This window comes from Rhipicephalus microplus, chromosome X (genome assembly GCF_043290135.1).
Source record: "Rhipicephalus microplus isolate Deutch F79 chromosome X, USDA_Rmic, whole genome shotgun sequence".
NCBI classification, from domain to species: Eukaryota; Metazoa; Arthropoda; class Arachnida; order Ixodida; family Ixodidae; genus Rhipicephalus; species Rhipicephalus microplus.
Window position 1 is genome coordinate 382,138,325 of NC_134710.1, and position 144,179 is coordinate 382,282,503.

General features: G+C 45.5%; 2 protein-coding genes and 1 non-coding gene across 4 annotated transcripts in view; 1 reads left to right on the plus strand and 2 right to left on the minus strand.

Moving 5' to 3' along the window:
- Positions 1 to 6,169: 6,169 nt before the first annotated feature.
- LOC119169764 (uncharacterized) lies at positions 6,170 to 18,649 on the minus strand. The gene is given in 11 exon segments (XM_075881627.1): positions 6,170 to 6,447; positions 6,694 to 7,063; positions 8,210 to 8,418; positions 9,429 to 9,592; positions 10,426 to 10,475; positions 10,478 to 10,584; positions 11,474 to 11,567; positions 11,570 to 11,598; positions 13,564 to 13,654; positions 14,584 to 14,587; positions 18,490 to 18,649. Coding segments are annotated over 11 exon segments (1,329 nt in total). The 5' UTR covers positions 18,595 to 18,649; the 3' UTR covers positions 6,170 to 6,341.
- A 22,073-nt stretch (positions 18,650 to 40,722) lies between these two features.
- On the minus strand, positions 40,723 to 118,086 carry LOC119162298 (uncharacterized). Of its 2 annotated transcripts, XM_075881628.1 has the most exons (7): positions 117,885 to 118,086; positions 117,666 to 117,787; positions 115,872 to 116,052; positions 105,355 to 105,479; positions 79,654 to 79,809; positions 64,531 to 65,123; positions 40,723 to 40,923 (listed from the first exon to the last, which is right to left on the minus strand). In XM_075881628.1, the coding sequence occupies exons 2-7, from the start codon at positions 117,680 to 117,682 to the stop codon at positions 40,766 to 40,768; spliced, it is 1,230 nt and encodes a 409-aa protein (XP_075737743.1). In that variant the 5' UTR covers positions 117,683 to 117,787; positions 117,885 to 118,086; the 3' UTR covers positions 40,723 to 40,765. The 2 variants fall into 2 exon arrangements, with proteins under 2 accessions (XP_075737743.1, XP_075737744.1); XM_075881629.1 differs by lacking the exons at positions 115,872 to 116,052; positions 117,885 to 118,086 and having other exon boundaries at positions 117,666 to 117,783.
- A 25,784-nt stretch (positions 118,087 to 143,870) lies between these two features.
- LOC119161065 (uncharacterized) overlaps positions 143,871 to 144,179 on the plus strand; it is a 1,119-nt gene continuing 810 nt past the window's right edge. The window contains exon 1 of the transcript XR_012888035.1: positions 143,871 to 144,125. This is a non-coding gene — a transcript (uncharacterized LOC119161065). The remainder of the gene's footprint in view (positions 144,126 to 144,179) is intronic.

A 144,179-nucleotide genomic window follows, 5' to 3' on the forward strand; every position in this document is an offset into this window, starting at 1 on the left:
AGGTGGTTTATGCGTGCATAAGTTTTTGCGATGTATTCTTGTCCACACATCGCTTCTTCAATCGTCTGCTGTATGCTGATCGCTTCTTCAATCGTCTGCTGTATGCTGCACCTGTCACAGCTGTCGTAGCAATTCGAAATCAAACGATTTCTCTGGCCTCTGGCCTCTGCAAGCGTATATCTTGCGTTCGCGTGCGCATACCCTGTTCTAGAGTCCACTAGCTGGCTTCACGGGTACGCTGAATGATAGTGACTGGAAGGCGCGAGCAGGTGATTGAGAAGGTGAGGCGGAAGCTAGCTTTTTTGTTTTGTTTTGGTGCTCGACATCATCACAACTAGCCACACTGCTACGTAAAGTCATCAGGATTAGTACTGTAGCTCGACGTCAAGTTTGTGTCAATGTTTGTAGATTCGACACGAGAAAAACAAGTTTCACATGAAAATGAAATATTTTATCAGCATTTGCTGAGTGTGACACTTGCTCAGAGCAGTCTCTGTATACAGGAGATTTGTATTCCAGAGTAAACTTGCCTCCCAAAAAAGGTGTCAGTACCCCTTTAACTTATCTATAAGTTTTGATAAAATATGTACACTTATTTAGTTTTCAGATGTAGGAATAAAACAAATTCAGAGCCGATAGTGACAGTGAATACAGTCAAGAAGTAATTATCAGTGGCTGTTATGCATCTCTCAAATCTGATTATGTCAATATTGTCATTAATAAGCGTAACTTAGTGTGCCACCATCGGTTAAAACAACACTCCAGAATTGTCTAGGGTTTGTATTCAGTGCTGAGTAAACTAGAAGAATCCAGTTTTTGCTTGTCTCACACACTGGCAATAATGATTTTATGATTAGCGGGAGCTGCTTGTCCTACTAGATTTGCGAAAGTGCTTTGATCTGTTGTCTTCTGAGAACCATGGGTAAATTTTGTCTGTTTTCACAAGAATCACGAGTATAGATTCAATTTTCGAGGTTTTCCTAATGTTTTATCGATTTTCCACAGTGTTTGCTATGTTCTCTAAAATTGTTGTCAAAAGTGACCCACTTTGTTTATAAGCAATTCATAATTTATAGTCATTGAATACTTCCCTCGATGGGTTCTTGTTTTTATTTTGCTGATGGAAGCTCCTTGTCCCATTAGATTTGTGATGAAGCCTCTTCCTGGTGAGGAGCCTTCCTTTTCAGATGTGTTTTAAACCACGGGCATTTTTGTCTGTTTTCAAAAGAACTACGAATGTAGGTTTGCATTTTAAGGTTGCGATATTGTTTTTATAGATGTCCCTCTGCGTGTTTGGTATTTTGTTTCAAATCGTTCCAAAAAGTCGTGTACTTTATTTATAAGCCGTTTAGAGTTTACTGTCAATGATTTCCTCGATGGGGACCTTTTTTGTTGCACGGGCAGTACACTCATCACTAAGCTTAGGCAGAGCCCGAACAATATAGTCAGGTACAGCTTTAGATGTCTGTAGCATTTACTCCTCAAAGGCCACAAGCCTTCACCAATGGGGGTGAAATTTAGACTGATGTCATGGGTTGGATGTCCGCGATACCCGGTTTCGGAAAATGAAAAGTGCATGAGAACAACTGCTTCTTCAGTGGTAAAGATGGTCAGCTGCTGTGCTTTGGTCACCGAGATGAGGCCTCTGCATATTTATTAAGTTGTACTCTACCAGAGAGTTCCGTAGTAATATTTAGAGGGAGATCTGGCACTAGTGTCTACGCGGGCTTCTTCAGGAGCGCTTGTACCCCCCACGGGAATTATGGAAAGTACAAGCTTCGGAACTGCTTCGAATGGAACATCAACATCGATACGATTTCGAAATCTGTCCAATTTGTTGTCTTTGTGTATGCTCATTTGCATTTCAGTTCAATGTTCGCATTTCTTTGTCTTTTTTTTTTCAGGGCACTTTTCGAATTTATATGGTCAAATAGTCGCACTTAAAGCACGTAAACAAAAAAAAGTCAGAGGTAAAATGCAAATACTGTATTGTTCCTTTCGTATGCCATTTGTGTCAATGTTAAGTACAAAAAGCTTACATTGTATCTTATTAAATTTGTGTTTCAGTGCAATGTTTTGTATTTATTCAGTCACATTTATGTTTCAGTGCAGCATTTGCATTTCTGTGATTTCAATTGTGTTTCAGTGCAATATTTTGTATTTGTGCAGTCACCTTGATGCTTCATTTCAATATTCGTATGGATTTTCTCACATATGAATAAATTCAACATATTGATGTTTTGCAAAATTGAGTTGTGAATTAGTCCTTGTGTAAAACTTTTCTATAGCAGAGAAGGTCAGCCATAGTAATCACAAGTAAACCATTTATATCTATTGGTGGAGCACTCATAAACCTATATATAGCACATTCTGATCTTCATGTCAAAGCAATGTGGCAGCGCTACTGATGCGGAGAAAGACATGTTTAAGAACAAAGTACCAGCAGACATGAGTGAACCATTGATACATCTACTTCACTTCTATACATTTTACACAATAAAAAATGATCCCTTAAAGTTTTCCTTGTCGCAATAATTGGTAGGAAAGGTCTAGTTATGGCAGACTTCATTCTTTAAGGTAGTGCGTGAGAGCTTATTGGTCACTTGCCAGCTGGTAAAAAGATATCTCTTGTGCTACATGATACCAGCAGGCAGAAAATGTGTTCCATGCTTGCCTTTCTGGCAGTGAGTGGCTAGAAAGGCAAGCCCGGACCTTTCCTGGTTAACAGTCTCCGATTAACACTAAAATGAGCTGCCAGAGCATGGATAGGCAGTATCAACAGCACTTCTCAAATGCTTATTTGGGATACGTCCGTCACGTTGTATATAAATAACAATTAGCTCTGGAAGATACTATGTTACGATATACATTAGCACAGACACTTTGTTAGGATAGTATGATAAACACAGTATCATGTATTTGTGTTCAAAGTGAACCTACACTGTAGACTCTCAGAGCATGCAAATTATTAAAATAGAACTGTTGCTTGAATAAAACAACTGCATCTTCATAAGAATGAAAGCTTGAGTGAGTAGGTACGCGTTAATCTTGGTTGATACAGCGCACACAGAACAACGAGAATAAACACAGTACGGGTGCTGACTCAGAAATAAATTTTATTGGGAAAAACAAGCATATATATGGCGACATACAACATAACAGAAAAGAACAAAAAAAGGATCCTAGCTAAGAAAAACAGGTACATATATATAAAGCGGTATGAGCCTTAGGACAGGAGAAGAAGAAGCACAAAAGTTGGGGCAGGAAAGCACAGTAGGATGAAGTTGGGAATGATGGACGCCAGTCCCTACTGAGGCTATAATGCTGCTCCATTCTTTTAAGTTGAAACACTACATTATTTTGGCGCAGCGGGCCATCGAAGCCAACATGTGGGTGACGTTCTTCGTTGACGAGACCTCCACGGACAGGATCATCTTTTCGAAGTACCAAGTTCAAGATGAAGCAGCGGTGGACCTACCTCGCGAGCTCTGCTCGGAAGAACTCGTAAACCTGGTTGTGGGAAAGGCAGCTGTGGACGCTACTGAACTAGGAAGGAAAGGTGCTGTAAAAGTAAACTTGCATGTGGCGACCTTCTACAACCTAGTTCTTGAACCAGCGCGTCGAAGAGACTCAGGATAACGGTCCTTGACGAAAGAGGTGAGCCTCGTTTTGAAGGCTCTTCAGCTGCAACATGAACAGATTATGCAACAGAACAAAATAATGACATCCTTTATAAGCTCTCTGAATGCTGAGAAACCGGAGCCTAAATTCGTAGAGCCTGATGCCTTCGACGGTATCTCTTCAAATCCAGAAAGTTTGCTTCAGTTCTATGAATATGCCACTAAAAAAAAACGGGTGGCTTTCTGATGATGATAAAATCACTAACATGCGTTTTTACTTGAGAGGTGTTGTGCTCAAGTGGTATGAAATGTGCATTCAGGAAGACAGTGGTGGCTTTTGGAGTCAGTGGAAGAAGAAACTTTTGACCGCATTCGGAAGGCAGATAGATCCCACTAACCGAATAAACAGAAATGTGCACAGCTTTTATCACACCATCCGATCTCTACGAGTATAACTGGCTTCCTTTCGGTTAGAAAAACTCGCCAGCATGGTTCCATAAGACCATGAATGACATGCTAAAGCTATTCCTTGGTGTTTTCTGTCTAAACGACATAATAGTCTTCTCCAAAACAAAGGCTGAGCATCAGGACCATCTGTCTCAGGTGTGAAACGCCTTGAACTTGGCACGTCTCAAGGTAAATTTTAAGAAGAGTGCATTCTTTCAACAAAAAGTTGTGCTTCTTAAATGAGTCTTCGATGGGAACACCAAAAGCACAAAACAAGGGTTCGTTGAGAAGATCTCCCAGTTGAAGAAACCATATGACGTCTATTCACTGCATGTGTTTTTGGGATGGGCAGGACATTTCCGAACTTTCATTAAGGACTTTGCTGTCAAAACTAGATGTCTCGCATGTTTAACACATAAAGACGTTCCCTTTGAATGGAGTGACGAATGTGAGAGAGTCTACCGTGACTTGGTGCTCAGAATCTCTTCCGACTCTGTCCTATGCCTACCAGACTTCACTTTACGCTTTGAATTGAACACTGACGCCTCACATTATGGGACTGGGGCAGTGTTGTATCAAAAATATGTTGAAGCATCCAGCCGAGAAAAGCGACTCTTAGTAGGTTACTACAGTTACACGTTTAAGCCATCTGAAACTAACTACACGACTACAAAAAAGGAAGTCCTGGCCGTTCTGAAGGCCACTGAGTACTTCCGTTTGTACCTGGAAGGTACTAAGTTCACTTTGTTCACCGATCACCAGGCCCTCACTAATCTCTTGAATATGAGCCAAATTAAAGGACGTATTGCTAGATGGGTGAATTACTTGCAGCAATTCGACTTTACAATCTTGCATCGATCAAGGCCACTTTTAACTGATGCAGATGCTCTATCAAGGTTGATGGTACGAAGCAACACAGAAAAATTCGAACAAATCAATGAAGTGAAGCTGTTGGAAGGCTCCGGACAACTTGTTTTTTACTGAAAGTTGTTATGAAGTCCCATCAACACTTGTTTCCAGAGTCCTTTGTTTGTACCACGATAGCCCAGAATCTGGAGGACACAACGGATTTCGATGCACCTACAACAAATTGGTGGCCTCACACGAAGAAAGATGTCAGTCAGTACGTTCATTCCTGCCATGTGTGTCAAGTACACAAAGTCAAGTATAAACAGCCCACGGATGCTATGATACTACCTTGCCACTCGAACGTACCTTTCAAAGTAGTTCACCTGGATTTGCCAAACTAAATAAGAAACGGGTGGAGTCAATAAAACGCAAGCTTTTCTTCTGGCCATAGATGAATACACGAGGATGGTCGTGGCACAAGCAGGAAAAGAAGATGCAAATAGCGTCATAGGCCTCCTCGAAAAAGGCATGTTCAAGACTACGCGGTCAATAGTATGCGATAAGGGCCCTGCGTTCAAGAGCGAAAAGCTAGCAAGATTGGCTCGGGATCACAATATATCGATCAAGTTCTGTGCTCCACACCATCTCACAGCGAATGGGCAGGCAGAACGTGCCATACGGGACGTGAAACAGTACATCAAGATGTACGATAGTTTTCCTGGTGGATGGAAATGTTCTTTGGAAGCCGCCGGGATACATCATAATCGATCCTATACAAGTGGCTTTGGGTGCAATCTACAGCGCGTTTTTTCAGTATAAACCCCTATTTTGCAGGCAGACCGTGAGTTAGGACTCTTGAAAAACATCAAGATCATTGAGGAGAGGCAAGAAAAATCACAGGAGGAGAGATACCGAAAATGAATGAAAAAAAAATTTCGACAAGAGGCATCGAGCAGACATGCCAGACATTGAAGTCACCGACCTCGTATTAGTGAGGAAAGGAATAAGAGATGACAGTGCCAAATTTTGCGGTCCTTACTCTGTGACCAAGACAGCCACCCAGAATGGAATTTTGAAGACTGTCTGGTACACTGGTGAACGTGGATCGGTTGAATATGCGTCAATAGGAAAAGTCTGCAAATATTACCCCAGTAGGGGTAATTACAAGAAACCGGAAAATGTGAAGTGTTATGAGCCCTAGGTGAAGTGGTACGAGCCCTGAGACAGGCGAAGAAAAAGCACGAGAGCCGGAGCAGGAAAGAAAAGAAGGATGAAGTTGGGAATAAAGCAAAACAAGATGAATGCCAGTTCCATACTGAGGCTATAACGCTGTCCCGTTCTTTTTAAGGAGGAACAATACAATATATACTGACAATACAATTTCAACAACAAGTGATATAAAGGGTATCTGCCTTTACTCAGGCTTCAGTTTACCCGCTGACCTGCCCGAGTGACGATGCGCTCTTGCCACGGAACTTGGCCTTCATTCATAAAGAATTTGGCAAGCTTCTCCCGGACATCTATCGCCACTCTGCAAAGTAGATGCACACAATATAAAAGTGAACAGAATTATTGACATTTGCTCTGAACTGTCATTTGCAAATTAGAACACGAGTTCTACAAAAATAATGGCAGTACTTTTCTAAAATTAAGATTTAAGAAAGAGTGACTGCGACAGCAAGATGCCTTTCAGCAAATACCTTATTTTGAGAAAATGAATTGCACATAGTAATGCCAAACGTATAAAACATAAAGGGTAGGGTGTTCAAAATTTTACCTAGCGGAGTGACAGCCAGACGCAGTGGGCTCCCTAAATATAGAGGGGTCATCGTCGCCGTCCCTCCAAGCTCCTTCCATGCAGCTGCCCTGCCAGTCCTCATGGTCCACATAGCCTGGTGGATTATATGTCAGCCTTGCGTGTGGCGACTCCTGGAGCATGAAATTGTGCAGCACGACACATGCCCGGATGATGTTTTCGGTGGTGGTCTCTGAGGCCCTAAAGGCTCTGCGGAGAATCCGCCACCTACTTGACATAATGCCGAATGCATTTTCAATGAGGCGGCGTGCGCGGCTCAGCCTGTAATTGAAGGTCGCCCTCTGAAGGTACTCTGCACGCTGTGCAGGATTGCCCCGGTGCTTCTGAAGTTCTAAAGAAAATTAAGTAAGCAAAGAAACGCACGTAAGAACATCAAATGAAAAATAATGAGGTATTATTACTCATTACAGCAGGTATTGGAGTGCAAAGCAGAAGCTTTATGTTTGTGCAAACAACTTTCCGTGTATGTGTACGTAGCACAAGGGCTGAATGTAAGAACTCGGCATGAAGTTTATACATAGTGTCATCCTGTAATGTAATATTCTGGCTGCGATATTGCAAGCAGTTAAGCAGTACACAGAAGCTGCATTGCTGGCACCATTTTTGTGGCTTGCGCTTTGTTTGCTCTCCGGCAAGCATGATATACTCATCAAGGTTAATTTATTCTCGCTAAATAGATTAATATCATTTTTTTATGTGGACCTTTTTTTTGGTTTTGATTTCTAGGCGCAGAATTAGCATGTGACATGGCTGTGTAGCTTGGTCACATGGCTACACAAGGCTGTGAAGCATGTCATGCTGATTATCGTCTGCTCTCGCTGGCTTTCTCGCACACACGTCATACAAGAACCTACAAAACAAACGAGAACTTTCGAGAACCTCTGCCACATACCAACTGGCAAAGCATTGGGACGATGCTTTGCCACAACATGCTTGCTTTACCTTCTAAATTTGATTGCACCGCCCCTTTTCTCAAGAATTGGTTCTTTTTATATGTTACAAGTACTAGCTAAAAGGTCAAAATGTTGCGTATATCATTGAAATGGCTAAACACAAGTCAGTTTTCCAAAATTCAATAAAACACTGACAATGTCAACTACACTACCATAAACATCTGCTTAATACAGCCCAATTAAGAATCCCCACAAATGTAGGAGGCCTTTCTGCAGAGCCACTCAATGACATGACAAATACACTCAGCTCCTGCAGTCTGCTTTGGTATGCATAGTTGCACACTTCCGAAGTATACGCTACCTTTGACACTCCTATCTCTCCGCATAGTTTACAGTAACTATATGCCTCAGTAGTGCAGATATTGTCTAACTACTTCCATTTAACTTGTGTAGTGTCTATGAGCTGTTAACTCTATTTCTATATTGATTTTTTTGTAGAATCTTCTATAAAAATTTTCTTTGTATTTGTATAATCGTCCAGCATCAACAAAGAAATTGTGCTGCACATGCGCAACAAAACTTGCCTCGCTGGGGGTAGGGTCGCATCATGAAAGTCTTCAGGGGAAAGGCTTCATCTTCTACTAATACATAGGGTATAAGTCCTATGCTTCCGACATTTGATGGCGGGGGAACTCCAAACAGTCTTCTGTTGAAGCAATCCGGCAAACGGGACCTTAAAAAAATTCCACTGTCTCCTTCGCCTCCAAAGTGGCCCATGTCAACGTATGTAAATCTGGAATACAGTGATAGGTAATGCTGTATGAGAACACATATTGTTGCCTTTGTGCAAAGGACTGGTTTTCCCTAGCGAGTCCAGTAGTACATGTACTGGCCATCTGTAAAAACTTGCAAAATGTAATTATACTCCAAAAATGAGCATACAGTGTACAAGAAAAGTTTATTAAGCTTAGTGGTCACCCCGCAAATGAATACAGTAAATATTGTGCAAGATGATCCACCTTTTTGTTCCATGTGGCTGTTTACGTACAAGTCATGTGTTTGACTAGGGCTGTGGTCGCAGTGCTTTGATGTAAGTGAAACGCTACATGTATGTGTCTGTGTGATGTCAAGGCATGTGAAAGATTAAACACCAAGCAAGCGAAACTTTGAAGCCTTCCACTTAGACGTGTGATATCCGACACTGGTCTGTACCTACTTTGCTCTCTTTTAATCACGTCTTACAATGAGGCATAGCCTCCCCGCCAAAGGCTTCACTTCCTCATCATTATTGTTGCCATATTCACGCTAAAAAGGGAAAAACACACAGTGGGAGAACCAAACAGAAAATCTAGTAGACATAGTTATACAGCACACCACCCAGACTTCACTTCCTCCTCACTCATCCGGTAGGTGTAAAAAAGAGCGAGTGATGGTGTTGTCGTAGATGCAACACTGCTTTCTGGCGACAGGTTTTAAGGCATGCCAGTGGCAGTGGTAATGAGTACTAGAGAGAGGGAAGGGATAACAGTATTACTATTAATAAAGTCTATCAGAACAAATGGAAATCGTTATGAATATCTATGAGTGTAAGTAATAATGCAAGTGTGGAACCCCACAGTTTAGCATGAACGTAAGTGACTGTAACACCATTGAAGATAATGTTGAATGAGTATGACAACCTGCTTGTTATGATATCTTAAGCCCACATGATTAAGTCAAGAATGACCATGAGAGAAAATTCAACCAAGTTGCCTATTCGTTGTCATTACTACTTGAGAAGGCCAGTAAGAAAAAGAATTTCACCTGTAATGTGCATCACACACTGCAAGGAAAACAACACTGAAGGTTTTCTTGTAGTTTAAGTTCCTTGAACCGGTATTCCTTGGGCATTCAATGATGACATGTTTTCCATCTATGCTTCCCAAACAATTAGGAAAATTCCAAAATTCCTCCATATCTGCAGCAATCTAGATCCATCAAGAGCCACAAAAAATAAAATCAATATAAATGAACTCAGTGGAACAAAATGCTTGTTCAATGATAAACACTGGAATGCAACATGAAATATGACAATTAAACATAAAGTTATGCAGATGCCTAGTTGGAGCTGAGTTGTGGCTTGCAGATAATTGAAGCATTCACAGCATTACAACACACACTGTCGGACTAAAATAGACCAATTGCTTGAAACATATTACGTACCAGCACAGAACCAATGAAATTAAATTTTGAATATATTTAAATATTCAAAAAGCAGTTACTGCATCAGAGTCATTTACCTGAATGGGCACCAAGCAATTTCTAAAGCAATTTTTAAATGAATTCGACAAGTAACAACATACTACTCTTGAAAATGAAATACTTTGCAAGCCGAGCTCAAATTATTTTACCATTACTGCAACCTGAGTGTATAGTACTTCCTGTTGTCATTTCACAAAGGAGTGCACTGCCAGCCACTCATTTGCTGATGTTTTAATGTTACCAAGCAACCACTTTATCATTCTCCTTGCTGTGGCCAACTGCTTGCATAATTCCAGTGGACTGAGAGGAATAACTTATTTCTGGTTATTTTTGTAACTGTAGCACGTTGCATGGCCATGAGGAACACTGACTTCTTTATTTGAAAAAAAAGGCACTCAATTTAGACTACTTAATGTAGTTAATGAAAAGTTCAATGAGATAAGTTGCTTGTGAATGTATTTTTCAAAGAAAAATGATGAAACCACAGCAATCCTCATGTGCCACTGATACACATCAGCCACTAAAATAAAAAATCTAGTATGAATGGTCCTCCCATTACCCTTTTCCACTCCCCAGTTGTCTGAGGTAACTTCATGTACAGTGGTTGAGAACATGTCACAGCACGGCCGTTGTTTCCCTTACTATTTCATCTGACGTGGATCGTCCTGTCAGAAAGTTGAATGACAGACTTCGGAAGGTGTCTCCATTAGCAAGAAATCTGAAAATACAGAAATGTTTTTAAGGCAACACATCTACTTTTGTTGCACTGAGCTGGATGCTTAATGCTGCTGAAGACAATGAATGGCTCTTGCTTCAAAACAGCGATCGCAATGCTGAACTAGAGAGGCAGGTCATGCAGGCTTCCCACTTCCCCAAGCAAAAGAAACTAGTGATTTTTCTCTTTCTAGTGATCTCAACAAAACTTTCAGTGTATGTTCTCATTAGGTGTCAAACGACATGTGAAAAACTTTGTCATTTAGTATTCCTGAAAACTTACTTGACTGAGGAGAAGTGCTGTAAAAGCGAGGAGGAAGTAAAGCAAAATGGGACGAAAATAGAGTATGGCATAGCCTCACATAACCTAGTTTAAATGTGGGATTCGAAAAGTGACTGTGGGTGTAGCAGACTGATGTTTGAGTGAACAAGGGGGAAAGGAAAGGTGTTCATGATTAGAAGAAGAAAGCGCCTGATTTCCACAGCCTGATAGGGAGCACGGCTCAACGCCTAGGAAAAGGAAGAGGGCAATACGTAATGAGATAAATAAAGATGAAAGAAACAATAAAGAATGTGTATAGACAGATGAATGGGCATGAAATAAATGACAGAGATGACGACAGAATATCTTCATCTGCGTTCGGCAAGTGGTGTCGTTTTCCACCTATGCTATGTGCTAAGGTTACATAAACATGGAACTGTTTTTTTTTTTCATTTTAAGACCATAACCTAATAACTATTCTATGGTGCTAACTTGGAATGTATGGTATTGAGCATAAAGCGTGAATATTACTATATTAGTAAACATAGGTTTTGGTGTAGCTATGCTTTAGCATGCAGTACAGAGCTGCAAATGTGTTACTTGATTATTACTTTTCTTTTGATTGCCTTACCCCAGGGTCATCGCCAGCCTTTCATGTGCAGAAATTGACAGCTGAAACGGCGTCACTCTTCTCTCGATAAGTGGTCCAACGAGACTGAGCAATGATCAAAAGTCCTTGGTGGCATTCGGAGGAAACTGAAAAATGAGGCTGATTACTAGAAACCGGATTTTAGGGTGTTGCTTTTTTTTTGTTCCTTGCACTCCTATCGTGCTGCTTTCATTTAAGATCATAAATTAGAGGCTACTGAGGGCTTTTCTGTAGTTTTTATGGTGTATATAAATACCAAATATGGCCATTTTTGCCTAAATGCATGAAAATGGCGGGAAGGAAAAAATATAAAAAATCTGTAAACAGAGGTACTTTGCTAAAGCCGACATTTTGACAAGTGGACTTCTCTTGCTCAAGGCTAGACCGAAACTGTTCTATTCTAGCCTTGAAAAAGACAAGTTTGCTTGTCAAAACATCGACTCGAGCACACAACCTCTATTCACCGATTCTTTATATGAAAAATGTTTTCTTACGAACACTACTTTGCCAGGACAAGGCCATGTTTCTCAGGACACCCTCTCATGCGAGCTCATACAACAAGAATGTAACCTGACAGAGCATAGGCTTGGAGATGTTAGTAATCCATTTTACAATATATTTTATTTTAGCACACTGTTAAGCAAGCATATTCTCTCCTCTGTCTTGTTTAAGAGTACGCTAAAAGTTGATGAGAAGCTACCCCATGCAACCATTCTGTCAGCACCCATCATCGAACATTTATGAGCATACCTAGAAGCTCTTGAGTATTATAGCTGCAACTCTTCGGACATCACGGTCAGTATTAACAGCTTTTCAGGTGTCGAGAGAACTATTATCAAGAAGGCTCAAGCTGCCCTCTTTGTGGATAGCCTGCTAGGAGATGTTGCCTACTTGTGCATCGAAATCTACATATTCTTCACAAACAGTACCAGGAAACTCTGACATTGTGGAGGAACTCCAATTGCAAACATTGCATACAGTATATATGTAGAAACGAATAGCCACTGTTCCTGAATGACCAGTGTCTGAAAGGGCATGTGCAAAGTTACAGTGGGTCTTGGACAAGAACTAGAGACTTGTGCTTAAATAAGCTACAGAAGTTCTTAAGCCTCAGCACTCTAGGACCCCAGTGTAGGTTCAGTCATTCAATGTCCCCTAATAAAACTTCACTTCAGCAGCATCTGTTAACACTGTGCATACTTCACCAGTGTATGCACTTATTTTCAGTGATGGAAGGCACAACATTAAATTGGGAAATAGTGGCGGTTCCCTATTGTTTTGTCAATTTTCACAGAGATTGCTAGGCTACGTTCCTCATGCTCACCGAACGTATTTTTTTGAACATCAAATGGGCTGTATTTGGCAGTGTTAGGATGAATGCCCTGTTCAATTCGAATATTGTTATTGTGCACACAAAAATCGCCAGTGTGGACCTAACAGCTCTCACACAAGAACATGTTAAATTCTTAATAAATCATTGTCTCTTGAACTTATTGTATTGTATGTATTTAAATGAATTAATTTGTTCCTGATTCATCGCACCAGTAAGACATGAAGTAGTGCTTCTGAATCAGTATTCCGAGTTTTCAAGTATTATTTTTTATGTATGTTTGACCATACGCAATACTCGGGTAATCAACAGTGGCCATTGAAAAGTGAATGTGCGCATAGGCGTACAGTTACCTAGGGGGACCTCGTTAGACTATTCGGCCCATAGTCTTCCTGAAGTAAAGACGGGAAGTAAACAGCCAAGGGACCGCCGTCTCATTCACGGACTTTTGGCTGTCGACCATTATCATCACAAACCTGAGTGGCCATAACGCAGTTAATTAAAGAGGCAGACTTTCCGCGCACTCCCTTCCCCTCGTGCACACGACCATGAATGCCATGCGATGTCATGCGCGATTTGTACAATCCTTGAAAAGATTTGCATTCATGTAGAAATTTATTATGCCTATATTGACGAAGTTGGAGGCATGAAACCTCGTTTTGATTGCCCCTTCTTGGCACCTGAAAATTTGCCGTTAACTGATTTTAACAGCACTAAACACTGAATGATATAAATTACTTACTCTCGGAAATAGACTTCATCCCTTGCTCGCAGATGGGGAAGCAGTGTGTGGGCCTGTCCTTCAGTATCTCCGTACCTCCAAAGCGGATGCACTGTTGCGAACGCACGGCCTCCGAAATCCCACCGCTACGCCACCGCTGTTGCGAAGCGCGCCTCCGACGACGTTACGAAGGGCGCTACGAATCTCACCGCTGCAACCACTGTTTCGAAAGACGGCGACGCCAACACGGTCCCGAAGGCGCCACTGCTTCGAACTCCGCCGGAAAGGTCACCTGCCGTTTGGTAGCGTAGGTTTCTCAGCTCGCGACTGCTTCTGCGCAAAGCTGATAGACGAGCGGACGAGACGACGGTGAGGTTAAACAAGTTTTATGTACAGCATATATACAGAGGCGTTACAAATTCGGCACTGGGGCCGACAGAGACTCGAAGAGCCAAGCTCTTCTCTCTAACACATAGGTCTGCTCTCAAACGGGTCCGCTCTGACACACATGTCAGTTTTCCCTAGGACCGCCGATCGCGACGCGCCGCAGGGCTTCTTTTATTTGCACCGGGTCCAACCAAAATGTCCAATCAGAAGCGCCGCTGGTCGTCAGGGCAGACTCCTCCAATGGGGTCGCCGCGCAATGCGTCAGACCCCCAGGCATGAAGACGCCCGTTGTTTACTCGACGGGCTCGCTGGCACGTGCGCTGACTCACTGCACGTGGGCGCCAGAGAGGCGCCGACAGAAAGGCGCCGTGGCGTGCTGACGCCGTTGAGTCGTTGATCGCGTCAGGCGGGCTGCGGGCTGGCCTTGACACAGATTGCCTTTTTGAGAGGCACGGCCGTTCGCTGTGGACTCGCAGGCATAACAGCACCCCCGCCGCCAGACAATGCGCCGAAAAGACGAGCTGCTTCCACGGGGCTCGTATGTCAGGCGCGCTCGTTCGCCAGGTCCCTCCAGGTTCGCCTCCAGGGCCATGGGGAGAACGCAGCTCCAGACTGTTCCGGGAACACATCCCATTCTTGACGACAGATCCCAGCTCCACTGGCTCGTCGCCACAACTTGCTGGCCAACTTCGCTCGTCTCTTCTGACCATCTTCGGTTTCAGCACTTGTCGATGGTTCTGCAACTTGCTAAGAACGGTTCGACAACAGACAACACACGACACACGCAAGTGCCCTCGGTCACCCGACAGAACACCAGACAAAGTATAGTACAACATATACCTAGCTAAGTGTCTATCGGAATTTCGTTCCCTCTACATCAAGAGGCACATGTGGGACAAAAGACCCTTAAAGTAAGAACTTGAATTTTTCACACTTACAACAACGCAACGAATTAGAATACCACATAAAGTTGGCCCCTTGAGATCACTCTGAACGAGAGCGCTCAGCCCAGGTCGTGATGAGGTCAAAATTTTGCCCCGAATTGCCAGCGAGAAACCGAAAGGTTGAGAAGGTACTAGCTAGAACGCACTGCTCAATGCACCTGCATTAGCGTTTAGCTTTCCCTTTTTTTTGATAGCGAACGTCAAAGTTGCGCTGTGGAGCAACATGCTCCACCTCAGTAACCGGCCACTTTTAGGCGACGATACCTATGCGGCACCAAGAGCGGCTCACACTTGCGACGTTGCACAGGGGAACAACGATACGGCTGGCTACGGATTGACTCCTCACCGCTTAGCTCGATATCGTGTTCGATCACCCTCGTGTTTTCGGGGCCGTCCGAAAACACGTCTCCAAACACGGAAACAATCCTTCTCGGGTCCTCCTTCCGGGCTTCACTTAACCTAGGCTCTAGGTTTATTTGCTCCCAGATTACTTTCGATCTCCCTTCGATTACCTCACTAGTACTCAAAACTTCCGCTCCCTCTTCCTCTGAAGCACTTAAAAGTAAATTTACGACTGCTTTCAAGTTACTGTGATAAATGTTGTTCCACCGCCTTCCTAATTTCACTTCATAATTCGTATCGGGAAGCTTCGATATCACTTTGGCGGGCCCTTCCCAATGAATCTCAAGCTTGTTCCTTTTGGACGGCTGCAGCAGCATTACCTGATTATGAACTTCAAAAGCGCGCTTCTTCACCGATTTCTCGTAGTGCTCCGACAACATTTGTGAAGCTTTCATGTGGCTTTCCACTGGCGCTTTAATCGAGAGGTCCTCGCGCTGCTCTTGAATGAGCGTCTCTCGATCAACTCTCGGCAGCTCGCTCCAACTTTCCGCTACAGGCGAGAGCGTTGCAACCCTCTCGCTCTGACTCAATGGCGCCATGTCGTCTACCCCTACGCATACCTCGCCGGCCGCTTCCGCGACGGGCCGCTCGCGTGACCGCTCACATGACTCATGCGGAAAATTTCCTTTCTGGGGTTCCGTCGACCCGCCGACAAGGTCACTTGAGAGTTCACTGCATTGAAACAGATCAAGCTGCCGCGATAGCTTCCGCGCTTGCGATCGCGTGAGGGCCATGCAGTTGGGGAAGAACGATTTGCCCTGCTCTTTGAGAAGCTGCTCTGAGTTGTTGGAGAAAAGATAAGGAAAACGATCGTTTAGCGCGGCAGACACAGCCGCTTCGGTGCGAAGCTTACCGAACGGGCCTTCAATGACAACGGTGGCGATTGGTAAGCGAACACTCTGCTCCTCGGCGACTTGCCTGATCCACGCGCATTCTCCTGTAAAGTCATCCGGAGACACCAATGAAGGATGGACAACATCCATGGTTGCCGCGGAGTCTCTAAGTGCTCGGCACGTTTTCCCATTCACCATAATTTCTTGGAGATACGGCTCCAACAACCGCGTGTTTTTTTCTAATTCTCGGATCGTTGCGAAGGCAAACTTTTCCTGGCAGTTTCTCGCGATGTGTCCTTCCTTTTTGCAGTTGTAGCAGATTAGCGGCTTCCGTTTGTTTTCCGGTTCTAATGCCTGTGTGGTAGAAACCTCACTCGATTTCTCCGCTTCTGTTTGCTCTTCCCCTACACTGTCCTTCGTAAGAGACGGGTCCTTCTTGAAATTACGGTGCGGAGCGGGTTTCCGTTGATCAGGTTTCTTTGAAAAGCCCTCTTTTCTTTCAACCTTTTCAACGCGCACTACCCTGCTATGCAACTTTCAGCGAGTATAATACTCCTCAGCTAACTCTGCTGCCTTGTTTAGCTGTACTTCACCAAGTCTGTCCTGCAGCCAAAGTCTGACATTATCTTCGATGCAGCGGTAGAATTGCTCCAATGCAACGCATTCCACCACTTCATCGCGGTCGTCATAAACACCTTCGCCCTTGAGCCATTCAATTAAATCGGCCTTAAGACGAAACGCGAAGTCAACGTGTGACTCATTCCCCTTTTCAGCATACCGGAACCTTTGCCTGAAAGCCTCGGGTGACAACTTATAACGTCTCAAGAGCACTTCCTTAACCTCGTCATAGCACTCAAACGCTTCCCTCGACAAGCAAGTTATCGCGTCGGACACTTCGCCGGGAAGAAGAGCTAACAGGTTCTGCGCCCAAAGAGACCGCTCCAAAGCGTTTCGCTCACAGACGTGTTCAAACTTGACGAGATACTTCGCCATGTCCTCGCCTAGTACGAACGGTGGCAGTTGGTCCCGCATTCTAAAATCGCTGACCTGAATCGTCGGAGAAGCTACGCTAGGCGCCTGCGAACACTGTAGGATTGCATATTCTATTCGTTTCAACTCGAGGCGCTCCTGTCTCTCGGCCTCCTCGCGACGTTCGCGCCTTTCAGCTTCTTCGCGAGCTTCGCGCCTTTCAGCTTCTTCGCGAGCTTCGCGCCTTTCAGCCTCCTCACGTTCGCGAGCTTCTCGCCTTTCAGCCTCCTCGCGGCGTGCTTTGATATCCACCCAGGCCTCATCGACTTCCTCAGCCGACACTCCCTCATGCTTCATGATCTCAAGGATCGCTTGCTTTCGTTTCGCCCGGCCCAAAGTAATGCCGAGTTCCTCACAAATTTCGATGAGTTCCTTCACTTTAAGGTTCTCCATCGTTCACACTAGCCTCTTGCTGTTTGCCCCTGTTAAGAATCTACTTGCCGTACCCACTATAAGCCTACTAGCAAGACGCGCAAGCAATTTTTTACACTCCCGTGTTTACCCCCTCTGCATTAACTTTGGTTTCAAAGCGCTTCGACTTGACTTGAAACGATCAAAGCTCCCTTCAATGCTTCACACAGCCCTTCTCTAGACTACTACAACCTGAGCTAGAGTAGTCTGGTGAACTGGGGGGAAAACATCAGGCACTCACCGCATCGATGTCGCTGACGCCGGCCGATCCCGCAGCTGCCAACCACTGTTGCGAAAGACGGCGACGCCAACACGGTCCCGAAGGCGCCACTGCTTCGAACTCCGCCGGAAAGGTCACCTGCCGTTTGGTAGCGTAGGTTTCTCAGCTCGCGACTGCTTCTGCGCAAAGCTGATAGACGAGCGGACGAGACGACGGTGAGGTCAAACAAGTTTTATGTACAGCATATATACAGAGGCGTTACGAATTCGGCACTGGGGCCGACAGAGACTCGAAGAGCCGAGCTCTTCTCTCTAACACATAGGTCTGCTCTCAAACGGGTCCGCTCTGACACACATGTCTGTTTTCCCTAGGACCGCCGATCGCGACGCGCCGCAGGGCTTCTTTTATTTGCACCGGGTCCAACCAAAATGTCCAATCAGAAGCGCCGCTGGTCGTCATGGCAGACTCCTCCAATGGGGTCGCCGCGCAATGCGTCAGACCCCCAGACATGAAGACGCCCATTGTTTACTCGACGGGCTCGCTGGCACGTGCGCTGACTCACTGCAGGTGGGCGCCAGAGAGGCGCCGACAGAAAGGCGCCGTGGCGTGCTGACGCCGTTGAGTCGTTGATCGCGTCAGGCGGGCTGCGGGCTGGCCTTGACACAGATTGCCTTTTTGAGAGGCACGGCCGTTCGCTGTGGACTCGCAGGCATAACAGCACCCAATATCTTTGCGGCGCATTTCGAGAGCGGCGACGCTGAAGCAACAGCAGACACGCCATCATGGTAACGTTGAGCGTTGCGAGGAGATCGTCGTCGCCGGCCATTGTTCGCACGATTGCACCGTAAAGTCGGAGAGCTCAGAACAGACGACGAAAAAGCGCGCGAAATTTCGCGAGCCACTGCGAGACCGCTCGAGACTGTTGTAACGTGACTACCGCAGATGTGGCCAGCGTGCCGCTTTTCACCGCTCGGCGGCGAAGACGCGCGTCATGCAGCGGTGGCACGCTTCCCGCTAGTGTGTGCGTACCCTTATTCGCTAACATTTCGGAAGCCATGCTTTTAAGTTTTCGTTGAATCTCGTGTGGTAGCGCTAAAAATAAATGCGCTCGCTGTCAAGTTGTTGTTTTTTACTTTATATTTCGTGGGATTTTTTGTAGCATTATGTAACAACTGAAGCTACATTTAAAAAAATAAAGGCCAACCAAGACACTTTTAGAAATAAAATTTAAAAAATTATCGTCCACAAATGGGATTCGAACTTGGGTTTTTTTTTGTGGGAAGCGAGCATTCTACCCCTCGACCACTTAGTGGAAACTGCGTGCGGTTCTTGAAACGATAACACATTACACCAACGCCTCCTTGATCTCCCGTGCCTGCCGGACACACCTTTTTTTCTTCCGTGTTGCCGGATTACCGGCGGTCACTTGGGGAGCGGCGGTCGTGGGAACTACGGCGGTTGCGCCACTCAAGTAGGGGTGTACGTTTTTGGAGCTTATATGCAACAAACACAACGTAGAAAGTTCTAAAAAGGCGTAAACGTAATTTAATTTGGATTAACTCTACCTAAGTGACGCCGTCATTCAACAAGCAACTTATTTAATACAAGACATCCTCTGAAATCTGTGACAAACGCCAAAATTGCCGATCTCAAAGGCCAAGTACAAAGACCTTATTCCTACGTAGGCAGCGCTGTCATAGATTACCGGCGTTTCGCACTCATCCGACAGGCACAAGAAATCTAGAAGACGTTAATTACACACTACCGATCGCAGCGCCACAAGCGGATTCACCCTCTTTGCGATTCACTTTTAATGCACTGGTACTGCGGCCGTTCCGGGCACTCTCCTTGTTCTAGTACACTCTATTTTATAGTGAGTTGCTACATTGTGCGCGGCGTGCTTAAATATCGTCGTTGGGTATATCCTGCTGCTGAAGCTGTAAAAAGTTGGTACTTTTCCCTTTTCAACTTCGAAATTTTCAACCGAATAAACCGAATCCACCATAAGACACGCAGTCTCGCGTAGTGGCTGTAATGCGTTCGTGATTCATCCCAGCGCATGTCTACAAAGGGGCCTCCTGCTTTTATCGTTCCTTTGTTTGATCATGATAAGCTCATGGCCTCGCCCTTTGATCCAGGTGATTCATCATCATCATCATCAGCAGCAGCTTGACTGCGTCCACTGCAGGACAAAGGCCTCTCCCATGTTCCTCCAGTTAACCCGGTCCTGTGCTTGCTGCTGCCAATTTATACCCGCAAACTTTTTAATCTCATCTGCCCACCTAACCTTCTGTCTCCCCCTAACCCGCTTCCCTTCTCTGGGAATCCAGTCAGTTACCCTTAATGACCAGCGGTTATCCTGTCTACGCGCTACATGCCCTGCCCATGTCCATTTCTTCTTCTTGATTTCAGCTATGATATCCTTAACCCCCGTTTGTTCCCTAATCCACTCTGCTCTCTTCTTGTCTCTTAAGGTTACACCTGCCATTTTTCTTTCCATTGCTCGCTGCGTCGTCCTCAATTTAAGCTGAACCCTCTTTGTAAGTCTCCAGGTTTCTGCTCCGTAGCTAAGTACCGGCAAGATACAGCTGTTATATACCTTCCTCTTGAGGGATAGTGGCAATCTACCTGTCATAATTTGAGAGTGATTGCCGAATGTGCTCCACCCCATTCTTATTCTTCTAGTTACTTCAATCTCGTGGTTCGGCTCTGCGGTTATTACCTGCCCTAAGTAGACATATAGTCTTTTACAACTTCAAGTGCACTATTACCTATCTCGAAGCGCTGCTCCTTGCCGAGGTTGTTGTACATTACTTTCGTTTTCTGCAGATTAATTTTAAGACCCACCTTTCTGCTCTCCTTGTCTAACTCCGTAATCATGAGTTGCAATTCGTCCCCCGAGTTACTCAGCAATGCAATGTCATCGGCGAAGCACAGGTTACTAAGGTATTCTCCATTGACTCTTATCCCTAACTGTTCCCATTCTAGGCTTCTGAAAACCTCCTGTAAGCACGCGGTAAATAGCATTGGGGAAATTGTGTCCCCCTGTCTTACACCCTTCTTGATTGGTATTCTGTTGCTTTCTTTATGAAGCACTATGGTAGCAGTTGATCCCCTGTAGATTTCTTCCAGAATGTTTATATATACTTCGTCTACGCCCTGATTCCGCAGTGTTTGCATGACGGCTGATATTTCTACTGAATCAAACGCCTTCTCGTAATCTATGAAGGCTATGTATAGGGGTTGGTTATACTCTGAGCATTTCTCTATTACCTGATTGATAGTATGAATGTGGTAAATTGGAACCTGAACTTGGCAACGTTTAATGCTAGAACCTTATCTAGTGAGGGAAGTCTAGCTGTACTATTCGAGGAGCTAGAGGGTGTTAAATGGGATATAATAGGGCTCAGTGAGGTTAGGAGGACCGATGAGGCCTATACGGTGCTACAGAATGGGCACGTCCTTTGCTACAGGGGCTTGGCAGACAGAAGAGAACTGGGAGTGGGGTTCCTAATTCACAGAAACATAGCTGGCAACATAGAGGAATACTATAGCATTAATAAAAAAGTGGTAGGTATTGTAATTAAACTGAATAAAAGATACAAGATGAAGGTAGTACAGGCTTACGCGCCTACATCCAGCCATGATGACGCTTCAGTTGAAAGCTTCTATGAAGACGTGGAATCGGCAATGAGTAAGGTAAAAACACAGTATACTATAGTGATGGGCGACTTTAATGCAAAGGTAGGGAAGAAGCAGGCTGGAGACCAGGCAGTAGGAGATTATGGCATCGGTACTAGAAACGCCAGAGGAGAGCTACTAGTAGAATTCGCAGAACGCAATAATTTACGGATTTTGAATACCTTCTACCGAAAACGAGAAAACCGCAAGTGGACATGGAGGAGCCCTAATGGCGAAAATAAGAACGAAATAGACTTTATAATGAGTGCACACCCTGGAATCGTGCAGGATGTGGAAGTGATTGGCAAGGTACGATGAAGTGACCATAGAATGGTACGGTCTCGAATTCGCCTAGACTTGAAGAAGGAACGACAGAAACTGATACGCAAGAAGCCAATCAATGAGCTAGCACTGAGAGGGAAAGTACAGGAATTCAGAGTGTCGCTGCAGAACAGGTACTCGGCTCTTAGTGAGGAAACCAACCTTAGCGTAGACACAATGAATGATAATCTGACGAGTATCATTACGGAGTGTGCAGTGGAAGTTGGAGGCAGGGTAGTTAGACACGACACTGGCAAGCTTTCCCAGGAAACGAAGAACCTAATTAAGAAGCGTCAAGTTATGAAAGTGTCAAGTACAACAGACAAAATAGAACTGGCAGAGCTTTCGAAGTTGATTAATAGACGTAAGGTATGCGATGTAAGAAGGTATAACATGGAGAGAATTGAACACGCTCTGAAAAATGGAGGAAGTGTCAGAGCATTGAAGAGGAAACTTGGGATAGGCAAAAGTCGGATGTATGCACTAAGGGACAAAGAAGGCAAAATAACTACCAATATGGATAGGATAGTTAAAATAGCGGAGGAGTTTTACAGAGATCTGTACAGTAGCCGAGACAACCACGACCCTAATACTATAAGAACTAGCAGTAACCCAGATTACACCCCACCAGTAATGATAGAAGAAGTCAGAAAAGCTTTGGGGAGCATGCAAAGGGGCAAAGCTGCTTGTGAGGATCAGGTAACATCAGATCTGCTGAAAGATGGAGGACAGATTGTGTTAGAAAAACTAGCCACCCTGTTTATGAGGTCTCTCCTGACGGGAAGAGTACCAGAGTCTTGGAAGAACGCTAACATCATCTTAATACATAAGAAAGGAGATGACAAGGACTTGAAGAATTACAGGCCGATCAGCTTGCTCTCTGTAGTATACAAGCTACTTACAAGGGTAATTGCTAACAGAGTAAAGAAAACATTAGAATTCAATCAACCAAAGGAACAAGCAGGATTTCGAACAGGCTACTCCAGGTGATTATGGGTGAAAAAAACACCCTTCTGTCAAGTAATCAAAAAACCAATTTGGTTGTCGTATCGCAGGCCGGTTTTCCCTGTGCACTTTCCACTTGCGAGGGTTAGGCGTGACCTCCTCCATGAAAGTATAGAAGAATGTGGTTTTAATCAGAGAATAATCACTGTACGCAGATATAGACTAATTAGTAAAGCATTGTATCAGTAACTCGTAAAATTGTTTGACCACCATGTTTATTTGTAGATGTCATTTGCGGTCGTCCACTTCTTTGCGGCGATGGAAGCTGAAGTTGTACCGGCGTCATGATTTGACGACGGTACACGCTGCTGGCCTTAGCTAAACCTGATAGAAATGTCCAGCTGGCGAAAGCTTTGACCAAGCCTTCGGCGGCGTGGGCGATATATCCGGCCAAAGTGAAAGCAAGAGGCGGAAGAGGGCTAGTTGGTATTCTTGTCTAAAACAGCTGAAGCGCTAAAAAGTAACAATGGTCTAAGGAAACGACTAGGACAAGCGCTAACTTCCAACTAAAATTTTATTGCAAAGCAGCAAGAATATATACCTGTCACATGACATCACAATGAAATCAATCAAGGAACAAAGATAAAGAAAATAACTAAGCAGTGAATTTACAAAGAAAAATTTTGTGCAGGTGAGTTCAAGTAATCTAGTTCTTTTTTTGATCGTTGGTCTAATGGCTTGCTGATGCAGCTCCGACTTGCTATCGCTGCCGCCTCAATGATGAGCCTTAATTACACTATCGTTAGAGTGATTAGCCAGCACTGTTGTTTTATCAAACACCGGCTTGCACTTGCATTCTGTGCAATGAGTCGTCAGGAAACCATCAGACCTTTTTTACTTGCTGGTTATGTTCAGGTAATCGCACATTGGGGCATCTGCCTGACTGTCCGGCGTAACTTAGACCGCAGGTGCAGGGTACTTCATATACTGCCTTCTTCACACATTGAACAAAATTATTCGGGTGCTTAATTTTACACCCGTTAGGAGGGTCTTCTTACAGGATTAGTTCTTGCAAACAACTGCGACAACTTATTTGGCGCAGAAAATACCACCGAGATCCCCGCCCTCTGAGCAATATCCTTTAAATTGTGTGATATTTCATGCAAGTATGGGACCACAACCACCTTCTTACTCACGGCTGCATGAGAAACAGAGCACGTGAAACTGACTTTCGAGTCTTTTAGCAGTTTTTCTGATACGAATACCAGCAAGTGGCTAGGATACCCAGCTGCCCTCATATGGGCTATCTGCCCTATGAAACTTTCCTGAATTGAATGATGCATGACATCATGAGTGCGTTGTGCAAACAAGCACGGACAACGCCGCGCTTGATCAGCTTGCTATATGCTGAGGCGAAAGGCAACAAAGGTTTTTTAGAACGAGGCTCGTAGCTCCAACATATATGGCTACTTGAAAATGAAAGCCTCAGGTCCAAGAACATCAGGGATCCATTTTCGGGTATCTCTTGCATCAGAGTGGGTGGTGTTGGGCAGTCTTTGAACAGCGTTAAATGCCTCTTGAAGGGACTGTTTCTCAGGCAGCTTTGAGTAAGAAAGTCGCTGTGATCCCATACATGCATGGAATTTCACACAACTTAAACAAAATTGGTCAAAGGGCGGGGGTCTCGGTGGTATTTTCTGTGCAGAGTAAGTTGTTGCAGTTGTGTGCAAGGACTAATTCTGTAAGAAGACCTCCTAACGAATAGAAAATTAAGCACAAGATGAAGTTTGTTCATTGTGTGAAGAAGGCAGTATATGAAGTACCCTGCACCTGCGGTCTCAGTTACATCGGACAGTCAGGCAGATGCCTCAATGTGCGATTACTTGAACATAACCAGAAAGTAAAAAAGAGATCTGATGGTTTCCTGGCAACTCATTGCACATAATACAAGGGCAAGCCGTTGTTTGCTATAACAACTGCGCTGGCTAATCACTCTAACGATAGTGTAATTAAGGCTCATCATTGAGGTGGCTGCAATAGCAAGTCGAAGCTGTATCAGCAAGCCTTTTGTTGCACCAACGAAAAAAAGAAAGCAAAACCGCGATTCGGCCTAGTTGGAATATATTCATCTTGACGTTTTCGTGCAAGCACACGGGGAAACAGAAAGACAAATGGGCGCAATCTAACAACTGGTTGATTTTTTTGAAAAACATTCCCTTTATACTCCTCGGATCTGCGCTCTCTGGTCACCAAAAAAACAATAAGTTGTTAGATTACGCCCATTAGTCTTCCTTTCTGTGTCCCTGCGTGCTTGCGCCAAAATTTCAAGAAGGAAAAAAACTAGATCACTTGAACTCACCGACACACGATTTTTTTGTAAATTCACTGCTGCTTAGTTTTCACTTTTTTCTTTATTTATGTAATGATTTTATCTTTGTGCATTGATTGATTTGATTGTGATGTATGTGTCAGGTATATATTCTTACTGCTTTGCAATAAAATTTTAGTTGGAAGTCAACGCTTGTCCTCGTTGTTTCCTTAGATCGTTGTTACCTTTTAGCACTTCTGGTTTTTAAGACATGAAATTGAAAGGTCTTTTCTGCAAGTTAAATTTTGTCTATATTGACGGTGCGTAAACACATGTGTGTTTGTCACACACGTGTTTGTGACCACTTTTGAGCAGAGATGTGTCATTTTTTTTCACTTTATTCTCTCCAATATTATGTTTACTCGCATACACTGTTTGTAGTACCCATGTCGAAACGGCAGAGCGTCGCGCTCAGGGCTGCAGTTGAGCATATAGGCTACATCTAATCATGCACGTAGTCCCAATGACGTGCATTCCTTGCGTTTTCTTTGTTTGTCACTGGAGCTGCATCAAGTGTTTTGGACGTCAAAAGCGGTCAGAAGAGCTCTTGGTAGTACGTAGAACAGAACAGAGAATATTGTGCAAGATAAGTCTGCGACAGGCTGTGGGAATGATAACACTGCTGACAGAAAAGTTTTGCCACATAGCTCAAATTGTTCGGAAACTAACCCGGCCGATTCGCCGCTGTTTGATTTTTTGTGCTAGTTCAGACAGTGCTTCTCACAGCCAAAAGAGTTGCATCCGCATCCTAAAAAAGGCTCTTCATTGGGGGTTCCCAAGCTTGCATGTGGCCTATATCAATCTTCATGTTGTCTGTAGATGTGAACCATGCAGTGGAGAGCTGGACACTCTGGCATTCTAGACCAACATGTTGCCCTCTGTACGAGCTGCAAGCAGTGCTGTAGATGTAGCTGAAAGCTGAAGTGCAATTTAAGCTGCTGTTACTCTCGGCCAGTTGTGCACTGCTCTTGCTTATAGAAAGGCCAGCAGTTACAGCAACTGAAAATGTACAAGGGTAGCTTGGGCTTGTTTGTTTCTAAATAATTCTCAAACAGCATGAAGGACACGGACAAGAGAGGCAAATCACTGCGTGGACTCTCGTGTCTCAGTCCTGTGTGCAGTGTCTGGAATAATTACGAAAGTTTACTCTATAATTTATTGTTAAACACTGAAGTGGCCTTGATGTTCAAAATGCGCATGAATAGGAAGAAAAGAAGGACAGGGAGGTTAGCCACTTCTCATACCGGCTGGCTACCCTGTAATAATAGATTAAACACTATGGTAAAATTGACTACTAATTCGTGAATAATCTTGCATTGTAAACGTATAATGTAATCAAACAAGGCCGTATTCATGCACACATAAATGTGTACACATCAAACAATATGCCTGCTTTTCACCCTTTAGAATATGCATTAATATATATTTCTTCATCATTATGCTCTGCTGGTACAATTCATTGGTGTCTAAACAGCATGTTTAGAATGTTTAGACTAAATACCCCATATGTGGTGACACTCATTATTGGAACTGCTGTCATTGCATTTGTAATGCTGTTGAGGTAATTTTTTAAAGTCCAGATTACGCTCTGAAACGTGCTTCATACACTGCTCGTTGAGGATCAAATTTACGTTAGCTGTGTCAACAGTGGTGTTTATACGCATGCATATATTTGCAGGCTACCAGTGCCCTGACTGACTGACCACTGCCATCACTATGACATGTCCTTCAATACCTTTGCTGAATTTGATGCAATGAATTTGACTAAAGGCAACCATATTGAGTTAACAGTCTCATTATTTTGTTGCATATGGTGCGATTGCATGCGCGTCTGTCTGCCTCAGTGGAACAGTGGTTAAGGTGCTCAGCTCTTAACCCAAAGGTCACGGGTTTAATGCCGGCTGCGGCGGTCAAATTTTGATGGAGGCGTAATTGTAGAGGTACGTGTTGTTATGCCAACGAGTCCTCGTCAAACGTCCGTGCCTCTGAAAAAGGCAATCTGGGTCAAGGCCAGCCCGCAGTCCGCCTGACGCGAACATCTCAACGGCGTGAACACGCGCGGCGCCTCTCTGGCCCACGTGCATTGAGTCAGCGGCGCACGTGACAGCGAGCCGGCGTCCTCGTGTCTGGTGGTCTGACGCATGGCGCGGCGACCCCATTGGAGGAATCTGCCCTGACGACCAGCGGCGCTTCTGATTGGACATTTTGGTTGGACCCGGTGTAAATAAAAGAAGCCCTGCGGCGCGTCGCGGGCGGCGGTCCTACGAGAGAGGAGTCCCCATGTCGGAGAGCCGACATGTGTGTGAGTCAGCGGTCTTAGGCGAAAAGTTGACCTATGTATTAGAGAGGAGAGCTCGGCTCTTCGAGTCTCTGTCGGCCCCAGTGCCGAAATTGTAACGCCTCTGTATATATGCTGTACATAAACCTTGTTTAACTCACCGTCGTCTCGTCCGCTCGTCTTATCAGCTCTGCGCAGAAGCAGTCGCAGGCTGAGAAACATACGCTACCAAACGGCTGGTGACCTTCCCGGCGGAGTTGAAAGCAGTGGCGCCTTCGGGGCCGTGTCGGCGTCCCCGTCTTTCGCCACAGTGGTGGCTTCGGCGGGATCGGTCCGCTTCGCAACAGTGGTTGGCAGCTGCGGGATCGACCGGCGTCAGCGACATCGATGCGGTGAGTGCCTGATGTTTTCCCCTCAGTTCACCAGACTACTCTAGCTCAGGTTGTAGTAGTTTAGAGAAGGGCTGTGTGAAGCATTGAAGGGAGCTTTGATCGTTTCAAGCCAAGTCGAAGCGCTTTGAAACCAAAGTTAATGCGGAGGGGGTAAACACGGGAGTGTGAAAAATTGCTTGCGCGTCTTGCTAGTAGGCTTATAGTGGGTACGGCAAGTAGATTCTTAACAGGGGCAAACAGCAAGAGGCTAGTGTGAACGATGGAGAACCTTAAAGTGAAGGAACTCATCGAAATTTGTGAGGAACTCGGCATTACTTTGGGCCGTGCGAAACGAAAGCAAGCGATCCTTGAGATCATGAAGGATGAGGGAGTGTCGGCTGAGGAAGTCGATGAGGCCTGGGTGGATATCAAAGCACGCCGCGAGGAGGCTGAAAAGCGAGAAGCTCGCGAACGTGAAGAAGCTGAAAGGTGAGAAGCTCGCGAACGTGAAGAAAGGCGAGAAGCTCGCGAACGTGAAGAGGCTGAAAGGCGCGAAGCTCGCGAAGAAGCTGAAAGGCGCGAACGTCGCGAGGAGGCCGAGAGACAGGAGCGCCTCGAGATGAAACTAATAGAATTGGCAATCCTACAGTGTTCGCAGGCGCCTAGCGTAGCTTCTCCGACGATTCAGGTCAGCGGTATTAGAATTCGGGATCAACTGCCACCGTTCGTAGTAGGCGAGGACATGGCGAAGTATCTCGTCAAGTTTGAACACGTCTGTGAGCGAAATGCTTTGGAGCAGTCTCTTTGGGCGCGGAACCTGCTAGCTCTTCTTCCCGGCGAAGTGTCCGACGCGATAACTTGCTTGTCGAGGGAAGCGTTTGAGAGCTATGACGAGGTTAAAGAAGTGCTCTTGAGACGTTATAAGTTGTCACCCGAGGCTTTCAGGCAAAGGTTCCGGTATGCTAAAAAGGGGAATGAGTCACACGTTGACTTCGCGTTTCGTCTTAAAGCCAATTTGATTGAATGGCTCAAGGGCGAAGGTGTTTATGACGACCGCGATAAAGTGGTAGAATGCGTTGCATTGGAGCAATTCTACCACTGCATCGAGGAGGATGTCAAACTTTGGCTGCAGGACAAACTTGGTGAAGTACAGCTAAACAAGGCAGCAGAGTTAGCTGAGGAGTATTATACTCGCCGAAAGTTGCATAGCAGGGCAGTGCGCGTTGAAAAGTATGAAAGAAAAGAGGGCTTTTCAAAGAAACCTGATCAACGGAAACCCGTTCCGCACCGTAATTTCAAAAAGGACACGTCTCTTACGAAGGACAGTGTAGGGGAAGGGCAAACAGAAGCGGAGAAATCGAGTGAGGTTTCTACCACACAGGCATTAGAATCGGAAAACAAACGGAAGCCGCTAATCTGCTACAACTGCAAAAAGGAAGGGCACATCGCGAGAAACTGTCAGGAAAAGTTTGCTTTCGCAACGATCCGAGAATCAGAAAAAAACATTCGGTTGTTGGAGCCGTATCTCCAAGAAATTAGGGTGAATGAGAAAACGTGCCGAGCACTTAGAGACTCAGCGGCAACCATGGACGTTGTCCATCCTTCATTGGTGTCTCCGGATGACTTTACAGGAGAATGCGCGTGGATCAGGCAAGTCGCCGAGGAGCAGAGTGTTCGCTTACCAATCGCCACGGTTGTCATTAAAGGCCCGTTCGGTGAGCTTCGCACCGAAGCGGCTGTGTCTGCCGCGCTAAATGATCGTTTTCCTTATCTTTTCTCCAACAACTCAGAGCAGCTTCTCAAAGAGCAGGGTAAATCGTTCTTCCCCAACTTAGCGTACATGGCCCTCACGCGATCGCAAGCGCGGAAGCTCTCGCAAGAGCTTGACCTTGTTCAAAGCGGGGAACTCTCAAGTGACCTTGTCGGCGGGTCGATGGAACCTCAGAGAGAAAATTTTCCGCGTGAGTCATGTGAGCAGTCACGCGAGCGGCCCGTCGCCGAACCGACCGGCGCGGTTTCCGTAGAAAGGGGAGACGACATGGCGCCATTGAGTCAGAGCGAGAGGGTTGCAACGCTCTCGCCTGTAGCGGAAAGTTGGAGCGAGCTGCCGAGAGTTGATCGAGAGACGCTCATTCGAGAGCAGCGTGAGGATCTCTCGATTGAAGCGCTAGTGGAAAGCCAAATTGAAGCGCTAGTGGAAAGCCAGAAAAACGCGGCAAAAGTGCTGTCGAAGGAGCACTACGAGGAATCGGTGAAGAAGCGTGCTTTTGAAGTAGGGAGTCAGGTAATGCTGCTGCAGCCGTTCAAAAAGAACAAGCTTGAGGTTGATTGGGAAAGGCCCGCCAAAGTATTATCGAAGCCTTGCGATACAAATTATGAAGTGAAATTAGGAAGGCGGCCGGACAAAATTTACAACTTGAAAGCAGTCGTCAATCAGCTGTTGAATGCTTCAGTGGAAGAGGAAGCAGAAAATTTGAGTTCTGGTGAGGTAATCGAAGGGGGATCGAAAGTAATCCGGGAGCAGATAAACCTAGAGCCTAGCTTAAGTGAAGGAGGACCTGAGAAAGAGGACCTGAGAAAGATTGGTTCCGAGTTTGAAGACGTGTTTTCGGACCGCCCCGGAAACATGAGGGTGATCGAACACGATATCGAGCTAAGCGGTGAGGAGTCAATCCGTAGCAAGCCGTATCGTTGTTCCCCTGTGCAACGTCGAAAGTGTGAGCCGCTCTTGGTGCCGCATAGGTATCGTCGCCTAAAAGTGGCCGGTTACTGAAGTGGAGCATGTTGCTCCACAGCGCAACTTTGACGTTCGCTAAAGAAAAAAAATGAAAGGTAAACGCTAATGCAGGTGCATTGAGCAGTGCGTTCCAGCTAGTAACTTCTCAACCTTTCGGTTTCTCGCTGGCGATTCGGGGCAAAATTTTGACCTCATCACGACCTGGGCTCAGCGCTCTCGTTCAGAGTAATCTCAAGGGGCCAACTTTGTGGTATTCTAATTCGTTACGTTGTTGTACGTGGGAGAAAAAAAATTGAGTTGTCATTTTAAGAGTCTTGTGTCCCACATGTGCCTTTTGATGTAGAGGGAACAAAATTCCGATAGACACGTAGATAGGTATATGTTGTACTATACTTTGTCTGGTGTTCTGCTGGGTGACCGAGGGCACTTGCTTGTGTCGTGTGTTGTCTGTTGTCGATCCGTTCTTGGCAAGTTGCAGAACCATCGTCAAGTGCTGAAACCGAAGATGGTCAGAAGAGACGAGCGAAGTTGGCCAGCAAGTTGTGGCGACAAGCCAGTGGATCTGGGATCCGTCGTCAAAAATGGGATGTGTTCCCGGAACAGTCTGGAGCTGTATTCTCCCCATGGCCCTGGAGGCGAACCTGGAGGGACCTGGCGAACGAGCGCACCTGACATCCGAGCCCCGTGGAAGCAGCTCGTCTTTCCGGTGCATTGTCTGGCGGCGGGGGTGCTGTTATGCCAGCGAGTCCTCGTCAAACGTCCGTGCCTCTGAAAAAGGCAATCTGGGTCAAGGCCAGCCCGCAGTCCACCTGACGCGAACATCTCAACGGCGTGAACACGCGCGGCGCCTCTCTGGCCCACGTGCATTGAGTCAGCGGCGCACGTGACAGCGAGCCGGCGTCCTCGTGTCTGGTTGTCTGACGCATGGCGCGGCGACCCCATTGGAGGAATCTGCCCTGACGACCAGCGGCGCTTCTGATTGGACATTTTGGTTGGACCCGGTGTAAATAAAAGAAGCCCTGCGGCGCGTCGCGGGCGGCGGTCCTACGAGAGAGGAGTCCCCATGTCGGAGAGCCGACATGTGTGTGAGTCAGCGGTCTTAGGCGAAAAGTTGACCTATGTATTAGAGAGGAGAGCTCGGCTCTTCGAGTCTCTGTCGGCCCCAGTGCCGAAATTGTAACGCCTCTGTATATATGCTGTACATAAACCTTGTTTAACTCACCGTCGTCTCGTCCGCTCGTCTTATCAGCTCTGCGCAGAAGCAGTCGCAGGCTGAGAAACATACGCTACCAAACGGCTGGTGACCTTCCCGGTGGAGTTGAAAGCAGTGGCGCCTTCGGGGCCGTGTCGGCGTCCCCGTCTTTCGCAACAGTGGTGGCTTCGGCGGGATCGGTCCGTCTTTCGCAACAGTGTACTGTGCAGTGTCAGTGCACGTTGAAGAACACCACATGGTTAAAATTTCCAGAGCCCTCCACTACATTGTTTTTCATTCGTATTGTGATTTTGGGACGTAAAACCCCAGATAGTATCCATATGTGCGTCCCTGCACCTAAAAATAAGTGTCATTTGATATATATCAATGTAATTGTAGAACAGCTGTGGACAATATATGGATGTTAACTCTCGTCAAAATGGACATTCTCTAAATATTGTAATATTATTGCCAAATATTATATCAATATAGTGTGTGGAACTGATGCGGACATTGTATGAAAGTCCACTCTGTTCAAAATGGACATCCTCTAGATATTGTTTAAATATTAAATGAACTTTTGTTGACATTCATTGAAGATAAAGATATCGTATGGTTGATATTTATTTGATGTCTACTGGACATAACATGATTGGCTGGGTTCCTAGACGCTATCGACTCGAACTAGATGACATGCTACGCTGTTGGCGGCTTGAACGCCATTTTCAAAAAGGACCCGATTTTTGTGTTCCTCGTAGAAAGTAAACCTCAAACGGTGAATGATATGACTCCATCGCATCGGGAGAAAGAACTATTGCCGCGAAGGGAAGCTTTGTGAGGTAAGTCGCTCAATTAATACTGAATCATTTCACGTATATTTTGCATTCGGAATCATTTAGATTATGCTAAGGCTCGATACTTATGTCTTGAAGTTCAAAAAAGGGGGCATGACGACATCGGTGACGTTTTCTCGCAAACAGTAACTACATCGAAATCCTTATAGTTGGAAATTCACTCATCGTTTTGAGAACATTTACTACAACCTTTCAGAAAAAAAAATTGTAAGAGCTCCGTTCCTTCACTCAGCCCTGGTACGGCCCGTAGATTTTAGGGAATTCTGTCAGAAGTCATAAAAAAGTGTTTTTCAAGCAGTGAGTTTGCCAAATTGCATAACTAAAGGGTGACGATGGCAGGGTTGGGTATTTAGCAAATAAGTGCCTCCGCCTCACTGCGTGTACAAAGGTGATGTAGCGTTTGATTTTCCAAAACGCGTCTTGTAAACAAACACCCCGGTATCCAAAAAGAAAACAGCAGTTGTTCTTAGGTTGCTTTTACCGTATTCTGCCTTTCGTTTTCTTGGTGCGACTGACGTATTTCCCCTTGACGAACACAAGTACAATGCCGGAATGCTATTTTTTGTGATGTGGAAACAGGTCCTAGGTCCAGAAATGTGTTAGCATGTAAGGTGCTGCAATAGGATTTTCTATAGGTCCTGGCATGCTGGTGCCAAAATAGATAACACGAGCCGAGAGCTAAGGAATCACCTAACCACAAAATACGTTTGTTTTTTATCATCTTACATATGAGCAGCTCGGCAAATCTGCGCCCATAATTGTCGCGTTTTCAAGTGAGTACGAAGAAGCGCTTCAACGCGTCGCCCGCAGGCCGGGAGCACCTTGCGAGTCTCTCCCGATAATGGTAGCCGATAGTGACTTGCGAGGAGGAAATTGCGTTGAGTGGAGCAGTTCACGCTATTACAGTGTACTAGAAGGGGGCAGTGGGCTCACTCTCCGGCGGAAGGTATGCAGAGCAGCAGAGGGGTGGCTCCAGAAATGTCGCACGTTTGTGGTTCCCTGGTCGCACGAGCAGCGGCGCTGGCATCGCCATCAATGGAAGAATTTTGGGAGGGACGTTGCAGCTGAGCTGGTTGTGAGCCGGTCAATTCCTGCAGAGCAACATAGTTTGATCCACGTTGTGTGGCTGTGGACATTGTTGCGACGAGTTTTCGCCATCAGCTTTGAGCGTTACGCACCATGCAAGATGACAGTATGCTTTACAGTGCATACTGTAACCATGCCGCGACTACGGCAAAACCACTGTTAGGCGCTTGGGTGCCTAACAGGCAACGTGTTCGTGAAGAGTAAGCAGGGCCTGTCATTGTTTGTAGTCCTGAAGGATGAAAACAGACCAAAATAATGCGAAAAGAACCAGCACAGAGCGGACAAGCTTCAGGAAGACACCAACGCAGTTTGCGAACTCCACTTGCGACCGCGTCTGTGCATATTATGGACGAAAAAAAAGTCCGCATACCTCACCCATTACCCACGCCGAGGCTGTTTTCAACTCGTTCGGCTGACCAACATTTGTGACCGAGGAGGCCTCCTTCATCCCTCAAGTCAGCTGCACAGCTTCATGAAAAAGCTCGAGGATATTTTCACAGAATGTTTTTGCCAGAGTAAGCTGCACTCTGACAGCATTATGGACATACTGGCAATTGTGCAGCGCAGACTCTCGATTGAAATTGGTTGCAGTGTGCACGCAGCTACCCTCAAAGCGAAAGTAATTACTTTTTATGTTGTCACACGTCTTCATTCAATTTGAAAGGACTGAACACTGACAATTAGGCAGGCAAGCGGCAGAGGGCCAAGCAGCTGAAGATGAGCCGTCACACATGAAGTGAATAAGGTGTGTAAATCAGTGGCTAGATGGTGTACTTCAGTTCTTGCAAATAAGAGCTATCATGTCAGGAGCAGAAGCTTCGTGTGTATCTTTATTCAGTTTTTCACTACGTCGCTCTACATGTCTAACATACGTTCATCTGTATAATTATGATTATTATTAACCCCCAGAAAACTGTTGTGCCATGGTCTACAACTGAAGCAGAACAAAAATTATTTAGGCACTACAATTTCACTTCATAATAAAGGTGCAAACCCAGCCAGCACACCTGCATGGTAAAGCTTTTTTAGGAAGTGAACGTGCACTGTTTTCTAATTTTGTCGCGAAAGGGCGGGCATAATCTTGTTGCGAATTCTTTTTAGGTTCGGTTCGGTTTACACAGCCTGAACCGTACGTTCGGTCACTGTATCAAAACATATAATTTGTGGGATACATCATCCTTTTCGACGAGGTGTTATATTCGAGGAAACACGATGTGATTGATTGATATGTGGGGTTTAACGTCCCAAAACCACTATCTGATTATGAGAGACGCCGTAGTGGAGGGCTCCGGAAATTTAGACCACCTGGGGTTCTTTAACGTGCACCCAAATCTGAGCACACGGGCCTACAACATTTCCGCCTCCATCGGAAATGAGGAAACACGATGTGGCCTGAACAAATATAGTGCTTATCAGGAATACTTTACTAACTCAAGCACACACCCTCCAAAACCCACATACACGCACACACAAAAAGCGTTAGCTGCGTCGCACTAGAAAGGAGAATGCACAGACTGCGCCAGCTGCCATCGGACTAATTTTGGGAAGCTGTATCGTAAAATAAAAGGAAAACACTGTGAAGCGAGAGCACCAGAAGCTCTTAATATAATCAGAGGGCAGTCAAAGCATGCAAGTTTATTACAAATATCGAATTCCAACTTTTACCAGCGGCCATCGGCGAGCAGCTTCTGCAGGTGAAGCTTCCATTGAAGATGCCTGTGGCGCCATCTCTCTTATGTGACGCCAAAAGCGTCAGAGTAGCTGAGGAGTAAGCCCACTGCCCTCTTCTAGTACACTGTACAGAAGAGGATTTCCACCTGAGGGATGAAGGCTCGTGCTACAAGCAGAAGAGTGTGTCTACCGCCAACGAGCCAAGACGCGTTGCAACAGCTGCGCATGGGAAGCCGATGTGTTACCGGCGAAGAAGTTTCGTGCTTGGAGAGCGGCCAATTGAAAACGCGAGGCTTCCTGGAAGAGGAACTTCGGGGGCAGCGGAACGACAACAGCGCTGGACATTGAGTGAGTGATTCTTGGAAGAGTATCATACAGACTTTGTTCCAAGGACTTTGGACTGAATAAGTTTTCGAACTCTTCAGTCTTTAAGTGTCTTGGTTGTTCAATGCATGTGATTGCATTGTAGCGCGTATTGTTGTTTGTGTCCGTTGTTTCGAGTGTGGCTGATTGTAGTACGTTGTTTGGTGACATATAGTATTCAACTATTGTCGAGTGTACATATTTGTGAATCGTTTGATCTGCCATATTCGAGAATATAATTTTGTTTTGTTCATCAACTCTCGGCTCTGACTTGTTCTTTGGGCCATAGCCGGCGTCCGCTGGCATGCCAAATAAGACCACTTCTAAATTGTCCGCGCTTTCGTGGTGCAGTTCGGGGGGCCGATACTTCAGCCCTTGGAATTAGCCCGGCGATTGCCTCCCTAATTAACGGGACCTGTGACAGCTGGCAAACTTTCCAAGGCCAGGCCCAGGTCAGCATTTGTTTTGGCAATAGGGAAGCTACGCTTCCCCTGTATTTGACCACGGGGTCGTCACCGGCGCTGCTCGGCAGGAATTGGATTTGCGCACTGGGCATTCGGCTGCCAGACGGCCCGGAAGCAGCCCTACATGGCGTACAAGACATCCTGAGCCTCGTAACGGAGTTCCAGTCACTGTTCAAGCCAGGGGTGGGCACATTCGCCGGTACGACTGCTGGCAACCATGTACCCGAGGGAGTCCGACCTTGGTTTTTCAAGCCTCACCCGCTGCCATTCGCACTTAAGGACGGGTTCACCCAGGAGCCACAACGGTTACAACGAAAAGGCATCCTGGTACCAGTCAAGACTGCGGAGTGGGCCGCTCCCATCGTTTCAGTTCCCAAGCGAGTGGGTAGTGTCAGAATCTGTGGGGATTTTAAGGTTACAATCAACCCCGTCGCTACCACCAAAAAGTACCCCCTGTCTCGGATTGAAGATCTCTGGTCGGTTTGTCTGGTGGTCAGAAATTCACGAAGCTCGACCTCAAAGATGCGTACCAGCAGTTGGTGCTCCAGGAGGCTTCACGGATGTATGTCACAATATCGACAACTATGGGGCTTTTCCAGTATATGTGTTTACCATTCTACATAGCCTCGGCACCAGCCATTTTTCAGAGAGAGATTGACAAGAGAGATTGACAATCTCTTCAGCCGCAGAAGGCACGTCGCAGTGTACTTGGACGATATCCTCGTCACCGGTATTGACGACGGAGACCACATGCAGAATCTGCACAGCGTTCTGGCCAGGCTTCAGGATGCTGGTCTCAAGCTCTAGCGGGAAAAGTGCATGTGCCTGGTTCCTAGTGTAGAATACCTGGGACATGTCATCTCTCAGGCCGGCCTGACTCTTGCCCCCCACAAAGTTGAAGCTGTTCTGAAGGCACCGAAGCCCCGAAACAAAAAAAGAGCCACAAAGCCACCTTGGCCTCATCAATGTTTACAGGACGTTCCTGCCCAACCTGTCTGCGCATTTGCAGCCACTGCACATTCTGCTTCGAGATGGCCAGCATTAGGCGTGGAAGGAGCAGGACATGGCCTTTGAGCACAGTAAACAGCTAATCACCAAGGCACCGGTGCTGGTGCACTTCGATCCAGCCAAGCCTGTTCTTACTGTAGACGCATCACCATACGGTGTAGGAGCCGTCCTAGCGCACAGAGACAAGGATGGCCAAGAACGCCCTGTGTCGTTTGCCTCTTGTCGTATTCACACAGCAGAGCAGTGTTACAGCCAGCTGGATAAGGAAGGCCTCGCCCTCATGTTTAGCGTCGAGCGTTTTCACCAGTATCTCTGGGGCCGAAAGCTCGAGGCAGTCACGGACCACAAACCATTGCTGGGGCTACTGGGGCCAGACAAGGCGGTCCCCGTGCAGGAATCGCCTCGAGTGGTACGATGGGCCTTGGTCTACCGTGCGGGAAAGAACCTGGGGCCTGCTGATGCCCTGAGCCAGTTACCGCTGCCAGAGGTGCCTGCTGCTGTTCCAGAGCCAGCTTAAGTGCTCATGCTGGAGCATGTGTATCCCGAAGTAATCTCTAGGTCTGCTGTGTCGCAGGTGACCAGTCGGGACTCGGTCCTGTCCCAGGTGGTGAAGGCAGTATCCCGAGGGGAGGAATCGGTGCAACAGCCCTGCAGCCACAAGGCCGCTGAGCTGAGCCTGGAGGAAGGCTTTGGGGTTCCAGGGTGGTGATCCCACAAAATCACCGGTCCAGGTTCCTGCAGTTGCTGAATGCAGGGCATCCTGGCGTGGAAGACAAAAAATGGTGGCCCGGTCCCACGTTTAGTGGCCTAGACTGGACCAGGACATTGCTCACATGGTGCGGAGCTGCCAAGTCTGCCAGGAACATCAGCGGGCTTCGCGTCATGTGGAGAACACCCCATGGTCATTCCCACAGAGGCCCTGGTCCCGCCTTCACGATGATTTTGGGGGACCCTTCAAAGGTCACTACTTCCTGGTGGTGGTTGACACATTCTCAAAGTGGGGGGAGGTTATGCCTGTCACCACTCCGTCAGCAGGTGCGACCATTGCAGCACTGCAGCACATCTTTGCAGCCCAGGGGCTGCCAGACATCATAGTTTCCGATAATGGGCCCGCTTTCGCCAGCGCACAATATCTGGCCTGGCTGACAAAGAATGGAATCCGCCGAATGATGGTTTCTCCATGTCACTCTGCTTCAAACGGTGCAGCAGAGCGGGTGGTTCAGACGATTAAGGACAAACTTAAGAAGAGCCAGGTGTGGGATTTACGTACGCAGGTCGCCAGCATACTCTTTCAGTATTGGGCCACACCTCATGCTGTCGACGGCCATGCCTCCTGCGAGCTTTTGCTGGGACGGATGGTGGAGACACAGTTGGACATGCTGCACCCAGACTTCCGGTCCATGGCGCTCCTCAAACAGCTGAAACAAAAGCTGGCTGCTGACAAAGGGTGCCGTCCTGGGCCATAGCCCGAGCCTGGAATAGCAGTATTCGCCAGGAATTTCTGTTCTGGCCCAACTTGGTCTGCTGGACAAGTGGTCTTGCCTGCAAGCTCCTCCTCCTTGCTCGTAAGAATGCAGGATGGAACCACATGGCACTGCCATGCTGACCATGTGAGGGCTAACCATGGGACAGAGCTTGCATCCGCGGCAGCACCAGTTGCGGCCAGTGAGACAATTGTTTCGCAAGGAAGAGGCACCTCCAGTTGTGCGCCACTTGTTGGGCCACCGGCAAATTCAGTGCCATCCAAGCAACCAGGGCAGAATCTCGGGAGGAACCGAGAGCGGCTCCGACAGCACCTAGCCCCTCAACACCTGCACCCAGGCGGAGCAATCGACGATGAAGGGCACCAGACCGATTTTCGCCTATCTAAAGCAACGCTGAACCGGCTGGGACTTGTAATTGTTTTTTGGTGTGTGCAATAACTGGGGGTGAGGAAAGTAACGAGCGTGTGGCGCCCTGCCTAGCCTATTTTCACTACCCCGCCAAGTTTGCCAGGCAACCTTGGTCATGCTAGGTAAATAAACACTGACGAGCGCTGCTTGGCAGTCAGTAGCTGTTACTCCACCATGCGTGTGGTGTCATCCTTGTCAGAGAGCAGCGCCTCGGCCTTCCCTCTTGTCCACGGTCTTCGGGACAGATTGTGACACCAATCTTAATGCGAGTTGCTACACTTCAGTCTTGTTTAGTCAAAACAGCAGCAGAGAATCTTTAAAGTTTCACAATCAGTTGGATCGTCTTCTCACGTGCATGCTAAGCACACAAACCAATCGTCATAACGACAAGCAGAAGACGTAAGCTTGTACTGTTGACAACAAAAAAAACAGCCTCCGCATTAGTGTTAATGAAATCCGAGTGAGAGATCACAAAGTCCTGCACAATTAACTGAAGTGGTTGTAAGATGGAAAAGAAGAGAAAAGTGAGCTCCGTAACCGTCTGCATCAGGGTGCGACACCTCAACAGTAGCTCACAGGGGATGGGGGTGAGGAGGTATTAAAAGGATATTATTAAAGGTATATATAGAGAGAGAGATGCGCTCAGCCAGCGAGCGAGGACATATCGAGGAGATGGGAGAGATAGGAAAAATGAAAACACGGTCACACGAGTCCGAGGACGGGGCACCACTTGCGAGAGCTCTTGTCGGTGTCAGGAGATGGCGTAGGGCAAGTCCAGTAGGTCAGAGCTACGCTGTCCGAGTTCAACGTCAGGAGATGACGTAGGGCCAGCCGAGTCGGCCAGAGCTACGCTGACAATTAACTGCGACTTGCCTAAAGCATTAGAGCAGGTATCGAATTGAGCAAACATTGAACCATACTCATAGTAAGAGACTCGCAACTTTGCAAAGTGTCGAAACATCGAAAATGTGGGCCTGAACCTCGCACTTACGATTCTATGCAACTATGTCTTTTGTCGCAACTCATTGCGCTTAACGGGTGGTATCATAAAAAGCTTCTGGCCGTCACTACACTTGTTCTGCTAACAAAAAGCGCAACAACCACTCACGGCAATGAACAGCGATGTCATTCTTGGGTGAAAAGTATTTCACGGCACAGCGCGCACGGAAGGACAAGTTTGTATCCCTCAAAACAGATGCGCTGTGCCCAAGAAGCCCGCGCCTCCAGAGCAAATATTGTTGTCGCGAGCGATTGCAAACAAACGAACACTGCGAGTGGTCCCATGTGACGGCATCTGAAGCAGGCCAACACCGGCCTCGGCGAAGTCCGAGGAGGGGAGAAAGAGAGGAGGTGCGCGAATAACCACATACGTCACTACTTTGAAGAGTTTTAGGGGCTTTAAATCTAAGGTTGCGGAGGCGTGCCGAAACACATTTTTGTGACTATGGCTCCGAGACGGCGCGCATGCTTTCCATTTTGAAGGTCATGTTGCGACTTTCGCGGCGTCACCGCGATGCACGGCGCCGACGTTAAAAAGTTGGAAAAAGCATAACTGGCACTCTCAAACTCTGACCTCTTTCAAATTTTCTGCAAATGTTGCTTGAGAGCATTGTTGTGAGCACTAAACAGTGTTGCAGCTTTATTGTTTCAATTTAATACATACATACATACATACATACATATATATATATATATATATATATATATATATATATATATATATATATATATATATATATATGTGCTACACTCGTAATCTATGATGCCTATACAGAAGAAGCGTCTTGACGCTGATGGCGTCCCCTCCGTCTTGACTTGGTAGTCTGCGAGCTGCCAGATTTGGAAGCGTCGATTCGAGAGGTGCGTTTGCGCTTGGGTGTGGTCTCTTGCAAATCCTCTTTTACCTGCCTGAAGGAACCTTTTGCTGGAAGACAGAGATGACCGTTATTAAATTTACAAAACGGACAGCTGTGACGTTACATTATAGCGTTGCACGTTGCACAAAAAATACCTATCAAGAGAGATGACGTAATGACACAAGAGAACCAGACAATACCACTGAAAAGACATACTATCCCAGAAATCTGGAACTTACTTGCACGTGCTCAGGTATAACTCCTATAAATAAGGCACATGCAAGCCAATATGCGTGAGAGACAACTATGCAAGTCAATTGAAAGATGGATTATGCCATTATTATTGTCATAATACAGTAAGTGCCTTGAAGAGGAGCATAATTTGCTGGCTGACTGAAAAACCACTGCTTTCAATGGAGGGTAGTATAATGATGGCAACAACTTCACCTGGTGCTATGTGTTCTTCACCTGGTACCATCTTAACTGCAGCACCGTAAACCTGTCATAAGTGTTGCTTCCACTTGTGCAGACTTGTCTGACAACGCATGCGGTAGACATATCAAGGACTCAGCTGTCCCAAGCATGCAATAAAAACGTAATGCACTGGAACACTGTGTTGAGCGAGTGAAGGCAGCAAGTGACGGAGCCCAGATGTACCTGAAAGCGGAACCAAGCAGATCACTCGCAGTAGTTCCACAGTATACACAGGTCAAGCGCTGAAATTGCCGTCATTGTTTTCTTTTCGAGCTAATTATGAATCTATAATTTTGGAGCAAAAGCATGTTAAAGACGCAATAACACAAAATTTCGCTGCCGAGATCGGTTCCTGTGAACATGCATATATAATCTGCAAAATTTTAACAGTAAATGTAGCTAGAAAACCATTTTACAGCAATTTTCAAGTCTGAACTCTGAAGGTATTGCCACCATTCAAAGGGACCCAATGGTGACTCCGTTCCCTCACATCACCACGCTGCAGTCAATAAATCAAGTTGTAATGACATCATAACCCTCATTTTTATTTTGCTACATTTGTTCCACCCGTCTATACGTTTATGCGGCTGGTTACAAGTGTGTGGCAGTAGCACACATATTGAAAGTTCTCTGTTAGTGATATTGCAGTTCAATTTCTTATTTGAAAGGAGTTCTTAATGTGAATTGTACGTAGCTGCGTCACAGTTCTGTGGGCTGATGTGGTCGAGAGCTGCACACGCTAGGTGGTGATAGTTGCACCCGGCGACTTGTTTTTGCTCTCTCAAACCAAAACTAGTTGATAATGAGAAGCCTGTAATTAATTATCTGTCATGTGCTACAACAGACAATGCACTGTGTTATGTCTAACAGGCCCCACGCAATACATCGCACAAAAAAAACTGTGAGGCCAATGTTTTTTCATCAGTACCCCTTTAAAGCACTGTTTACAGCTTTTTTAACTATGACTTTTCAGTGATGTCAAGTAATAGTTTCGCATAGTCGTTTAGGAGCCAGAGACAACTTCAATTTCAAACAGGCATTATTATATAGACAGGATATTGCACCAAAACATTTTGGAATTGCCACATATAATCCTTATTGAAGCAGGGAAAATTACAATCGGGCAGCTTCATTTTCGATTCAGGATCCCATTATTCCTTTCGTGAAATATAAGTAGTATAACTGTCATGCGATTGCAAGTGAACAAAATGAACGACGACTACACTAGTCTTCACCAAAAATTGATCCCACATGAAACCAATGATGACTATATCTATCGTTATTGTGTTCTTCGACGCTTGATGCCAGCACTTGCGCACGTTTATTTAATAGATTTGATTCCTCGTGTTGTGTCTTGCCTTTAATTGCATTGCCCTCTCTGATTCCGTGCATGTAGTATCTTTTTACGCAATTAAAAAACAAATAGAAATATGATTTCATTGAAACAATGGCACCATTTCATTCAGAAAAAAATGCTCTACAAAGTGACTGGAAAAAAATTTTTGGATCATTTTAGCAAGTTTTTTTTTAGATCGCAAAAGGATTAATGTAAGCTGCAAAAACCTGCAGACCCTCTCGTGGAAGAAAGCAAGGTTAGTCTTGTTGAATTGACCACTGTGGATGCCTACAGCTTCTTGATAAGCAAGCCCATCTTGGAGACAGTAGAAGACCAGTTTAAAGATGCTCTTCAGATGCACAAGGCTAGCTGCATTGCACCTAGATTTAGTACACTGACAATGGTCACCACTGTTTTGTCATATAACATGTTGCCATCTTGTGTGTTTACCATAAGACAAATTGTACTTGAAGAACTTGAGCAAAGTGAAGCTGTTGCCATGACAAGGGCACATGCTTGCAACACTGCTTCTTCATACAGCGCAGTGAGGGTGTTGGTTTCAGATGTGAGGTTTGATTAGGTGCCACAATCGAGAACACTTGGTTGACCAAGCTAAGACTTGCATAGAAGCTATGGTCTTATCATGGGACAATGGTCACAAATACATGGAGAGCACTAACAAGTTTGGTGACATGCATGAAGCCCCTGAGCACTTTCATTGCAATATCCATGAACATGTAGCCTGATTTCCCTCCCAAGAGCTGTCACTATGAAAAATCATCAGGTTTCCTCCATACAACAGTCACACATGTGGGACACATACTGTAGAAAATGCTTCCAGCAGAAGTGTTATAGTGACTCACCCACCTCCAGTATGCCGTGTCTCCCAATTACCCCATAAAAACTACAGTAAAACCTCATTATATCATTATAATTCAAGCTTGATTATTTCAGAATTCTGCCTAGTTCAAAGAATTTATGCGGTCCCACACTTTGCAACGTAAGTTTGAATGGATAACTGGAAGCAACGGTCAACACCAGCACTGCTACTTCAAAAATTTTGGGTGTCATGACCGGATTTCAATTTTTGATATTGCCACAACTTCACAAAAACTATGGCCGCCCCGAGGCAAGGGAATGTAGCGAGGCTAATGAGTACCAAGCGAAATGCCCAGCCTTGCTGCTGCCAGGGAAAAAAAAAGGTCTTGTGATTGGCTGAATTACAGAAAAGAAAACGTGCATAATTATAACAGTGGTGAGCAGCAAGTTGCATGCTTCTCACGATTCACCCGTTCTTGCTCTCAAAGAAAAAAAATAATTAAGGATGGGGGGACGAAATTTGTGATGTATGTGAACCCCTTCTTGGCGGTTGCTCCGGCAATTCCCACACTTGCAGTGCTGGTAGAGCTTTCGCCTGCAATAACTGTTTTGAGAACTCAATTTTTAAGCTATAACACATCGCTAATTAGGTCACACTATATTCTACGATGAAGAATAGGCAAGTGGCCGCATTATGATGTGCTGAAGCTATGACGTGAACGTGACATGCTACCTGCGTGTCAACATCGTGTTGCAGTGAGGCACATCTTTTCCACAGGCGCATATTGCAGCTGACCAATGGATCGTTCCATTTTTCTTTCTCTTCCCTCCTCCTAACTTGCTGACAGCAATGAGTCCCACTGTGTATGGCTGAAACTTGAGACCGTGTACGGCTGGAAAGCTCAACTCTTGGAACCACAAACTAGCCAACAACCAGCTCTGACTACTTTGAGTAATTAAATGTTTCTTGCATCCAATTTTGGTGTGTTTCATTAATTCAAACACCTGCCTAGTTCAAAGATCTTTCACGGTCCCAGTGACATTGAATTAACACAGTTTTACTATAGGTGGCGTCGATGATAGAGCTGAGATTACTCAGACCTACATATACTGAGTGACCAGTGAACAGTTGTGCAGCACGAGCAGTCGGTTCTTTACTAGCAGACCTGCTTGTGGTGGCCTTGCAAGGCGAGAGAGGGGGAGGGGTGTGACAGTTTAGCGGGTGTCTTCCTGGACTCGCACGGGAGGCAAATATGCGGCATGAAACGAGAGACGCAGGTATGCGCAGTAGGGGTGTACGAAGGGACAGTGTTACACAGGCTAGTCAAAGAGATGCTTCGCATCTAAAAAACTAGGTGATGCTACGGCAGCTGACTACACCATGGACTTGTCTATGCTATGGTCATGTCATCCGCTCGGCGTCATCTGCGCAGATGCGTTAAGCAAGTAAAAGCAAACAGACGGCAGCATCAGAAAAGGGTCAATATAGCGGCACTTGTGGCACAGTTTCCTACCACCTTGACTTTATCATGCTATCGTCGTGCGCTGTGTGTTCTGTAAGTCTGAAACATACATTTTTATTTGTATCCTAAAGTTTTAAGAGCAATGTATTTGTCGCTATTTTGAGGAATTTCTGATGGCATCTTCGGCTGAGGTGCACTGGCACCGTGACGGTGCAAGGGAAGTTATGTCAAACACCCCCCGAGTTTCACGTCCCCCTACAGGCCAGACGAACGAGCCAACCACAAAACTCGAATCGACGACAGCAGCGCTGTCTGCGAGAGACCCTATTCATGAGACAAAAATTTCCAGCATTCTGTCTGTACTTGCACGGCCGCTCGATGAAACAGAGCACGGGTACTGCCCCCCACGTGCTCCAAAACCAGCGTGACAGCTCTAGTTCCCGAACCGCCGCTGCGGTGCCATAAGGGCGGGGGGGCAGTTTTCGTGACGGCCCATTAAATCGCATGCGCGGCGCGTTTGCGGTAGTTACGATTGAGCGCGTGCATCTTTGTGTCACCCACGAAATCATTTATTATCCGTCTGGCGTGTGCCCGCCAGGTAATTGCCGATCTTGATTTTAGATACCCGCAGCCCTTGCAAATTTTCGATATTGTCTTACTTGAAATGGAACCTTGCACACCGATCACTTTTCGCGGAAGTAAGAATTGTGAGCACATTTTACTCGGATCCTATAAGATCACAACTAACAGATCCCGAAGAGCTACACCTTTCCAATGCACCTAAATTGATTATAAGAACCAGGGAATACTGTTTGGCTCGGTTCATAGTCATGGAAGTACTCCCGTAGGCGCATATTTCAAGCAAAGTTATCTAAATCCTGATGCAATTGGAATTCACTAATTTTTCCACTAGCCGGACAGAATGTTAGGCCCTTTGAAAGCAGTCTGATTTCGGTCGCACATAGCTGTGCTGAAGAAAGATTAATTACACTCGGAGGCACCGTTTCCTCATCCTGGTAGATATTTATCGGTGTTGCCGGTATAGCTTTATGTGTAGTAATTGTCTCAGTTACCCCTTCCCGCTTTAGTTTGCGATGCTTCCGCTCTTTTGTCACTGCTGCTTTTTGAGTTTCATATTTCTCGAGATCATTAATGTCCTCCTGGCTGAGATCAAACTGACGTCTAAGTGACAGTTCTTTCTCTTTAAGTTCACGAGATTTTCGTTTGCTGTGCTGAATAATAATCTGCTTGAGCTGCAGCGATGCATCATGAAGTGCTTTCTCCCACTGTGCTTGTTCATCTGGATTTAATGTTGTCATTGCGGGATTAAGCTTGAGAGATAAGCCTTTCGGTACGGAATCACAGGTTCAGTATGACGTCAGTGTTGAGTAGTGGTGGTCGTATTTTACACATTTCTCAATTATCTTACTAATCAGTTGAAAAGAGCGTGATCGCGGTTTGGGGCAATGGACCATACCTGAACTCTTCGGCAGTCAGTTAGCGTTCGATCGTGCAAATCGTCGTGTGGCTTTGCTATAACTGCGGAGGTTGTAGGCCATCGTCGGTGAAGTTGGGCCAGTGACAGGCCTCAGAGCAGGGGGCACGGAATTTTGTTGCGAGAAAGAGTTCGCGGACACCGAGTTTGCAGCAGGCCGGCTGCTAGTTTTGCGGGTGCCAGCGGCTTGTTCTGGTGGTGAGTAGCTCTCTGAAGTGTAGTGCCAGCATCACTACGCCCTCGAAGCTTGGATGAAGGTTGTCGGCGGCGAGGACCCTCAAAGGCGGCATCTCGTGAAAGGCGTGGTCCAGATAGAAAACACCACGACCAAGTTCTCCTCGATAGCACAAGCGGCGCACTTGACCTACGAAGCGGGATGCCTCCCTGTTAAACCAATGCACGAATCTCTTATTCGCACCTTGGCGTCGGCGGTTTGGGGCTCTGGGTAGCGGCAGGCTTATACACAGTTCGAGGTTTGGTCGCATCTGGCGAATGCGCTCAACAAGCTCTTTCAAGTTCCTCACATCCTGTGCACACCCATTGTCCGCAATAATAAGCACTTCCTCCAGATAAACGGCACAGCTATGGGTACAAAGATGGCTCCTAATTACGTGAATATTTTTATGACAGCTATCGAAGCACCACTTCTTGCAAGCAGAACACTGAAGCCTCTTGTTTAGAAAAGATTCTTGGACGATATATTCATTATTTGGCACCACAGAGAGGAAAGTCTGCTGTCATTCATAGAAGATTTTGATTCAACTCACTCATCAATCTCGTTCACATACACCTACTTTAAGTCAACTATAAATTTTCTCGATGTCACTGTTCAAATAAATGAGAAACGAATTTGCACAGACCTATACAAAAAACCAACGGATCACCATGAGTACCTACATTTTAAGAGTAGCCATCCGAATCATTGCAAGACAGCCATCCCATACTCGCAAGCACATCATTACCGCCGAATCTGTTCGGACGTGTCAGATTTTGAAGGTCATGCCAAGGATTTTAAAACGGCCCTTGTGGCAAAAGAGTACCCAGAGAAAATAATCGATGACGCTATAAACCGGGCCTGTAGTTTAGATAGGAATGAAATTTTGTCGGGCTTGAAACCACGCCATTCAAAAAACCAAACTAACCTTGTCATCACATACTCGTCCACACTACCGCACCTCAACAATATCCTTTCAAAACATTTTAACATTATACAGCATAGTGAGCGTCTATCCTCAATTTTCACGGAGCCGCCGCGAGTGGTCTACCGCTGCGGAAAGAACATAAAAGACATCCTAGTTAGAGCTAAGACGACCGAGTCTGAAAGCAGCGAATGGGGTTGTAAGCCATGCGGGAAACAACATTGCCAAGTCTGCAAACACATGACTACAACCACTGTTGCCGAGGCTTCGTCCTCGGACTTCACATTCAAAATTAAGGCCACGCTGAATTGTGAAAGCCACAACGTAATATATATGCTGCATTGCGATGCCTGTGGCCAGCAGTATATCGGTCAGACTGGTACGGCATTCAGATTACGGTTCAATAACCACAGAGCCCATGCACGCAGTCTGCCAAATTTGCCTTTCTCCAAGCATCTGAACTTGTTAGGGCACTCATTCGAGAAAATACGAGTCACCCTCCTCCAGTCAGGCTTCCGCGGGACTCGTGAACGGGAACAAAGGGAGTCATACTTCATCCACAAATTCCAAACACTAACACACGGTATCAACGAAAGCATCAGCAACCTATCGTTCCTTAGGTCGTGCAGCGGTGAGATGGGGCAGGAATCGAGTCTGGCATAGATTTTATTTTGAAATTTTTTAATCTTTGTAAATGTTATTATAACTTTTAAATTTAAAAAAACTTTCAATTCTTTAACTGTAACTGTTTTTTAAAAATAGTATAATTATTATTAATCCTCTATATGCTCAACAGAGGTGCCCAATAGTTATCAGGGGGAATGGACCAACTAAAAAAATTTTTTTCCATGTACTATTCGTATATTTACCTTTGTTGTGTGATTTTTATTTCTTTATTATTTTATTAATATTATTATCATATTCATTTCATTTTTGTGTTACTTTTTGTCTGTCTGCATTTCCCCAAGTTCCTGAATTTGTGCACATATCTCTCGCACAATATCACCCGTTCTGTTATGTTTGTTATTATTTGTTTCATTTCCACTATTCACTTTCCTTTATACTTTCTTTGCCATTCTGTTTAACTTATGTTTGCCTTATTATCTGTAAGTGGGAGAGCCCAACCAGCACCAGTATATTTCAACCACAGGTGCTTCATTCAGGGAGTGTTACAAAAGAGCTGTAGACACGCACGTAGTCATATTGACGTGTGCCTTCCCGCTCTAGATGTCGGCTTTACTTTCCAAACCGCCTTTTGTGCTTTCACCATCTTTGCCCCGAAATCGGCTCCCCCTCCCCCACATATGGAAAGTGTCAATATAGTTTCAGTGAAAACGAAACACGTGGTTCTCCCTTCCTTTTTCTGACTGACCACAGAAGGGGCCCAATCAGGCACTTAATCTGCCGGAGTCCCTGGTCTTGCTACAGGTAATTGCCTGCCATCCAGGCTCACCCACAATGTCCCGCGGTGACCTTCAAAGATGCGTCACGGAAGCTGCCCCATCCCTCTCTTCCTTTCTCCTCGTATCCCCAGTTTCTTTTTTTTTCTTTTTCTTTTTCTTTCTTTTTTTGTTCTTTTTGGTTTGCTCCAGCAAATGAGACGAAAAAGAAACTGTTCGGCACAGCATATGTCACCACTGTAAAACACCACGAATTTTGGCTCTCTCCCATTTTCTTCTTGCACCACCATGTCGATGCGGCATGTTCGCATAGCGTCGCACTTGTTCGCAAACCCTGACGAAGACCGGTGCACCGGTCTAAACCATTGGGAATGAAATCAAAACAACCGCTAAGTTATGTTTCTTCTGTTTTCAAGTACGTTTCTTCATATATATATATAACAAAAACAAAAGTGATGTTGGGTCCGGGTAAGATTATCCGTAGGGAAGAAGACGCACGTACGAAGTGATTTTATTGAGATTTCGGCCGCGGGTCCGGCCTTCATCAGAATACAGTTTATGGCACGAGTGCTGTTTATATACATGTGCATATCAATAAAATACAAATATGAAAACGGCATTAAAGGCGATATATGGGCATATATATATATATGCAAGTCACACAATTTGAAGGGCACCTGATACATGAGTAAAAAGATATAGTTTCCATGCGCGAGCACGTGGCGAGCACGTTGTTTACAGAAAAAAGATAAAACGCATGAAAGATAAAGCACATAACATGAAGAGTAGTCCGACCGGTAATAGCAAGGGAAAAAAGAAGAAAAAATAATAATATAATAACAAAAATCACAAAGACGTTACAAAGCTGCTACGTAATCAACCGATACAGACAATGTAGTGCGACTTGTTGAGCAAGGTTGAAAAAAGATAGACAGGGTGATACAGGTTACACAGATAGGCAACTAAGTTTTCCTACGTTTTCATTTAAATCAGATGCGACGGCGTCGAACTTACAGATGAGGAATGATTCATGGGCTTCTCTATCATAATTTGTGCGGAAACCAGATTCTAGTAATGTGACCTGTAGATATTCAAAAGAGTGGTCAGGGAGGGGCACATGTCTTGAAATGGGCAAGTGGGGCAAGGTGTTAGCATGTGATTTATGGTTGTTAAAACGCAGTCTTAAAGGCCCTTCTGTTTGACCAATGTACTGTATTTCACATAGCGCACAATCTATCATGTATATCTTGTTCTTAGAATCGCAGTCAAGATTGCCTTTGATTTTTAAGGAAAAGTTGGAACCAGTACAGGTGACTTGTTGGCATGTGCGCATGTACGGGCATACTTTGCATCGTGGTTTTCGGCAAGGATGGTACCCGATAGTGTCAGGACTGTCTGCTTTCGGCGATGATGACGATGAGAGTATGTCTCAAATAGTTTTAGCTTTGCGATAGACTGCTTTAGGTGGTTCGGTGAAAATGGTTCTTAAGCGTTCACTTTGCATTAGAATATTGTGGTGCTTTCTCAGCACATTCGAAACACGCGGAACTGACGCATAATGGGTAAGGAATAAGTTTGTCTGCGGTGAGGGAGTTGAATTTTTAGCAGCGCACAACAGCGTTCTACGATTATGCATGTCGGCACGTTTTATTGCGTCATCAATTAATTGCGACGGATATTTTTGTTTGACAAGAGCATCCTTTAGTGTTCTGCAATTTTTTTGAAACTCTGATTGCTGTGAGCAGATTTTTTTAAAGCGTAAGGCCTGACTGTAAGGGATGCTAATTTTGCAATGTTTCACGGGGCTACTGTCAAAGTGCAAATACTGTTGCCGGTCTGTAGGCTTCCTGTATAGAGCAGTGTATAGCTTACCATTTACAACCGAAATGCTTACATCAAGAAAACTAAGCGTTGATGTGGAATAGGTGTGAGAAAATGATATTGATGAATGGGCATCATTAAAGTCAGATATGAAGGAAAGCAACTCCTGTTCACCATGCGGCCAAATAAGAAAAATGTCATCGATGTAACAATTATAATAAACAGGTTTCAGCGTGCTGATTTGCAAATATTCACTTTCAAGCTGGCCCATGAATATATTGGTGTAGTTGGGTCCAATACGCGTACCCATTGACGTGCTGCTAACTTGGACATAGTGTTGCCCTTCAAATTGAAAGTTATTTAGCTCTAAAATCGCTTCTGAGTCCATGTGGCCGAGTGTAACAATCCACCAATGATTATCATGTTTCTATAAGCAACACGGGACGGCATTAAGCTCTCCCATAGTAGAGTACCCTGTGCTCTAAATCGTTACCCCCATTTTCTAACCCCCCCCTCCCCCGTTTCGGGTGATATGGATCACGGGATGGCTACAAGCTCTCCCATAGTAGAGTACCTTGTACTCTAAATTGCTAACCACTGTACGTAAACGCGTAGTATCTGTTCTTACCAGCTCAATATCTGCCTGGTCCTCACGGGCCTATGAGGTTAGTCATAAAAAATGAGCCTGAGCAATACTGCTAATGTGTTGCTGTCGATAAATTTACCCGGTGATGCTGCTTCATAGGACCTGGCGACTGCCGCTATTTCGTCTACATGCGGAATGTTGGTGTATGAAGACACTACGTCTAGCATGACCAAAAAAGAACCTTGAGGAATAATCTGAGCAATTATACCAGAAACAAAGTCGGTAGTGTCCCTTACGTAAGACGGAAGTGATGCTGGGATACTACTGATCAGAGAATCGACATATCTGGACAATTTTTCTGTGACAGTACCTATACCAGAAATAATGGGACGGCCGGGGTAGTTTATCTTGTGTATTTTAGGCAAGAGGTAAAAACGACCGGGAACAGGACTAAAGGGAATAAGAGAATGAATCGCATTGTCAGGCACCTTTTTGTTTTTCAGAAGCTCTAGGGCCTCTGCTTCGTAATCAGACTTGTTCATTACGACAACAACCCCACCTTTGTCTGCAGGCTTGATGACGATGTCGTTGCGACAGGACAAGGCATTCAGTGCTTTCATTTCACTGGTGGATAGGTTACGGCAAAACGGCGTTTTCTTTCAATACGACTGTAGTACGTCTCGTTGTACAGCTTTGATATACATATCTGAGCATCTGTCTCCTTGTGAGGGAGGTACCCAACGTTTTCCAGAAGGTAATGCGCTTGTGGAACCATTTGTATTTTGCCGGTCATGAAGAAACTCGCGCAAGCGTAAGTTGCGGGCAAAATTATCCATGTCTTTCAGTAATTGAAATTCACTCTGTCCGCCTGTGGCAGGACAGAAATTGAGATTGCGGCACAGAACACTGCACTCCTCAGCAGTTAGTACAATGTCCGAAATGTTTACTATATTGTTCTGCTCCTTGACGATATGTTTGTCAATGGAAGGTGACAACTATCGGGGTAAGCTTGTACCAGATTCGTTTGCAAAGGTACGTAATTACATGCATTGTTCTGGCTAGGGCACCAAACACCGTCACGCGACATTTTCTTGGCTTTCAATGCGTAAATTTCACGATGCTTTTTAGATGCGAATGCCTCTAGTGCGGCGGATTCATTAGATGAGAGGCTTGAATTTGCTGACATTTGATTTTGCTGATGGAAGATTTTTTTGCTTGAAGAACGATAATGGTCAAGGGTAACTCGGGTGAGTTGTAGTGAAGCATTCCTTAATATGTTGTCCCACCTATCTATATTTTGCTGAGACATGTTAGATAGGGCTGGTTTCACAATGATATGTAGACCCTTAGGTGCAACAGGCGCGGTTAAGTAGGTGTCCAATGTATCTACATGTAGGTCGTTGCGAACACGTTTTTCTACAACCTTCCCTAACCTTAAAAATTCCTTTGAACAAAGGCAAGAAGTCTTTTTACCGGGTGACAACGTCTTTAGTCAATCGGCAGGTCCCTGTCGCACGGCTTGGGTATGGCTGCGAAGCTTGTAGCGGTGACCACTGGCTGAAGGATCTGGAGGGCCCTTTGCTGAATGCGAAGGTCCAAATGACGAACCTCTTGTAGCGGAGTCTGTCGGGCAACTTTTCGAACCAACCTTGTTGCGATAGTACTGCGTCACTCGCTCATGGGGTGATGGTGGCTTTTGAAGGGAAGCACAACTTCTTGTTTGGTCAGTCACCAGTGCTTTGTCAAACGACTCGCGCACAATCGAGAAATTTACGCATTGAAAGCCAAGAAAATGCCGCGTGACGGTGTTTGGTGCCCTAGCTAGAATAATTCATGCAATTACATCCCTTTGCAAACGAATCCGGTACAAGCTTACCCCGATACTTCTTTGTCACCTTCCATTGACAAACATATCGTCAAGAAGCAGGACAATATAGTAAATATTTCGCACATTGTACTAACTGCTAAGGAGTGCAGTGTTCTGTGCTGCGGTCTCAATTTCTGTCCTGCCACAGGCCGACACAGTGAATTTCAATTACTGAAAGACTTGGATAATTTTACCTGCAACTTACGCCTGCGCGAGTTTTTTCATGACCGGCAAAACACAAATGGTTCCACAAGCGCATTACCTTGTGGAAAACGTTGGGTACCTCCCTCACAACGAGACAGATGCTTAGATATGTATATAAAAGCTGTACAACGAGACGTACTACAGTCGTATTGAGAGCAAACGCCGTTTCGCCGTAACTTATCCACCAGTGAAATGAAAGCACTAAATGCCTTGTCCTGTCGCAACGACATCGTCATCAAGCCTACGGACAAAGGTGGGGCTGTTGTCGTAATGAACAAGTCTGATTACGAAGCAGAGGCCCAAAGACAGCTCACAGACACGAGTTTTTACAAGCGCCTGGATGACGACCCCACTAAACAATTTAAATCTCTTGTCCAGAGCACTTTGCTAGAGCTTCTGGAAAACAAAAAGGTGCCTGACAATGCGATTCATTCTCTTATTCCCTTTAGTCCTGTTCCCGGTCGTTTTTACCTCTTGCCTAAAATACACAAGATAAACTACCCCGGCCGTCCCATTATTTCTGGTATAGGTACTGTCACAGAAAAATTGTCCAGCTATGTCGATTCTCTGATCAGTAGTATCCCAGCATCGCTTCCGTCTTACGTAAGGGACACTGCCGACTTTGTTTCTAGTATAATTGCTCTGATTATTCCTCAAGGTTCTTTTTTGGTCACGCTAGACGTAGTGTCTTCATACACCAACATTCTGCATGTAGACGGAATAGCGGCAGTCGCCAGGTCCTATGAAGCAGCATCACCGGGTACATTTATCGACAGCAACACATTAGCAGTATTGCTCAGGCTCAATTTAGAGCTAAATAACTTTCAATTTGAAGGGCAACACTATGTCCAAGTTAGCGGAACGTCAATGGGTACGCGTATTAGACCCAACTACGCCAATATATTCATGGGCCAGCTTGAAAGTGAATTTTTTCAAACCCGCGCGCTGAAACATTCTTATTATAAACGTTACATCGATGACATTTTCCTTATTTGGCCGCATGTTGAACAGGAGTTGCTTTCCTTCATATCTGACTTTAATGATGCCCATTCATCAATATCATTTTCGTACATTTATTCCACATCAACGCTTACTTTTCTTGATGTAAGCATTTTAGTTGTAAATGATAAGCTATCCACTGCTGTATACAAGAAGCCTACAGACCGGCAACAGTATTTGCACTTCGACAGTAGCCACGTGAAACATTGCAAAACTAGCATCCCTTCCAGTCAGGCCTTACTCTTTAAAAGAATCTGCTCAGAGCAATCTGCTCAGAGCAATCAGAGTTTCAAAAATATTGCAGAACACTAAAGGATACTCGAGTCAAACAAAAATATCTGCCACAATTAATTGATGACGCAATAAAACGTGCCGACATGCATAATCGTAGAACGCTGTTGTGCGCTGCTAAAGATTCGACTCCGTCACCGCAGACAAACTTAGTCCTTACCCATTCTGTGTCAGTTCCGCATGTTTCAAATGTGTTGAGAAAGCACCACAATATTCTAATGGAAAGTGAAGGCCTAAGAACCATTTTCACCGAACCACCTAAAGCAGTCTATCGCAAAGCTAAAACTATTCGAGACATACTCTCATCGTCATCATCGCCGAAAGCAGACAGTCCTGACACGATCGGGTGCCATCCTTGCTGAAAACCGCGATGCAAAGTATGCCCGTACATGCGCACATGCCAACAAGTCACCAGTACTGGTTCCAACTTTTCCTTAAATATCAAAGGCAATCTTGACTGCGATTCTAAGAACGTGATATACATGATAGAATGTGCGCTATGTGAAATACAGTACATTGGTCAAACAGAAGGGCCTTTAAGACTGCGTTTTAACAACCATAAATCTCATGCTAACACCTTGCCCCACTTGCCCATTTCAAGACACGTGCACCTCCCTGACCACTCTTTTGAATATCTACAGGTCACATTACTAGAATCTGGTTTCCACACAAATTATGATAGATAAGCCCGTGAATCATTCCTCATCTATAAGTTCGACGCCGTCGCATCTGATCTAAATGAAAACGTAGGAAAACTTAGTTGTCTATCTGCGTAACCTGTATCACCCTGTCCATCTTTTTTCAACCTTGCTCAACAAGTCGGACTACATTATCTGTATCGGTTGATTACGTAGCAGCTTTGTAACGTCTTTGTGATTTTTGTTATTATATTATTATTTTTCCTTCTTTTCCCCCTTGCTATTACCGGTCGGACTACTCTTCATGTTATGTGCTTTATCTTTCATGCGTTTTATCTTTTATCTGTAAACAACGTGCTTGCCACGTGCTCGCGCATGGAAACTATATATTTTTACTCGTGTATCAGGTGGCCTTCAAATTGTGTGACTTGCATATATATATATGTGCCCATATATCACCTTTCATGCCGGTTTTCATATTTGTATCTTATTGATATGCACAAGTATATAAACAGCACTCGTGCCATAAACTGTATCTGATGAAGGCCGGACCCGCAACCGTAATGCCAATAAAATCACTTCGTACGTGCGTCTTCTTCCCTACAGATATATATATATATATATATACATGAGCTCGAAGATAGAAAAGGAAGAAGACTTGCTGTGATCGCCGGCTTGCGTTCAGTTAGCCCTTGCGCTAAATAAAGCTCTCATTCGCCGAGCCAACTCCTGCTTGTTCAACAACCCGTTATAAGTGGTGGATGTGCGGGGTACATCTGGTCCTCACCCTGAACTTCGCAGCCGCACACTCCAATGACCATCTACAATGACTGATCCGGGGCCATCTCGGGCCGTTACTCCAGATCTCGCATCTGTGCCTGTCTTCTGCGCTGGCGCTCTCCGGCAGCACGACCCCCCATATTTGGTGGCACAGAGGACCAAGATGTGGACAACTGGATTGCCGAGTATGAACTGGTGAGCGCATACAATAAGTGGAACGCAGCCGATAAACTCACAAATGTGAGTTTTTACCTGACCGACGTGGCAAAACTATGGTACAGGAATCATCAAAGTGATTACAGTACCAGGTTGGAATTGGCAAAAACCCTCTCGGATGTCTTTGGCCGTCCTGCTGTGCTTGCGGGGCACAGTACAGAGATCAGATGAAACTTTCACGAGCTATATCGAAGATTTGCTCTTTCTTTGCAAGCTCGTCGATTCGACTCTAGACGAGGTAGGCAAGATCAAGAAGATCATGAAAAGAATCGACGACGGTGCACTCCAAATGCTTGCTGTGAACAGTCCCCGGGCGGTCGCCGAGGTGATTCAGCTCTGCAGAAGCTATGATGAGCTGCATAGGCAGCGCGCTTCTACACGTTGCGCTGCTCAAGACACCATGGACATCTCATCCCTCAACTATCACCATGACACCGCCGACCACTCTGTGTTGATGCCAGTCATAAAGCAATTCATATGCGAGGAGGTCGCCCGGCAGCTATCTATAATCACAAGAACTACCGAGCCGATGGCACCCTTGTCGCCTTCGCTTCACCAGGTCATTCAATTGCAAGTTGCCAAAGCATTGCCGCCAGCTCAGGCTTCACCAACTGTTACCACACCACTAACGTATGCAGCCGAAGTTGCTCGGCCACGTGTGCCAGTGTCTCCAGCCATCTACGAAGCTACTCGCCATGTTTATTCGTCGACACCACCTTCCCGCTCGCTGACCGTCCCGACTCCGACTGTATACGAAACAGGTCAGAATGTTTATATGACGACGACGCCTGCACACCATTTACGGTACCTTATTTAGGGAACCGTGCCCCTACCGTCAGCCAATGGCGCACTCTGGATAATCAGCCGATATGTTTTTCATGTGGCATCCCAGGCCACGTAGCTCGTCACTGCCGTCGTCGCAGCTTCCCTCTCATAACATTGGAGGGGCCTCATATTACATGCCCAACATGCCCACTCAGCCGCGATATCCCGTTCCTGCTAATCCACCTCTAGACGTACGTCCTCGTTGCCGACCATCCGGCTCAAGCTGTTCACCTTCTCCTCGTCGTCAATCAATTTCTCCAATTTTACGTCGCTACAGCCCACCGCAAGGGGAAAACTAATGGGAGCAGTTCTAGGGGCAAGAACTGCGTTGGAAGCGAAAGTTTCAAGACCTATCTGCTGTCCCCCGAACCAAATCGAACTCTATATTGATGGCATTAAGGTGCACGGACTTGTTGACACTGGAGCTGCCGTATCTGTAATTAGCGAGAAACTGTGCCGAAACTTGGAGAAAGTGACCACGCAACTTACCGACCTATCTTTGTAGACAGCTACGTCCCATCATATTCAGCCTTCAGCTTTGTGCACTGCACGAGTCGTCATTCAAGGTGCGATGTACGTCGTCGCATTTGTAGTTTTATTCCGTTCTTCGCATGATGTTATCCTTGGATTGGGACTTTCTTTCGTCAAATTCTGCTTTGATCGACTGTGTTCGTTCCGAACTCGCGTTATCTGTGCCGTCCTATGACCCTGACGATGGCGCTTCGTGTAGAGTGTTTGCTACTTCTGACGTTGACATTGCGCCTTTCTCAGCTGTTGTTGTCTCGGTGTCGTGTGCCCCCCTTTCGAAATCGCCTGTATTGTTTATGCCATCGGTCACATCTGCGTGCCGTCGAAATATCATGCTTCCGTTTGCCGTCGTCATTTTTTGCAACGGTCACGCTGTCATTTATGTGTGCAGTCTCTCGGACAGCCCGTCATCCCTACTACGTGGAGAATGCCTGGGAAGCTACGAACCTTACGAGTGCATTCTTCCGGCTACTATACTCAATTCTACGGTTTCGCACCCAATTTGTGCTGTCACTCCTACCAGCGCGCCTAATGATGTTCTGGACGTCTTCTCGGATGCCATGAACTCTGAGCTCGTACTAACTCAGCGCGAAGAAATTATAAATCTTCTACTCTGCTTTCGCTCTTCATTCGATCGTGACCAGTCAGGCTTAGGCCGAACCTCTGCGGTCGTTCACCGTATTGACATCAGTCAACAAGCCCTGCTAAGAGAGCGTCCAAACCGTGTGTCATCTGCTGAACGCCGTGTCATCGACGAACAAGTGGACAACATGTTGAAACGTGGCATCATCGAGCCCTTCAACAGTCCTTGGGCTTCACCGGTTGTTCTCGTCAAGAAAAAAGACGGATCTATCCGGTTCTGCTTTGACTACCGCCGACTCAACAAGATAACGTGCAAAGACGTATACCCTCTGCCGCGCATCGATAATGCTTTGGACTGCTTACAAGGAGCAGAGTTCTTTTCTTCGTTAGATTTACGCTCTGGCTACTGGCAGGTGCCCATGGCAGAGGGTGACCGCCCAAAGACAGCCTTTGTAACACCGGATGGACTATATGAATTCACCTTTATGCCCTTTCACCTCTGCAATGCGCCTGCCACTTTCGAAAGAATGACGGATAACATCTTGTGAGGTCTGAAATGGAAAACATGTCTCTGTTATTTGGACGACATTGTGGTATTTTCAAGCGACTTTGAGACCCACCTCAGCCGCCTCGAGCAAGTTCTTACGTGCCTTTCCACGGCGGGACTTCAACTTAACTTGAAGAAATGCCACTTCGGCACTCGCAAGCTTGTAATTCTTGGCCATGTGATTTCTAAGGATGGCATTCTCCCGGACCCTACAAAACTTAATGCAGTCGTGGCGTTCCCAGAGCCAACCACCATCAAAGAGCTTCGAAGCTTCATCGGCCTATGTTCGTACTTCTGGCGCTATGTCCGTAATTTTGCCTCCATTATCACCCCCTTGACCAATCTTCTTGCCGGGAGTTCTCATTTGTCAGCGTGGTCACAGGCGTGTGATGATGCATTTCAGAAACTCCTACGGCTCCTCCCCACGCCTCGCATACTCCGACATTTTGATCCGTCTGCTCCAACGGAGCTTCATACGGACGCTAGTGGTGTCGGGCTAGGGGCCATACTGGCCCAATGCAAGGATGGCTTTGACGAGTACGTCGTTGCCTATGCCAGCCGCACCCTCAGTAAAGCCGAGAATTACAGTGTAACTGAAAAGGAGTGCTTCGCCATTATTTGAGCAATCGGAAAATTTCGGCCTTATTTATATGAACGTCCGTTTGATATTGTAACAGACCACCATGCGCTTGGCTGGTTATCTTCACTAAAATATCCAAATGGTTGGCTCACTCATTGGACATTGCGGTTACAGGAGTTCGATATCCGTGTTATCTACCCTTGTGGCCGGAAGCATTTTGACGCAAATGCCCTGGCACGTTCGCCATTGGCTTTAGAGCCTGTCGGCTCGCCTATCTCCACCAGTGCTGCCTTGGCCATCAGCATTTCGGACATGCCTTCCGAGCAACGCAAAGATGCTTGAATTTCTTCTCTTTTGGACTTTCTGTCAAACCGGATGCCTGCTCTTGTTTCCAGGACGCTTCGCCGTCAAGCAGGACACTTCGCTATTCGGAATAACCTGCTTTACCGCCGAAACTACAGCTCAATGGGCCGTAAGTGGTTGCTCGTCATTCCCCGACATCTGCGCTCTGACATCTGCGCCACGTTCCACGATGATCCGCAATGTGGCCACGCTGGTGTGTTAAAAACATAGACTCGCTTGCAGCTGTGGTACTACTGCCGCAGTATGTACCGTTTCGTTCGCCGTTACTTAAGGTCTTGCCTTACATTCCAGCGACGCAAAATGCCCACTCAACATGCCACAGGTCCCTTGCAGCCGCTGCTATGTCCAGCACAAGCTTTCGATCATGTCGGAATCGACCTTTACGGTCCGCTTCCCTATACTTCGAGTAGCAACCACTCCGTCATTGTCGCTATCGACCACCTAACGCGGTACACTGAAACAGCTGCGTTACTTTCTGCTACTGCAAAAGACATTGCATGTTTTATATTGCAAAACCTGGTTTTAAGGCATGGAGCACCTTGGGAGTTACTAAGCGACCGCAGCCGCGTTTTTCTCTCCGATGCCATCAAAGCGTTGTTGAGCGAGTGTCGCATCATACACCGCACTACCACAGCCTATCACCCTCAAACTAATGGGATGACAGAGCGTTTTAATCGTACACTTGGGGATATGCTGGCCATGTACGCTTCATCCGACCAGTCAAATTGGGATAGCATACTGCCTTTTGTGACATATGCTTACAACACTGGAACGTAAAGCACCACTGCATTTACGTCTTTCTTTCTTTATGGATGCGAGCCATCATCAACAATGGATACCATTTTTCCATATGGACCGGACCCTTCAGAGATGACTAGCGTTTCTCGAGCAGCAGCACACGCTGAAGAATGTCGGAAGCTTGCTCGTGCGTTCATGTCACGTGACCAGATGCGCCAAAAACATCGCCACGACGCGTCAACCACGCCAATGAGCTTTGCTCCGAACTCACTGGTGTAGCTATGGATTCCTTCTACTCCTCCAGGACTCTCCCACAAGCTTTCATCCAGGTACCATGGCCCTTATAAAGTCATATGCCAAACATCTCTTGTCAACTACCTTGTCGAGCTGCTGGATGCATCTCCGGACAAGCGCCATCGGGGACAAGAAATCATACACATCTCTTGGCTCAAGCCATACCATGACCCTTCTGTGTACACCTGTCCTTAGGTCGCCAGGATGGCTCCCTCATCGCTCGGGGGTGATTGTAACGAGGGCAGTGGGCATGGAGCTCGAAGATAGAAAAGGAAGAAGACTTGCTGTGATCGCAGGCTTGCGTTCAGTTAGCCCTTGCGCTAAATAAAGCTCTCGTTCGCCGAGTCAACTCCTGCTTGTTCAACAACCCGTTACAATACATATATACACACACACCTTTATACTAAGAAATAGCAAGAAATTCGAATGCCACTTTTAATGATGTATACTTTCACTGCCTCTTCAATAAAAAAGTTACGAGGTTACGATGTTTGTACACACCACTTTTAGCCAGTGTACGAAGCTTAATTACATTTCGACACACTAACGTGTACTGGATAACATAAAAACTACTCAAACTATGCTTCTTTGATACGCTTTCAGCATACAAAAACTATGAACGTCTATTGTCAAGTGTCTCAAAAATTGTCAAGCATTCCGGCTGAGAAAACGCGAAAGTGCTCAATAAACGCCCCAAAAATCGGAAGCTGAATATTTAACAGATCTTCATAAATAGAACAACGACTTTGTCACGCATTCAGTGCCATATGGTTCAGCTACATGCATTGTGGGTTTTTTTTTTAGCCTCAAAGCTAGAGGCTGGCTCTGAAAAAAAGAAAACTTCAGGTGCTGGGCACGCACAGGCGAAATAAACTGGCTTTTTAACTAGATAGCAGCTCGTAGTCTACTAAATATGCTATATGCCATTGCTGCGATAAATGAGATTAAAAACTCTGATTACAACAACTGAGGGGGTCACTGTTGTGACAACCACCAGCTAATTTGCTGCGGCTGCTGCCCCAAAGGAGCCGCCGCCACTTGTTTCCCCGTCCCTCTTGTCCCCGCGCCGTCGCGCTGCAGCGGCCGCAACTGACCCTATGGCTGACACGCGCTCTCCCATAGAAAGTCGCTCCACGCGACAGGCCGTACCGTACGCTTTTTTATTCAGCGGCTGTGTTACTGGAAATAAAAGAGCAAATGATGGAAAACCACACAATGATAGACACTTTCAAGACGCTACTTGTCCAGTGAGTGCGCATCTGTTCTCTAGGCAGTTGTGCTGCATCAGTGCTGTACCAACTCAACAAGGGTTACAGTAATTTTCGCATCGCCTTCGGTATCCAATAAAATGCTGACACCAAAGTATCCTTGTGCAAGTACGGTCGGACGATGTAAGCTCATGCACGTTTTCCATCCCATCCGGCCGTTTAATGCGGCAACGCAAGCTGTAAATTACGCCTGAAATAATGAAACGACACCACGGCCAACCGCGCTGTCTGCCAATATGCGCGGGCTGATGGGATTGCACCACGCTCCACTATCAACCTTCGCGGTGCATCGGTGAGCTTCATCGTTTCACACGTCCCGGACAGCTCCGGACAGCCCCAGATTCCGGCACTGAATTTATTTTTCTCAAGGACCAGCCGGAAGCTTTCTTGGGGACAAACTAGCCCACTGTTTCGGGATCGCTCGAATGCATGTTCGTTTCTCACGTGCCTGGCAGCCTGCGGGCGGCCCGGAACTGTCTGAACTATTTCTTTCGGGCAGCTGGCAGACGACAGCGTGGTGCGCATGCCTGTATGACCATCTTAACTTAGACATGGGAAATTTTCGACATGCTCTAGCTCTCTCTTTGCATTTATGTCCGCTTCTCGCATGTTTCTAGATTTTGCATCGTTTGCACACCCAGTTCTTGTCATCAATGTTCTAAGCCACGTCCAGCACGTAAGTATTCCCGATGGTCAAGCAAACACGCACTGTACTCGCTAGGTGAAACAGCGATGGAACAACGCGCGGGTCTAAGACGCGTACACGCTCGAGTAGTTCACTTACAGTAAGTTGCATCACAACGAATATAGGTATAATTCACAATCTAACTGCTGTTGAGGTTGGAATTGGGTCGGCATTGTGGCCTGTGTCACAGCCATGAAGGGAGCAGACAGCATAGCAGACGCCACGGAGGACGCAGACAGCATCAAGCACGCAGATGGCCCAAGGCCGCTCGAGCTGGCTCAGGAGTATCACGCGCATGTGACGTATACGCCTATGAGCCGAGGCATCCACGGGCCGCCAGCGAGTGGTCCAGGACTTGGTAAATCAACGAAGCTCGGTGATGTGCACTCGTGTCGTGGCCGGCCCAGCCGAACATGTGGCTCTGTATGCGTGGTGCTCAGACGAACGTACAGCACCGCACAAGTGCACAAAAAACGTCAGCGGTGCCGCCAGCTGAAGATGCCATAAGATTCATTCTCAAATTCCCAGAAACAAGGCTTAGGAGGTGCAGCTAAATAAACAAAGCTGATCTCAGTTGCACGGACAGAAAATACCCGATGCTCGGACAACAGCTTGAGATGATACAAAGCGATAGCCTATTTTGCCATTTCATTACTGTCAGGACCATAAGCAAACAGCAAGTGTGAGTTTGGATCGAAGCGGGTGGCCGCGTCTGCATGGGTGCTGCCATGTTGACTTGTAAGCTCAGTTTCTGGCGTTCACCAACAGAACATTTAAAGGCATACACCCTAATTGCCAAGTACAAAAAGATATTATATATTAGTACACAATAGTACATGTGCCCAACAAAAGCAAATGTCTCAACATCATGAACTTATTGGCAATTACAAGTAGAAGAATGTTTTGCCACACAAGCATGTGACTAGCTTACACTGTGCTGCATTCAGCTTGTGTGATACCACCAGGACCGCTTCAATGGCCCAATGCGTAGGCTAGGGCTGGGGGAAGGCCAGTTAAGATCACATGACCAAACATGGCCGAGCCCGTGCGCTACTGCAGAAAATTGTCTATATCTCGTGCAGTGTATGGAAGTTGTGTACTCGACTGGTGTGCATGTGGTCAGTGTTACATAATGTGATAGAGGGTTCAAGAATTTCCTGTTCTGCCCAGCTCCATGATCAAATGGATCAATTTTCCAGAAGAGTGTCTTGCTAGTGTCGATTGCGGCAGTGCTGTAGCAAGTTTGCAGTGGTATCACACTGTGAAATCTCTCTTCAGACAGTGCTGTACCAATGATGCGCACTGCAATTGTTCATCAGAGCTCCATACTAACTCACCATACTAACTAATTTATTGGCTGTAGCATTGATGTGGCGTACTGAAGCTGCTTTCAGCTGTGACTGTTTTATGAAGGGCAGCCACAGCTGCTCATCAAGAAGTACTGCACCACTGTGCAATATTTTGCTGCATCGTCATGATGTTAATGTTCTGCAAATAAGTAGTAGTAGAAGCACAGGCCAGCCATAAATCAGCTTTCATAACGAAGGCATGAAAAGCCTAGACACCTGCTGATGTGCCTGATTCAAATAAATATACCTGGCCATGCACAAATAAGGGAAGTTCTACATTCTTTTCTGTCCCAGTCTGGTCCTCTTAGCGAGTGATCGTCATTAATGAAGAAACAAGAGCTACTAGCTCAACTTCTAAAGAGTATCCAGTGTATGCAAGTTAACTTACCTGAAGTGTTGTCGTCCTCTGCTTTATCTTTCCCTTCAGATTTGTGCCAATGCAGCTTTTTTGCTTTAGACGGTTTTGTCCCAGCTGACGTGTTGGTAGATTTGCGCCTAGGCAGCTTTTTCGCTTTAGACGGTTTTGTCCCAGCTGACGTGTTGGCCCCTCCTCCGTCTTTTGGCTCTCCTCTTGGATGGTTCTTGCTTTTTCTTTTAGAACCATCTGTTCTGCTTTTACCTTTGGCTTTGGTCAAGGGCTGTTTGTGCTGCTTGTCGTGCATCCCGTCTTGATGCTTACTATCAGACTTCTTGTCTGACTTACTTTTTTTCCTTCTCGGTTCACTTTTACTGTCAGACTTCTTGTCTGACTTCCTTTTTTTCCTTCTCGGTACAGTTTGGCTGTTTGTAGTGCTTGTATCAGCTTTTTGTGCTTTGGCATTACTTGATGCTGGCGAAGACTTGTGGCTTGGTGTGCTGTCAATTTTTACCTTGCCATGCACGTGCTTTCGCTTAATTTTGCTGACAGAGGAAGCGCTATGGTTTGGTGTGCCTACATCACTTTTTCGTGGTGCCACGCCCATTGAAGACTTGCACCCAGGTCTGCATGAAAATAAGTACAATTGCAATGTCAAATTTTTGAAAACAGTTTTGATATATTTTGCACATGCCCTTAGAAAAAAACCCCAGAAATTTTTTTACTTTGTCCCTGTGTTACCCAGGCACACTCTTGATGATCTAGTAGAATTACTCAGTAGATTTGCAAATAACTAAGAAAGTAAATGCAAAGACAAGAAAATATACACATGAATGAGAAGTATTGACCTTTATGTGGAGCACTTCAATTTATAGTGAAGTTTTTAGGCCCAAAACCATAACATGGCTATGAGACACACTGTAATGACGGACTCAGAAAATTTCAACCAGCTGGGTTTACTAAATATGCACTTAAACCTAAACAAACAGGCTTCTAGCATTTTGTTTTCATTCAAATGCGACCACCGTGGCTCATATAAAATCTGCAACATTTAAATCAACAGCTTAGTGCCGTGTCACAGATTTTTGGGGCGTGTGCTTTGGAGATCGATTCAGAGGACGCAAGGAGGTGCAGCAAATGTAATTTAATTATAAACAAAAAATGCCATATTGTTTAATGTAGCACAAACTACAGAACAAGCAGTAGACACTCACAATATTATCATCTCCTTGTCATGTACTTTGCATTACTTTAATTACTATGAAACCATACCAACTAGCCGAGCTGTCAACCTTGCTATAATACATTCCTTGTACATTGAGCTCTCTTCAATGTGGCTCAGCCAGATCTGCTAACATTGCTAATTGTCATAAGAGTGTGTAAGGCCAGGCTAGCCACCTAGTATGCCAAGCACGGCCTCTGCCTACCGACCTTCATTTCATCTGTGGTCCCCTGCAACTATCAGTGGGCCATTCATTCCCAGAGGCTCTTTCGGATTCTCTCTTCAGAACGGTGGCACCAGGTGCGATTCTACAACGAATGCCTTCGGACTGTGTGCTAGATCAAGTACGATCACATGCTTTACTACCGAGCTTTGAGGGAATGGTACAAGAATTCGCAGCTAATTAGACTTTTTGTAGATGTCTGCGTTTCTCTACCTGCCTAGGAAGACTAAGAATCTTGCAGTGTAAGCGACGGTGTTGACCTTGGGCGGAGCTCAGGTTTCGAACAGTTAGAAAGCTACTTAAATTGGGTCCAAAGGTCTGCTTTGACACCACCCCTATGACTTTCGAAAAAGTACGTATTGCTAGGACTGTTTCTTGGTTAATTCCTGCCGACCAAAAACTCGAGTGCATCGAAGTGTGTGCTGGTGTTCTTGGCCATTCTTCTTGCAAGCCTCGCAACCAAGGATGCCTACGCCCTCTTGTTGATTTCGCCACTCCTCACCAGCTTGGAATCTTTACTTCGCACATACAGTCAAATCCCGCTACAACGAAATCGCAAGAGGCGTGAAAAAATTCGTTGTCGCAGAATTTCGGTGTAGCGAAATTTCATCTATAGACCACCAAATTTGGCAAGATCTGATGATTATGACTCGTCCTTTGTTATCAGCAAGCGTATGCATTGAACTCTCTCCAACTCAGACGCTTCTGGCCGAACACTAAGTGAACGTATTTTCTCGAATATAACGTTATCAAAATATACAGATAATTTGGAGTTGAAGTCGGGGTGCGAATTATACGAAACTTTTGGCACGCAAGTTGGTTTCACGGCACGACTTCACGGCTATGCAAAGAAGGCTGCCTTGCGTCAATATGGGGGCAGTTTTTCTTCCTCCCACAGTTTGCGATCGGGGGTGCCGGTTATATGCAGGGGTGGGTTATACAGAAAAAAAATTTACAGACGACCCTTGAGGCGTGCCGAGCGCACAGTGCCGCAATCGAGCATGCTAAAGGTTTGCTAGTGGCCAAGTGATAACTGCAAGTAAAAGTGACGAAGCTCCACGTTACCGTGGCCATGAACGACAGGAAAGCAGTAGCACTTTGTGTCGTTTTATGGCTTTATTGCCTTTCATCTCTGGCTGTGTTAGCTGCACACCTTTGGATCGTATTCGCTATCGATGAACAAGGCGATAGCGACCGCTGTTTCCTGTGCAGTGTTTGTGGCAAACTAGTTTCGTTTTCTATTTGTGCGCGCTGCACTGGCCGTGCGCATGATTAAGAACTGCATCGTTGCTATCTCTGTTCACATCGATACAAAAAAAAATTGGGTTGAGTCGGCCATAACTGCATTCGACACGACCGCATTTATATTCACAGTGGTTGTGGCAGGATGTATTTACGCTTGGACTAGGTGTGCACTGCTCAAGTGTGTGCCTTCACGATGCATGATTGTCATTCACGATTCTAGGGCTAGTGACAACGAGCAGTAGTTTTGTTTTGAGCGCGATGTCGAGTACATATGGCGGGGGCGAGGGGTTCTTACAGATTGTGATTCTGCTGCGATCCGCACGTACTACATCAAATCCACCATCATGGTGGATGGGCGAACTGTCGCCGAGCATCACAATGGCAATAAACTTAGCGGGATGTGCGTGTGGTGGCAGAAAGCTTGTATCCCATATAACACGATTGTTGTGGTACTGCCGTGCGCTCTAGCTGGATGTAACGAGCCATCAAGAAATGGCCGAGTTGGTATCACCATTTTGTGCAATCAGATAAAATAGTACTCACGAAAACTTCGTTAAAGCCAAAATATTTAGAAAAAGTATTGGTTGTGTAAGGCATTTTTCACGTTGTTTTCTATGAATGGCTGATGGGGACTCGAAAATCATTCAATGTGGCGGATATTTCGCTGTAGCAGAATTCGTTGTAGCAGGATTCAACTGTAGAAGAATTTTAAGTTGTCTCACTTAAAGAAAAAAAGGTTAAGGCAAATGCCCTAGTTCTTTTAGATGAACTTGACCTCAACAAAACTGCTAATGGGGTGAAGAAGGCAAAAAGTCTTCACTTGAAAATCTACTTTTCTATCAAAACTCACAAAGAAGACATGCCTTTCAGAACAATAGTGCCTGAACGGAGAACATGCCACTATGCAGTTTCTGGCTATCTGCAGAAGCGGCTATCAGCTCTTAACATTGCTCACCCACTTGGTATTCAGAAAAACAAAGCAGTTGTTCAGTTTCGGTGAGCAACCTTACTGCATGCTCTGCTTTCACTATAGATGTCAAAGATGTTTTTTTTTATTCCTTGCCACGTGACTGTCTTTTTAAACAAAAAGTCAAGAATTGTATCTGTGAGAATAACAATGAAGTTTGTTTCCGTGATAAGGCCGGCACCAGTGTTGAAGGTTCATGGAATTTACTGTCCTTCTACCTTGTGTCGAGCCTAGTAGGATGGGATGGAAAAGTGTGCTTACAGTCGTAAGGGTTCTGTGTAAGTTCTGGGGCGGTGCCCATCTTGTGTGACATCTATCAGAGCAAATTTTACAGGATGCCAAAGCATTATTTGAACAGCTTGAGCAAGGAAATTTTTCGTTTTGTAGATGATTTTTTTTTTTTCCAAGGCTTGTTGTAGATATTATGAAGGTTTTCCAGAGAGTTCATTTTCATCTCACCTTCATGTTTGAACCAACTCTTACAGTTTCTGTATTGCCAATCAGCATTTTCGCATGAACACCCCAGATCACAAAACTAACTGTTAAGTTACAAGTCATCACATTCTAAAACAGTCATTGGGATTTCGCGATTTCATTCAGCGCTCACTAAATCATGTAGGCACCTCATTAGCACTAGCTTCTCCCTTCAATTAGATAGGCTGTTGGTTTCTGCCTTCCCATCTCAGACCTTGATAGCCCAACGTGAAAAGCTTTTGAAGCAGGTTAAAGCAAAGTTTGTATCGCAACATAAGGATGAAAACAACAAAAAAGAAATGCTGCTGTCATTCTATATGCGCACAAGCTTTCCCACTGTCTAAAAAATGTTGGTGTTTGTAACAGCGTACCGGTGGTTCTCAGCACCTATAACAAACTTTGGAAGATTTGCACTGCAGTTCATAATAAACTTGAAAAAAGCCCTACCTCCCAGAAATGGGAATGTAGCACAAAACATCATAATCAGTTTGTGCCATGTGCTTCAGGTGTTGTCCACAATATTCCAGTCACAAGTGGTCTAGTATATTGGGCAGACGGGCCACTGCTAAAACAACCGCCTTGGAAAGCATAAAAATAATTTGAGTGCCAATTATGGGTCAGATTTGGCTGTCTACTGTAAGTGCCCACCTCTTCTTCATAAAACTACAGTTATGTTTAGGCACAGGGATGACGTGGCATGCATAGTTATGAAAGCACTCTTCATTAAGAATGCTGGGGAGGGTTGCATCAGCTCTACTTCAGTGGCGGCGATTGCACAGTTCTTGTATATTTTCCAAGTGTTGTAGATGTCAACCTCTTGTCCTGTAAATTGCGCTACTTTAAATTATACAGAGCCACAACTAGCCCAGCTGCCGACCTTGGTACAAGAAAAAAAACCAACAGTGAAAGCCCTACATAAAACACTGCGCTCTAAAAATCAAGTAATAACAAAAATCTTTAGTTCTTGCTACATCTAGCTACAACTCTTAGCTAGAGTCTGGCCACTCTGACCTTGCCATCGGCCCAAATGGAATGACATTTCTTTGCAGACTAGTTGGTTCATACTTGAAAATAAGACTTGCTGCGCAAGCTGAAGGCAAACGAGAAGAGAAACAGGTAATAGCACAAACTACCAACTGTTTACTGTCACTTCACAAAGCCAATACAGAGGCGTGTTACACTGCGATATTATGATGCACACAAAACCAGGATGCCTTTACGAAAGCATGGCAGACAGATTGATTGTTTTAACGGAGTTTAGCAAGCATAAGAGCAATTGTTCTTTGTTTTTGGCTGGCTTTGGGGCCTGCAGTTTTTATATGTGCTGGTTTGCAACCGCATGAAGTTGATCTCTCAATCAATACGCGTGACAAGCGCTAGGACGTGCGCAAGCTGCAATGGCATACGAACGCTGTGCAGGCATTTAGGCTTAGCTTTGCAATAAGCAAAGAGAGAAACGTTGAGGAGTGCGATTAGGAGCCATATACATTATTTGGAAAATATCAAAAAAATTTGCGCCAGGACGCTGTTTACAGTCCAGTGCCGATGGCTCTTGCCGCTTGGTAGCGGTGGTTACATTACAGTAAGTGGCGTATACGGCACACGGAGTGACTCTTAAACAAAAAAAAATCACTTTACCACATGTTTTCTTATGGATAAGAGTAACTATCGATGGCATGCTGAACTTTCAACAACAGACTTGTGCAATGGTGCAGAGACTTAATAGAAAAACCGCTAAAACTGAGCAGGCAGAGGGCACAAGTGATATTATGCAAAAGATCTAGTTGTGTTTATTGCAACCAAGAAGAGTTTTGGGCCATAAATGGTACATTGTTGTGTAAACAGGCGGACTAGTAAACTTTGGCACAGCTGGTGCAAGTTGTATTCAAATGTGCGCACCAAGGCGCAGGGATCTGCAATTGTAGCAATATGGCGCAATTGTGGTAGCTGGACCACCACTGAGATTAGACCTAACCTTTATAGAGTTCCACGAAGAGAGAGAGAAAAAAAAAGGATGAATCCCTGAAAGGTTGTTTGGAAAGGTTGGGGAACCATTCATTAGACAAAAAAATACTGCTTTGCGAGCTACTCCGAAAGTTCTGATCTAGCTACAAACAGGGTGGTGCAAACGACCGGCGTCACACAAAGAGGTACGACGCAGCCTGACGGAGTCATCTGGGAAATGAACTCCACAATAACTGAGCAAAAAGAGGTAGAGGCAGTAGTAAGTGTTTTCGAATGCATGCAGCCAGTAGACGCAGAAAAAAAGAAAGAGTGCAGACACATAGGTATTAGCTTGAAACTGTAAAGTTGCAGCAACCTAAGACAGAGAGCAAAAAAAAAATTTGTAAAATTGAAAGGCTTACAAACAGTGCAATGTAACATTTTTGTATGTGAGTAGTACAAAAGTGATACAACTGATGAACTTGAGTATATTATTACGCGCACAATGCATATATTATTACCGATTCTTCACAACCACTAGCGATAACGCTGGAATATTCGTAGGCACATGTATAAATGCCGACGATCTATATCAGTGCCAGTGTATATTGCTGTAGTCTGACCTTCAGTATCCCGGCCACAAGTTCAGCCAAATACAGTAGAACACGGAAATATCGAACTCGAAGGGGATCGCGAATTAGTTCGATATATGAAAAATTCGATATAAAAAATAGAGGCGCCGTGAGGTTATCTTTAGCGGATCATTAGCTACAATAGGCGCATTCAAGAATGACAACTAATTCCGCATATACGCTACAACAGAATGATTTATTTGCATGAAAAAGATCGCTAAGCTTGGCCTGCTTCATTATTTTTGGAATGTTGAAGACGCTAGTCACGATCTTATCAAGGCTGTCTTGGTGCGACGACCCGGTTCCTTTTATGTGGCCGATACAATGACGAATGATGCCGACCACTGCTGCCACTTCAGCGGCAGAACACGCGCGTGTAGCCAGCGCTTCATCTGGACGATCCTCCTCGTTACATGAGCTGTCCGCTTGGGCATTACTGTTTGCTTTTGCTTACGCCAAGTTGTCCGCAGACACTTCGTGTGAAACTGCTGCTAAAAAGCGGGAGGATAACTTGCGAAACGCGTTATCTATGCACTCGTTGTCGTTGTCTTTCCCGGTTTCCGCAAGCTCCGCCATCTCGAAGCCTGCCTTGCGGAAGCAGTAGACCACTGTGTCCATCTTCACGACTCGCCATCAGGCAATGAAGATCTCCGCGGGAGAAAACTTTGCGGAGATTTCCGGCCACTCCTTCTTCAACCACGGCTCGGTGTCCTGGCTGCTGACAGCTTCGCTTTCGCCAGAATTGGTTTCGCTAATGATGTAGTAGCACTGCTTAAATTGGTGAAGCCACCCACTTTTGTCGGCGAAGTTGTTTCACCGAGTGCAGCGGCAAACCATTTGGCCTAGGCGATCAGCATCGTGCCATCCACCAGAAAGTTCTCCGTGCGCACTTCTAAAAACTGGTCATTGAGTGTCTTTTCTACATTCCCGTGGGCAGAAGCGCACACATGACAGGCTCCCGACGGTTGCTGCTTCGCCGCCTTTGCCTTGATATCTGCCTAGTTTTTCAACAAGGTACTGGAGTGCTCCGTGGTATCCCGAAGTTGTCCGCAACGGTCAAACATTTATCAGCCGTCTCAACATGTTGAATAGCCTTCAACTTCGTCACAATGTCAAGGGTCTTGTGCTTCTTGACGCTGGCATAGCTACACGAGAAGTCGACAATTCCAAGGAGCCCGCATCGATTTTGCACACCACGCACACAAAAGAGAAAGGCTGCACATGCAGGTGGACACCAAACACCTACCCCTGTGGGTGATGCGAAGACAATGGGAGCGGAAGCAACATAACGCTCCCAAAGCGATGGCCACCTGCGAGGGCAACAGCAAAAGGCGCGAGCTGTGGTTGGCTGATCAAAACTCACAAAAGAGAAACAAAAACTATAAGACAATGCGAAAGAAGGAGGCCGCCGGCTGCTTCGTTCCTGCTCTCCAAGCCGACGAGTATGCCGAGAAAACATGAGAGAGAGAAAAAAAATGAAAAAAAAGATTCTACAAGTTACAGATTGTGCAGTCCAAGCCCTCTAGCCCTAACGTTTTTTTCAAGCATTTCTGGTTGAGTTGGAGGCGTGGTGTCGCGCGGAGGTCGCCGGGCACTGCGAGTGCCAAAGCGCTGTTTCCAACTTGCACGCAGCGCCTTGCTGCCACGGAAGAGAGGGAGGAGGGGCGACTGCCAAACCTCACTTTCAAGCTCGCGCGGTGTTTGATATATTTGAAGGTGGGTAAAAATACCATTTCATATAAACATGCGAATTTTTGTACTTTTACAAAGAAATTTCAAGAAGATAACTTACGAGTTCGATATACACTAAAATTCTATATATGTGGATTCGATATAACTGTGTTTAACTGTAAACGGTTTCTTCTTAGACAAGTTGACTGTTGCCTTCATTTTAAATGTATAAATTATCATTGTATAATGGGATAAACGTAAAGAAATACTGCTGAAGAAGTGTTTGACAAGTCAGTTAACACATATCTGTTAATTAAACACATATTGCAAGCATCCTAAATCTACGGGGTGCCATGGCATGTTACAGCTGTAAAATATAGCTGTGGCAAAGATGGTAACTGCGATGTGTAGTGGCGGTAACAACCTTATCGAGAACTCTGGCAAACTTGTGACCTGGGCCTAGGCTGCCCCCGAAGAAGACCGGGCACCCTGTCTCATTGCAAGCTTACTGATGACCTACAGTTTACCCTGGAGATTGGAGCTCCGCAAAGCAGCTCCAATCTCCAGAAGAGAAATAAATCAGAGAATTATGCAAAATAAGCTTACAGTACCTGGAATACTTGGCCATTCATCATTAACCTTGTGAAATGAAGCGTAAAATCACCTTTCCTTTAGTGTATTGTACCAGTTTTTGCCTCTGTAGCGTGATTTTGGATTAACAAAGTTTGTGCGAATGCACTTCACTGATTCCAAAGTCTGTTCCCTTTAACTTGCCGGAAGCCTTCAACAAACGTGGTTTTTCTTTGGAACTTCTCTATGACAGGCCTTTTACTCGCTGCTGTATATCAGTCTAATCAATGACATTGTTCAATTGCTTCAGGGAGCAATGTTGAACTGTAGGTCACTGGAGCTGAAGGAAAATACTTTTCCCTCTGACTGTGCCCATGTTTCATTCTGATTATCCATAAAGCCATAAAAAATCAAAAATTATTTCTGCGAGACTTACTTCGAGGTTATCCTGACAACTTTTCATAGCCTTGCATTTGCACACAGTTTGAGCTGCAAATTGTTCAAGTTCTTTCTTGCCTGTTGCACCTAGGGCGGTGTTATTTTCTACACGTGTTATGCCAACTGGTGCTTAAGTGCCAGTTGCTTTTTTTGCACTGAAAGTATTTTTTTATTTATTTATTGTTGAAAGCCCTCATAGTTAGCTCAGATAGAACTAAGTTTATCAAGAATTGCAGAACCCTACATCAAAGGTAATGTTATGATGGCGTCAAACATTACTTTTTTTTCTATTTGTTGTGGCCTGGATATTGTTCTACATCTCCAGACAACAAGTGTTTTCAACATCTGTCCACACGTGACAACATTCGCACGCAAGGCCAACATATAGCAAAGCACTGAGCAAAGAACAGTGGTGGGATCTCGCGTTCCGTGGTGTGGCTGTCGGCCTTAGTGACGTTCGGGTGAGGCTCCTAGGAGGTGTCTCAGCCTCTCGCAGCAGTTTCGAACACCACAACAGCAGTACACCTTCTCAGTCCAGCCAACAACAATCCCCGGGATGCTATATAGGCACATGAGAAGGGCACTAGATGGGACGAGGTGGCTGATTTCATGGCGATGGTGACGGCAAAGAGGCTTACGTGTGGCTTCCCCAGCTGCTACGCAGGTATCGTCATGATTGAGCAACATCAACCGTGGAATTTGGACTTTCAGAAGACTACGACCAACAGAACCAAGCAACAATGCTCTACTCAGGTGACAACTTGCAAGGCCAATGTCATCAGACCATAGTTAGAGCTCAAGACATTGGCACTGTGTCGTGCTAAGCGAGGACTGAGAATTTTACAATCAGTTACCTTCTGGAAGCCTGTTAAGCGTATTTCTGGTGGGGGCAATGACTGTTGTTCATTGCTGCGTATTGTGTCCCGATTTCCTGACTTGTTATTAAATCATGCCTGCTGTGTTGCCCTGTGGCTTCCCATTGCATTTTCAAGACACCTGGCCCCGAGATCTGTTACACTTAGAATGAAGCACACGGCTGATATCTGTTCTGTCAGGTGTCACAATGATACTACCTGTTCACATTTTGTTCTTCAGTGTGCCAATAATCTGCAGATATGCATGTAAACAAAACGTGTCTGAGAACAATCACCGAGAAGCACGGCTGATACAAGGCATGCGCAATGCTGTGGTGCCTTTGGCATAAAGTTACTACTGCACACAGGTATATCCTTGCATTGATCAAACAGTGAGAGCCCAATGCTCACTGCACTGATGAGGTAGAATGTGTATGAATACCATATTTACTCACGTAATGACCCCCCCCCCTTTTTTTTTCAGAAAAGTTGATGCCAGTTTGGGCGAGGGTTCATTACGCGAGAAAAAAATGTCATGGGAGTTATTACACCAAAAATTTCGCATGTCGGTGTTGCCTGTTTTGGCCCACAAAGTGCGTGACGAATCTCTTTGTAGCCCGAAATTTTTTTCTCCCACAATCAACGCGCATGGACAGAAATGTCGTTCATTCGCTCAATTCCCATGCTTCAGCGCATGTTCGACTAACTTTAAATTTAAAACCAGCTAGCGTACCAGCCGAACGCACCCTGCGCAGCAGGTGTCCCCAACTAAGCACACAACGGCAAACCTGACAACAAAAACACAGTGTCAGATGGCGGCGCACAAACGTTGGCAGCACACAAGCAACACGCCATTGGCACGGTTGCGCGTTGCATGGCCTTCAAGATGGCAGGCGCATAGCGTGGACTCTATGATGGAGCGTTTTTTACGCCTCACGTCCGCCGTCGCGAAGGCCATGCACTTTTCGTGGCGAAGCTACTCTTAGTCTAACCTTGTCCTGCATCAGGCATAACCTGACACACAGACAGATAGACGGACACTTCGCTTTACTCATCATTTTCACTCTGTGGATATGCTGTAATTTTTTTCCTTTCTTTTTTTGCCGCTTTGCTCGTGTGGCGCTATAGGCAAAGAGGTTTCCCCTGCATTCGACAGATGGCGCTCTGCCGCAAAAGGTGTGACTTTTAAATTTTAATTGACATTGTCCAAGCTCGCGCTGCTCGCAACTGTTCATCACTTTGCGACATAATGGTTTGATTTCACACTGTTTCGATCGTCAATGGCACTGGTTCTCATACCAAAATAAATAATTGATACATAAAAAAACGTTGGGGGTGGGTTCATTATGCAAGTAAATACGATGCTCTCAATAAAATGACCTGTTGATTTACATGATGTTGTAGCTTTACATGTCACTGATTGCTCAATTTGAAAAAGAAAACAGAAATTCGAAAAGTGCCTGCCAACAATAACAATCCCTTAGCACCTGGGCATGAAGTAACAACTGTACGCACTATTGCATCGATTGAGCCCACCTACAACTACAACCCACAATGCAGCTGCCCAAAACAAGGAATCATCCTGAGATGTCCGACGCATGAATAATTCGTCGGCGCTTCCTCGTGCTATCTCATTGTGAAATTCACTTCCATATTCTATTGTATCTGAAAAAAATACTGATAAATTTCGTCTACTCACCATTTCGCGTTAGTCTTCATGAACTTGTCAAAATGTACTTTTTATCCCTACTCTTTTTTTTTATTGCCTGCGCATTTTACAAAATGTATCGTTTTATGTTCTCTCTATTCTGTTTTATTTGTACATGCGTTGATCTACTCTTTTGCTTCTTTTTTTATTATTAGCCACTATTTACTATTTATTAGCCACTATTTTACTGTGTTGCGAAGCTATAGGCGTACTTTTATTCATTTCATCCTGTATAATAATAAGTATTCACTATGTGTGATAATTTATTTTGTGATGCCCCCTTTACCCATTGCCTCCAACAAGGCCTGTAAGAATTTTTCAAATATATAAATAAATATACACTTCTGCACAGGTCATATCAGCTTGAGCACATTGTGACAGACAACTCGTAATGGTCTCGTAATGAGCCATGCTCTGAGAGCAAACGGACAGAGTTGACACGGTCGAAGAAAACCAAGCAACATTTATGAACTACTTTTACATCGACGATATTGTGAGCCAAATCAAATACACCACTAGTCATCAAGACACTAAAACAACCTCACACAATATTAAAATATATAGTCGAATGTAATTAGAACACACTTAATTCAAACTTTTGGTTAATTCGAACTCGCAATGAGGTCCTGTCAAAGCTATGTGTATACAAATGGGCGAAAACGCCCGGTAATTCGAACATGCAAACACTTGCGAGAGTTAATTCCAACATACCGCGCTCCCAAAATGCTCTCAGCACCCTGCCCAATTCCGCGGCGGCGCCTGCGACACTTCAACGCTGCGCAGGAAGGAAATGAAAAGGAAAGAAAAGGCTGCGGTGGAATGTTTACTCTTTCTGAAATGCCGATCTGCGACGTGCCCGTATCAAGCTTCTCCCTTTTCCGTCCCTGCCATATAAAGACCCTTCTCCTTTCAACGCCGCGCATGAAAAAAAAGCTGTTGCTGGGTTGAATAAATGTGTGGTTGAAGGAAAGAAAAAAGACGCTACCTTCTGCAGCCTTTTCCCCTTGCGGGAGCACGGCACTGTGCCTTGAGGGGGAGCGGGGTCTCTCACGCACCCGTGCCACGCTTCCTCCTTCTTTCCCGTCTCTGCCACGTAACCCTTCTTCTTTCAATTACGCGCGCGAAGCGAGCAAAAAAAAAAGCTGTTGAAGAGTGTTGGTTTTTTTTCAAATGCCGATCTGCTTCTCTCCGCGTGGAGACGCTCCTCCTTTCTCATCACGTGCTGGCCATGCTACGGCTGCGTAGCGGAGAAACTACCCAGTCGTTGTTGTCGTCGTCTTTAGAAAGTGTCGGCACTGGACATTTCCACGTGCAACTTCTCTTGCCAGGAAAATGCTGAAGCCGAAGTAAAAATGCTTTGAAAGCTGCGTGCGGAATTGATTGACTTGCTGCAAGGCAAACGTGTGCAGACGTGCATCACCGATTACATCAATTAATAACGGATGTCCTGTGATTTGTGAATAAATGTAAGTCTTCTGAAACTTCCCCCTCGTGTGTTAGCTCAATGCACATGCTCCACTGCATGGAGAGCCCTCCATTTATTTAGCTTTCATTAATTCGAACTTCTTTTAATTCGAATAAATTTTTGGGCCCCTTCGAGTTCAAATTATCAAGATTCGACTGTACTCAATCGACACAACAACAAACACAAGTAGCGCGAAGGTGGCGGGGCTAACGCTCGGCCCACCACAAGGGCCCACTGGAGATGACCTGCGAGGTAGCCCCTATGAACCCATCACATCACGAGTTCGCGCCGGTCGCCACACACCAAAGAGGCTCGCCAATCTTTTCTTTCCGGCCACCTAGCGCCTCTGCCAGGCGTAACTGCTGACACTACTGCGCTAAGCATAATGATGATGATGGTGAAGACTGCGTGCAAGTACTGTAGCACTTCCCCAGCAATAAACCCTAACTGCGACCTATGCTCGACGCATGTGTGTGCCATGAGGTGCAAACGACTTGTGAGGGTGCTAACACCCCCCCATACTTCCCCACAGGTCCCATAGTCGGGTAGTAAATTGCCATAACGTTATGTCTTTCAGTGACTGCTCATCATAAAAAGCTAGTTATAAAAGGTTTCAACTACTAATTTGTCGACAATAGGTTAGAAAAATGGTCAGTGGTGTAGCTTGTGCAAAATCAGAGCAGTTGATGATATTTGAATAATGCTTCGTAAAATGAAAGTGGGTGAGTGAAATCTGTATGGCTGAGCCACTGTGATCTTTGGTGATTGGAAAGTCCTGTGATAAACTGCAAACACTACACAGATATTGTTATGCAAGACACTTGCTCCATTAGTTTAATTCTCTTGCACAAAATCAGAAAAACATTTCAGGGTTCCTTAGTTGCCAGTAAAACTAAATTTCAGAAGAAAAAAACTGCCAAGAGAATAAATTTCAATTTTACGAAGGCGAACAGCACTTGTCCACATAGAGGCATGTCAGAGCTTTTTCATCTGGTAAGAACCCAATCAAGTGAATTTTTACTTGGTACCCACAAAATTGGGTGGACATTAAGTTCCAGTCGGCAAGATATCATTACCGTTCACAATTTTGCCAGAATAGTTGTCGGAAAGCTTTAAACAGCCCACAAGCTCAGCTTTTCCATATACTGGGAAAGTGTGCACAGCCAGCCGCTGAGATTCTTGCGGCACTTGGTGGTGATGGCAGATGGCCTTAAACCCCAACCACTGACCTATAGTAAACACTGCTAGTTAAGCAGCAAATTGTCTCTAGGAGGATAAGCTGTGATTATATGGAATCTGAGCTGCTTCATGCGTAACCTGAAGGCTGTGCAAATTCGGTGAGTTGTGTTTTCATCTACCTTACTTTCTTCACATCACAATTACTATACTATGCTTAATTAAGGCTGCACAAGCAATGTTTCCTGCATTCTTTGGCTTCATTATTTGCTGGTTTCTATGAAGGTTGTGTTGAACAAATACAATAGCTCTAAAGGCTTCATCCGTCATTCTTTTACTTTCCTATGTTCATCCGCATGAATAAACACCCAGCTGTTTTCTGCATGGTACGATTGTCTGCTAAGGCAGCATTGTTTTTAACATCTGAAAAATTTCCTCACTTGATTCATTCGCTTATAAGGAAGGGAACACTGCGCTTTATGCTTACTGTCAAGTTTGATAATATTTTATCAATAACTACTTACAAACAACCAAACCTCTTCAACATCGTAAAAAGCAGAGTCTTGCCTGGAAGCTGGCTCTCCTTCACCACGCCTTATTTTGACACCAGCACTGGGCACCTTGGCTGCATTCCAGTCATCTTTGCCCGTCTTGCCACCGGTGGCTTCAGGCTTCTTGGATGCTGAACAGTCATCACCGCGCACTTCGCCACCCGTGGAGGATCTGCAAAGGCCACATCACCTAAATTACATTCAGGGAGAAACGTGCAGCCACCTTAAAACCGAGAACTACCATCTGGGAAAGGGTTGCTAAGAAGAAGACCAAAATTATAATGCCAAATATAATCTAGCATGTACTGCCTCACAACCATGATCAAGAGCTATATAATATTGACCATAATATATAGCAAATATGTCACGCATTCAACGAAAATTGATACAGTGAGCAAAATAATAATAATTGTCCCCATACGAAAGGGGGAAGCGACCAAAAGCAACAAAACTGTAGCTTGAGTACACCTGAGGCCCAATATTCATGTGACATAATGGCAGAAAATGCAGTCAACAAATGACAATTGAAATAAATTTCACATACAAGTGTAATGAAACATGCAAGAAATAAATAAAAGGACAGAACTATGCAAGTTGCAACCAAAAAAAGAAGTAGTATTACTCCACAAGTATACCATACATATTGATGCAAAAACAAGAGACCGAAACACTATACCTTACAAAATATTTTCATACAATCTTTTTCATATTTGTTTAAAATCATTGGCAACAGAAATTAGAGGGCTTGATTTTCGTAGCCTTACGGGGAAGAGTCCATTTATCAGACTTGGAGAACCAACGACAACAGAGAAAGAAGTACTTGAGGAGCAGAAATGTGCCAGTGCTCGAAGTGATAGCATCACGGAGTGATGTGGCTTATGCCAACACTTGGCAGATGATGCTTTCGGTCTGTTGCCACCTTTTACATGTGCTTCTATAGACGCGACACATAAAAATCATGATAGCGCTTCGTACGCTGCAAAACTTTTCAAACTTTTGTGTGTAACATGAATAACTAAGATATTTCAGTGGCTGTTACCAACTGATACAGCTAGAGTTACGTTCGCAAAGTACCTGAAACAAGTGGCTAGTAATGACCTGAAGCAGACGATGTCAGGCGCATAGCACATCTCTTGCAAGGCCAACCATGCCTTTCCCTTCCAAGGGAACCCACACACCTTGTGAGGCCACCCATGCACGTGCGTGGGTGGCCTTGCAAGGGAAAGTTTTCCACAACACTCCTTGGTCTATGCCCCACAGGCTGTCACAAATCTCTTTGCAATATACCGGCTCAGTGGCTTCAGCGTCCTGTGCCTGCGGCACTGACTGTTCGCGTGCTTTTCAGGATTCGAGCAATGTTTCTTCAGGATGGGGCAGAAATGTGTTGTGCCGAACTGCAACAATGGTCACCCGTTTTGCAAGGAGAAGGTAATTACCTCAAAGTCCCTAGTGACTCGGTGAGGTTGGAAGTTTGGGCTCGCAGCATGCCTAGGAAAGATTGCAAGCTGACGCCTCATGACAAAGTTTGTTAGAATCATTTTTCGGACGGCGACTCTGCCACGCCATGTTATATGATATATATACTCCTGTTATATCATACTACATGACAATCATATAGTCTTTTTCTTTTCAAAGCAGCTTCCAGCAGTGTCATAGCTCTGTGGTCGAATAGCTATATGCCATTAAGAATGCGTGGGTGCGATTCCTAACTAGAACGAAAAACATCTACATTTCTCTCAATTTCGCAGTCGAGGACAACGCTGATTTTTCCTTCCCGACCAACCAACGACGATGACGATGACCTTTCTGCGAAACGAGCTCTACAATGCTGTCGCGTCCAAATTAGGAGCTGGCGAAGATGCACAGAAACGCACCAAGTAGAACATGAAACGCGAATGTCAGGACTTTTGATGTATTTCAGGTATATGACATATCAATACAGGCACGTGCTCATTTCACTAGTTTTCAGTCAAAAAGTTTTGCTGGAAAATTTCATCGAAGATTCTTAATTCACTGCTCAGCCAAACATAAAACTTTAACAAGAAACGACAAATTTTCAATTCATGATATGCATAGTATTTTTATTACCAGTGAAAAAGTGCTTGTATATTAGAATAAAAATCGTCAATCATTGATTTGTGCATAGATGCATGATAGGTGTGCTGTAGTACTGGGGGCAGAGCATGTATTTATTCTTAGGTTGTAACGGAGTATCGGCTGTACTTGCCCTCGATATCTTGTAGATTTTGAGCATGTCTCCACACGAATCTATCTGATTCGTTAACTCACCTTCGAAATTTTATTACTTTATACATGTTTGGGGGTCCATATCTATGTGTTTGTGTATTTATACATATGCAAACTGAAAAATTTTAGGTGGGGATTCGAACCTCCCAAAACTACCTACAACCCCCTCTCCCCTTGGATGTGCTAGGATAGCAGCTCAATACTACAAAAAGAATGGCTGCTGCAGTAAGTGAAGTGTAGCACAAAAAATGTAAAAAGGTATGAGATACTCATCCCCTCTAAAAACTAAAGCAACCCCTTTCTAAAAACTGAAGCAACCCCTTAAGTCTTACCACTACAGAAGAATGCCTAGTTGGGCAAGTTGGTACTGATGCATAATGTACTGCGCAAAACGGAAACATGAAGTAGAGAAAAAGGACAGACAAGTGCAGACTATCAACTGGAGCTTTATTGCAAGAACAAGGCAATATATAAAGGAAAGGATGAAAAGCAAGGGAGGGCAAAGGGGGAGGAGAAAAAGGCAATACGGGTCAAATCAATAAAACCTAGGCAACAACAGGAATAGCACACACATCATACAAAACCTAGAAAGCTCAACTCCTTATCATGAATGACCACAGAGGGAGCACTGAGGCACGACTCAGAAATCTTGTGAATATGGACAGCCTCAATAAGTTGCGCACTCTTTGGTTTTTATGCCAAAAGAACACAGAAGTATTATCAAAGAGCGGCACGCAGTCGCATTCCCTACAGTGGGCTGCTAGATGAAGGCCAGAGTGGCCTTTCAGATAATTAAAATGTTCTCGAAGTCTAACATTTAGACAGCGACCTGTATGACCCATGTATACACGATTGTATGACAAAGGTATGGAGTATTGATTGATTGATTGATATGTGAGGTTTAACATCCCAAAACCACCATATGATTATGAGAGACGCTGTAGTGGAGGGCTCCGGAAATTTCAACCACCTGAGGTTCTTTAACGTGCACCCAAATCTGAGCACATGGGCCTACAACATTTCCGCCTCCATCGGAAATGCAGTCACCGCAGCCGGGTTTCGAACCCGCAACCTGCGGGTCAGCAGCAGAGTACCTTAGCCACAAGAACACCGCGGCGGCGCCAAACATATAGATAGACAACACCAGTGATACAAGATACATAATTATGAATATGTCTATCATTACATGTATATTGCTGCACATATATCCAATTCGCGACTCGTCTTTCTACTTTGGCACATAAAGTGGATAACTTGTTGGTGGCAGGAACGGCCACTCGGACGTCATATCTTAATGCCACCTTTTTTAGGCGGTGGGTAAAACCGTGAACATATGGAAGAACAGCAAATTTCTTATGCTTCGCCTTCTCATCCAAGTTGCAACCAACACAAAGGCCTCGTTTCATTTTCTTAATCAACTTTTCGCAAACCTTTAACAATACATTCCAGGGGAAGCCTGCTCGTCTAAGTACCACTACGTGCCTTTCACGCGGAGGACACTGCCAGTTTGTTTCATCTAAACCTAAGTGTCCTTGTTCAGCAGCATTTGTGTAATGACACTCGCGCACAGAACATACAACGCATGGAGCCATGTACTTGCGACTTAACCTTCATATGGAACGTGATGGCACGGGTACTGTTTGCATGGACTGTCCACAAAATCATTATAAAAGAAAAGAGCTGCGGTCTAAGATGACATGAACGCATGGCGATAGCTTGAGACATGGCACATCCATACTGGTGGCCACGAATTCGTTTGGCGACATTGTGTGCCGAATCAAGTGAATAGGACCCCCGCACTGCAATCATGAATTCCGGTCACCGCATTTCCGGTGACCGGTTTTCTGCAATTCCGGGCACCCCATTAGAAATATTGCTATTCAACTTTGTCGCAAAACACACCCATCGTGCAGGGATGGAAGCCGGCTACAGAATTTTGGAGCAGCTTTGGGAGCCAGAATAATGCAGTTTTTGAGCAGCTTTGAAGCAGTAAAAGGGAGTTTTCGAGCAGCTCTGGAACAGCAAAAGGTGTGTTTTGGAGCATCAAAATTTAGATTTGGAGCAGATTTCTCGGGCCACAGATCACTGTTAATTAGAATTTTCGCTTTCTGATAAAAAAACATTTCAGTGGTTCTTGATGATTGATATGTGGGGTTTAACGTCCCAAAACCACTACAGTCGCCGACCGATTTTTCGGACCTGGCGGGGACCGAAAAAAAGTACGAAAAATCGAACAGTCCGAAAAATTCGTTTTCGCCAAAAATCTGAAGTTTATTGCATCAGGCAGGTTTAAAAAAGTCCTTGATGCTGCCTTGCCTAAAACTACGCTTGGAGGCAATTTGGTTTGCCCGTATTTGCGCCAAGGTGACATCGTCGCCGTAAACGCTCGACAAAATTGTCACCGCGTTGGCGATCTCCGACGGCTGCGGGCGGTCGTCGTTGTCATTCGACGACAACGACGACCGCCATCCGGCGTCGACCGTCATCCAGCGACATCTAGCTGCGAACGTCCACTCTCTATTAGCTTGATTATGGGAGCTTTCTTCTCCATCGTCAGGGTCGTATACTTCCCACGCTTCTTCACACCACCTGGCTCCCGCGATGGCACAGATAGCGGAGCCATGGTACCGAGAACACAAAATTCGACGCCGCAGATAGCCGCTGCGAAGCACACAACGTCTCGACGCTACGCGACACAACACGTGCAGAATGGCCACTGAAACAAGCTGCAACGACAATAAAAGAATCCTTCTTTCGCCTCCTCCCCGTGCGATGTGATGACGATAGTGCTGACCAAAGACGAAAAAACGGCATCCATCACCGCGTCTTTTAAAAAGCAAACACGGCCTCCGAAACCTAAAATATGGCGTGCGCATTCCAATGTCGGAGGCAGGAAAGGCATCTGAAGACCAAGCTTAGCCAAGCCGACGGAAAATCCAACATGGCGGCGTTCACAATGGCTTGGAGCGTGGCACAAAACGAGCGATTTAGTCCGAAAAATCGAACTTTCAGGGGCAAATTCGCCCGAAAAATTGGTCGAAACAATGCATTAGCTCTATGGGATCCCTGACGGTGCATTTATGAAGTCCGGAATATCCAACAAGTCCGAATTTTTGGAGTCCGGAAAATCGGTCGGCGACTGTATATGATTATGAGAGACGCCATTTCAGTGGTTCTTACTAAGCATGCAATACTGATTAAGTGTCCAGACTTACCATAAATTCATATATAGTAAACCTTAAAACATCAAAAGTAAAAGCCGAGCAACTTAAAGAAAAAACATAGGCGGCGTTCTGAACAGCCACTAGATCTTAACCTAATAAAAAGTAATCCTAAAATGATGCAATGTTCACAATGTTATTAAAATGCCACATCCAATATGAACAGCCACTAAAGACTAGAGATGAGCTACTATAAAATAGAAGTTATTTTCAGACTAAACTCATAGGGTTCCATAAAAAAATGTAAAAAACTTGAATTCCGGTCATTGAAGTGCCGCAGCGACATGAGAACCACGAGAAAATTTAGAAGCGCTCATCGCACCATTGCTAGACAATTAAGTGAAAAATTTTTTAATACCATGGAAATTATATAGACACTCGATGGGTTTTCGTCGTCGCCGCCACGTTCCACGTAAACTACAAGTTGGTACCATCTTCAGCACATCGTATATTCGAACCACGTGTAAAATTGTGCAAGCTGAGGTAATGTGCACTGCTCAAGCAAACATTAAACGCGAAAGCCGATATTCGTCACTCCGAGGGCAGTTATAGCTGTGAGTGTCGCAATGTCAGATCCAAAAGAGTTAGCTGTCAGCCTTCGTAATGCCATGGGGTCATGAAGTCGACAAACGCAGTAGTCTCTGTTTTCATGAGTGAACGTTTCATTTGGGCTAACCTGTTCCTGAAAAACGAAATGTCATTCTACAAGGAATACATGCTATAGACTGATAGCAGTGAACATAGAGCCATCATAATTTACCACGCAGCAAAATTCGGCAGCATTTATAGATACGCCATTAAAGATTTCAGCGTTATCACTAGCGGCCACGTGAATTCCAGAACAAACTATAATGTACGCATTGCGCACGTAATCTCATCGAAGGGTTCTAAATTTATCTAGACAGTCCCCAGTCATTCGGGTGCAGTTTGCGCAAGGCAGCGTTACAAGAGTAATGGTGCCTTGCGCAAATATAAATAGAAAGGAGCGCTTGCAGCATCACCATTACATTATAAATCGTTGCTATGCAGTCATTGGTTTGCTGATGACACTGATCTTTAATTTATTTCGTATGGCAGAAAAAGCATGCCCGCTATTTGTTTATGGTGTGGGCTGAGGGTTTGCTTTTCATACCTCACAATAAAAAATGTACGGCAAAAAGCTCGCTGCACGTTGCCGAGCAACCATCGAGCACAGCATGCGCTCGACGGTTGCTCAGCAATGGTGTGATTGAGTTTTTTGCAACAGCACAGCCGTCTTTATAGTTTGTCTAACAGCTTTGCTGTTAAAACTTGCATAGAGTGGCATAATGAGGCATGCACACAAATGTGACCTTAACAAGAATCATGGAATCGGTTCACGTAACACAAATGAGATTGATGCTTGATCCGAAATATGACGTTTGATATGGACGCGAAATTTTATACTGATGCTGCTGCGTCCTTTGTGTAGCCCCCGTGTGTTGCTCGGTCGATGTGAGAACTTTGACTAAATTTGGCGTTGCATGCTCAAATTGCCATTTAGGCGCGGTTTGGCACAGCACTTCCACCCCTGTAAACCTGAATGCGCGAGCGTCTACCATACAGTTGATAAGGGGCGTTAACAGAGCACAGTGGCAAAATGAACGAGAATATGTGCATCCCTGCGATGAACAGTCCTATGCAGCTGTCTTCTGCTAGGCTGCCGCAGATAACTGCGACATGTCTACAGCGTTACAGCGGGCATTGAATTACAGCAGACCTCGACACAGGCCCGGATTAACAGTGCAGAAGGCCCGGTTCAAAAAAAATAAGTGGGGGGCCCTTGTCCCACCCCCTTTTTTTCCAAATTTGTCATCTGGTCACACTTGAGACTTGACACTTTTGATACTTAGCAGCAAAGAGCCTCTTCGGAGTGTTTAATATCAGCTTGGCATTTTCTTTCTCGCGGCGTACATGGAAAGATTGTCATTGTAATAATTATCTAAATCAGGAGACGAAAACTAATTGACAGCATTAAAATTTGTATGGTTTGTTCAATCATACTGAAAAAGGACTAAACTGTAAGAGAAGTTGAGACAAAAAAAAAATGCATGCTACACTTAGAAGTGCAGTCTAAGCACCATGTGTGTTTCTTCCATTCGTCTTAACCTAGTGCGTTGGTTACCCTTATTTCAAGAGAGTACATCATCCTTCAAAAATCAGGGAGTGCCTTTCTGAACAATAGCTTCCTCTATGTGCTTCAGCTTCTCTGATTCGGTAGCGCACGGTTTAGTTGCCTGCGTGCGAGCACTGGCGAAGTTGGCAGGTGGGCCTTTTTTGTTTAAACTATAATAAAAGCATACTATAGCCCACCTACGTGTCAGCTGTATACCTGTTATTTCCATTCAGCACATTAAACAATATTTCAGACTGGAACCACTTTCTATGCGCCTTCGCATTGCGTGTTGGACCGTAGCTGATAAAATTTTCATCGGGCTGCTCTATGTGTCCATTCGCTGGATCACTTCCTTCCTTTTACACGATGCATGAATTAGGATTAGGATGTTTTTAGGGTACCTGGCGGATCTATCCTTGCATAATTTGCAGGCAGTTCCCCGGCCGGTTTCTTCCTTGCTAATTGTAACTAATGTATTTGTTTTAACTTAGCACGAGCAGGCCCTTCGAAATTCTTGCGTAGCGCGACTTAACCCTGCATAAGCCAGGGCCTCTGCACTATTCCACATGCAGTACTGTGCCGGTACCCCTATCTCACTGCACCATACCCCAACATAATTGTCACTCACCACCAGTCACATGCGAAGTTTGTATAATTCAAAAACTTCAAGAGAATTCGTTACACCTGCTTCCTAAAAATCTAGTGACCACGCTGAAACACAATATCAGTTACGCTGTTGCAAGGCGAGCCTAAACATTGTAGTCCCTTAAATAAACATCACCGTTCCTTTTTAAGCTCAGGACACTTAAGCAAATAGTGTTCTATATCTTCACTTCCCTGCAATTCGGGCACAACGGCGTCGCAGAGACTTCTGTTAATCTGCCTAACTTCATTATAACTAGTCCTCATTTACCATCAACATCTTATATTATGCTGCTTCCCAAATCTATTGGTGCAGCGCCATTGCAAGCCAGCAAACGCTTGTTTATGGCAACAATTTGTACTACAAATGTAGTTTTTTTTATTAAGTTTCAAAAGTCTTGGCCGGTGTGTATGTATTGTTTATATATATTGTGAGACGACATCAGGTACGAAGAAGTGACCATTGTATTTTCAACACAGATGCGTCAGCCAGCAACCGAACACGCTGCGAGAGAGTACGATGATGATGATCACGACAATTCGTATGCACAGGTGAAAATGATGAACTGCACAGTCAGCGCTCACACTATTTCCCCCCTACACAAAAGCGGTCAGCAAGACGCCCATTTAGTAAGGGTACAAGCGTCAGATATAAGGCTTGAGGCGAGACAGATGGACGATCTCCATCCCGCAACGACAACGATCAGAAGCCGAAGTGACCGGAGCAACGCAATAATTCACGGCCGATGTTCGTTCAAGCACGGTGTAAGGACCACAGTATCTGTAAACGAACTTTTCACAGAGGCCGGGTGCGCAAACAGGTGTGTACAGGTGCATTTCGTCGCCTGGGTAGAATGACACAACTCGACGTGTCGCATCACAACAAACTTTTCGCTGGGCCTGAATGATAGAGATATTGGCGCGGGCAATTGTGCGGCAGTGGTTGACACGGGCAGCGAACTCTTCCGGAACGAATGCAAATGGGACAGAGGACGTGGACAAGCAGCTGGTTTCTAGAACAAGAGATGGTGTATGGCCATGCACAAAAAAAACGGGCTGTAACTTATAGTGCATTGAATGGTAGTGTTGTCGGTGAACGTAACAAAAGGTAGTATTGTGTCCCAGTTCTAGTGATCGGAGGGATATACATAGTGATGATGTCTGACAAAGTTATATGAGAGCGCTCAATGAGACCGTTCGTTCGCGGATGATATGCGGAGGTGGTCTTATGAATGGTGTGAGAGGCCTGTAGGACTTCAGCGAGCACATTAGAAAGAAATGTCTTGCCACGGTCACTCAAAACAGGAGGGACGCCGTGGCGCAAGATAACGGCACACAGAACAAAGTCAGCCACTTCAGAGTCAGCACCAGAAGGAAGAGCTACCGTCTAAGTGTAGCGAGTAAGATGGTCTACGGTAGTAACAATCCAACGGTGACCGGCGGGGGTAAATGGAACGGGTCCGTATAAGTCTATACCACCGAACTCGAAGGGAGCGGATGGGCACGGGAGAGGTTGTAGAGGGCTGGTGGGAAGAAATGTCGAATGTTTTCGGTGCTGACATGACAAACAGGAAGTGACGTAATTGGAAACACTAGTGGAAAGGACAGGTCGGAAGCAGAAAGTCTTAATGCGATCGCAGGTTTTAAGAAAACCCAAATGGCCAGTCGACAAGTCGTCATGAAAGGTTTTTAAAACTTGGAGTCGAAGTGAGCGAGGTATGGCAGGAACCCATCGGCTACCGAGAGGATGGTAAATTTGCCGAAGTAGTGCCCCATCACGAAGTTCGAAACGCACAAGTTGTCATCGTAAGCGGCTGTTGGGATCACAGGACAAGCCGGTGAGTCTATTGATGATTGTGCGGCAGTATCTGTCTGCAAGTTGGAGTGAGGTGAAGTCTGCGGACTGAAGGAGGTCATCCGGTGCACTAAACTCGATAGGACTAAGACTGGCCATCTGCATGGTCTCTTGGCTGGGAGGTGCTGCGCAGCAGGTAGATGCATCATGATTTCGCGACAGCGGACAGCGTGCCAAAGCGTCGACATCTTGGTGTTTTCGAACCAACCAGTATATGACACTGTAGTCATACATACTCCTGTAGTCGGAGCACCCAACGACCGAGGCGTCCTGACAAGTTCTTTAAAGAGGACAACCAACAGAGCGCATGATGATCCGCATGATGATCCGGCCATACAAATAAGGGCAAAATTTTTGCACAAACCACACGATAGCCAGACATTCTTGTTCTGTGATGCTGTAATTCCGTTCTGCTGGAGAGAAAGTACGGCTCACATAAGCCATGACTTGCTCTTGCGAAGCCAGGTCACGCTGCAGCAGGACAGTGCCGATTCCATGCTTACTTGCGTCAGTGTGTAATATAGTAGGGGCTTTGGGATCAAAATAGTGAAGAACTGGCCCTGATGTACGACATCGCTTCAGGGTCTGGAAAGCAGCTTCACAGTCTTCTGTTTAAATAAATGATGCACTTGTGATCAGGAGTTTGTGAAGAGCATGCACGATAGTGGCAAAATCACGGACAAACCGGTGGAAGTAAGTGGCTAAGCTGAGAAAGCTGCGAAGGTCTTTTAGCGTGGTGGGTTTAGGAAAGTGCAACACAGCGGCCACCTTGTCGGGATCAGGTTTAATGCCAAGCTTGCTGACAACGTGGCCTAGCACTTTGATGCTGCGGCTCGCAAACCTGCACTTCTTGGTATTTAGTTGGAGACCGACTTTGGCTAGACATGCGAGCACCTCGTCTAGACGTTCTAGGTGTTACGAGAAGCTGGATGAAAATATGACAATGTCGTCCAGGTAACAAAGACAGGTCTTCCATTTTAGGCCCCGCAGCACCGTGTCGATCATTCACTCAAATGTAGCTGGATCATTGCAGAGTCCAAAAGGCATCAAATTGAATTCGAAGAGGCCATCAGGAGTAGCAAATGCTGTCTTCTCTTCATCATACCCATGCATCAGGATCTGCCAATAGTCAGATTGTAGGTCGAGGCTTGAACAGTATTCTGCACACTGTAAGGTGTCTAAGGCATCGTCAATCTGAGGCATAGAATATACACCCTTCCTGGTGATTTTGTTTAGTGTCCTGTAAACACAAAATCGCACTGATCCATCCTTTTTGTTAACTAGGACAACAGGAGAAGACCAAGGGCTTGCTGAAGGCCTGATAACACTACGTGCAAGCACGTCATTGACTTGGTTCTGATAACCTTGCGTTCTGAAGACGACACACGGTAGGGGCAACGGCGAATGATACGAGACCCGTCTGTGGCGATGCGATGAGAGGCTGCCGTAGTGTGACCCAAGCCATTCGAACAAACGTCAAAACAAGTCTGGTGTTTCGTTAAAAGGGCCATTAAGTCATTAGTTTGCGTTGGATTGAAGTATGGACTCAAAGTGGCTTTAAGCACATTAGATGAGCCTCCTGGTGGTGTACACTTAGCGACTGACGACGGAGACGATTCAGTGACTACACATACCGGTGCTATGTCAATAAGGCTGGCAATAGTGGACCCCTCTCGCAGTAGTTGTGGCTCTGTTGTCATGTTGTAAGCGGTGAGACTGGCATGACCATGCAAAAACTGCACTTAACAACAGGCGATGGTGATTCCTTGGAGAATGCAGCGTTGATCAGGGACAACTACTGCGTCACCGACAATGGTATCGCTTGACCTAATGATGAGGATGCGTTCTTGGGCTGGGGGCGGTACAAAATCTGCAGCTGCTACAAGGTGAGGCGACGAGAAATCGTAAGCACTAGAATGCTCAGTGTCCATAATGCAAATAACGGGCGAGCCACATGAAATGACAGCGGAAGCAGCTGACAGGAAGTTCAATCAGATGAGCACATGAAGAAAGCACAGCAAGTTGTGTATGGTGACGAATTTCGTCGATCAGAACACGAACAGTGTATTTTCCAATGGGGTAAACTTGATTGTCATTAGCATCCCATAACACTGGACCAACAAATGGAGTTTGCACATTTCGTAGACGATGACATAGTTCGCGATCAATAACCGAAATGGCGGCTCCAGTGTCCACAAGTGCGTCAACTGAAATGCCTTCTACACAAACAGTCAGTGAATTTGCAGGGCGCGCAGGAGGAATCGTCACACTTCGACGACACGCAGTTTGTCCTCCAAAAACTCCACCTTCTAGTTTTCCAAGTGGCTGTCGAGGGGCACCAGAGCAGAATGTAAAGGCGAAGTAGTACAGCGGAAGGGCGACAGAGAACGACGGCGAGATGAGTGGGAAGAACGAACGTCACCGTGGGACCAAGGAAGTGAAAGCGAACGCCGTGGCGAGGAAATGTAGGTTACTGGAACGTAGGGCTCAGACCTCGGGGCACGGTCATTATCGTACGAAGAATAACCTCGTCGTTCATCTTGCTGGCGCCGGCGGCAAAAGCGGGAGATGTGTCCTCAAATGCCACAGTAGTAGCAGACGGGGCGCGTAGGGCGCCAGGCAGGGAAGTGTGCTTGTAGTGGTGCCTTGGCTGCCATCGCAGCCAAATGGTCATATACGATGCCCGCATGTACAGGTGGAATTGGTGCAGGAGGCCATGAGACGACATTGGCATATATAGGCATATGTAAGGGCGCAGAGGGTGGGGCACGTGCGACACTAGTCATTGACGCCAATTGATTCTTCATGATTTCCCGCAAGTTAGGAGGAGGCGAGCGGACAGATGAAGTAGGTGTAATGGCAGGAACAAGGCTGTGAAGTTCTCTCACTATGGTGTAAATTAAAGCCCGCAGCTTATGCTCGCCAGTAAAACGAGTGTCACGGAGGCCTTGGAAGGCGCATGGAATAAAGCGTGTCTAGACGTTAGCCCGTAGTGATAATGTCTTGAATTGTATTGGGGGTCTGAATGACGAGGGCATTGAAAGCGACAGAGTTAACGTCTTTCAGTAGGTGACGGATGCGGTCAGCCTTTGTCATGTCACTTTGGGCTCGGCGGCAAAGAATAAGCACGTCTTTAATATAGGATGTACAGGATTCGTCTGACCCTTGAATTCGGGTGGCGAGTTTCTGTTTGGCAGCTTCAGAACATTCTGCTGACGTGCTATAAATCTGCCGGAGTTCCACCTCGAATGTATTCCAATCGGGAAAGTCACGTTCGTGGTTGTGAAACTGTCTTAGCGACCTCCTTGAGTTAAGGTGACATAGCGCAGTATGTCGGCGTCATCCCAATGATTACAAGCGCTTGTTCTGTCGTAATTATCCAGCCACTCTTCGACAACTTCTGTGCGAAGGCCGTGAAATACCGAAGAGTCTCGTTGTGGTGTACTCACGACGTAGCGAGGCCCAGCAGGCTGAGCGGGTGGTGGGAAGAAGGTGGGAGGGGGTGGGTCGTTTTGCGCCATCTCTGTTGGCAAGCACAGGCGTAGACCAGACCGGAGCTCCAGAGGTGACTGGTAGAGCACGAAGACTTTCGAATCACAGCACGCTCCACCACTTGTCAGACGGCGTCAGGTACAAAGGAGCGATCATTGTATTTTCAACACAGATGCGTGAGCCAGCAACCGAACACGCGGCAAGAGACTACGATGATGATGATCACGATGACTTGTATGTGCAGGTGAAGATGATGAACTACACAGTTAGCCCTCAATATATATGAAAAAGTACATGCAGTTAAGGCACACATCCTTGCCCGCCTATTAATATCAGTGAAAGGCCTACTAAGAACAGCCGCAATTTGTGCACGGTCCCGTGGATGTGTCGTTCGACTACAACAGACTTGAAATATTATTGCGAAAGCAATCATATGGTCAGTCTCGGCTGACCTTTGCCGTCACCGCTGCTGCCATCATCATTCACGTACATGTATAAGTATGTATATATATATATATATACGGGGAAAGATGCGCTAGCCTCCTCTTTCTACATAACAAACATCACCTTTTCGGCCGGGGTCGTCTGCGTGCGCGCTTATCTCATGAGGGAACGAGGAGGGGGGCTTATGGTTGCTGCGCTATTGCGGCAATAATCAGTGCACAGCTTGTAGATCGGCAGCATGCAGAAGCTACTACGGGCTGCACTCTGAACACGAAAAAAACGGTGCCAAAAATGTACCTGATGCGGTCGTCTTCTCCTACACTAGCGCTTTGTAGAGTTACGTGAGATTAGATCTAAATGAGTTGACTGCCAGCCTCGCTTCATATAACATTGAATTTTGTCGCTATGGCCATGCCGCAGGAAACTTCCTTACTGAGCAAGCGGATGTTTACTACAATTATTATGGCTCTTGAAAATGCTAGCCTTGTTTTGTAAAACATTCGAATATGTTGCTATCGCATTCATTGCTTTGCCCTTTTGGCGAAACTGTGACTTTTATTCGAGACCTGATACTGTCGAAAATGTCAAAGTTACATTGTGCATTTATAAAGACACCCTATATATACTCAACTTCAATATCAGTAAACGTTCGGCGCAGGGGAATTTTTTATTTTTATGTGAGGAAGGGATTCCAGCAGGGGCCACCGAAGGATTCCAGCAGGGGGCGCCGACTAGTGCAGTTGTGTGAACGTCGGCTCCTGTTTCAGTAAATGTTTTCGGATGCAACTTTCAGTGGTGCGATTATATACAAATTCCAAATCCGGACGGAGGCGGTCTGTTCCATTGAGTCGCACGCGATTGGCCCATTCGAGCCGTGACGATTGCTGTGACGTTTTATGTGACGGGGAACGAGGTGTCACGTGACTGTTTTTCTCCGGTTTTCGGAGGTAGATGAAGGAACGGTCGGAGAGACCATCCGAAAGGAACCGGATGGATTGAAATGGCTGCAAAGTGGCATGGATTGGATTGAAATAAAAGGGCTTCGCGACTTTTCGGCATCCGAGCACTTAGACAACATGGGGTTTTCCACTGTCATGGTTCTTCGTCTCGCCTGTGCGGCAGCGATTCAGCGCGTCGCTGAGCACTTGCCACAGCCGCCGCCAGTCGGCGACCATGACGCCGTGCTGCAGCTCGATGGCTTTTGCTGCGAGCTGTGGATTCTCGGTCATAAAGGCGAGCACCAGCGCACATTAACCCTCGGAAACGCGGATTAGCCGCTGCTGCTGCTGGCTAGCGGTGCCGTGCCCTCCGCCATGACTGCACTCGACTGCGCCAACAACTTCGAAGGTTGCGCCGTTTGGTGGTGGAGATATGAGAACAGTAACTGCTTGAAACCGGGTTGTACTTAGCGCCACCACTAACCATCCCGCTAAATTTAGTGTTGTTTCAAAACAATTACAGTAAAAATACGTTTGGATTGTGCCGTAATGCTTCTTGAACGTTTAAAAACTAGTGCCAACACATTTTAATAGTGATCAATAATAGTTAAGTACTTCTTAACATGTTACTGATACTTTTTACTTTGCTCTACGGTCCCCAAGATGACGTCAAAATGATGACGCAAGCCTTCTTTTCCCTCATTGGCTGTTCGCTTCTCCTGATCCTCGCGACCGCTGCGGACCGCCCACTTTTTGATGTCACCGACGAAACGCCTCCGTCCAGATTTGGAATTTGTATATAATTGCACCACTGGTCCCTGTGGCTGAGCTTCAAGTCCTTCGATGCAGTTTGTGCTACCGATCACACCGATACCAGACTTTTCTCGGTGAGTAATGCCACTGTGAAATTTCTGGAACTTTTCTGCAAGGCCACGTCGAACGCATCCTGCGCCTCGCCTCGTGCGGCCGCTTGCGCAGCCGTGCGTTTGTGAGCAAAAACATGTCAATGCAAGTTGAAGTAGAAGCGGTGGACATTACCCCTGAAGAGTGCCTTGAGTCCGGCTGGACAACGGCCATTTCAAAGCGCAAGCTACACGGTGCATCCGAGCGAGACGCGCATGCAAGTTTGATACAACGTAATGGCGTTTCCGGCGGAGGTCGTGCGCTCACCAGCGTAAAGAAGCGTCTCATCGCTGCATGGAGACTGCCTCGCCTACCAAGAGAGCACTATAGAGTCATCGTCAGACCGGGAGGAGGCATGAACGTCAAGAATGTTAGTCAAATCAAAGTGGCCCATGCTTTGACGTTGGCAGTGCAACTGAGCCCGGCCGAGATAGCCGATGACATTGTGTGCCCCAACCCTACGCAGAACATTTTTGTCGTGAGTACACTGGCTGAAAAGAACGCCCGAGCATATTCAAAAGTTGAAGCAATCACAGTCAGGAAGGCCAGCTATGAAGTGAGCTCGTACTTGGCCGGACCAGACAACACGTGTAAGGGGGTCCTCAGAGGCGTCGACATAGACTTCAATCACGAGCAGCTAAGCAGCATGATTGTTCAACCGAAAAGTCCTAGAGCACTACAGGTCAAGCGCATAAAAAACACTACAACGGTCATCGTTCTCTTCGACGGCTTGAAAGTGCCTAACTACGTGATGTGTGGGCAAAGTATGTTACGGTGCACGCTTTACCGTAGACAAACCGATGCGTGCTATGCGTGCAGAAGGCTAGGCCTTCGCGCCAACCTGTGCCCAACACCAGAAGATGTGATTTGCAGAAGTTGCGGCAAGGCGTCGCCGTCCAAGGATCACGTGTGCACCTCCGAGTGTGCCCTATGTGAAGGGCCTCACCCTACAGTGGACAGGATATGCAGACAACGCTTTCAAGTACCATATGTAGATCGCCAACGAAGACGTGAACGTCAACGTACCAAGTCACCAGCATCGACTGGCACTGAGCACCTGCAGAGCCGCAGCAGATCGCCATCGAGAGGGCGCACTGGACAACCAGTGCCACGGTCATCATACAAGCGCAGTCGCTTCAGATCTAGGGGATGCTCGCGATCCAAGGTCCCATCTGCTGTTCGACTACAAACGCCGCCCGCTGGGGATACTCGCTTGGCCGACTTTGTCAAGGAAACGCCATCTATGGTAACGAGGAAAGTGCCTCCACTGTCAGAGCATGGGGCGGCTAGGATTGCACAATTCGAACACGAAAACGCTTTGCTAAGGAGCGCTTTTGAGCATCTTCAAGCAGAGGTAGCTGAAGTAAAATTGGCGACCGCGTCGTCGCCATCGCAGTCGCCTCCCCCATCAGGAACAGCAGACGTGCCCATTGAGATACCATCTGAGGCACCTGCAGACGAACGTCCCACAAAGAAGAGAGCTCTGTCCCAGCCTTTACGAGATGAGGGGCTGGAAGATGTTAAATCTGACTTTAGCAAGTTTAAAAACGACACAAAAGAATTTCAGGCCGAATTGAGGAACATGCTTAAGTCCCTTAGCGAAGCGTTCTCAACTGCATGAGGGTTGCAACTTTCGAATTCAAGAGAAATAGTGGGTTATCAGGTTCGACAGTGGCAAGTCCTTCATTTTCATCGGGTATCTCCAAAGCTAGGGCCACTCTAAAGGGTGGAAAGCAGGCCCCTATACGTAATGTGCCGCAAGGCAAATCAAACTAAAGTTGCAATCATGGCGGGTACGACTAGTAATAGTAACATCGTAGTTTGGCAGTGGAACTATTGTTGATCCCTACGTAAGAAGGCGGTCCTTCAGCTATTCATTCGGTCTCATACTAAAAAAGTCGGAGATTGTCCTACTCCAAGAAACATTGACGGACTCTTCTACTCTATCGGGCTATAGGTCCCACTGCTTATTCGGGCAAAATAAAAGGTGTATCTGTACACTTGTCTCGACGAAGTTTACCACCGTAGCTCACGATCGTTCTATGAGCCATAGTAAGACAGAGAACTTGTTTGTCGAGGTTATACCAAGTGGGCAGCTTCGAAACAGCCTCTTTGTTCTGAACATTTACAGTACTCCTAGGGACATGAGAAGGCGCTTCACGTCGCTAATATCCAGGGCAGTAGAAAAGGCAGCTGGGGCCCCACTCATTATTGCCGGGGACTTCAATGCCCCACATCAGGAGTGGGGATATCGCCACACTAACGCTATGGGTAGAGATCTCTGGCAGGCTGCTTCAGACTACAGCCTAACTCTACTCATTGATCCTTCATTCCCTACTAGAATTAGAAATTCATGCTCCAGGTACACTACCCCGAACATAACTTTCGTGCCGAACTCGAAGTCGGTAACCTGGCACAATCTCAACGAAAGCCTCGGCAGTGATCATTACATTCTCGTCACTTCGATGGAAATACAGAGCAGACATCCAAGGGAATTTCAGTTTACAGATTGGGATTGTTTCCGGGAAATCAGGGCGCAAAAAAGTGAGAACCGGAAGTCACCAGATTTTTTCTATCACTGGGTCGCACACCTCAAGGAGCATGTAGCTGCAGCTACCAAGTCCATAGTTACTGATCATAAGGGTGACATAATGGACAGCCATCTAGCCCATTTGCTCGAAGCTAAAAACGCCCTTCTTCGCAGATGAAAGAGACAGAAACTGAACCGTAGGCTGCGGAAAAAAATCGCTGAGCTGAATCACCAGATTGAGGAACACTGTCAGACGCTCTCTAGACAACAATGGGATGAAGTTTGCAACTCGGTCGATGGCCAGATGCGCACAGGAGGCAGGTGGAACTTGCTGAAACACCCGTTAAAAGAATCGAATTCGGAATCCAACTAGATGGGGGAAATAGACAAAATCCTCCATATGGCCAAACAAGAAGACTCAGAACAAAAAGTTTCCGAACGCCTAGCGAAAAGTTATCTGCCAGTTGATCTCTCATGTGATGCCGACTATCCCCCTTATGAGGGTTCGCACGTGGAGTCTTTGGATGAACCTTTCAACACGGCTGATGTGATGAAGGTTCTCATGAAACTGAATAGTCCATCAGCCCCAGGTCCGGATGGTATCTCAAATCGAATTCTGCGTAATCTTAACGATGCTTCCCTACAAATACTCACGAATGAGATTAACAAGGCATGGGAACAGGGCACTGTCCCGGAATCGTGGAAGCTGGCGTCAGTGATCTTTATCCCAAAACCGAGACGTCCACTGAACCTTTGTAATCTAATACCCATATCGCTTACATACTGCATAGGAAAGGTGGCCGAACAAGTCATTAATAGCCAGATTACTCAACACATTGAAGACCATGGCTTATTTCCGTACAATATGATTGGCTTCTGACCAGCATCATCGACCCAAGATGCCCTGAAATTGATCAAAGACCAGATTGATTTGTGGGGTTTAACGTCCTAAAACCATCATATGATTATGAGAGACGCCGTAGTGGAGGGCTCCGGAAATTTCGACCACCTGGGGTTCTTTAACGTGCACCCAAATCTGAGTACACGGGCCTACAACATTTCCGCCTCCATCGAAAATGCAGCCGCCACAGCCGGGATTCGATCCCACGACCTGCGGGTCAGCAGCCGAGCACCTTAGCCACTAGACCACCGTGGCGGGGCAATCAAACACCAGATTATCGACGTTCAAACGAGAGATGTCAGGGCAATCTTGGGACTATATTTAGAGAAAGCTTTTGACAATCCCATACTCATATTCTCAACTCCATCTCTACTTTTGGCTTGGGGCGTAGATTTCATGCATTCATCAGCTCTTTCCTCAAAAGCAGAAAGACCATGATTAAGATAGGAGATCTGAAATCAGAACCCTTCGTTCTTGGCTCCAAAGGTACACCCCAGGGTTCGGTGGTCTCACCATTTTTGTTCAATATCGCTATCTGTGAGCTTTCCAAGAGGCTCTTGCAAATACAAGGCATATGTCATACCCTTTACGCTGATGACATCACTGTCTGGTGTACGGGTGGCAGTGGGGGCTGAGTAGAAGAGGCACTCCAACAGGCTGTAGAATACACCGAAGCTTTTCTTAGTGGCACTGGATTACGACTCTCTCCAACAAAGTCGGAACTTTTGCTTTACAGACCTAAGAGAAGGGGTCTAAAGCCTCGAGGCTGGGTTCCCCTCCCAGATATCAATAAAGTGCTTCGCACCAGCACCGGTCATATCATCCCTAGGGTAGAGGTAATCAGAGTACTTGGAATGCTTATAGAGGCGAATGGCACAAATCGACAGACCATAAACAAGCTCACACCTAAAACGGCAAGCATGATTCCGCTTATCCTTAGGGTCTCCAACTCCAGAGGTGGCTTGAGAGAGGACAATTTACTAAGGCTATTCCACGCTTTCTTAATAAGCCACATTACTTACGTTGCTGCCATGCACTATTGACAAAGTCACGAAAAGGCTAAGATTAATCTCCTGATCTGCAAGAGCATCAAGAGAGTGCTAGGGGTCCCTTCAGGTACCAGTACGGAACGCCTCACGCAGTTTGGTATACACAAAAGTTGGAAGAGATCATCGAGGCACAGCATACGGCTCAGCTGGCCAGGCTCTCGTCCTCGGCTGCAGAAGAAGCATCCTGACAATCCTAGGGTATAGTGCGGTAGAAGAAGAACATAGTCAGTCTCTCACTAAGAAGCAAAGGGTCAACATTATGGTCGTTCCGTTCTCCCGCAATTTACATCCGCAGCACAACGCGAATAGGCGGAAGGCCAGGGGTGAAGCACTGCTCAAAAGTGTTCGTGCAAACCCGGAGTCTGCATGCTTCGTGGACGCGGCGCAATACGGTCGAACAGCAAACTTCTCGGTCCTTGCAGTTGACCACGCAGGTTGTGTTATTCACTCCGCGTCTATCAGGAACACCACTCCTGCTAAAGCTGAACAGGTAGCCATAGCTCTTGCTCTCCTTGACGACTCCCGGCAACACATCTATACAGACTCAAGAGCGGCAGTGCGAGCCTTTGCATCTGGATCGGTATCGGCTGAAGTAGCTTGCATCTTAGGTAATATAAATATTTCAGAACACACCATAATTTGGTTTCCGGCTCACCTCGGATCACATCTGGCCTCCATGATAAACCTAAACAAGATCGCCCACGCCCGAACACGCGAACTTACTCAGCGTGCTGGGCAGCCTGCGGGACCTTCAGACTCCAATGTAATGGTCTTCAGGGATGTTCTCCTCACTTTCAACTAGGTGACCAAACATTATCAGCTGGACAGAAGGATTTTCCCCCTTCCTCATAGGCAACTTTGTAGGGCCTAGGCATCTACCCTCCGCATGCTTCAAACCAGGTCGTACCCCAGTCTTCGTTCCCACAGCCAGTTTATTGAAAGCATTAATGCAACATGCCCAGATTGTGGCGCCGTATCTACCTTAGAACACATGCTCTGGCAGTGCCCCTCATCATTCGATTCTCGGCACATGACCAAAGAGAAATGGAGCTCTACCCTCCGGAGCTCAGAACTTGCACATCAACTCTGGGCTGTCCAGAGGGCCCACGACGCGGCGGTGAGGCTCGGCCTACCCGTTCCGACGTGGGAGCGGCCCGCGGCTCTACCTCCTTGAGTTAGTGTTCCTCAGGACTTTAATAAAGTTCTGTGTCTGTCTATATGAAGCAAAGGTCCTCACAAGCATGAGAGTGTCGATGCAAAGGGGGTTTAGATGTGCTCCCTCCCTCCCCCCCAGTACATATGGCCTGTTTCGGTGCCCTTTTAACAGAGTGTTTTAGCTGCCAATAATTATGATTGTTCACGAAGCCAAGTTGTCTTTAACTAATACATTGCCCGCTGTAAGACCATGCATTTCTGCTTAAGTTTACAATAGAAAAGTACTTTGAAGCACATCTAACTTCAGGTATTGCATGTAATAATACCGAGACTATAAATATAGCCTCACTGTGCTGACTGTTTTTTTTTCTCAGTTTTCATACCTACAATAATCATTTTAATTATTTAACCTCAAGTAAATAAATCATTTGCTATTTCTCACAAGCGCTTTTGGGTGTCACCTCTCAAGGATTATGACAGCGTGTGCTAGACATGCATGATAGACAGGCACAAAGAAAGCTGCATCAAAAAAAGCAAGCAGGGAAAGCCAAAGCGCATAGGAGTTCTTGCTTGCGTAGCGCTGTGCTTTCAGTACTAATCAACTGCAGCGCCGCCGCTACAGGCAACGTGGAAAGCATTAGGCAGCGAGGCACGGTCATGCCACTCAACAGTTCTAGTACACTAACTGATCTGTGCGCGTTGTAATTTGTAGGCTTGCGGGGTACCAATAGTGATCTCCCACTGTTATTATGATCGTTGACGTCAAGTGAAATAATTTCACACAGTCAAAACAACTGCGTCGGGCCCTCACGTGTGTGCAAGCCTGTGACTGCGAGTTGAGACTGCGAACGACGCGCTAGCACATTCGTGGCGACGTTCTTCTTTGCAAGCAACAAAGCATATCACTCGCTAGCTTCTCAGAACTGCAAACAGGCATTTTAAGCATCGGCAGCGGACCCCACAGTCAAGCTTGTTCACCCCCGCCCCCCTCCACTGCCAAGAATTGCTCAGAACAGTGGCTAGCAGTTTTGAGCGACGTCACCCAAAAATGCGGTACCAAGCACAGAGCGTGCCGATTTTTCGTCATCGTAGCTACACATTTCGCGCATCGTCACCGAATGCCGCCACCAAGCGCATCACGTGCCAACTGCACTGTCCACGCCGCGCACTCCACGGTCCTACGGAGTGCTGTCAATAAGCTTCTTTATTGCGATTTACACGTGCTTGGAGCCGTGCATGGTATCGCCACGAGCATCTATGAATGTTTTGAAACAATGAAAGCCTCGTAGATTAGCACTTCCGTGACCGGCCGTACAATGGTGCGTTTCCCCGCTAGAGTAGCAAAAGAGCATGTATGAAGCAGCTTCATGAATTTTTATATGCCCGTTTTGCATCATTAAATAAACCGCTAAAAAATTCCTGTGCCACCAATCTTCTGCCCGTAACTTTCTTATTTGGAAAGAAGGCACAGGCTGTGATGGTGTGAGCCATTTTTTTATGCAATAAACCTCTCTATATGTAAAAATTTTCAGTGATCATTTGTAATCAAGTATTTATTTATGTTAATAAAAGGCACACTGGGCAGAGACCTGAGAAATGGGCAGAGACCTTTGACAAGCCTGAGAAGTCAAAGATTACAAGACAAGCCGGAGATCACAATTTTTAGGTGTTTTAGAGACGTAAAGAGAAGTTGAAACTATGAAGGCAGTTTTTTCAACAGTTTTTTTTTGCATTATGCTCAGCCCCTCCATGAGGTTCAATGAAGAAATAATTTGACACTCATCAAGTATTTGTGGTATCGCCTTGATATTTGTATGGTAGCATTGTGAGGCCATTTATAGTGTCTGTGCCAATTTTCATTATTATACAACCAGAAACCATAAGGTTCGTTAAAAAAAGCCTGTCGATAGCTTCAACAGGCTTCTTCTTTTAAGTGTCTTATGGACATTGTGCATTGCTCATGGAAAGTTTAGCCAGGAATGACTGGACGGATTTTGATGCAATTTTTTTCCTGAATCCCAAAACAATTTTTGATTGTGTGAAAATCTTTGAATTCTTGTTTATGGCCCAGTTCTTTTTTTTTCCTCTAAAAGATGACTTGTACATGACACTGTTTCTGACAATGTGTGTAGGCCGCCATGATGACCTCTATATAAAAAAAGAAGTGATAAAAAAATTCTGAGATCGTAAAGTAAAAATCAACACTATTTGCAGCTTCCTGGCATGTTTTGTTACAGCGCTAGGCCTTCCACGAGCAGACCATATAAGTCGGACCATGTAGCACGATGTAACTTGAGAACTACTCAAGTTATCATGATGAAACTAGATATTTCCCTATTCAAGACACCCATGAGTATGCATGCCAGGTTTAATTGCTCTAGGTAAACAAACAAAAAACTTTTTTTAATGCCACCTCCCCCCTTAAAGTGTTCACGCACAGCGAGATTCAACTGTAGTGTATGGCGATAGGAAAGATGAAAATTTGTTTTTTTTTTAAGATCTTTAGCTTCTATGTATTTTAGCCTTTGTTCGATTTCTTCATCAGAGAACAATACAGAATTTATGTCTGGCCACTTAAGAGTTTTTATACTGCAGAAAAATTTGAAAATCGCACTTTTACTTTTGGCTCAGGATAGGAAATCATAACGCTTAGTGTCATCTTTTGCTTTAGTTAACTGTGTGTTTGAATATGGCTATCCAGTTAATAGTCACTCCAGTTATAGTCACAGTTTTTCGAACACTGGTAATGTAATAAGCTTTCCAGGCTGCATTCCTTCTCCTACAATCGCAATCTACGTTCCACTGAGAATCGAACCAATGATTTTTTTTATTGAACAATAAATTCTGACTTTTCTAGAAGTTTCTCGAACACTACAAATTTTCTTTGATTTTTCTTCACATGAAGCAGTGGATATGGAAGAAGTTGTAGACACCAAGCAATTCTTGAATATGCCAGTTACTAAAAGTACTAGTTTTTTTCAGCAGCAAATGCCACTGGATGAATATTTTTATAAATTATAAGCAGATGATCCCTATTGGCAGCAGAATCAACAGTTGATCAAGGAGATACAGTACAGCGAGACTACGGCTAGTGAATGTTAAATAAATTGTAGAGCAGGTTAGATCCCTCACAAATGTACAAGATCCAGAGTTTCTGGAAGAGAAGTTTTTGTCTAATGACCAATTTCACAGACGGTTAGCTCAGGAATCTGTTTTAAACACCAAGAAATATAACACGAATTAAAATCCTGTAAAAATTTAGAGCCCTGTCAGAATGGTTAGTACACTGAACACTGTAAGAATAATAAGTGTTTATAATATTTATCATAAATATCTGGGAAGGAACAGCCCTGCGACCTTGTAGTCTTCTTTACTTCCTTGTCCTCTTTTTTATGTCACAGTGGCACATACACGCAATGGAATTGCGCAAATCTCATTCTCTGCCCATGGAAATGTTATTACAATTATTGTCACAATAAATTATTCTATGGCTGAACAAAAAACTGTGTAAACATGGTGCATTTATGGATGATTCTTCATAGGTCAAACTAGAAAGGGTTAAACAGTGTCTGTGGCTGGTGAAAGCGTTCGTGCATTCAACAATGTAATATCACACAAAGAATGAAATTCTAGTGACAGCAACCTTTGACACTGAACTACTTCTGGCACAGTACCAGATGTACTGCTCCAGCAGAAAAACATAAGCATAATAGCTAATGATTAATGCAAGAAAATCACGAATATCACAGAAAATTCAAGCTTTAATTTAGTATAGGCTATTCTTAACTAACCTGATAATTTCTTCTTGATATGAGGTTAACACGACAGCCAATGTTGCGATTTCCTCACTGCCGTATTTGCCACGAGTACTAATCTTTTTCTCTCGCAAGTGTACATCTCCCAGGTCTGCATAAGTGGCACTGCCTCCTTGTGGCATTCTAAGGTGAAATTAGGTTTTATTGCCTTCGCGTGCATGCCTACTCTGCCACTTATACTTGCTTTATATAAACGGCAGCACAGGCACACTAAACAATATCTATAACCGCAGTGCTACTGAGCATTTTGTGAAACTCTGAGCAGGCATCACCAGTCAAACACAACAATGAATACTAAAACGGGCAGCACAAAGAAATTCACTCACGCCATTAAAAAATTCACTGAGTTGGTCTTTAAGCCGCTTTATTAGAGGTATAAAATAGGTATTACCTGGCAGCAGGTGATGGAGCTCTTTTGCTGGATCCTGGTCTGCTGGACATCAGGTCTCCGAAGTCATTATCAGGCAGCACAAACTCATTGTCATAGTTAGGAAATGGAATAATTTCCGCCTCGTGCTGTAAGAGAGTAAGTTCTGTTAGAATAGGATGTTATCAAGAGATAGACAACAATTTAATGCCAGATGCCATTTTTACCATTGTCACCACTTTGGTGCACATCTTTTTACACCAAACCTCAGCTTTTATACAGCCTTATGCTGCCCAGGCTGAAAATGGCACTGGTATAGTTACATTTTAGGTTGCTCGAAACAAAAAAAAGTTGAGCAGTTGGTAAGGATTCATGATCAAATAACACAAGCATTGAGACTGATTCTAAAGAAGAGATTATAACCAGTGATGTTCCGCACCAGATCAAAGAATTCCCATTAAGAGACATGAAAATTCCCTATTTAAGATTTTTCCCTGCAAACGTTCACCGAATATCCAGCATATTTCCCTGCACGACTAATGTTCCCTACTAAATTCTGCCCCCATCCACGCACACACATACTTTAATTACAAGTGTCTGACGTACAGGCGACTTTTGAAATCATGACTAGCCCCTCCACTGCCCCACAACAAAAGCATGACTTCATTAATTTATATACTGTTAGTACACTGCACATTATGGGGTTCAAGTCCAACACCAATAGTGAACAAGAAATCCCTCCGTGTAAATATTAGAAACAGATCTCAAGCAGCATACTTGCGTTGTGCATACGCCAGAACAGATTACAGAAAATGAAGGCGCACTGTGACCACTAATCGCTGGTGGTCACAGGAGATTTTAACCATTTTTAGAATTCCCTGCAATATCGCAAAGATTCCTTTTCCCTGTGGCTCAAAATGACAGGTGAAAATTTCCCGAAAAAGGAAAAATTTTCTGCACGAAACATTACTGGTCATGATTGGGTTGACAGTGTGGAGTTACTATCATCCCCTGTGAAGATTTGCCTCGTGGCACACCCGTGTTCATCATCGTCATCATCATTTAGTGCAATAGCGGTGGCAGGGCCACCTTGTGGTTAGACTAGGTGTCCGCACAGACAAGATTCGGGACTCTGCTCGACGCGGGGCAGCTGGCGCGAACAGTTGTCTCCCTTAATGGGGTCATGGGAGTGACACCCTGGGTCATCTCCTGTGGGCCTCTCATGGCGAGTGGAACGTTGGCGATGCCGGCTTCATATTACCCTGTATTTGTTATGTTAAGTGCATTATAATATTGCATAAGATTGTTATAGTGTGTCACTAGTGACATATTTGACTCAGCTAGCGATATAGTCGATAGAAAAGTAGTTGAATAAATGAACACGCTGTTTGGTGTGAACCGACCATGTCTGCGGTGTCTATGTCACCCAAGAGTGGGGCTCTTATTTCAAGACCCCACACGTTTTTGACTGTACACACTAGGAGTGATGTAACCCTCAGCTGGCTGTCTTCTGCACATAGTCTGCGCGGCTGACCAGGAATGCGGTTGTGACACCAGGCGATGAACATGCCTGGGACCTGTGCAACTGCCTGCAGCCCAGCTCTTTCGTGAGTGCTGGTTGGAACGAGAAGACGTCTCGGTGCGAGTGACACTTTCTCACACCCACCGCAATGTTGCTCGTTATAAAGTCATCGAGCCGGACAGTGCAGCAGTGTCGACTGGCGGCGGTGTCGTGGTACATAGACATTCTTTAGGGACATCTGTTGTACTCTTTCATGCAGCATGTGCAGCTGATAAATTTTAGTTTTTTGTGCTTTTGCTATCATCTCTTGTGAAGTCATTTGCACCTCGTCGCGTACGTGTCTCACAGATGGGCTGCATTTATTGGTAACAACCATCGAGCAGTAGGTGGCGCAGTGCTCGCGCAAGTTCATCATCACCATGGTCAGCACAGCAGCATTGGGGGCTGCCCCGTGGCAAGGCTAGGTAGCCGCGTAGGAAAACTTCGGGACTCTTTTGAGCACAGGGCGGCTAGCGCGAATGGTCGTCTCCCGTTGGCCCCTCGTGTTGAGCTGAATGTCAGCGACGCCCCCTTCCGGTTACCTAGGATTCGTTGTGTTGATTTAGTGCATTGAAATATTGTATAAGGTTGTTTTAGGGTTTTACTAGAGACATACTTAATTTGGTTAGCGATATTGACGTAAAAGTAGTTGAATAATTGCACAAAATGTTTGGTGTGGGTTGACTGCGTTTGCTGTGTCCGTGAGCGGGGCTCTCATTTCGAGACCCGACAATTTCAGATTAAAAAATAGCACGAAGTAAAAGGGAAGAAGGTGAAAGAAAGGAGCTTCATTTTAGAACTATAGAACAAAGAAAGACAAAAGATGTTGTGTTGAAGACAAAACAGAGAAAAGAACGTGAAGCAGAGGAAGTATAGAATGGACATGAGAGGGGACAAGGCTGGAAAAGAGAAGAGGCGTGAGTGAGAAATAGCACTAGCCTTGCGTTTTATCATTGATGTAATGCTCTGAGGATTGCCAATGGCGACTTGAAATGGGAACTCTGATACTTGCGGTGTAAAGAAGTGTCATGATTATCTCGGGTGTGCTTGCAATTAAGATAGTTTGAGAAGAAAGATGAGAGATTGTGGTGGGAAGGCACACACATTATCAAACCAAGAATGAAAAATGCACAAAATTAACGTAACACGCACAAGCACGAAAAACTCATCTAAACACTAAAATCAGAAAAATGAGCCACGTTAGAGCCAATCATAGCCCTAGCCAGCTTATAGACCTATTACTTGTTGGTAATCAACAGAAGGTGCCATCGATACATGTTGCTGAGCGTCGATGTCGCGGTGCCTAGGCTCCGCCCAACCATCCCAGCCAAAAGCATGCTACCACCCTCATGATCATGTGACAACTGGCGCAGCAAGCGCAAAAGCTGCCTCCGAGCACGGCCCGCATTTCTATGAGTGGCAGCCGCAACACAGGAGGTTGCATATGAGCCTTGTTGACGTGTAGCTATAGCTTTGAGAATCTAATCAAAGCATGAGGTATTTGACAGCATTGCGGCATAACGGGATGTGTACACATATTTTAATTTGTTAACATTGCGAAATCATCGCCGTTACAATAGCCTATAATGGACCTGTACATTTTAATCTGTTAGCATGATCAACATATTAGAACGAGTTCAGAACAGGGCAATCGGCTTCATTTCTAACAATCTAAGTATCAGTCTGGTGTCACACAAATGAAACTTAACCTCCCATTCCTTGCTGACACAGTTTCACAAATTCATACACTCAACTAAAACACTGACATGCTTGACACAACTCCACTCTATGTCACCCAGGCTTCATAATCATCTTAGCTTTTTGTGCATTTATGAATCAACACATGCATTCGATAGGTCAGAACTTCCACGTGCTGTCCGATGATGGAACTCCCTGCCAAATAGGATCCTATGTCTACTAAACATTAATACATTCCGTGACACATTAACCAGTTATCTGGCCAAGTAAGCGCAAGGCAATCGGCCATTATAGCTGTACGCCCGTAGTGTCACTTTAATCCTTCTTTGTTGTTATTGATTGCATCATTTCATAACAGCCCAGTGCCTTTGTTTTTCTCTTCATATGTCAAACAATTTATTGTATAAAATCTGAAGTTTGCTTGACTATGTTATTTTCTAGATGATGCCTCCTGTGATTTGTTTTTCCATTATATGTTTTATCTTTGATAGTGTTGAGATTTCTTTTTTACCAGTGCTGCCGTAAATACTTTCTATTGTACTACGCTTTGTCATTTGGTTCGTGAACGCTGTTCACGTAGTTGTATTTTGTGAACAATAGTGAAATTGCACTTTTTGTATTGCCCCCCTTACACTATGCCTCAACAGGACCCGTAGAGTATTTTTAAACAAATAAACAATCTCAGCACGTTTTCCAATTACAGTTTTCCTGCGATTTCTCACAGACGTGAAAACCTCATGAAGTGCACCGTAGCAACAATAGCCCTGCCCAATACACTTGTGTCAGGTGTGTCATAGCAGCCGCGTATAAACAGAAAAAGCTTAGTTTAAATCGATACTATCATTCATTCGCTGCTGCTTTAAAGAGCCACTCAACAGGCCCCATACTGAATTTTAGTTAGACAGTGGAAGTTGTTGGGTGTCCGATGAGAAACATTTTGCCACAAAAATGTTTCGGATCGGTTCCTCTCGAGCAGAAAAAACAGGTTTTTTAAAGCGGGGCGAAACGAGGATGAGAGGTGACGAGCTCGAAAATTTTGCCACTCCTCCGCGTAGCCTTAGCAAGCCAAAATTTCTTCACCCCCCCCTCTCCGGCATCCGACCAAGAGGTGACGTGCGCATGACATGCCCAAACAAGTCCAACCCCCGAGCACGCGAGCGGAGTTGCTTTCTTGACCAGCGTTATTTTGTGGTCTTCTGCCTGTTATTGCGAGATCGTTTGAAAACGCGGGCTTAGACGCGGTAGAATTGTTGAGCACAATGAGTGCGCAAACGCGTAAGAGCGTTCCAGGGCGGTCGTCTGCTCAATGCACTGACCGCAAGGACCCGAACGCATAGGAAACGCTGGCACATTAGCCCTGCATCTTGTAGCATTTCACGGGAAAAAACGAAAGAAAAACAGGCACAATTTTTTATTGCATCTCATTATTTATTTCAAGTTTTATTATTCTCTTGAAGCAACAAATACATAAACTATGCAAGTTGTGTTAAATAATTTTTGCCATGTCACATGGCATACTGCCACGTTCCATTTCACAAGTTTTTGTTATCGTTCCGAAACACCACACGATTCTCGGCGCAAACCGCGCCTGCAGGTTTCGAGAAGGTTCCGGACTGTAGTAGATCGATTCGATAAGGTCACGCCCACTGTGCGAACGGTACGGATTGTTCTGGAACCTACGCCACCGCCAGCGATAACGCTAGAACATTCGACGGCAAGGGTATAAATGCCGACGCGCTTCGCCGCTTGTCAGTTGTTGATTGAAGGCCGACGCTGCGTTCGCCGCTATCAGTCCGAGACTGCTATCTGTGCAAGACTGCTGCTGTAATTAGACTTTCCCTTTACCTGGCACAGGTTTGCCCAAATAAACAGTTAAATCCCAACACGAAGTTTTCTGTCTTTGGCCGTGTCACGACCCCGTGACATCTGGTGGAGGCACGCCGTCAGGACAGCATGCCTTGAATGTGCTGGAAGAACAAGTCACCATTCTGCCTCGCTCAAGCGTCATTATTTCAGTCGGCGCTCCTAAATCACCTGACTTGGAAGGCGTCGTTGAAGGCAGTCAGCATCTGTTGGTCACCCGAAATATTTGCGTCGCAAGAGGAATTGCAGAGCTGCGGGGAGGCAAAGCAACGGTTATGCTCACGAATTTCAGCAACGAGTACAAACATGTGAACAAAGGAACAACGGTCGCATACATCGAAGAAATTGTCGAAGCCACCAGTGCTTTCGCCCTCGCCGATTCTCCGGAACCTGCTCAGAGGAACCAAGCCCCTCCCATAGCTTTCGACGTCAATCCCAGACTTCCGAACGATAAGCAAGAACAGCTCAAGGCCCTGCTCCTGCAATATGAAGATTGCTTTTCGTCGTCCTCGAAAATTCGGCAGACCCCAATCACGAAACATCGAATCATAACCGAAGAAAATGCCAGACCACTCCGTCAGAGTCCGTACAGGGTTTCGACGCGAGAACGTGAGGCAATGAAGAGACAAGTTGATGAAATGCTGCGAGATGACATTATCCAGCCGTCCAAGAGTCCGTGGGCATCCCCAGTGGTGTTAGTGAAGAAAAAGGATGGGACCCTACGTTTCTGCGTCGATTATCGCCGCCTGAACAAAATCACAAGAAAGGACGTGTATCCTCTCCCACGAATAGACGACGCCCTTGATCGGCTCCATAATGCCAAGTACTTCTCGTCAATGGACCTCAAGACTGGCTATTGGCAAATCGAAGTCGACGAAAGAGACCGAGAGAAGACGGCGTTTATAACACCGGACGGCCTCTTCGAGTTTAAGGTGATGCCCTTCGGCCTTTGCTCAGCGCCTGCAACTTTTCAACGCGTTATGGATACAGTACTGGCAGGATTGAAGTGGCAGACTTGCCTTGTGTACTTGGACGACGTCGTCGTGTTTTCCTCGAGTTTCGACGAGCATCTTCGGCGCCTCGAAGCTATACTTCAAGCCATCAAGACGTCCGGACTCACACTGAAGCCAGAAAAGTGCAGATTTGCGTATGAGGAGCTCTTGTTTCTGGGGCACGTTATCAGCAAGTCTGGAGTTCGTCCCGATCCACGGAAAACAGCCGCTATCGCCGACTTCCCGCCGCCCACTGACAAGAAAGCCGTGCGCCGATTTCTGGGCCTGTGTGCCTATTATAGGCGTTTCGTGAAAAACTTCGCCCGCATCGCCAATCCTCTCACTAACCTTACCAAGGCCGACGTGGAGTTTAAGTGGGAAACGCCGCAGGAACACGCTTTCCAGGAGCTTAAACATCGCCTCCAGACGCCTCCGTTACTTGCCCATTTCGACGAATTCGCCGAGACAGAAATACATACTGACGCAAGCAGCATAGGTCTTGGCGCCGTTCTTGTGCAGAGGGCTGACGGACTTGAAAGGGTTATTAGTTACGCCAGCGGATCGCTATCCAAAGCAGAAGCAAATTATTCCACAACAAAAAAGGAGTGCCTCGCCATCATCTGGGCTACGTCGAAATTTCGCCCCTACCTCTACGGCAGGCCCTTCAAAGTTGTGAGCGACCACCACGCCTTGTGTTGGCTAGCCACCTTGAAGGACCCTTCAGGTCGCCTCGCACGATGAAGCCTGAGACTTCAAGAATATGACATTACTGTCATTTACAAGTCCGGCAAAAAAACACTCCGACGCCGACTGTCTCTCTCGTGCGCCTGTCGACCAACCGCTACCCGACGACTCGGATGACGACTACTTCTTGGGAACGATAACTACCGACGGCTTCGCTGAACGACAGCGGGCCGACCCGGAACTGAAAGCCCGAATAGAATACCTCGAAGGCAGGACCGCCGAAGTCCCGAAGGTATTCAAGCGCACACTTGCGTCGTTCTTTCTACGAAACGGTCTTCTACAAAAGAAAAACTTTTCACCGCTTCGAGCTAAGTACCTCCTTGTGGTGCCTTCAGCTCTGCGACCAGAACTCCTGCAGGCCCTGCACGACGATCCGACGGCAGGGCACCTCGGTGTTTCCCGCTTGCTCGCGAGGATACAAGAAAGGTACTACTGGCCACGTCTTACCACCGACGTCACTCGTTATGTGAGGACATGCCGGGACTGTCAGCGACGCAAGACACCGCCGACAAGGCCAGCGGGACTTCTGCAGCCAATTGATCCACCTTGCCGACCTTTCCAGCAGATTGGTATGGACCTACTGGGGCCGTTCCCGACGTCGGCTTTCGGAAACAAGTGGATCGTGGTAGCTACCGACTACCTCACCCGCTACGCAGAGACAAAAGCCCTGCCAAAAGGCACTGCATCCGAGGTAGCTAAGTTCTTCGTTGAAAATATCGTCCTACGTCATGGCGCCCCGGAGGTCCTTATCACCGACAGAGGAACGGCATTCACTGCCGACTTAACTCAAGCGATCTTGGCATACAGCCAAACAAACCACCGCCGGACGACAGCGTACCACCCACAGACCAACGGCCTCACCGAGCGGCTTAACAAGACGATCGCCGACATGCTGTCAATGTACGTCGATGTCGAACACAAGACGTGGGACACCATTCTTCCGTATGTGACCTTCGCATACAACACGACGGTGCAGGAGACGACGCAGATATCTCCATACAAACTGGTCTACGGAAGGAGCCCGGCAACGACGCTCGATGCCATGTTACCCAACGTCACCGACGAAGAAAACCTCGATGTGAGCGAGTACCTTCAACGCGCCGAGGAAGCCCGACAACTTGCGCATCTTCGTATCAAGAATCAACAGACGACCGACAGCCACCGTTACAACCTTCGACGACGCTTCGTGGAATACCAGCCCGGTGAACGTGTTTGGGTGTGGACGCCGATACGCCGACGTGGACTAAGTGAAAAGCTTCTGCGACGGTACTTCGGACCGTAGAAAGTGGTTCGACGTCTCGGCCCACTTGATTACGAGGTTGTCCCCGACGGCATCACGAACTCTCAACGACGCCGATCGCGACCTGAAGTCGTCCATGTCGCGCGCCTCAAGCCGTTTCATGCACATTAACAAACTGAAACAGTGTTTTTTTGTATTATTGTTGTACTGTAATTTATTCATTGTACTTTCTTGCATTATTATAGTACCTTCATCTTTAGTTAAAGCATCGGGACGATGCCTTTTTCAGAGGGGGGCAATGCCACGTTCCATTTCACAAGTTTTTGTTATCGTTCCGAAACACCACACGATTCTCGGCGCAAACCGCGCCTGCAGGTTTCGAGAAGGTTCCGGACTGTAGTAGATCGATTCGATAAGGTCACGCCCACTGTGCGAACGGTACGGATTGTTCTGCAACCTACGCCACCGCCAGCGATAACGCTAGAACATTCGACGGCAAGGGTATAAATGCCGACGCGCTTCGCCGCTTGTCAGTTGTTGATCGAAGGCCGACGCTGCGTTCGCCGCTATCAGTCCGAGACTGCTATCTGTGCAAGACTGCTGCTGTAATTAGACTTTCCCTTTACCTGGCACAGGTTAAATAAACAGTTAAATCCCAACACGAAGTTTTCCGTCTTTGGCCGCGTCACGACCCCGTGACAATACTGTTGACGTCAGAGCCGAGTCGTCTACGTAGAGGACCATTGTCATTGCATTGCCGTGTACGTAGGGCCATTCATACGCCCACGTCATGCCCTCACTCTCTAGGCGTGCGCCAGCAGAGGGGAGGTCGAGCAGCGTTCATCTTGGAATTTGACCCATTTCCGCAGCACGGAGCGTTGCAAATTTTGGCAGACGTGATCAGGAACGCCTCGTCTACGCATTGCGTTTGTCAGCTCAAAATTGTCAAACCTGGTGAGAGGCCCTTTAAGAAACTGTGCCCACACAGAAAGAAACACATGCTTCATGACAGAGTGACATTAGTTCACGCGAGTACAATGAAAACTTTCTGACACGTCTAAGCCTTCTGAAGTTATATCAACAACGACAACCGTGAAAAATTCTTTACATAAGGCAATGGTATTTGCAACATTAGCGTGCTTTAAGCTAAGCATGCTCACTATGTCTCCACACAAGGTTTATTCCAAAAAATGTGGAGTGGCACATCGCAATGACAAACCCTTGACCGACCTAGTCGTTCTTGCTGGGTAAGCCGCTCCAAAAGATAACCAGTGAACCGGCGTCGAAGGCAAGTTCTCGCGCAGCTAATCCTCTTGTGACAGTTTTTGTAAACAGAAAACTGGAAAAGAAGACAGCCTATATGTCTTAAGCCTTCCCACACAAATAACCGTGACAGCTTGTCGGCACACCGCTTTTTACTCTTTGCACGGCGACAAAAAGTTATTGCGCAGCTAATCTTCTTGTGACGATTTTTGTAAACAGAAAACTGGAAAAGAAGACAGCCTATATGTCTTGAGCCTTCCCACACAAATAACCGTGACAGCTTGTCGGCACACCACTTTTTCCTTTTTGCTCGGCGACAAAAAGCGTACGCATCAACGAAAAACAGCAGAAACTGCGGTAGACACGACGGCTTTTGCCTACCACGCGGAATTAAGTGCCCGGCGACAGCGCCACCGCATTTTGGTGACGTATGTCTAGGGGAATTCGTCTATAGCCACTATAGCTTCTATGTGATTCTTCAATGACGCTCGCTCTCGAATAGAACGTTCTTACTGTTCGTGGTAGCGGTTTGCGACAACGAAGTTTCCCATCGTCAAAGCCCTAAAGACGTCTCGCAGTCATCGTCGTTGGCCCACGTCTGTTTGAAGATCGACTTGTCTTCAATTGTGACCCAGTCGTCGTGGGTTCCGGCAGCATAGGCCTACCCGGCAACGTCGAACTCCAGGGATTACCAAGTGCGTGCCAGCCATCTTGTGAAGGTGTAGAGCAGCAGGTGCCCCAAGAACTGCTGTTGCAAGGTGACACTGGCCTGGAGAGCATCTCTCGCTGTCTAATAAGATTGCTGGCTGCTCTCCGGCACCCTAATGCCACCACCTTCAGATTCACACTAACTGAGCCTTACCAAAGAGAGTGACGCTGTTTTTGAAACCTTCCTCGTTCAGCACCCTACAGGACTATGCCACCTCAGCTTCTAAATGTTTTCCCACAGCTCGGGCCGTGTGCCACGCGCTTTCCCCCAACCAATCTCGTACAAGAACATGGCACATATGCGCACCATCGTTGCATCTTTTACTCAATGACTGTTCCCAACCACATGGTTGAAGCCTTGATTTTATAAAGCAGTGCTCAGAAAGGGTGGGGAGCAATGCTGTAGTGGCTGAGAGCAAGCTGCAATGTACATGTAAGATGAACAAACGAGCATTCCCACAAAATGGCTCACCATCTCCAATAAGCAAATCGAAGCCTCCTGCAAGATCAAGACTGCGTTGCATACCCAAGGCACAGCACCCTGCAGTGTGTGATGTTGAGTGTTTCTGACACAACCGCTGATGGAATCTGGTGTCCAACTTTGTCCATCTCGATGAAGCCTACTTGTGGCCACTACAATTGTATCTGTAAAGCTGAAACCACAAACCTTTGTTTGCACATCATATTCACCTAGAAGATGACTGTGTGCTTATGGTGATACAACCATGTTTTCACTATTCTAAATGTGTCTCAACATACATTATACACTTTTATGCTAAGCTCACATTTGTACCGGCAAGCTCCCATCCCCGTAGCACATCTAATGCAACATATTCCACAATTTTTTTGTAATAGCTAAATGAAACTGGTAAAACATCTTTTCGCAATGACAAGCATTGGCACAGCTCAAGTTAAACATTCAAGTACTACAAATGGGGCAGATCTCTATTAAGCATTGGCAGCATGTCTGGGGGCTCTTACCACTGAAATACACAGTTAATAAAATAGCTTTCCACACTTGCTGAAAGAAAATGGCGTCCTACAACCAACAGGTAATCTCCCATGAAATAAATTCTGCCAAATGAAATATGCCAGAATTTATCGAACTAGTCTTAACCAGGATTAACCATACCTATTAATAGCAGAAAATGAACTACTCATTATCAATATAATACCAGGATTAATTACTACACGAGATGAACTGATACTTATATCGTGATGCATATGAATTTCAGGTGCACAACTTTTTTTTTTTTTGGGACATTACCCGCAGCGCCACCTTAGGCATTATTGCGGGGAGCCTTATGCCTACTTCACACTGAAACATCCGCTTTCTACAGCGACCGAAATTCCCCTGCCGCCGAAACACGGCGTCGTTCGCACTGGACGCGCCCTGCGCCGCCGAATATGCCCTCTACTATGGGGCGAACGCGGGATGGATGCGCTGTCACCCGGTTGTTGTCGCGGCTCGCAAACGCTACTACGCTATCCAGTGGTGTATACTTCGACGATTCTCGTACGCAAGAAAAGACAGTACTGCTTACTTTGCTGGCAAGTGGCTGTCTTGTAATGCACGAAGAGCAGAGAAACAACCGACGCCAGCGGCGTTGGTGGGTTCGTTTTGCTCTGCCAGACCGCAACAAGCTCGGTCACGCCAACAGCAAGCTCGGTCACCTCTTTCACGAAATACGGAGGCGAAGTAGGCACAGAGTAGGTTAAACTCCCGTTGGTTTCAACATTCAGTTACGTGCACTGCAGCATAACAAGTGAGTAGGGCTTGGCCGCCATTTTTCGAAATTCCTTGACTAGCGCTCCTATTGGTCCGCGGTGACCGATTCGGCGGCAGACGCCGCAAAAATCGGTCTGAGAGCGATCGGCGCGGAAAAGGCCCTTGGCGGATCTCGCCGCCGCCAAACCGGATTCGGAGCACTTTCGGCGGCCGGAATGCTCAGTGTGATCGCCGCCCAAGTGTGTTACCTGTTTGGCTACCTGTCAAAGATCTGTTCACAAATTAAGTATAATGATTAGAACATATGTAGCTTGCTCTCTCTCTGCAGAAAACCGGCTTCACGAAAGCCTCAAGTGCATTCTCTGGTAGTTGAAGCGATGAAAAATCCATGAAGTGAACGTCTCCTTCGAGGTTGCATCCGAAAAGCGAAGTGTCGCGATCCTAAAGAAGACAGCCACATTGTAGAAACGTTGGCAAGGATTTTTCACAGCTTGAAAATTCCATCTTTTGCTGAACCTTATGTGGATAGCCACTTACCAAAGCCGCCATGTCATACATAGTGTCGAGGTGCTCCCATATCGTCTGCGAAGATATGTCTTTGTTTAGAGATGCGCTGAATTTCTCGAGGATGCACGCCATATGAAAGTACCTGTTGACACCTGCGCAACGCAAGAAAACGGAAGAGTCACCTTGCTCTTCGTGACGGAGAGCTACTTCCTAAGCTGCAGAGCAGTATGAGAGCAATACACCGCTTACCTACTGGTTTATGACCTTTCATTGCGTGAAACAACTGCACCTCCGTATCTACATTCCAATCGAAATTCTCGGCTGGCTTTCCGGAACTAGAAGCCATGTACCAGCGCCAGGTGGTCTGTTACGGAAAACGTGTAGTTAGTACTCACACTATGAACCCAAACGCCATCCGCGTGCGCGGTTTTTCTGTAAATGCCAGCGCATAGCCTCCTCAACGCCTTTTAGATTTCTTATGCCTGCCGGATAAGCGCGAAACGCCGGTCATCTAAGGCGGCGCTGCCTACGTAGGAATAAGGTTTTTATACTTGGCCTTTGAGATTGGCAATTTTGACGTTTGTTACTAACTTCGGAGGATGCCTTGTATTAAAAAAGTTGTTTTTTGATTGACGGTGTCACTTACGTATAGTTAATTAAAATTACGTTTACGCCTTTTTAGAACCTTTCTACGTTATTTTGTTGCATATAAACTTCAAAAACGTAAAAACCTATTTGAAGACACCCCTACTTGAGTAGCGCCACCACCGTAGTTCCAACGACCACCGCTTCCCAAATGACTGCCAATAATCCGGCAGGCACAAAAGATCTAGGAGGCGTTGGCCTCCTCTATACCTTCTGTAGTCATCAAACGCTCCCTCAGTGACCGTCATCCTTCCCTCTCAGCCATAGAGTTTCTCAAAATTAACTAGAGGGCACTCTAGCGCTGCGATCGTTCAGCGACTATGGGAATGATGGGTAGTACACACATTTGCCTAGTCTTCGTATTTGCGGGCGGCGAATCGTACTTGCGGCTTCGTTTATTGCTGTGTTTCGGTTTTGTTTTGAACGAAAGATTGAACCCTTTTGAACTTCGTGAGCCAATTGGGAAAGTAAGTTTTAAAAAATAAAATGGTGAAGCGCAACCGCTAAGCATTTGCTAATACTTGTTTCTTAAGAAAACAGCTCCAAGCTCACGAACACACACGGAGCCAAAGGCAGGCCAGAAGTACGAAGATGGCATTTCCAAGCTTGCAAATGCCAGTACTAAGGAGATGGCATCTACGATTGTTCAATGCTGGAGGGATCTAAAAAAAATTCCGAATTTTCTATTCCAGCTAATAAACGATCCTCCTCTCGTATATATTTGTATGCATTACATTAAGCCCCACATTTTCCTAGGCTATCGCTAATCTTTCTTTTATACCTCCATTATTCCAATTCTGAACACTATTTTCTAAAACCACTCGATTCTTGGCCAATCCCACATAGTGGGTATGTGCCACTATGAATAGTTGAACAACAGCAACAACACGCAGCGCGTGGATCGCCAGCATCGTTCTCCGGTACAGATCGCGCCTCGAAAGTCGCCTTTGTCGGACACTCCCCCCATTGGCTGTTTATATCTGTGCAGGCTGCGTCCTCTGGGCTGTAAGCATCGGCAAAGAAGGTAGACAAATACTTTAATTAACCCGACGGAGTCGCGATGAGCGTCCGAGCACTGGGAGCTCCCAGTGCTCGGACGCTCATCGCATAACGCAGCTCATATAACGCAGCTCATAAGAGCTGCGTTATTTCTTTTATATTTTTGTGCGGATAGGGATGGAGGAAGGGGGCTGTATATTAGGTTCAGTGTTTCGTTCCTTCAAAAATATATACCGCTTTCAGTACGTTTTTGGATATTACTCCACGTTCGGTAGTTTTACTTTCTGGCTATTTCAGGTCAAGCTCCTCGTCATGGTGATTCATGTGCATTGTCACGTGCGAGCATTCCGAACCACGAAAGCGTACACCTCGTGACAACTTTCTATGGCAGCATAGCCAAGGCTACGAAGCATGCACTTAGCAACCGCTAACTTTATGTATCATAACGACAAACACTGAAACAAAATATATATGTTCCGTAGCACAAGGAAAAGGTGCAAACAATAATATAGGTAGTATGCTCAATATTGCTGACATCGTTATCAAGAAACAAAGCTCATTGCATGCAGCATTTTCGTTTTTCGCTGTTTATAGTAATGAAATTTTCTGTAATCATTTCTTCTTTTACTTGCCCAAGTAAGCAACAATAACGTCGCTCGGTTGCAGTGAGTTCACATCGAAGCTTGTGAGCGAGCATTAGTGCGTGTTCGTTAGGTTATCTGTATTCATCGAGACGCTAGAAACCAAGACAGTGGTGCGTCGTCAATTATCTCGTTCCCCCCATGTGCGGCAACCATCAAAGAAGCGGTTTGTGAGTGATACTATTTGTTAAAGTGGGTTTCAGAACACGATAGCCACCTTGAAAGTGACCCACGCAACCTGACAGCCTTCAGGGAATCCAGCTGTTTTAACGTCTTCGCTACCGGCCTCCACGTATGTGGACGTTTACATTTGAACGCTGTGCCGCGACAATAGCATTATTAAAGAATTCAAATTTGGCGCTTTTCAAAACTATCTTCATAGTTTTTACAATAGCTGACAGAGGACGCCAGCAGTCAACCAAAAGCGGGTCAAATACGAAGGGGTAGACACGGTATGCAGCGCGTGTGGAGAGGAAAAAGAAACTGCCGAACACTTGACAATGTTCTGTAAAGGGCTTCACCCTGTAGTTCAGGTTGATGGCGCAGAATTTTTCAAAGCACTGGGGTTTAGGGACAGTGAGGGCAAAATAGACTTCAAGCGGGTAGAATTATCTAGAAGAAGGTTATCTGATTGGTGGCTAAAGTCAAAGCACGGGTAAAAATTAAACCCTTCGCTGCAAAGTACGTATTCTCAACCTCACTATATAAGGAAAAAAAATCTAATTTTTTATAATTAAGTATTACGGCTCAGTGGCGCTAGCCACCACACAATTTAAAGGGGTGCAGCCATACCCATCCGTCCCAATCATCCATCCAGCGCCGTGACCAACAGGTGAAATGGCGGCGCCCAGCACCAGCAATACGCAGTGAAGGACAGGTACGTTTTTGGCTATTATTCAGTATTTTGTAAACATTACATAATAATTTCTCCTCACATATTGAATATACGCTCCGCGGAAGCGTAACAAAGCGTTAGTTCTACGGTGTTCACAACTACTGATTTCCGATAAGCGTCGATGCGATGGGCCACGTTTGTGGACATAAGTTGTAAACGGGGGTACTGCTTCCCGGGTATGCGCTCAACAGCTAGGTTCCTGACCGATGAAGAGATCGTTGCCATGCTAGAAGAAAGTGATGCGGGCCTTTCGGACTCAGAATACGAAGAAGAATGGCCATCTTCACCACTTGCAAGTGATGCAGAGTTTTCAGGCGACTCTGAAGATGAACCTGAACCGGATATTGCCCAGTGACCTACGAAAAACAAAAAGAAGAAACGTTCCTGGACCTCGCGAGCGTAAGTGTTTCTGACATTTTTTCCGTCGGTTCGTTAAAATTAAATATTCGTTTCGCTGTTACAGATTTGCAAGAGGGACGGTCCTGACAACGACAACCAAGACGATGATTTCCGGGAGTTTCTGACGCCGCACGAGTACTTTGAAAATATTTTCCTTTGAACTTTTGGAAGGAAGCTGTTGAGCAAACAAATTTGTTTTCGGTTCAGAAACGAAACTACTGTTCTGTACAAACCAGTGCACTTGAAGTAAGAAAGCTTATCCGCTGATGGGGATTATGCACCTTCCCCAAGTCCAGCTCTACTGGTTTCGAGGAACAAGGAAACCATCTGTACTGGACCACATGACAAGAAACAGATTTTACGAGCTGCGTAATCACCTGCACTTTGTCGACACTTCAGCAACTACAGCACGCCAAAAGGGAGACAAGCTTCACCTTGTTCGACCAATAGTAGATTGCTTCCAAGCCGCCTGCCGAGCACTTCCCCGCTCAACAGAACTGTTGATCGACGAACAGATGACCCCATTTTCAGGAAGATGTGGATTCAGGCAGTATCTCCCTTCTAAACCGAATCCACTCGGTCTCAAGAATTCCGTTTTAGCTTCCCCTGATGGTCCAGTCCTTGACTTTGTTGTTTACACCGGGAAAAATACTGTAGACGCTGACGACTCAAAATTGTATGGCCTTGGGCGAGCAGTGGTCAAGAAGCTAGCAACAACCATAACGGATGACCGAGCACACACCTTCACTGACAGGTGTTTTACAGGCCTGCAAATCGTGGACCACCTTCTAGAAAGAACAGTGTTTCTCACTGGGACAGTCAATGCAAACCGTACAAAGGGCGCGGCTGCAAACCTTCCAAGCGACAAAGCAATGAAGCGGGGTGACGGTGCTTGCCTTGTGCGAGATGATGGAGAAGTGTGTGTTGTGAAGTGGAAAGATAATAAAAGTGTTCTTTTGATGTCAAGTGCCGTTGGGTGCGACCCCGTCGCCACATGCATGCTGTGGTGCAAAGAAGAAGGTTCCTGTTCCCCAGCCAGCTATTGTTGGTCATTACAACAAGTTCATGGCTGGTCTGGACTTGGTCGACCGATATGTGCCGTACTATCGGATAAACATCAAAACAAGAAAGTGGACGGTGAGGTTTTTCACTCACTTTCTAGACCTTGCCGTATGCAATTCATGGATCTTGTATCAGCGTGACGCCCAAGCTATGCGCATACCAAAAAAGGAAGTGCTTAGCCAGCTGTGGTTCAAGCAAGACATCGCCGAGACACTAATAAGGGAAAACTCTATGCACAACCGTAAGAAATAGAGTGATCCACCTGTGACTGACTACTCAAGGCCTGTGAAACTGCCAAACCTTGACACATGGCGTGACCGCTTTGATCACTTTCCCGAATTCTGCAGCCTAAAAAATGCAAGGCGGTGCAGAAATGAAAACTGCAAAGGGAAGACAAAAAATAAGTGCACGAAATGCAATGTTTTCCTATGTCTGCAAGGCAAAAATTGCTTCGTCAAGCTCCACGACGCTGGCAACTGATGTCCCCATATGTGGACTCCCTTTTGACATTGTTCAAAACAAATGTCCACAAGTGTAAACATTGTAGAATTACTTCAAATAATGGGAATTTTTTCGTTGTTTTTTGTTATAGACTAAGACTGAAGTGTTCAATAAAGCTTTGTAAAAAATGTTTTCTTCATTCCTTCTTAGGCCTGGTAGTGAAGAGGTTAAAGCAAAACCACGGTCGGAAACAGTGGGTAAAAGTAATGACTCTTTTCATAAAGTGCCTTGTGTACGTGTCAATATTTTGGTTGTCTACCATTGCTGATATAATCCCGCTAGAGCTAACGTACTGTCCCACGGTAGCTGACGGCGGGAGTAGTTCTTGGCGTTCTGCGATGACGGCAGTTATCCAGGAAGAACTCACCAGGGCAAAGCTCCCCCTGGGCAACAGCTGTCCCACCCACGTGGAGCTAGTATGATAATATGGCTAACATGCGAATGACTGTGCAAGCACAGCGTTCTTGACCACGTAAGGAGTGTTTTTACTCGCTTGTATTTACAAACGTCAGACGCCCATGGCACTGCATATCCGCTCATGACCCGTCAATCAAAACCTCGCGTGCCTAATAAAAACTTCGCGTTTCCAAAATAAGGAGAACAACGATACCGACCCAGTGTTCACCTAAATTTAGGACATGGTTTGTTGAAATTGCGTTGCATTTGCTATCAAACAGTTTCTGCCCGACCATGCCCTTTTGCCGCTGGCGCACTACCGCTAAAACGAAATTGACAGAGGAGCAGAGCATATATTTTAGGTACTTTTACTCTCACTGGTGCGTCTATGAGTACCTGAAGGCTTGTAATGGCTTCCGATTGAAGCTATATATACAATATTGCCCGAGTTCGACATTCGCAGAAGACGCGTGCAACAATTTGTGTTCGTAAAAGCCGCCACACAATTGGCAAAAAAACTGCGCCATGGAACGCCGTCCTGCACGAGTCACGATGCCTCGCCACGGAACTGGCACGAGACTCGAGGTGTGAAAACGAAGTTCGAGATAACGAGCAAGGGACAATTCGGCCGGCCATCTATTTTAAATGCGGAGCTTTTCTTAGCGAACTTCGGTGACTTTGAGCGTATCTATCTCTTTATCCAGCCACCTACGACTCTTAGCTCTCCCGGCCGTGTCAATTATGGTATCGATATCAAACTTGGTATAGCATAACATGACTGTATGAAGAACATATTTGACTAGTCATTGCATGAATGTCACGATTTACATTTGATAGTCCTACAGCTCTTGCGGTAGTTTCGTTCACATTACATGTTGCAAAGCTGGTATAGTATGGCACGATTGCATGGCGAACACAAGTGACAGACTCTAACATGAAAATCATGACATGCGTGTCATGTAACAACATGCCATGCTCATGATGCACTTGCGGCTGTTTTGCTTGCATCACATATATCAAATTTGGTTTTACGGTACGTGAATGGATGACGAAGGTATGAAACTGGTGTGAATGTGATAAACATCAGATGTGTGTCATGTAACAACATGAATACATGCTACGCTTATAATGCTCTCGCGGTCATTTCACTAACTTCACACATGTACCAACTCAGTATCACGCGACGCGAATGGACGACATAGGTAAATGACACATACAAACATGATAATCACGACATGCGTGTTATGTAACAACGTCACTACATGCCACACCCAAGATACGCTCGGGGCCGTTTCGCTAGCTTCACATATGCCAAATTTGGTATTACGTGACGCGAATGGATGAAGAAGCTATGTACTGGTGCAAACATGATAATTATGAGATGCGTGTCATGTGAAAGCATGACTGAATGCCACAGTGACGGCGCCAATACATTTCGACGTGATGCCGTGCGCATAGACACCGTTCAGTCGAGTTTTTCAGTCTGACTGCAGCGCCAGAACACGTAGTCTAGCGAATAAAAAAGCAACTTTGAGATGGCTTCAGTGTAAATGGAATGCAACGCGCGCGTCTCGCGGCCTGCATGAAATTTCCGGAGCCCTCCACTACGACGTCTCTCATAATTATATGGTGGTTTTGGGACGTTAAACCACACACATCATCGGGGCCTGCATCTGTTGGTGAATTGAGGCTGGGATACATGGAAGACGCGCGCATGTGTCCATTTTCTGCGTCCCCGAACGGCGAATGTAAAAGGCTGCGACGGAGCAATGTGAGCAACGCAACTCGCCCTCGTCAGTGTTTGGTGCCTATGCTCGCCGGGGTTGCCACGCCAGGCGCCAGACCTACCATATACTCGCAGGCGCATGCCGCGTTATGTTGCCTTGACGCATGTGCGTTGCAGTGCGTCCGGCATTCCTCCATCACGATAAGAGTGAGACGCAGTGTTCTCTGGGTAAGGCATCAGGGCGAAATACAGCATGTCGTATTTCGCGCCGTTTGCCGTCGGGCCGCGCCGACAGACTATAGAGTGCTCACGTTTTGCTAACGTAGCGTCACTGCGCCCAGCGTGCGTGCGCGTCAATGCTACATTGGAGTATGTTGGGCCCTTTTTGATGCGCTCACGGCCATTTTGCTACCTCCACATATACCGAACTAGGTGTTACGTGACGTCAATGGATGACGAAATATATGACTGGTGCGAACATAATCCTTACACGCCTGTCATGTAAGAACATGACAACATACCACACTCATAGCATGCTCGCGGCCGTTTCACTAGCTACACTCATACTAAATTTGGTATCACGTGACGTTAATAGATGACGAAGGTAAACGACACATCAAAACATTATAATCATGACACGTGAGTCGTGTACAGCATCATTTACATCCACCTAGTAACATTGTGCTGATTTTAAAGTGACATATCAATATTTCTCATTCTTACTTAGCATATCATCGATTCGCACTGTACGTGGGATCTGCCAAATTTTTTTCAGTTTACGGGCACAACCTTGCCCTCAATAAATAGTGTTTATAGTAGCAGTCACTCTATTTATTGGTAACAACATTTTGAAACACTGTCCCAGAATGACATCAAAAACATTGAATTGTCATGCAAAAATGTACATTTTGGGTGCGCTTGTGAAACAAAATACGCACACAGATGGACTACTTAGCGTTGTAACACATGTGCAGAGGCTCCATCGAAGTAGCCTAGGCTGTGCTGCCAGGGAAAGTTCTCGTGAGGTTTTTTTATACCACACAATGCGCGTTAACTTTCTTCTTAGCTGCCATGGGCTTGCACGCTAGGAACAAGACGGAGCAGAGAATTTCTTTCATATTTCATGGACATATAGTTACTGCCTATTCATGCAAGCTCAAAACTTGCCACGTGCAGGATCCGAACCTGTGACCAACGCGTTTGATGCTTTATATACTACTGACTACTACTGAGCTGCAGTGGCAGTTTTCCCTCATACACTATATATATATATGTGTGTGTGTGTTTGTGTGTGTGTGTATCCATGTGTGGTAGTAACAGTATTTCGAACATAGTCGACTTGAACACTTTTAAGCTAATTCGCAGAAAAGGGTATTTCGTTTAGAAAAAAAACGCGCATCTCCATTAAGTGAACCATGACGAGTGCACAAAACTAGGATCTAGGCTTCATGATTTCTACGTTGAAGTCACCGACTAGTATAAAAATGAGCTTTGGGCTGTTCAATATTTCTCTGTCGCAATTGTGATTGATAATATTGTTAAACCATTTTTTGTGTGTTTGACAAGCGACATAACGAGTCGACGAGAAAGCTCAGTGCTAAGTGTACCAAAACTGTGATGAGTGGGAGCCAGTAACAACTTCTTTCCTTCATACAATGAACGTGTACATAGGTATAGCACGCTGCATGATAATCACGTCTGGTCATTATCTAAGGTTAGTTTCATTGGCGGTGTTTTTTGCACACGCATGGCTTGCAAGCATTTCTCGGTTGATTTTCCAGGGGAAAAGAAAACAACAACAAATTAAGTAACATGATTAAAGTTACTATCATAGCGTACTCGATCCGTTTGTGTCTGTGGTGCAGATCTGTGTAGCTGACTGATTGTGCCTTGCTGAGGAACTGAATCTTGGTTCTGCGGTTGCTCCATTGATTACCCGGACTTCACGTCCTCACTCTGCTCAAGCTGAGGAATTTCTGACTCGGTAAGACTACCACTTTCATTGTTCGATAAGCACTCACTTTCGAATTTCTCAATATTCTGCTCACCTGTCCTTAGAATGTGGCGCCGGTTTTGTTTAAACCTTCTACCATTCCCCGTAGCTGCCTTGTAAGATCTGGGTGCGACACGTTTTAGCCCTTGCGCCTTCCTGGTCCATGCCTTGTCTTTGACCCGTACAACTTCGCCTTTCTTAAGTGCTGGTAAACATCTGCCCCGAGCATCCCGCTGTTTGTGTTAAGTGACGGGAATGCTTGAGTGGTGACTGATCTCTGAAAGTTTCGTGCATAGGCCTTGGAGGACTTCACCAGGGGAACGGCCATCTTCGAGGGGCGAAGAAGGATAGCTCAGTAGCCCAAGCCAGAAGTGACGTTTCTTTTCCGCAGTACTCATGATTCCTTTTGGAATTTTAACGCTGCTGTCAGCAAGGCCGTTTTGGACAAATAAAATCCGGGGCTAGACGTCCCATGCTGGATATTGTACCTGGAGGCAAAACATGTAAATTCAAGGGATGAGAAGGACGGTCCATTGTCGCTGAAAACTGCTGCTGGGATACCATACCTAGAAAATTTGGCGCCCATCTTTTTCATTACAGATACTCTAATGACTTCTGCGAAATTGCACAAAGCATCTAATATACAAAGGACCTTCCACCTTGCTGGAAGAAGTCGACTCCAACTTTGTACCACTACACATTCTGATATGCGGCTCAAACTGGCGGCTCTCAATGCTGCGCATAAGCATACTTGCGGCAGCCTGTACGGCACAATAGCAGCTTCTCGATGTTTACGTTAAAGCCTGGCGAGTGAACCAAACGTCGAGCATTTGTTTTGGCCTTCTTCCAACCCAAGTGTCCTTCATAAATGCGGTCAAGTGTTTTTGACCTCATTGAGTTCAAAATAACCACTTTAGATCTCTTGAATACTATACCGGGTAAGAGTGATAAGTCGGATGTGAACGATTTCAATGAGCCCTCCAGCTCTCCTTTGCCGTATATGTAAATAAGATTTCAAAAGTCGGGATCAGCTGCAGTCTTTTTAACCAAGTGACGCATGATCTTTTTGCTTACCAACTCGGACACAATTCTCGTTGCATACACTTCCACGTCGTCGTTGAATGCAAAATCCCCTGCGGCCCTAAGTGACGCTCTGGACAGCATGTCTTCAGGAGCAGCTGCTTACCTGGCACGAAGTGAAGATCAAAGTCATAGGTGAGCAGTTGCAGAAAGAAATGCTAAAGGCACTGAGGCATTTCCCCAGTAGGTTTTGTAGCAATGTCAATGAACGGATGATGGTCAGTTTCAATCACAATCTTGCGTCCAAAATCACTGGTGAAACTTTTCGCATTCGTTGGTATTTACAAACTCTTCTTTCTCATTCTGAAAGCATCCTTCTTATGCAACACTCAGAGCGCGAAATGCATGATCAAGTGGCCGCCAAGCGTAACCGTAACGCTGCAAAGTATCTGCTCCTAGCCCTCATTTCGAAGCATTTGCAGACATTTTTGTATCACTGGGCGCGTCAAAGATGGCGAGCAGTGGTGGTTTGCTGAAATTCTCGCAAAAAACTGCCTGCTCGCTCGCATGGTGCTCTCTTCATTAGAAAATGATGCGTTTATTCAAAAGGCTGTGCAGCAGATTTGTCTTATCTGCCAGGCTGGGTTTGAATATATCAAAGTATTTCGTCACGCCTAGCATTCGGTGTTCAGCCGCCTTGTGTCCCGAGTAAGGTAAATGGCCCAGTGACATGCTCAACAAAGGGCTTGGTTTTATGCCCTTTTTTACATGTGACGTCACCCAAGAAAAATAATTTCAGTCAGCCTGAAAAATAATTTATCAGCATTGAACATCGAACGAGCCTTTTTGGATGACTGCAAAGCATAATAGACGAATGCATCATGTTAATTTTTAGTGGCTCCATATATTAGGACACCGTCAACCTACACGTTGTTAGGTTGATTGATATGTGGGGTTTGACGTCCCAAAAGCACCATAAGATCACGAGAAACCCCGTAGTGGAGGGATTCGGAAATTTAGGCCATCTGGGGTTGTTTAACGGGCACGCAAATCTGAGCACACGGGCCAACAACATTTTCTCCTCCATCGGAAATACAGTCGCCGCAGCCTTCTGCATCATGAAATGTGCAATGCTTGTAAGCACAAGCCAAGCATGTAAAGCCTGCATGAAAGCAACCTTTTGCAGAGGCTACATGATGATCTCCAGTAAATTTCCTAGTAGCTGACGTGAACGGCTGCAGAAAACTATAGACAAAAAAACATAGACAGTGCTACTTTCAGACAGTGCTTTAAATTCAGGAAACTAGAGTGCACTTATTCACTCGGTTGATGAGTCACAGCCACGAGATCTGCGAACGAAGCAATATATCTTAAAGCATGCACAGATATTCTAATTCTTTGTCCGACAGTGGCACAGATAGCTTGCCAATACACATATATCTGAGCGCAACAATATGTCAATCTTTCAATAGCTCGAAATCTTGTTGGTTCACAGTCGAACAGATTACTGCCCTTTTGGACAAATTGGAATAAGTGCACCAAGGTTTCCAAAAAAATGCATCATTAGAAGTTAGCGCCTGCTGTGAATGTCTGCCTATATATTTAGTACTGCCTTCTACATGTGCCACAAAGGCATTTGTTGAGGTTGTGCTACTATTCAAGCCCACATCGCCTACTTGGCCATCGTGATGTAAATGCAAACATGAGGAACACTGCCACCTATAGTAGCAGCATAACACTTCAGGAACTTAGAACAGCAGAGAGGTTCACAAGAAAGTTAAGCACACACTTGCAGAACTTTAAATGAGAATTTTTCAGATTTGGAGATGTCGACATGCAGTGGCACTTTTAAACCCACGATACATGTGCAGAAAACGGGGTAAAGGCGAGTCATGAAACGCTGTTATGAAGGCCTGCGCACAAACAGCTTTGTGAATCTAGGCCCTTCGTGTTTTTTTTTGCAAGCGTAAACTCGTATAAATAAGGAAAACGTAGCTTTAGTAGCACCAGTGTAAACAAGTCTTCGCAGTTGGCTTTCTAGCACAAACAGCAATCCCTGCAATGAAAACATGGACATTTTATCTCAACGGTAACAGTGTAAGCACACACACAGGCACGCGTAGCCATGTCCAATTGTCAGTGCCAGTGTAACCATGTGGCATGATACACTATTTGCTGGCCAAGGCATGTGCAGTTTGCCCCCCATAAAATGATACTTTCGTATATGTAACACGTACAATAAGTCTGCACTTACCACAATTTATTTATTTATTTATTTACAAAATACTGCAGACCCATTTAAGGGCCCCAGAAGGAGGGGCAAAGATCATAACATTGCAAACGGGTGTAAACAGCAAGAACAAAAAGATACATCATATACAAAAAATACATAAACATAAGTCATTGTTAAATACGCTCAAGTGCCTCTACAGAGCTGGTTATTGATTCAGGTAGGCAGTTCCAGTCGTTTATGGTTCGAGGAAAGAACGAGTATTTGAAAATGTTTGTTCTGGCGAAATATGGTGTTAATGAATGAGTTTGTCGATGCCGGGTTTGTCTTGTCGTAAGTGGTTTCAAATACATATCACGGTTTACTGACAGCTTGTTGTTATTTAAAAGAAAAAGAAATTTGAGCCTGTGAATTTTACGACGTTTTTCAAGTGTGGGTATACTGTTTTCTTTCATAAGGTTTGTGGGGAAATTGGTTCTTCGGTACTTGGAGTAAATAAAACGTAGCGCTTTGCGTTGGATTAGTTCGAGAGCCTCAATGTTTCTTTTTGTGTATGGGTCCCAGACGATTGAGGCATATTCCAATGAGGGGCGTATAACAGTCAAAAACACTGACTTTAGCATCATTGGAGACATCATTATCTGTAGTAAAACCAAATCTGTGTCATAGACCTGAAAAAAAGTAGTAAAGGACATGCATTAAATATTGTTTCATTTGGTAGCAGTCAAGTCTGCTAAAGAACAGCCAATTGGCAATCAGCCTAGTGCATGCGGCAAATCCCAAACGGGGTTATCGAGGACATGAAAAGATGAAATTTTTGTCGATTGGTATTGTCGTCAAAATGTGAACCTACAGCATGTATAACCGTCTCTCACAATATTTAGTTTTGCGAAGGTTTTTTCATCACCAAAGAAATCTGAAATATTTGGATCATTTTTCCTCAGGCACAGGAATTATTACAATTAAAAACTTTTTAAATTCTGCAATAATAATACTCAAACAAATATAATAATTTGTTTAGTTTTATGAAGGTTAGTACAAACGGCATCGAAATAGTTCTTGTGGCTGGAGGCCACGTTAGAAGTACCGAGAGAGAGTATGGTTGTTCTGTCCATATGCAAAGTGCTCGTTTGATGGTGGCCTTATAAAATAATATGTTCAGCGTGGACGTGAAGCAAGTGACGCAATGGTGTAGGCAGTTTTTTTTTAAGCGTGCGGAGGGGGGGGGGGTCCGTTCATCTGAATTAGAGGTCGGGCATGCAAACATGGTCAAATGTCATATTGTAGTATTGGGCTCCCTATGCCCGGCCTAAAAGTACGTTTGGAGATACGGTAGGGGGGGGAGGGGGTGTGTGTGGAGCACGGGTTTCATGTGCCACCGCCTGGCTATGACACCGAAGTGATGCGAAAAAATTCGTTGACTTACTCGTCTATATACACTACAGTTCTAAAAAAATGCGGCCGAAGGCCTCGACACCCAGCCGTTAACGTTACATAAAGCCAATGAGAGACAAGTACCAGTGTCAAGGCAGCTACAACCCGGCCCCAATGTTATACCAGGTATTACTGCGGAAAGTAACGTTTAATAGCAAAAGTACACTGGCACTACAGTGCTGGCAAAGGCAGCAAGAGGGTATGCCGGAGGTAATAAAGCGGTAGTATCGGTAGTATTTAAAGGTAGTATTTCAAGACTCTGCTTGTCTAATTACATCAGAACGGGGGACCACCACAGAGTAGAGCCTCTTCCAGCTATCTAGAATATTCATGATGTACAAGCTGGGCATCCTCCTTAAGAACTCTTTAAACTGTTAAAAGAATAAAAGTGCTAGACTTATATGTCCATTGCTCTGTGAATATCGCCTACATTGACAACCTCGCCATTTATTTTCATGGGACAAGTAAAGCTGCTAATGAAAGAACCATCTAATGGCATACGAGCAACAAGGGCATAAAATGTTCTGCACTGTCGAATGGGTTACAATCGGCAAATTGTTTGTTTACTGAAACAATCACGTTTACTAAAACAATGAATTGTCCACGTTTACTAAAACAATCAATTAATATATTTGTTATGGAAACCTATTTTGTACGGTTTTCTCCTTCCCTAATTTTCATTTAAAACTGTGTTTTACATGTTTGTATACTTAACAGTACACCAATGCAAAGCTATTGTTGTGATGAAGGGTTATGTAGGTGGACCACGCTACTGTGTAAAGAATGTGTTTGCATGTACAACTATCTATGTACGGCAGCGAGAAACGGGTGCATATTACTGGTGGGATATTCGAATTGCCTACATTGCTGAAAATAATTTATCACAAAGTGCATGTGTCAACAGTGTTAACTGAATGTTTGCACCTCAGCTCCTGTCAATGTCTGTATGAGCTAATGACCCTCTCAAACAATTTCTAAATGATTCTACCATTCATCTACGATCACGTATTGTGATGAATAAGTAAAGTAAAATGGTTAATCAATTATTCAATAAATCATATCAGCATAATAACAACAGGGGGACAGCCAGCAATAACGTAGTTGTGTAATTGAAGGGAAAGCATGGAACAAGTATCAGAGACAGGGCCATTTCTTCACATCAAATTTTGATATTTCAATACACACGACAGAAGATGGTTGATTTTAAGGTAAGCAATCACAATATCCTTCACTCCAATGAAAACAGCAAAGATGTGGTGGCTTTCACAACGTATACGACGAGGGCTATCAGCGTCGCTATCACTTATCGGCATTGCTGTACGACAGAGTTCTCAAACTCGCCTTAGACTGCAGTCACATAATTCTGTCGTCCTAAGGTCGTGACACTAAGGAAGGTTTGACAGGGGGAAGGGAGAGTTTCAAAGAGCAGTCAGTTTAACATCACCGTTTCAATAGATCCTTTCTTTATGTGGGTCATTTATAAAAAAGTATTAGGCTTCGGGAGTCGAGAAACGTTACCGTCGATTTTCAGAATGACTAAAGTCTGGACTCTGTTACTGTATTTCAGAAGATGTTGACTGCCCGTTAACCACACATAAAAACTGCTACGAAAGCAGGCATGTGCGAGGTGTGAGCTGCTATAAAAGGTCCTCGGGCTGTGTGTTTGAGACCTCTGCTGTACCAGGAACTAGAGTCTTTCAGATAATTTTTGAGTGATATTGCTGAAAAATTATGAATATTCAAAAAAATTTATTACCTCGTTGTCAATGCCTAAATATTAGGACGGCTGTATTTGCCATTGTAAAAACAACTATGGCTCTAGTCCACGCTTTAAGGATGCTTCGACAGCGAAGCTGTGACACCCAAAACGATTAGCCTGGGACGTTTTTTTAATGATCTTATACAGTCTTGGGCAGTAACTAGTTACTAGTAACGTGTTACCAATAACTTGTAAGTATAACTAGTTACATTTAATTTAGAGAAACTTGTAACTGTAACAGTGTTACTTTTTTACTGAGTAATTCTAATTGAAAATAGTTACAGTTACTTTTGTTTTTGTAAAAAGTTATCCAACAGCCACACTCGTTAGAGGCTGACGTTAAACACTTCATTTTTTCAAACATTTTTTTACAATATCCTCTCCACCTTTCGACTTTCCACGGCTCCCATCGCAGTTTAAGGGAGCAGATCGCTGAAAGGAATATCCTCCCTTCACAAGACCGAGTTCGGACTTTACTTGTATACTACATGTCTAAAGGGAAACATATTTGACATATACCTGTCTGGCTGGTTTGAAGCGCAGTGTCTGGAGAGTATGTTTATTCGTAAAACTACATATCGTAAATCAGACATGTTGCCACTGCATACCTTGCCTAGTTCACGTGCCCCCTCCCTTGTTTCTGAGGGGGGGGCAAGGTGAATATCTATATATCCTTTTTGTCACTTGAGCTCCTGTCCCTTTTCTTGGTATGCCGGTGGAGTATTCCTCCGTCTGAGGCTTCCAGCAAGTCGCGTTTGAGAGGTGGCTAGAAAACAGCAGCATAAAACTGCTGAAAGCCTGAAGCTATCATTTAAAACGTGTTTGTAGCTGATTTCGAAAGCTCTACTTTGAGTTAAAGAGGCTTATGACGAATTCTATTGAGGGAACAGGAGTAGAGGGGCCGGGCAGTGAGGAGTGGGGGGCAGAGCACTGACAGCACGACCACTCACCCTGCCAATGAAATGCGGGGCACTCCCAGAGGACAGGTGAATGAGGTGATGAGTGGGGAGACCATGTGGTCAAAACATTCCAAACCCCGGCATAATCTCTGTAGGGCAGCAGCAAAATACACGTAAAACCTGTCAGCCACACGCTTTTTGTTATCCTAATACCTAGTATGTTTGTGCAATGACACTTTTGGCAGGCACCCAGCTGTTATCGTAGCAACCCTTACAAAACAGCAGTGTCAAAGTGCACATTGCTGCTAGCATATCCGCTACACTTGCCGGCGGAAGAAAAATTCCGAGACTGTGACATTCAAGGGCCACGTGACTCGTACTGCGTCTACTCTGCTTTTCAGGCGAGAGCGCTACAAACTGCTCCTGGATTCTCTCGGCGATGCAAAAGCACTCTCGCCCTACCAATGGATGACAGTGCTCCTCCACCTGCTCGACCACTGAAACACGCCGGCTCGGAAGAGAGCACTTTCAGTGTGCTTTTGAGTGCTCCTGCTCTCCCAATGGAATTCGCCATCAAAGGCTTAGAAGTGGTTTGTGTGCACAGCGGATGCAAAGCTCTTCAAACAGGGTCTGATACACCTTGAAGAATCTGGGGAATAGACCCAATGGACGTCGTCTTCACTCGTTACACCCGTTTCCCTCAGCATGCACCTCTCCATGCACTTCTTCTGGGTATCGTTATAATAAAAGTCCTGCCATCGTTCCAGTGCATCAACCACGTGTTTCCCTGCATACGATGTTCATTGTGTGTCTTCGCTATGTCCAAGGTGTATCAGATCCTGTTCGGAAAGTTAAGCGCATTCTGGCCATACCAACAGTTTTTAAGCCCCGTCGTCAAGGCACGCGAAACTGGAGAACCGCACACCTGCAGATGATCAGTCCACACACCTGCAGACAATGCGGGAATTGTGAAGAGACTTCGGCGAAATGGGCAGTAAATGGGCAGTAAATGATGAGAAAGGGCGCGAAAGCAAACTTTAGTTTAGTCACCCATTCAATGCGTTTGTAGACTGAGCTTGTTGAACACAACTGGACAATAGGGAGCTTTGTTATTAATAGTTCAGACGGAGTAAACCATGACAATCATGAACTCACTCGGCTTTTGGAATATCGGACCGGTCCGGACGTCTATGAAAGCGCCACATCTGCGATGGCAGACTACTGGTGCCACGAGACGGTGGTACGTCCTTATAAAAATAGCTAGATGCACCGCAGAGAAACGTTGCCGCAGAGGAGCCAGGCACAACACTACTCCTCCTGTTTGGAAGCCATGCCTCTTGACTCGGAGCAGCAGTTGCCTTGGCCTTCCTACCGCGAATATTTTTCCGTGTTGAAGACGGAGGCGGCAAATATTACGGTGTTGTGCAGCATTTGCAGAAAAGAGTACTCTACTAGCAAGACGTCTTCACCAAACCTGTGGAAACATCTATAGGTAAGTTTCATCATTATAAATGTCGAGATTCCGGTTTTGTGTGTATGTTTCATTGTACGTAATCAGTTATGCCAATCAAGTTGAAAATACTCTACTGATTCTAAACTTTCGTTGTGCGCAGAAAAAACATCCGACTGCACTGAAGGAGTTCGACTTCAAGAAGAGAAAAGCCAAGCACGGTCCCATCGTGGCAGACAAAAGACGCGGGCGGTAGCTCGACGCAGACCCTGGAGTCCTGTCTTGCAGCAACAACTAGTCGACCCAAGGCTCTATCACAAAGTCGCTTAGACAGGTTAATTGTGAACTTCGTAGTCTCTGACATAGTGCTTTTCAGTCGTTGAAAATGAACAGTTCCGGTGCTTGATTAACGCACTGCATCCATCAGATTCATGAAATTTGCAAAATGTAGAGCCGGGGAAAACAGTCATTTATATGTTTTGTAAGCCAAATAAGCCAATTGTGTGAGTACAATTAAAAGTTTTAAGCAGGCGAGTAAGCATAGTATGCATCTTGTGTGACACAAGGTTTTGTGGTAAACAAAAAAAAAAGAAAAAAGAAGACATATGAATCCAAGTAAATCGAAGCTCAAGAAGTGGATCTAGCTTACACGCCTATTATGGAAAGCATTGCTGACCTTCCTATCTAGACAAGGTGGATTCTAAATTATATGGCAATGGTTTGTAAACATGCAAAACAGCGCCCGCAACGCAATGCAGCTAGGATATTTGCATCCGCGTAATTGGTGCGATAGTTGCAAACTTGTGGAGATCCCTTCCTCCATTCTAATGACCAGACTGATATCGCTAGTTTTAAGATTGACCATTCTCTTTTTTTTCTTCAATTTCCATAGAAGCTTCTTGGATGTGACTGTTCACTACATAGATGAAGAGTCTTTGGAAAGAAGATCCGCAGCGCTTGTTTGCCAGAGTCTCTCAGTTCATCACACCTACGACGTAATCGCGACAGCGCTCCACGCAGTATTTGTGGAGTACAAGATTGTGCACAAGATATGTGTCATCATGGACAATGGTTCGAACTTTGTGAAAGCCTTCAGGTAGGTTAAAAGGCTGCTTCTGTTTTATTATCATTGTGTTTTACACCGAGGTTGCCTATTTTTATTATCTTATTCTTCCCAAAAAGAAACTAAATTAAGCTGCACTTTGACTTCAGCTGCGTTCTTTTTTTATGATTGCAATAAATTAATGAGCCTGGCATGCTGCAATCGCTGATCTCACTGACTATGGAGAGTTGTGCGCATGTCCTCAACTGCTGCATACTAAGGTACATTTTGTAACCCTAGAATTTACGACAAAATTCTGCATATCCTTCACAAATCTAAAATTGCCATGTGATTATCTTGTAGAGTCAAGAATTAAAACACAATTACCTTCTACAGTGATATTGTACAAAGTCCTGAGACTAAAAAGACGAGAGGCAAATGCAATGCACACACAACAGAAACTTTACGCTTTATGTCGTCCCTCGTATTTTTAAAAGACCTGGATTTCTGTTTTAATAAGATATTTGCAATTTTCTAAAGCCCATTATTGTGCTATATTACATATTAAGGCTACTGATCATCGGTGCCATGCAATATTTTTTTTTCGATTAGAAGCATACCAGAGATGTAAACCGCCCCAAAAATGTGCGGAGTACGAAACTTCTGAGGAAGCTATATTCTGGCTTTGTCTGAGAACATAACCTCCAAATAGATGTTCCGGCCTGTAGTATAGTCCTTGCGAGCTACACAGCAACCAGCTATTTAAGAAGCGCCACGTGCTAACAGAGCAGAAATTCGCATTTGCAGTAGAGCCTACGCTCCGCAAACTTTTGGGTGTACTTATACGTCTGCTTGGACATAGTCGTCGCGTTTATTTTTATTTGTTAATGGATATTAACCTTTACTCCTTTCTTGCTTTTTCTAACAGTTTTATTGTTGAGGGAGGGCTCTGTCCTGTCCCGTATTTTTTCGTCTAGCTGTTGGCACTTTTATTTCCAGCAGGGGCGCCTGCGCAAGTAGGCGTTTGGTGTGTAGCGACACCACGAACCCGAGCTATTGGGGGAGTTTCTACTCCCTCCTACGCCTAGCCGTGCATGGCTTTGCCGTGTCCGGGGAAAAGGGGATCCTGGGGGTTGAGCCGACGCTGGGTGATTGGACCTTTAAGGCCCCCCGGCAGAGGCAACACACCCCTTTGGCCCCGGCTTCACGTAGACGGCACCCCTGGGCTGGACCACCCAGGGAAAATTGGCAGTCGCCTTTTCTTATCTCTCTCTTCCTACATCTTTGTCTTTATCTCTTACTATTTATCTGTCCTGTCTTCTACTCTCTTCTGCCTACTTCCTGGTGGCTAGGGTTAACGCTGTGCAAATAGCCTACCTTGGTCTAGGCGCATTGGGTTATAGTAGCGTTGTACCGCTGGCGTCTGCAGGTTTTAGCATCCGCAAACTTGTAGCGTCCCCTCGTTGGGCTCCGTGGTGGGTGGCCGCCAACGCTTCTGAAGAAAATTAAACTGGAATGCATAGAGCGTTTCCCTTGTTAAGTGATCGTACCACCTTAAAGCGCGTACGCACCGAAGACTTGGGCTTTTTCAATCAATGAAATGAAAACTTTCCCCATTTTCATATTATACATAGTGAGATAAGCAGCAAGCAAGCCAGAACTGTATCCCCCTTTGTAGTAGCCAGATGTCTCACAGAAACTCTTGGAGCCGGGTACAAAGTTACCAAAATGGCCAGCGGAGACCTCCTCCTTGAAGTTCGAGAAAAAGAACAGTTTGAAAAGCTACAGAATCTTTCAACTTTTGGTGACACTCCCATCACTGTTACGCCACACAGATCTATGAACACAACCCGTGGAGTAGTATCTGATGCTGATTTGCTCGGCTTGACCGAAGAGGAACTTCTGGAGGGGTGGAAGAGTCAGAATGTGACCAATGTACAAAGAATCATCATTAGAAGAAAGAGACAACAAGGTAACACCAACGAAACACCTAATACTCACGTTCACTTCCAGTAATCTGCCAGAAAGTATTCAAACAGGGTACACGAAGACGTCGATCAGACCATACATACCTAACCCACGTCGTTGTTTTGAATGCCAGAAGTATGGCCATGGCTCACAAAGCTGTCGTGATCACCAAACTTGTGCACAATGTGGATGGAGTATCAGGCCACAATTCTGACAATTGCGAAGAACATCACACTGTGTGAACTGTGGTGGAAATCATGCCGCATACTCCCGGTCTTGCTCATTTTGGAAAAAAAAAGAAATTATCACACTGAAAATTAAAGAAAATATCACTTTCAAAGAAGCAAGACGAAGAGTGTCACCATTTTACGGCGCTACATATGCTGATGCGGCGCGTCAGGGGGCAACGCCGCACCAGCCCTCGCCACCCCTTCGGCCAGCGCAGAGTGAGCCGTCGGCTGTGGCGCCTGCCCCCAAGGCGGCAGTACAGTCTACTCCGCCTCCAAGCGAATTGAGGCCGGAGACTTCAGGGTCCTCTGGTCTCAAGGCCTCACCTCACCAGGTGAGGCCTAAAATCCAAACCATCAGCTCGCATGTGCAGGCATCCAGTGCCTCTGAGGAGGCAATGGATACAACGGTATCCTTGGTACCGAAAGAGCGGCGCGCCTCCTTGGAGCGTGCCAAGAAAAGCAAAAAACCAATAATGGGGCCGGACGACCGTCCTGCCACCTGAATTAACGAGCTCACTCCAACACAGGATACTCTTTGTACACACAGCAGCATCTCTCTTGTTTAAATATGCAGACAGAAATATTACAGGGGAACATCCGAGGCCTTCTTCGAAACCTCGATGACTTACAAGAACTCCTCCATGAACACAATCCAAGAGTGCTGTGTGTACAAGAGACACGCTTAAAACAAACAAACACAAACTTTTTACGTAACTACGTAATCTTCCGAAAGGATAGAGATGATCCCATGCCACCATCCGGTGGTGTAGCGGTTATAGTTAGTCAAGGTATAGCATGCACACAATTACCCCTTAAAACTTCCCTCGAGGCGGTGGCTGTCCGAGTAGTTATTCTAAACAAACTTGTCACTGTCTGCTCTTTGTACATACCTCCGCATCACCATCTTGAAAAACTTCAATTCCAGTCTTTATTAGACGAACTACCTGAACCTTATCTAGTCCTTGGGGACCGAACGCACATAATGGTCTGTGGGGTGACTCTCGCTGTGATGCACGAGGTCGTCTCATTGAACAATTCCTCATTTCATCAGGTGCTTGTCTGTTGAATAGGAAAGAGGCAACATACTATAACCTTGCCAACAAAACTTACTCTTCCATAGACCTCAGTATCGCATCTCCTTCACTTGTACCATTACTTCAGTGGAAAGTCATAAATAATCCATATGGAAGTGACCGTTTTCCTTTAGTTTTGATTACACCAATAATATATGAATGTCCTCCACATGTTCCTAAATGGCTGGTAGACAAAGCCAACTGGGAAAAATTTCAAAAGCTTACTCACTTAAATTGGACTGACTTATGCGGATTAGGCTTAGATGAAGCTGTGCAGTACTTCACGGCCTTTCTTACTGACGCAGCAGCCAAGTGCATTCCACAAAGATCTGTACTGTCCGGCAAACGACACGTCCCGTGGTGCAACACCGAGTGTCAGAATGCGCGAAAGGAACAGAACAGAGCATGGAGGTTGCTGCGGGACTGGCCGACAGTGGAAAACCTTGAGAGCTTTAAGAAAATAAAATCTTAAGGCAGGAGAACGCGTTGGCAGGCCAGAAGAGAAAGTTGGCACAAGTTTTATCAGGGATAAATTCATATACACAAGAGGCCAAAATCTGGAACATGGTTCGTAGGGTAGCAGGAAGAAAAGTACACTCACTCCCACTCGTAAACACTAAGGGAAGTTTACCTTGGAAGGTCAGACAAACTTCCTCGGTGGACACTTTAAACGGGTATCCAGCTCGTCCCACTACACTGACACTTTCCAAAATCACAGAACAAGAATAGGAAAGCAGAAACTTGAACACAAATCCACTAGATACGAGGCATATAACCAAGCCTTCAGTCTAGCTGAGCTCCGATCATCTCTAAACTCCTGCAGTACTTCTGCCCCAGGTTCTGACCGTGTGGTGTATGAAATGATAAAAAACCTACCAGCAGAAACAAGAAAAACCTTACTTTGTTTGTACAATGCTATCTGGTTTTCTGGCACTCTCCCTACCTCCTGGGAAGAGGCTATTATTATTCCAATTTTGAAAGAGGGCAAGGACCCTTCTTTAGCTTCAAGTTATAGGCCTATTGCACTTACAAGCTGCTTGTGCAAAGTCTTCGAAAAAATGATAAACTGCTGACTTGTACATATTCTTGAAACAAACAATTTGCTCGACCCATTTCAGTGCGGGTTTCGAGAAAGTAGATCCACCACAGACCACCTTGTTCGCATCGAGGCACAGATCAGAGACGCCTTCGTCTATAAACAATATTTTCTCTCTGTGTTCCTTGATATCGAAAAGGCTTATGATACAACATGGCGTTTTTGAATTCTAAGAGACCTGTCCCACCTTGGTGTGTGCGGAAGAATGTTTCACATAATCGAAGTTACCTGTCAAACCGGACATTCCGTGTCCGTGTGGGCAGTGTTCTCTCCCAAACAATGTCCAGGAAACAGGCGTGCCACAAGGTGGTGTACTTAGTTGCACACTTTTTATTATCAAAATGAATTCCTTGCACTTGTCCATCCCCCGTAATATGTTCTATTGTACTTATGTCGACGACGTTCAGCTTGGCTTCAAGTCATGCAACTTGGCAATGTGTGAGCGGCAGGTTCAGCTGGGTTTAAACAAGGTCTCCAAATGGGCAGATGAAAGCAGATTTCGACTTAACCCACAAAAAAGCACATGTGTCTTGTTCTCTCGAAAGAGAGGCATGCACTCTGAACCTGACATTCGGCTGAATGGGCAACGTCTGTCTGTCAAAGCCGAGCATATATTTTTAGGCTTAATCTTGGACAACAAGTTGACCTTCGTACCGCACATCAAGTATTTAAAAACAAAATGTTTAAAAGCCATGAATGTTATGAAAGTGTTGTCACGTACTACTTGGGGTAGTGATAGGCAATGCCTCATGAATCTGTATCGAAGCCTCATTTGCACCCGCTCAGAATATGGGACTGTTGTTTATCAGTCTGCAACTCAAAGTGCTTTGAAGATGCTGGACCCCGTGCACCATTTGGGCATCCGCCTTTCTACGGGTGCTTTTGGCACCAGCCCTGTAGAAAGCCTTTACGTTGAGTCAAATGAATGGTTGCTTTATCTACAGAGAACTTACATGTCCTTTGTATATTTTCTTAAGGTGAAAGCAGACAAGAAGCACCCCTCATACTCTACTATTATTGATTTGTCGAGCTCCATTCTGTTTCAAAACAGGCCTTCGATGAGGCAGCCCTTCTCAGTTTGCCTGAAGGGTCTAGCTGAGGACACTGGAGTGTCACTTGAACACAGCTTAATGGCTCCTGTAGCATACCCGTCACCGTGGCAGTGACTGCGATGTGTCTTTCCTAGAAGTTACAAAACATGCACCTATTGCCCGTATCCGAACATACTTCCTGGAACTTCAACACAAATACACACGTCCTGAGTTCTTTACAGATGCCTCCAAGTCTAACTCCTCTGTGTCCTACGCTGCTGTCGGCCCATCCTTTTCGGATGCTGGCCCTCTACATCCAGGCACAAGTATTTTCACAGCGGAAGCTTACGTGATACTTGTGGCAGCCAAACACATCAAACAATTACAAATACAAAAAGCAGTAATTTATACAGACTCTCTCAGTGTGGTAACAGCTCTGCACAGTCTTAAAAAACAAAAAACCCGGTCCTCATGTCACTTTACTCCAGTTTGTGCACACTCTACACACTTAAACAACATGTTGTAGTGTGCTGGGTGCCAGGGCACCGTGACATCCAAGGCAACGTGAGGGCAGATCAGCTCACTACATCTGTCCACAAAAGCACTGCCCCTACACCCATATTAATCCAGGCCCTTGATTTTAAGCCGTCTGTCAAATGAAACCTCAGGGACTACTGGCAGAGCAAGTGGGATACACGCACACGAAACAAACTACACATTATTAAGCCACACCTTGGTCATTGGCTGCCAGTATCAAAATCGCGTCATGTAGAGGTAATACTAACGAGACTCAGGATAGGACACACATACACGACACACACATATCTTTTGTCCGGTGGCGATCCACCATTGTGTGACAGATGTGGTGAAGCATTTACAGTCCTTCACATGTTAATTCAGTGCAAACACTTAGAAACTCTAAGAAAGCAGCATTTTCTATTACCCTACCGACAACATATACCTTTACACCCTGCAATGTTCGTTGGTAGGGAACCGCTTTTTAGTCATAAATCATTGCTAGCGTTTTTAAAAGATATTAATAATTTTCATATCATATACCCGGGCATCCCGTAGCACGACCTCTCCAGGGAGGTTTTTGCTGCCGTGGCTACACAGGAAAGCACTTGCCTCACGGCCCTTGGACGCAAGGGTATGAACGAGTGAGGTACTTGTGCTAATGCCATACATGTCCACCATCGTTTTACATTATCACCAACTTTTGTCACCTATTCACACCACACACACCTTTCACGGCATGGTCATTATTTTATTATTTGTATGTTTTTACCTGCCTTACTGCGAGGAATTTTATGGCCCTTATACAGCCGCTAATCACAATCATTATCCATATTCCTTGTCCCATGAACTGGTGCTCTTTGGGCATCAAATGGCCCTTGTGCCAAAAAACACCATATATCATCATTGGCACTTTTATTTCATACTGCTTAAGAAATTAGTCAATCAAATTATACGGAGGCTGTATAAAAATGTTGAACCTCCACCAGCTCATTTCCGTGCTAACTTATTGGAAATTTCCATTTTTCGGGACACAGGGTCTTTAGAGAAGCTGAACGGGACCAAGATTTTGTGGCAAATAACGTCACAGAAGTACTCGACAGTGGCTCGAACAATGATTCCTCTCAAGATATCCACTTGCCACGGCACAGAAGGTGTGCCGCGCACACCCTAAATCTCGTCGCTTCGGTGGATGCTGAAAATGCCGGCGACAACGAAACATACCCCGAAATGGCGAGGACCGTTTTCTCAAAACTGAAGACTGTTTGGAGGAAACAAAGCCAGTCTGTGCAGGCAGCCGAAGCAATAAAGGCTGCCTTGGGAAGGCATCTCTCTGTGCCAAATGCAACGCGATGGAATTCATTGTTCAACGCCATGAAGTACGTAAACGAAGTACCGAAAGGGAGGATGGACGCAACGTTTGACGCACTCTCGTTGTCAGGATTGCAGCATGAAGAATCTCTGTTCATTGATGAATACTGCAAGGTATGTTTCGATAATTTGTTTAACATGATGCAGTGCATTGACTATATCTTTTAT

What these genes read in the sequence shown, in the direction of transcription:
- LOC119162298 (XM_075881628.1), bottom strand. An exon ending in CGATTTGCTTATTGGAGATG is followed by an intron (nt 105,480 to 115,871) that starts GTGAGCCATTTT and finishes ACTCTCTTACAG; the next exon opens with CACGAGGCGGAAATTATTCC. An exon ending in GAAGGAGAGCCAGCTTCCAG is followed by an intron (nt 65,124 to 79,653) that starts GCAAGACTCTGC and finishes ATTTTCATGCAG; the next exon opens with ACCTGGGTGCAAGTCTTCAA.